The following is a 143101-nucleotide window of genomic DNA, read 5'->3' as shown; positions in this document are numbered from 1 at the left end:
CCACTCACTAACCCCAGATCACGGGCAAATAGGGGCTCCCTTCTGTGGACGATCATTATGTGTGAGATGTTCAGAGACGTGATCAGAGAGTTCGACCACTGCCACACTGAAGCCTGACAGATATCAGCCAGGCTTGTGGAGACCGAGCTGCCGCTCAGCCTCGCTTTAAATTTTTCCCAGTAGCCACTTGTGGTATTGCAATGAAAAATCCACCGCGGGCCAAAAAGTGTTTCACTGTAAAAGAGACATCGGTGAAACTACTGACAGGACAGCTGCAGCTGTAAACCCAGCCATTTATTATTCTTTGTATTGTACATTTTTCAGCCATAGGATTTAATCTTTGTAAAAAGCCCAGACTCTTTTTTTTGCTGAATGACATCATTGCTGTAGTACAAGCTATTCATCAGCACGGCTGGGCCAAGGGCATGACGGGATGAACACCACTGCACATATTCAGTGGGATGCATAACCCACAGCCAAACCCATAAGCTACAATCTGTTTTGGCGTATGCACCAAGTGAGCAATACTTATTGGACTGAATAGGTGCTATTTTCAGTCCGGTATCCAGTTCTTACAATACATCCATGGCAAGGTTGTGTCAGGGAAGAGTTGGGGAACAATGCAACGAGCTACAGCCAATGACGGCAGACACAGGGTGGGGGAGGGGAGGAGAGCGGTCCAGAAGGAGAGACAGAAAAGCACACGAGCAGCAGCCAGAAACCATATTCAACATATTCTCTTCTTTTTCTACCTTGTTTTTTTCCCCTCTGCAAATCAGCGCTCACACAACTTGGACGGGCAATTTCTCGCTGGCATCCATTTTGGAAGGAAAAAAAGTCCTGTCTCGTGCACGTCGTCCCATCAATTCCCATGTCACTTCCTGTGTGTGTTTTCAGTTTGGAGACCAGACAGGCTCATTGGGGATTCTCCCAGTTGAAAGGTCTTGTAATGTGTGACCCTCCCTATTGCTGATCACACGTGTAGTGTGCAAACCACGACTTCACATCCCACATATTATTATTATAAGCGATAAGCGATAATAAGCGATATAGTTACTCTTCTTATGGTTGCTGTTTGCCAGTCACCCCCCCTGAATCCTTTATTTTGAATTCTTGATTCTCTTAATCGTAGGTCTAGACCTGCTCTTCATGAGACAACATTTGCTATGAAGTGGCGCTGTATAAATAAAGATTGACTGATCTCGACACGTGACAGAAAGTTGTGTAAAGATAACAGCAATCTGAAAGTTGCATAGTGTGTAGGTGCTCTAACATAGTCACAACGTGAGTCCTCTTCAGGTTAATCTTACGCTGGTGCCTAAAATCTGAGCTCGTTCTTTACCAAACCAAGAACATTTCACGTTCCATAAGAATAAAAATAAGACCGACTTTATGTATCCCGGAGGAAATTGTTGTGCCAGAGTGCGGTACAGAGGTCGTCACAACAATACAAAATATTAAAATACAAAATTGAACAGAAACTTAGACACAATAAAATACAATTAAATTAAATAGTCTGTCCCTTTTTAAAACAAAAAGTACAGATTGAAAAGTACAAATTTGTGAGAAGTGTCACAGTGTGTGAGGTGAAGTGTGCAAAGTAGGTGAAACTATACAGAATAGACTTTAACAGTTAAATATGATATGTGCAAAGTGCAAAGTGCAAAACGGGAGACAAAGTGAAAGGGAATGACCTTTACGGTTATTGCACATGATTCTGCTGAATGAGTCCGTTACGTGTCCCTCCTGCTGGTGGAGGAGGCGTTATACAGTCTAATAGCCGCAGGTAGGAAAGACCTCCTGTGGCGTTCTGTGGTGCACCTTGGTGGTCTGAGTCGACGACTCAAGGTGCTCTGACAGGCTATCAGTGTGCAGGGGGTGGGAGGTGTTGTCCATGATGCTGAGCAGCTTCTTCAGCATCCTCCTCTCAGACACCTCCACCACAGACTCCAACTCGACTCCCAGGACAGAACCAGCTCTCCTGATGAGCTTGTTGAGTACATGTGCATCTTTCCCTATTCCTTCAGTGCTGTTGGGTCATGCTAATGTGGTCTACATGGCCCACTGATCTACTAAACAGTCCATCTACTGCAATTACACCAAATCTAAAAGGTACTGCTTCACTGCATCTTTCACGAGTTTCACTTTAAGTAATCTAACCTTTCTCCACAAAGTTTGTCACACAACTAAGTTGTGTCTATTTCAGGTTCCTGCCAGTTGGGATTCAGTTTTTTTAAATGTCTTTTGCACACCTGTTCATTTATGTTGGTGAGTACTGTATCTGTTTACATGAGTAGGAGTAGGAAACTGCAATATGTGTCTTCCTTATTTCAGGTTGTAGCAGCAGTTGCGTGGTATCATTGCGGTCACCTACTTCTCCTCCCTCTCTTCGCTCTCACATGCGACAGTAATGTTGGGATTTCAGTGAGGCTTCCATGTATAGACGCAGATGAAGACACGTTTTGAGATGCACTAGGAGCCGTGACACAGATCCCGGTTGAAGAAAAAGAAAAAACAATCAAATATGACGCTGCTTTCAAACCGACTTTCTTGCTTGCACACACGCAGAGAGAGAAGGGGAGAGCAGATAGTGTCCTCTTAGATCACCCAGACATCAATGGCTTGTCATACAGCAGTCCCTTCTGTCAGCCCACAGAGGACGGGGAGCTGCAGACGTCTTTCCAGCAGCAGCCGAAGACGCCGATACCCAGCCGTCCTCATAGAGAACATCAAATCATATGTATGCACGTGCACGTGCTAAATCCACACAAACACTCAGTGACTCAGTGTTAAGTCACAGATTTTACTTCACACAAACACACACACACACACACACACAGGCAAACACAAACACACAGAGCTCGGCAGCAGAAGAAGGTCTCCCTTTAAGTTCATGTCAAACTGCAAGATACACACCGCTGCACCCAGTCAGGAATATAGGAATAATACACACACTGAAGAAAAAGGAAGAGCTCAGAGAGGTAACAGATATTGTGGCACAGACAGCAACGGTGGCAGGAAGTTTCTAAAAAAAAAAAAAAGTTCTCCAACCTCACAAGTATTTAATAATCCGATTTCTACAATTGGAAAAGCTATTGCTGGTTAATTTTATCCAGTAAAATAATCCACACAAATGCGAAACAAAAGAAATAGTGTCTTTCAGGGTGGATATAACACCATGACATGCAGAAAAAAAAGGAAATCTACATCTTTCCCTGCCATGTTTCCTACAATGAAGCATCCTATAGAGGTTTTGCATCATGTGACAGGATCGCCATTAAATTCTCATGCTGATTCATGATCACACACAATGAGCGACTGCTTTGAAAAAGCAATGGCTTAGAGAACAAAAAGGTAGAAAATGTGGGATATACAGCCGTCTGTGTACAAATCAGTTTGAACACAGTTTGTTTCTTTAATGAAGCGTCAATTTCCTGTCAGTGCTGTACAAGTAGTGCAGGGATGCACCACTTCAATTAACCAGATTGGTATCGGCACAGATGAAACATTACACATCAAATTTTGTTTCTTTGTCAAATGTCATACAAACTCAAGTATTTTTTTTTCCACTATTAATTTTCATTAACTCTCTTTCTGGCTTCATGTTACCTCACATAAAAATAAATCCCATCAGCTCCACGCAGTGAGGTGCACAGATTTTAAACATGGGAAAATAGAGCACTGGTATCAGATTGGTACTCCATGTCGCCGGATATCCTGAGCTGAATGAATCAAAATCTGTATCCAGTTGGATTGGGGCTTTACCCTGGTAATCTCCCCTATTCTGTCTTCATTTTAGAGAACACGTGTAATAGAGACATGTGTAATAATAATCACAATAAGGCCATTGGCAATAAATCTTGTTTAAACAATAAGTCTTCAAAACAAAGGACAACATGTCTTGACAGTTAGATGATCCCGTTGATCCGCTAATATGACAAATCCAATCTCATCCAACAAAGTGGATTGGTAATGTTGCTGTGATGGCAACATAAGCTGTCATGCACAATAACAAAGTCGTCTTAATAATCGCCATGTCTGGTGCTGTAAGGGATTGAAAACATAAACCTTTAATGGCCTGATGGTGGTTTGGTGGCTGTTATATGTGACCTTGTTATTTCAATCCATTCACCTGCTACGCGTCTCACCTCATCAGATAGCAATGACGCTGGAGAAAATATGAAAATACACTTTATACTAATCCAGACCCATCAGCAGAGTATGAGTGTTTTTAATGATCCATATTAAAGCCTTTAATTAGGGCCGTGTGGAGACCTTTTACTGTGGCAGGCAGGTAAAATACAGCTCAACACAGCCAGTAGAGAACAAGAAGGAAAGTCAGGAGGTCAAATGAAGAAGTTTCTTGCACAAATTTGGATGCTTATCTACTAAGACATGTGGCCTGAATTATTAAGAAAGAAAAGTCACTTCATTTGCCGATAACAATCAGGCAGGTGGTCAAAAACTGACTGCGGGCTGTGTGTGCAGCATCATGTATTCCTTCCAGGTAGGGGTAAAAATATAAAAACAGCCTTACTGTATGTGTTACTCAGCCTCAGCCACACAGAATATATATTGACAGGATCCTGAGGTTCAAACAGGTGAGAGTTAAACAAAGAAAATGAGCGCTGTGGTTTGTTCTGTGGTGAATCAAACAGCAGCGGAGAGCGTGTGAGCGCTTTGAGCTGCATGTGTGTGTACATGCACGACGGTGGGTAAAATTAGGAATTAGAGCAGGGTAGAGAGGAGAATGTCTGCATTCAGTGTGGGTCAGCTCTCAGTGCGCAGCCTCCCTCCCCGTTTCCCTCCGAGACCGCTATAAAAGAATATCTGATGTGGATGCAGAGAGTGAGGGAGAGGCTGGGAGGACAAAAAGAATGCTATATCACTGTGGTGTTCACAGCCAGTGGGTGTTATTTTATGCCAACACTCCCCACAAATTCTATTCAAAACACACAGATGTGCGTCCATATTTGCAACCCGAGGAGGGGTGAAAGAGCTGGGGAGAGAGAAGGAGCGAGAAACTATAATAGCATATAATATAAGATAGAAGTGGGGATGTGATTGTTGCAGTTTCTACTGGAGACTGGAGATTTTTATTATAATAAATAATTCCCACTCTTCTTAAATGGCTTTAAGTTTAATAGTTTTTGCAAGAAAATGGAAAAATTGTCCTCCTGAACAAAAGGTGTTCACTGGCTCAAAGCACTATGAACATACAGAGGAAAAATAAATCACTGCTTAAAGTCTAAATGTTTAAAGAGAAACTTAACACCAGCTGGAAATCATTTTTGCTGTTTTTGCTGAGCTTTAGGAGCCCTTTTTGTCATATTTGAAACAGCAATCAATAAATGAAATAGTTTAACAAAAAAAAAAGGAAACAATCTGGTGTCTGTGGTTAGGCATAGGCCTGCAACAAAGCCATGTTTTGCTAACCTGTCTGTCTGCCTGCCTATGTGCCTGCCTACCTGCGTACACCCACGCTCTATGCACATGAGCGGAGTCGGCTCGACCTCCAGCTGTAACATTAGTCTGGTCGTGCATTCATGTGTTGTGGGGGAGTGGCTTTGGGAGGGAGTGGGATACCTTCAAAATCTTGTTACTCTTGCTAGTTTCTCCACCGATGCAGGCCCTGCCTTTAACTTCTCACCTGGGAGCAGTGATGCTGAAGTGTACTCCTGGGTGTGTCAGTACAGTGTGACATCACCGTTGGATGTGGTTACAGCATAGACTGACGTCATTCATTGGTTTCTGGACCCCCTGATGGTCATTAGAAAGAATACAGGTTTAAGGCACTTCCGTATTGGCTTCACTTTTCAGACCTAGAAGCCATACTGCACTGCTACGTGTGGTGAGAGAAACATGCTGAACGCATTAGCAGAGCTGATTATTCTTTAAAAAATTGATATCTGTATTATTGACATTCACATTAAGTAGATGCAGGTTTGTCCTTCCAGGCCTTAACTGATATGTTAACCCCTGTATGTCCTTGTGTGTGTGCATGAGACCAAATGAAATGGGGACACACATAAAAATATTGCTCTGAAGTGTTAATACTGGTCAAAAACTCAACAGGGAACCTTTAGGTTGCTCTTTAAGAAGTACCAGTTGAGCTTGCCATCATGATCTGACAGACTGTCAGTCCTCTATCACAGACAGATCCTTAAACTCTGACTGAGGTAGAGCCAGAAGAACTCTGCCCAAGTTTCACAAGCTGTCTTCTGGCTCATGTGGGATTAAAATATCATTAATGTTGGAGGCACAAGTCCTAGATGAGCTTTGAAATTCATCAGTTAAATGCTAAAAATCAATTTCCAAAGAGACAGGTAACCAGTGTAGTGAAACTAGAATATGTGTAATTAGAGTCTCCCTGTCTTTCGACTGAATTCTGGAGATCAGGAATGATAAAGGCACGGGTTACCTTCTCCAGGTAAAGGTTTACCTTTGAATGCATTTTTCATTTCTGATAAACAGAAATACATCCTTATCAAACAGGAGGTTGCTACAGTATGTTGCTTCATATAGTTAAGATTGAAAATTCTGATCAAAAACGATGATGTTCAAAAATACAACCCCTGAGCCAAAATTAGTTTCCCAATGACCTTTAAAAAGGAATTGGAGCTTTGAAATAGGACTATACTTAATGTTGCAAATTAAACCCCACACAGTCAGCCAGCCTGAGGCATTGTGATCTGCTGTTCTTTGTCATTGGTATTCTAATGTCCATGAACATGGCAAACACTTTGTAAAAGAGTTTTGAATGGATGGATACTTTATCCAAAATACTTCAAAGATTTCTTGCACAAAGACTTATATTCAGTTATTGTGGAGCTGTGATGGACTAAATTTAAAAGGAAATTAAATTTTGCTCATGAATGGATTTCCATTTCACAAATGGTTATTGAAAATCTGCTTGTGTAAAAATGTGTGTAACTTGCACCGATATTAGACTTTAAAGGTTCTCTAAACGTCATTCAGAACGTTAATATATCACTAAACATCTACTGCTATCTAAATACACAGTGGAGTAATAGTGATCTGAGCAGAGAGTAAAGTCACACTCGCTCAGTGTGTGTTGTACCCCGACTTTCTCTGTCCTTTGGCTTGGTTATGGGGGCATCCGCACATGTCAATCTGTGAGTGAAACCTTTAATGGGCAACTGAGCCGAAAAACAAGTCAGAGCTGCTGCCCAGCGACAGACTCGGGTAAGTTACTGAGTTAACACAGTAACACTAATCTAAGCAAGGTCAGTCAGCGTACATTCTGTGTACAGAATGAATGAAAGGCCCGGCAGTGCAGCCATGGGGGCGGCAGCTGAATGCAACTTACATTTGTTTTTTTTTCTGAGATGCTGAGATCCTTTATAGAGAACCTTTATAAGTTTTGAAAAGGAATGGCTGAGTTGAAAAATTCTTTGAACTGCTTTACTAGTTATATTGCCCCTCAAGTGAGAGAAAGACACAAAATGGCATTAAACATCTTGTATATTGTCACTATAATTTGGTAAAAAAAAAGAAAAACATCAACTCCACTCTGCCACAATTGCAACACCGATGTTTCTTGACATGAGATCCTCACGGCTATTTTCATGTAGCCTTTAACTAATTGGTCACTATCTCTGCACAGTGTCTGGCACATATCTGCTCAGACAAATTAACAAGTGGAGGCGCATCTGTGCCACAGTATTATTATCTGATTTCTGGGATACATTCCGCTCCATTTGCCTCACATGGCACAGCTGTCTTAAATCCGGGTGTTGCCAAATCCTCTCCCAGCCAGAGAAAGCCTGTGGCTCGCGGATGAAAAGGGAGAGGAGAAAGTGTGTGTGTGTTGAAGGGGGGGGGTGACAGGAAGAGAAGTGGTTGAGTCAGCGTGGAAGACAGAAGTGGTAAGAGGCCTTCAGGGGACAGAGGTGGCAGTGACAACTTTCACTAATTTTAGCCACTTACTGTCATGCGATGGGGTACTGGAATTCCTTCGCAGGAGGAAAGTGCAAGTAGTACTCTGCTATTTAGCAGAACATCAATCAGGTTTCTTTGTTTGGAATTAAATAAAGTAAAAGTAAAGTTAAAGTTGATCAAAATCCATTCAATTAGCTAAGATTTTAGTATTGCTTATCTCTGTTAGTCAAAACAATCACAGCCTCAGAGCTGAATACGTTACCACAAAACCTGAGCTGTGGTCGTGGCTACTGGGTTTACTGATTGTCATAAGTTATTTAATGTGACTAATCTACAGTCTTTCAGAGAACACACTAATGTTAAAATTCAGATGACAGCTCTAGATTTATAATACCAAATACTCACTTACTATAATCATGTGTGTGCTGAAACCTTATTAAAAGCCATCTATGGAAGCAACACAACAAATAATACAAACAAATAACCTTGAAGGATATATATAACCATATTATGGCAAGATCAACCAGCTAGGTCAACCTGTGACGTGCCTTCTTCTATTTGCACAGCAAGACCCAGAAGAAAAAAGGTTTTAATATTAAGTTTTTTTAGATAATCTAAGTATTGTGGTTGAAAGAAACATGTTACAGCAAAAAAAAAATTTTAAATTTCATTTTTATCATCTGTCCCTTGTAGTGGACATCGGGTCTTGTTAAGTCACCAAGTGCAATGATATTATTTCATGGATTTTGTGTATTTCTGTTTAAAACTTCTGGATATTTCATGAACATTTAGACAAAAGGAACACATCAGAACATTAACATATCATTTTAAGGGTCAATAATTTGCCTCATCAAACTTTTAACTCATTGCATGTGTGCATGTGTGCGTGTGTGTGTGTGTGTGTGTGTGTGTGTGTTCGTGTGTGCATGTGTTTATGTGTGTGTATGTGTTTGTGTGTGTGCATGTGTTTGTGTGTGTGCATGTGTGTGCAACTGTCAGTCATACCAGTAAGCCCTAACCTAACAGAGCCCTAACATACACATTGCTTCTTACCCATAATATCCCTGCTCTGTTTCCTCAAAAGCTAATATGTCCTCCTCTGAGCTTTCACCTTCCTTCTCTACTGTCTGGCCCTTCTCCACCTCATCTTCTGACAGCTCTTAGTCTGACTCTCCTTCCACAATTCTGTGTAAAATCCTTTCTGCCTCACTCAGCCCTCTGCTTCCTGGAGTATGGAAATTGATTAAACACAGAGGTAGTTAGTCCTGCTGTCCACTATAAAGGACACTGAATAAAAGTTGTGTTTTCAAAGGGTTAAAATTACTGTACATTTGTGAAATCTTACTAAATTGAGGATGAGACTCTTATATTGAAGAATCTATTTGATTATTAGCAAGAGAAACATGATATCTGCAAAAAATTGATCATTTACCTCCCTTGATGCCATAAAATGTGGACGGTGAGATTCTAGCCATTTTAAAAAGAAAGTTCATGTGCTCTGATGGCCAAACCCCCACAAATTTGACATCAATAGAAAGCCAAGGATGTCCTCTTGACAGTACAGTAGGATTTTAACAGACTGCATAAATGGTGCTTAACTTAGATGGCTAAAATGCATGTCCTGTACAGAGGACAAAAATGAATTGCCGGGTCTCATATAGTGAAGATACATACACACACACACACAGACACACACACTAACTCCAGCCTCTCTGGTGTCTCTCAGGGTTTGGACATTTGGTGAGATGAGGATGTCATTAACCACAACATCAACCACAGAGATTGCCAAGAACACAGACGCCTGCAGGCCAACAAACAGTGAGCATCAATGTGTGCTGGTCCAGTGAAATTCATGCTTACAAGCTATCTGCCAACAAAAACGCAAGTTTCACCCATAAGCAGTTTTAGGTGTCAGGCATAATATTTAAACAGTGACTTTATCTGCAGGGGATCATCAAATCAGACATGGCAGTAATGTAGCAGCTCTATGCACACCAGTGAATCACCATACATCTGTTGATGAGTTTCTCTGATAAATCACTAGTCCTTTCAATCCACAATCCATCAGACTGCAGCCTCTAATGAGCCTCCATTACCAGCTACACAAGCAGGTACCTGATAAACAAAGCATTGATCTTTCAACCTGTGGACAAAAACATGAGATAACAGAGCAAGCAGCCTTACCTTAAACCAGGTGTGTGTCCTCTTTCGTCCTTTGTGGCATGAAAAACAGATCTGATCTTGATAATATTCCTCTTTTAGGCCACAGGCCCCACTTTGGCAGAGGAGCGCTCACAAGCTAGGTTGGGTGATTAGCGGCAGCATCACCTCCACTGTGGTATTTTTGTACTTCCCTTTCGCCTCTTTACGCCTGGACGTGTCCTCAGACTATGTTTGCAGAACAACATGTCAACTCTGCAGCCTGTTTCCAGCAGCCGACACATCCGCTGCGGGGTCAGAGCGACACCTGAAGTCTGTCAGCCGAAGCTGTGCCACGCTAAACTTTCAGGTAAACCTCAGCTGCGTTTGCAGCAGGGCCACCGTGCGACGCGACAAACCCAGGGATTTACGGTAAGCATCTTTAGTTACTGTTGCTACGCACGCCGAGCTTCCCATGCTAGCAAGGCGCTAACAAAGTTTGAATTTATTTTTTTCAGTTAAGCTAACGTTTTAATTAATTAAGATTCATAGTAGAAATTCGCTGTACTTTTAGAAAAAATAATAGGTCCTTAATTGCAGGCACAGGTGGTAAAAAAAAGAGCTTCACATCTCTATCTGGCAGCTGCTAAGGTGTTTATCAGGGTTAGCTAGCTAATTAAGCTAACAGAGTTGTACAAGTTGATGAAAATAGACTTTTTGATGTTTCTAACGCCTATAGACATCATACCACAGTTGAGCTGTGGTATGGCATAGCTTAATACTTGTTTATGTTTGCAGTAATTGTCTTAAAAGAGGCTTTTAAGATAAGGCCTAGCCACAGGGATACCTTCAAATGGGACCTGTTGTGTTTATCGTTTTCACAATAAGAGTCCATATGAGCGCCGTCCTCTTTTGGTATTTACAATTTAGGAAGTGGACATTTTCTGAAAGCTTCAAGCTTTTTTTTTTTTGAGTCACAACCCAGCAAAATGACTCATTTCACCAACAGAATATGATCCATTTAGTCAGGTAACCTTTGACAGTCAAGAGGAGTTGCATGATTAAATCATTTTATTCCCAGTCAATGTAGCGGAGGGCCAGCCAGGACGCCTAGGACGCTTGTGCACATTCTCCATGGGCCCAACGATGCAGACTTTTATACCCGGTACGTCAGACTTTTTTGTCTTCATGCGCCACTGAGCAGCTTTCATAGGAATGATTGGAGGCTCCAATGGTGTATCCAGGTCTCTACATCCATGAGGTGAAGTAGTGGCATTGCCTAAACATAGTGTTCTCATGACGTAACCACTTGAACGTCAAGCATCTCACGTTCACAACTTCCCATGTTGTAGCCAAGGCATTTTTATGTAGCCTGTATTCTACCCCACAGCCTCATTTAGTTAGTTAATGACTAAATCTTGCTCTGGGAAGTAAGGCTAGATTAAATGTAGGCAGTAAGCTTGTTAGCTGGACATGTTAATGTCGGCAGACAGACACATTGTTTAGCCCATTCTGTACAGTTTTGGTCACCTATTTTTGAATTTGGAATGGTTAAAAAGATGGTCTCCAAACTGAAATAACATGGCATTTCAGATAAGGATAAAACAAACACAAAACGACATTTTGGCTCCAACGGCTATCAATAGCCGTACTCTGGCACTGCACATGCAGCTATTTGAAGAAACATTGTTTGTACACAGTGTTTGGCACAAGACCGCTTGAATGATACACTGAGCCAAATCTGCACTGCTCAAAATCTGTTTGCAACAACCCATCTTCCTGAATTTCATTGTTCTGCTGCCCATAGTTAAACCTCTGCAGGTGCTGTTTACATGAATCTAAAAAAAAAATGTAAAAAAAGAAAGAAAATGGCTGCAGAAACACTGGATTCACCCCAAAGGCAAAACAATTATGCACTTAGATGTATATATGCAAAGCTGCACAGACTTGAGGTCACATACTTATGCAGGAATACCCACAAACAGGCATTCTTTCATACATGGTCTGCTGAAAAGTTTTAAGCAAAGTGTGCCAGTTGATGGCAACTAAACTGTAAGCAGTGACAGATTTTACTTGTACTACTTCATCTTCTTTCGTGTAATTTGACCCTCAGCAGCTTGGTTGAGGCATAAGGGGAAAACAATAGTGTGAATACAATAGTGTGCTTGAAAATATTTCCATTTAACAAAATCTGTTGTCTGGCACGTTAAATCTACTGACTGGAAATCTGCACTTTTGTTTGCAGTTCACATCTTTTTTACATCCTGGGCACTTGTGTTTATTTTTAAGTTACCCTTTAACATCCTCACCAAGAAAAAAGCAATGAAAAAATGTATTCTTTATATATTTTATTTCCTTGGGGCACTAATTACAAAAATCAATGTTTTTTTATGAACAGACTCCACATTTTTTGAAATATTGGCCTCTACCAAACGGTTGAGATGTCGTAAGTAAAACATATTTTCAATAAGATATAGTGAGTCAAAATGTGCTCTACCATATGGTTGAGCAGAAGGTTAAAGGGTTAAGGGGGGTTCAACACATTCCAGTTATTTTGTGCGCATATATTTTGCTTAGTATGCACCACTAACAAAAGAAACTATTGTTGCAGTACTCAAAATCTATTATATATTAAAAGTTCATTATTGGCCAATTTCGTTATAAATAGCTTGATTTGTTGTTGTTTGAAGGCCAATCAGAAGAGCCACATGCAATTTAGTGCTAATGCGCCAGCAAGGAAAACAGCTGTTGCATCCGTCTGTAAAGGTGAGCGGAGGCATGGTGAGCTGATGTTTGGTTTTAGCCTCGAAGGCTACAGCAACAAGGCTAGCATCTGCTGTGTGTACACAACAGATGAAACTAAAAAAAACAAGCAGACAAACCAGAGAGACAGAAGTCCATCCGAGTTTTATCCAGTAAAATCATTATGTTTACCCTTATTACCATACCTGTCTTTATTCACTTTGTACATAAGACTAACCCAGAGCTGTACTTCAAAGCAAGATTAGTTGGTTAGCGATGTATGCTGAGCCTTAAACCAGGGTTTTTAAGACCGACACCAAGGAGGGGTGATTTTAAGCTAGAAAGCCATTACTTATGTTCCAAATGTAACCTGCTCTGGACTAGCTTATGTTCAGAGTTTCAGTTTAAATCACTGTAAAATTTAATGACAATTTAATGTAGATTCTGACACATTAAATCGGCAAACTTATTGAGGATAGTGATGCCACAGAACGAAGCCATGCAGTTACAACCGTGCAAACTGTATGCATCGGTTTGTCATTGAAACCCACAGCGTTCAGTGGATGATCTGTAATGTTAGCCCACACAGTAACAAACACTCAGCAGATCATCCAGACATTTTGAACTGATTTTTGCTGCCTCAGTATTTATAATATAAATTGCTCCAGATGACAAAGCCTATCGGCCGCTGTGGTTAAAGTTGTCTCAGCAGAGAGAGTGGAATATGTGGCCAATACACAAACAGCTGTCAATTCATGATACTCTCATCTTTTCATTTTGAGACTTGATATACAATGTTGTAAAGAATACTTGAATAAATAAATAATGCTACGCAATAAATAGAAGGCTTCAAACAGACCCCATGATCGGTATTGTCAGATACTGCTTCCAGCGATCACTGATCAGCTGGGGAAATCCTGCTCAGAGAAACTTTACTTTATATTATTTGATTACTATGCTGTGTAGGCTTGTTTATGTGCCGACAGCACTTCAGTTTTTATCCTAAGGCAACAGCACACAGGTCGTGCATGTTAAGTGCCGCTGTGCTGTCACACTTAGTTTCATGAAAATAACCAGCTCTATCTAGCTCAAATTGTATCACTATCCATACATACTTATGTTTAGATTTTCTGAAGTCATTGTCATTAATGTTTCTCAGGAGAAAACGTTTTTTAGAATATAATTAATCAGTTAATTAATTGATTAATTTTTGCAGTAAATATAGTAAGCAGTGGCTGCCAATGTGTCATGCCTACAGCAGTACATTGACTCCTTTTATTGGCCAATACTATGATGTTGGTCTTTAACATTCAGACAGTTGGTTGGATATGACTGTCACATTACTCACCCAGACTGCGCAACAACTCACCAATGACACAACAGCAACAGAATCAGATAGTAGGCTTTCAGATATGCTAGAGAGGAGGAGGTGGTAAAGGAGAAAAACAATGACAAACAACAAAAAGACACTGAATTCTAGTCACATCAGACAAAGATACACAGAAAGCCTCCGTGGAATTAACTCTCTATACAGTACGTTCAGAAATACTGCTGAATTACGCTTTCGTAGAATAAAAAAAACAACATTTCGACACTATTTTTTTTACAATATTACTACAGTAACATGATGATTTTGACCTTTTACTTCAAATGTGAGAATGGTGATCTAAGATCACAGACTGGCAGCCTGTTTGGCATGACGTGGCACTTAGAGCCTCCTGTGACTGCAGAGCTGTTTGTGCAAAACGTACCACAATTTATCATCAAGTTAGAGAAGACTTCTCATATTCTCGTATACTTCAGGTGGAAGTTCTTCCAAGAAGCTTCCAGACACAAAGTTCTGAAATATAAATATTGAAAATCAGGGATACACCAGCCTGACTTTTTCAGCCCACATACTGATTCTGACACCTTGGCTTTGCGTATTGGCCGATACCAAGTATCCGCTGCAGTGTTTAATTAATGAGCTGTGTGCCTCACTGTGTGGAAGAGACTGGGATCATTCTTTCATTTGTAAGGGAGCATACGGCTCGACTTAAACATAGCTTTCCTAACAAATAAATACAGAGGAATAAATGTACCGACTTTTTATTTATCATTAAAATAATAGATAATCATGCACCAGCGTGGGGGTGTTTGTGTTCAATGATCTGATTAGAGTGTGCTGGTGTGCTGCTGACAAATGGCATAGTGCACTCTTGTAGGTGTAAACTTAGAATTGGCATGAATAGATCAACCCAGTGGTTGGCCCCATTGTCACCAATCATTGATCCAGCTGTTTGAGTATCGGCCTGATATCTGATACATACGAATCATAAGAATCAGTGCTGGTGCATCCCTACTGAGAATAGATGGATATGAAGGATAACAAGATTTAATCAAGTTACTGTCATTTTTTTTTTTTTCCAGACAGCAGATGTCAAGTTTTAGACTGAATTCAGTGTGTGTCTGTGGACTACTCTGTATGTTTGAGCAGTCAATGGAGAAATAAACATTCCCAAATTTATTCATCCCTGTGGTGAGCAAACCCAAACCTCGTGAACTCAGGCAGCTGAGCATCCAACAAATGAAGTCCACTGAATGCCATGACAAAGGCTCGGCTGTTGCCTTTCTCTTGGTTACTGCCTGCTGGGCCAGGAAGCTTTAAATGTGGTCCAGACAACATCTGGCAACCTCACACATCCAGAAGGCTCTGTCTCAATCTAGTGACTCCCATGGGTGTGGACGCTGCCAGGGCTGAAGACCCCCCTCTGGCCTCTGTCCGAATCCTGAGCCCGGCCATGACCTGCTGCAGCTGGACTTTGGCGCACTGTCTCCTGTGGCCTGTCTCTAATCAAAAACAGCCACAGTTGGCAGACAGCACCCACAGCTATGATATTATGAGACAGCAGCAGACCTTTTGAGATCCCGTCGAGCAGTCAGTTATTTGGGGTGGGTCCCAGAACTCGGCAGAGAATTTCAAATGGGAGGAAATATGATTGAAGGAGGATGGAAGTGTGAAAAATACTAAATTGTCAATAAATGTTCACTGCGTTGGTTATTGCCCTTATATTTAATACATTTCCTCATGTATTACAATGACTCTAAAGCCATGTTGATGCTGTCTTACACTATACTTTCCTTCTATCCTTCTAAAAAAAATATGAACTGATGTAGTGAACTCACTAATAATGCATTAAATATTGATCTTTATCAAATGTACTCGTTCTGTTAAAATGAAAAGCATACATCAGCGGTCGTTTTGAACTTTGATCGATTCCTAGATTGGCTGACAAATATGTATGTATGTATGTGTGTGTGTGTGTGTGTATATATATATATATATATATATATATATATACATATATATATATATATATAGCTGATATGTTGTACTGTAGTTTACATACATTGCAGTTTTTCCAAGACTTTACCAACATAAATTAAACACTGTTTTCCTCCAACATATTTTAATTTCTTTCAGCAACAACAAATGACAGATAATTATAGAAATGATGTTGTGCAGCATGCATCTCAGCTCATCAGAAAACCACAACAGACAATGAATTTGATATGTGTATTACCCAAACATTAATCATTTGATTTGATTGCCAACTGAGTAATATTCGTCAGCCAAAAGAAAGTTTAGCAGGACATCAGCCGCAAAAACATCATTAGGCTACACTGAACGGTCCTGTAATAAGGTGTCTTAAAAGACAAACCAGCTATTAAAAGTTTTGCAGACTGTATAAACTTAAAGAAAAAATGAAATAATCATCTGTGCTTCTAACGTGGGTTTATAAGTAATATATTTTTCAAAGGATTTAGCCTTTCCAGATCAGTATTGGCATATATTCATACACATGTTATTTGGAGCTTGTAACAAATAGTGGATAACACCATTTTTATCGTTTTACAATGATTTGATTTACAATTCCAAAAAAAAGGGATGCGTTACGAGTATTAGAATGATCAATTACTAATTGGACACACACCTGATTGTTCTTTTTTTCCCCCATTTAGTTGTTTTTCCTTAAGTGTCTATGGATGAGTAGTGATTAGAAAGCTCAGTTGAACACAAATTCTTTAAAAACAAATCCCTTCACTAAAATTCTGTGAGCAAAAAATGGCTGCAGTGGTTATTTATGTCGATTTTTCATTGGATAAGTTTACATTCACACTAATATTCCAATACATATATAATATGACAATATTCCAAATTTGATACAGGTCATGTACACGGGATATTTCATTTGGATAATCAGAATTAGGCCTTACTTTGATTGGAGCATTTTCTGAATAAAATATGTGGGATATGCTGATATCATTTGGGTTGTAGGAGCATTCTCTGTATTCAGCTCATTCACAATATGTGTCTCCTTTTAGATTTTTACTGCCGTTTGTGACATACAGCCTCTTGCCTGTTATTGGTTAGGCTCAGGTAGAGATGGATGCGCAAACAAAAAGCCCACATGACTGAGCAGAAGGAGAAACACGCTACTTTTAAAACAACACAGTTGAACAAGTCCACCACTGGCAAATTGGTATAAGTTGTTTCACTTTTCCATAATTTGACGTGAAAAACGACATGTTAGGCATCGATCCCTGCAAAACAATCAATCAAACTGAGTGAGAGCCAGATAATGCAGCGCTGCACATAAATGGGACTTTTAGTGGAATATTCATTTTCATCAGCCATTTAAACATTTCAATAGGAATATTGTCTTTTTCAGAATAAGGGCAAAACCAGAATATTTTGTTCTGTAAGCATAGTCGGTGTTTCTATGGAGTGTTTCCAAGCTGTTCTGGAGGCAGTTGGATTCATCACTCTTCATTTATCTAAGATTTATTTACGAATCAATGCTAAAATTATTATCTCATTATAGTGCATTCATGTCCGGTGATAAAGAACACGGCACATCCCAGAAACATAAACAACTCGAACAGCACCTATATCACTTTCAAATGAGGCATCGTCTCGCAAAAATCTCAATTGAACACTCAAGGGATGGACCGCTCTCACTTTTGAGGTCAATTGTTTTTCAGTTGCTTAATCTAAAGTGGGAGTTTGTTTTTCTGATGGTGAAGCTGAAAGACGAGGCAGACACTGCTCCCTCAGCTGTGCAGGCGCATTCCTCCTATAACCCTCCAAACACTGGCCGGTTATTACAATTATAAGCTCTCCCAGCCGTTAATATTATCCATCATTGTTGTGCTAAGGGGGCCGTCTATGAGAGCTGAGCAAATATCATATTACTCTCAACAATTGAGGTATGGAGAGGAGGGTCACTGGAGGACTAACTGCATTCTGAGCCTGTCAATCGCAGCGAGTTATTTAATTGAGTTCCTTCTTTTTTTTTTTTTGCAATTTTCTATACCAACCCAGCAAGGCATATATACATGCACGCGCAAATACACATGTGCTAACTCAGTGACTCACTCCCAGTCCGCCGGCCAGGGCACTGATGGCGGACCATGTGGTGTTTGTGGGCGGCCGTTCCCCTATGGCAGCATGTGAATTACATAATGGCAACCTGTGAGCCACCCTGTTTGTTTTCATTTACAGACAAGTCATTAAGAAGTGCGTGTTAGGCCACTGACTGTGAATTGGATCTTCCACATGATGCAACGCTGCCAGCCTTCAGAGCAATGTAGCATATTGTTCAGAACAAAGACCGAGCTCTTCAGAATATAAAGAACAAGTCTGTTAAGGATAACTGCAAACCTTGAGGCGTGTTCGTAATGGTTTAAAGTTCCTGATAATGGGTCGTTCAACAACACACTAGAGATGCATGCAAGTGCTATTTAAGTGGTTGGAAGAAAACCAAAGATTTTTCAAGATTCATCAAGATACGTATGAGCAAAAAGTATTAATGTTCCAATACAGTCTGCCACTTCACACAACACCATCCCAAAGCTCCAGAGAGGCTGACATCTCTCCATTAACTTTTCTTCCCATGTTACTACCAACTTCTTTCAAGGTGAGGACTTCAAGAGTCTGATAGCATTCCCAGGACAGGCAGAGATTAAGTTCTTTTCAATTTGTACTGGATGATTCTCTTGACTGCTTCTGTTCAATGCCACTCTCGACATCAAAGGAAATGGCAGGCTTTTGAACAAAGTCAATCAGACCTTTATTTATTTATATATTTTGGAAGGCAGCTGTCCTACATCCAGTGCGATAGCAGCATAAAAGGCCAATAATGATGCCCATGTGGAGAAATAATTGTCTAATTTCCCTTGGATGTGTCACATAGCGGCCCAATCGGCGGGGGCAAAGATTGCTGTGTTTGTGTTCTATGCCCGATCCTCCTCCGCTAGTACATTTCAAAAGGCTGATCATGAGCTAGGCACAAAACCTTAGTTTGGTGAGAGAAAAAACACTACACTTTGTGAGCTCTTGCTTTAAATCAATGTCTGCTGCCTTGCAGGAGATTAGACAATTTTTAGGAGACACATCATGATAAACGTTTAGCAAAAATAAATCTTCATTACACAAATTAAACCAAATACCCCTTCAACCGAATTAAGCCAAATTAAATCAGGATAAAGTGCCAATTAGACCAAATTGAAAGTGTGTAAATCGGTTAAGTTAGCAATACATGCAAGGGCTACATGATGGGTGTGTATGGGTGTATAGATGCAAAAAAAAACTAAAAGTAACCAAAACAAAGGAAGAGAGAGAAGAGAGAGCAGAGAGCGTGAGTGAGCTGCAGCTGTGGCCGAGGTAACTGTGAACACTGTGTTCAAGTTACTGTAGTCAATCCACCGCAAGTCAGCACCCCTGATGACACCCGGGGTCATCACACCGTAAACTCCACCCAAAACTATATTTGATAGAGACCCTAATGCCAGACATTATGGCATATGTTATTGGACATTAGTTTGTGTTGATTCAGGTTCTCATTATGCTACATTTTAAATAACAATGTTAAATTATGGAGCACCACATGTCCAGAAAGTTGATATATTTTTCATATGTGCAGATGATATGAATTGTGCACAAGTTTCAATGTTTTGATTGAGATTTTTCAAGATAAAAGAATATTTTTTCTTGACTTTCAAGGTTCTCCTGTTAGTGTTGATGTTGCTGCTCACAAAAGTACTTTCTTGTCTCATCAGAAGTAAATTGTCTTATTGAAAAATTAGTGAATTCTGACCTGCTTCTCCTAACTCACCTCAAGGAGAAATATGTAAAGTTAAAATGTTGTATTCGCTCTGGTGCCGCAGCACCCCCTCATTTTCATGTTGTTCTGCGATGTTTCTCTGCATCACACACACCTGATTGAAATGATTGGGTCGTCATCAGGCTTCCACAGAGCTTTATGATCATTTTAATCAGGATTTTTGGAGCAGAAAAACATCTAAAGCATGCAAAGCAGGGCAACCATGTTAACTAAATTTCAAAACAGAATAGTAAATGATTACTACAAACCTTGATTGAGAAATTGGTTGAAAATTCCCTACATTTAAAAAAGGAGGCAGATCCCTGTGTCTTTTCCCTTCATCTCTGGTTGAACTTTAGGTTAAGATGAGGGTCACGGGTGTAGTTGAGGGAGGGTGTGGTGAGGGTTAGGGCCGCAGCTAGAATTAGGTTTGAAGGCGGCATTGGGAGGTTAGGGCAACATGTGGGTTAGCATAAACTGTGCTAAACGGTGCTAGAGGAACTTAAACCCTCCCTCTAGCACCACCAGCAGGCCCAAAAGAGCATCTGCTCTACAAATAAGTACATCTGACATGAAAAATTAATGAGAAACTGAAGCTCACGTTAACATCTTGTTTTGACTCTTGTTTTTGATAGAAGCGAGACAACCCTGACAGCAGATAAAATATACAGAGTTGAGATTTGAATTTGATCAATCAGACAAATTGATTGATGATGTTGTGCCAACTCATTTATAAGCCAGTCAAGTTTGTTTTTGGATACAACTGTCATCTCAAGAGCTGATCATTTCAGACAAAGGTCAGTGCAGCGACAGAAAAAAGATCCTCCCTTTTTTATTTCTCAGGAGCTGAATTTACGTTCATCATATTGATGTTAAATTGAGCTCAGTTGTGTCCACGGGTATTAGGGTAGACAAAGAAAAGATCTTATTTTGAATTCTCACTTTCCTATGGCCGGCCACATAACTAGAAACACCACATCACCTGTGTGGGTATGCACAGCCTTTAATCTATAATGAACCATCATATTTTATACATTTATTATATCATATTTGGATCTAAAATCAAAATGACTAGTAATTATAGACTGACTTATAGACTAAATTGGGAATACACACGTACAAGTACCTGAAAATTGTAGACCACTTAAGTACAGCACTTGAGTAGATGAGCAGAAACTTTGCACAACTGAGTATATAGTAAATGTATGTTTACGAGCAGCCAGTATACAGCATTACCCTCTAAAGCAATCAAGGGTTCAACCCCTAACAGCATAAAGCACACTGCCAAACAACAATCAACAAGAGACATAAGCTCCGGCACTAGGAGTAATGAATTTACGATTACTACCAATACACGCTCATAGGTAGACAGCAGCAGCATAAGAGCAGAGATTAGCAGCCAGCAGTTGCCAAGACATCGCCTACAAGCAGATCTGCAGCAGACCAATGAAGCAGCCAGCGGCATATTGCCAAGCACACAAACACTGACTGAACAAAGCCAAGACATCAGCTCACGATATTCTCTTGGCTTGAAGTGGCGTTGGAGGCCAACAGCTGATATAAGGAACGGAGGGAGTCGCTGAACAGCGGCAACAGCAGAGGGGAGTGCGTTGCGAACACGATTATTCCCCCACTAAGTTGTGCTGAAGCGGCATTTATGTTGGCAGGCGAGTTTGCTCATGAAATGCTACATGGTACAGCAGACTTTGCGGAAGAGCCCTGCAGCAGCCCTTGACAGTGAGCGGAGAGCTGGCAGTTTAAATAGGCCGCTTTATCGCAAAGGGTGAGCTGGATATATAGTACAGCAGGTAGAGTATGTTATAGGTGAGCGTAGCAACACCACTCTTAATACACATGTTCTATTATTGTCAGGACTGGTAGTTTTTCCTCCTTAAGAATGTACACTATGCTTTAAGCCTCTCGATTATGAATGCATTTCATTTTACCTTCAGACTGAGCTATGAGCTTGTCTTCTGTTTGTATTTCAGAGTAAACGTTCTTGAAAGTTTACTGACAATACACGATATTTACCGCAGATGACTTACACATTCTGAACAAAACACCAAAAACTGTTCATAATCTATTATTCTTAAAAGCATTTGTATACGAGGAGATTTTCTGTTTTTTTTTGTTTTGTTTTATTTTTAGTTTTTTTTCTTCTTTTTTTTTTTTTTTTTTTATATTCATACTGTCCTTCACTTCAACAAAGACTTAATTCCCGTAAAGCCACATTGTTACTCGCTGTTATGATGAAAGTTTTGGTTCAGTTTTCATGGCTTTGAATGAGAGTGAGTCTGACGCTTCAGTTTATTTGGCTCATTCTGTGCATGTGTCATTGCATCTGGGAAAGTGAGTAAGTTTAGGAGTGTGTGTGTGTATTTCAGTCATGCTTTTGTCTGATGTGTGTGTGTCTGTGTGTACATGCATGCACACACATTGCACAGGAAGGTGGCGCAGGCTCATGTGTGCTGGATGTGGCCGTGTGTAAAATGAACGTGTGCTGTCCTCGTTTGTGTGGGAGTTGTTCCGGCCACTGGCAGCTCTCATGGACTCTGATTCACAGGGCCGCAAGTTCGCCGCTGAGCAAGTAGCCAGCAGCAGGTGGCACGCATGGATGGATGGAGGGATGAGGGATGGAGGGATGGTAAGAACACAGGGAGGGATGTTCTGTGTTCCAGACACTGTGACTAGCTGAGTGGTCAAATAGCCAGGGGACTGTGTCATGCGGGGTGAGCGTGGCTCTAGTCAGAGGCACTGAGTGCCCAGCATCCACTGCATTCAAATCACAGTCAATAGGTGGAACTAGCAACAATGGTGAGTAAGAACATGTACGCTTGAGGGTCTGGGTAGTGAGACGTGCTTGTTCACAAGGTGTCCCACATTTGAAGTACTGACCTTGACCCTTTATTCGTCAGAAAGATTGATTAGTCACTGTTTGCATCAGCTGCTGATGACAGCTACTGAGGCCTGCATTTTGCCATTGCATCACCAAGAACCTTGAAATGTATTACTTTAAAAATCTCATTGTAAATTTGTACTGACATATATACACAGTGTACACACTAATCATAAATTCAATCACTTGCCTGCACTCATTTGCCTCCGTTCAATCCTGTGAAAGTTGCTCAGAGGCGCATGAAGTCAAAAAAGTTCCCTCTTTCACAATGTAAGTCGATGGAAAAAAGTCTTTTTGGGCCCAATGGCATCACATGACGGACGCCTTTGTTGTAAATACACGATTTGGCTGCTATGTAGAATTGGCTTCAAAGCCTGGCGCACTTCCTGAGGACTTACAGTACATATCACATGAGCTACTCTATGTACAGTAAGAGTGCGGATTCGTGACACCTGTCTACAAGTTAAAATGAACACAGTGTCACAAAGTTTCACTGTTTCACACAGCAGTCCTCCTGTTCTGAAAGATAACTTAAATTCGGTGTGGGCACAATTTTAGTTTTGCTGTATTGGGGTGGATCTTGTTGAGAGGAGCTTCTAATATTCTTGTTGGTAATATAACACTGTCCAATAAAATAACACCCTCGAAACATCCCATAGAGTTGAGTCTACACATAAGAAGCTGTATTTAATAGTCTCAACAAAACCCCAACATTTATTTCATTGTCGCTGCGTTGCATTTCACTACAGCGTACGTGTTTCAGTGTAAATCAGCAGCTCTGTTTCAATGGATGAAAATTCTGATTGACTTGTGTAAAGTGCCAAGCAAAGCATCCTATCTCTTAAATGTATTAATGTAGATGGGAAACTCAGTTAGGATAAGAGTTCAATCCCTGCTGACTCCTTAACCCCCACTGAAGGCGCTTAAAAAAAAGTAAAGTTGCTTCACCCCGGCACTCACCAGTTGCAACATGAAAGGGAAATAACTTTATCCCATCAACTTTGAAGTGAAAGTTGTCATCTCTGCTCAGTCTTCAGTACTCCCATTTCACCTCTGCCAGCTCCTCGCTCACCATGGTGGGAGGGTAGGGGGGGTGGGGGGGATCGGGATGGAGCGGGATCAGGGAGCAGATAAGGTTGCCATGGTGATTTTCTGTCCCTTCTCCCAGGGGACCTGTCATACTAGAAACTGCCTTCCTGTGCAGCGACTTCACTGGCCGTTCCCTGTCACAGTACCCAGCACTGTGTGACCATTGTACGCTGAGTGTGCATTAATGCGGCCTGACATTTAGCTCTTAGGCCCCGCGAACTGATAGGAGATGACGGCTGTGATGGGCAGCATGGTAATACTGCACACCGCTCTGAGAGAGCACCCGGCATGAGCCATCACTGTCCCAGCGCCTCAGATTCAAGGGGAAACATCTCGAGGAAATGAAGATTGATGAGGCGGTTTTGGAAAAAGATGTCTCAGTGTTTGATAACAGCTATGCTGAGCTCGGTTCATAATCTGAACTGAGCCAACGTCTGGCTTTGAAGTTTTCCGTATTCTACAATTCTTAGCAGGTATCTGACAGACGCCTGCTCCCTTGTCTTAGTTTCACAAAACATGAAGGGAGCTCCAAACAGAACCTGCTGTGCTACTCTTCACTGTCTGTCATGTGAAAGCGGCTAATGGCTTCATCTGCCACCGACAAGCGATTGCCTGCAGATTTCCAAATATATTGAAATGATAACATCAAATCATGTTGCACTTGCAATAGTATAGCACAGCTGTGTCTGTGGCTTCAGATAAAAAAAATCCTCTCTGTTTTTTCCTCAACTATTGTTCTCTCTCTTTGGGTTATTTTAGAAGAAATCCCACCTTGAGGAGGCTTTGAGATCATAGTTTTCTTCGAAGGTTTGACATGTTTACAGACAAGACAGGACATCAGGGTGAGATGTGTGTCAAGAGGGATTAGATTTGATTATTTGACAGCGTTTGTCACATGGTGAGTTTTTTACACACTTTGCTTCCCTCTTTGGATGGTTTTGGACCGCAACCAACTCTTTGAGTCATTGAACCACAAGACCGAACCACAAACTGGACGTGCCACTTTTTCACCTGTTTGTGTAAAACTGTTATCTAATGGTTACAGAATAATTTCTTACCAGACAGATTAAAGCAAATACAAAGGAATATTCTTAGCGGCCTACTATTAGGCTACTTTTACTACAAACACACACGCAAATTGATCTGAAATGAAACGTGAACGAGAATTGGCAGCAAATCTTTGCTGGCTTTATAAACATCACTGAACAAAAGTGGTCATTTTATATAAAATAATTACAGCAGTACTGTGTCCTTGAAGCCTCATGCGTTCTATCAACCAGACGGATGGAAAATTTGTTATTGACTGGGCTTTCAAAAGAACACGAAAGTAAGAAAACAAAGAAGTAGAAAAGTGCAGAGTGCACTGGCTGTAGAATTTAGCACTTTAAAAGACTATATTCTTTATCAACATTAAATTTTAACTAGAGTCAACCTATGACTTTGTTCAGCGCGACCTTGGTGCCGTTCAGTATTAAGCATCATTTTTCATAAGACGTGGTATGTCACCAGTCCGAATTATGTGTCGCGGGTGGTCCAAGGTGCGGGAAGCTGGCAGGCAAGGGTCGGCACTGGAAAGGACGCCCAAAGATACAAATAAGGAAGTGAACTGGTTGATGTAGTGAGGGCTGATTAGTGAACGAGGCGTAGGTGGGGAGAAGGGCAGGACGCTCAGGTGACTGCAGGGCTGATGGGAAGTGAGAACAGGTGCGTGGATGGGCGTGATGAGGAAAGGGGGGGGGCATCTGGTGGACGGTCGGAGAACAGCACTGCACTTTTCCTGGGTCCTCTGCTGGGGAGGAGAGACCTAGGAGCAGATTGTGACATTGTGTTTTTAATTTGAAAAGATGAATCCATTCAGCAACTTGGCTCAAAGTTTTATTCAAAACCACACTCCAAGACCCACATGACGTCATTTCAAGAGTCAAGCGTGAAGTTTCACCAGTGCAACAGAGCATGCTGGGTAGTAAATGAAAGTCATTTCTTTATGGGCAAAGCTATGTGTGTAAATGAAAGAAGGCATCTGGGATCTAATTTTAATTCAAGTCGCACCGTCAAACTTCCCATTTGAGCTGCAGGTTTCAGCTGCATTTACAAAATCCTTAAAGTCTGACCTTAGACCAAGTGTGCCCTCCCTGCTGGGAGAACAAAAGGCGTTTAGTTCAAACAAAGTCAGGCTCTGTGGGACATAGAGAGTGAAACTTTTCCCAAATGAAGGATCCAAGCAGCTGTTAAGTTATCAATCATATATATTGTCATCAATGGGTTGTTTGGTGTTTACATTCATTAGATGCATTCATAAAAAGCTATACAGAGGTTATAGTCCTTAAGAGGCGACCACCTTTCATATAAAAACAGGCAATGGAGTAACTCTTAATTCTTTCTATCGGACATTTCTAAGGTTCAGCACTTTCAAACGGATCATAAAAAGTCAACGAGGCTCATCCATAGCATGACTTGGATCCACTGGGACCGAGTGATGACGCAGGCTGAAGCTGAATAACCGGAGCGCACAGATGATGAGCGGAAGCGCCAGTGCGCACCTCCCCTTAATAATCCGGCTGAGCAGCGTCGCTGTCTTTTCAGCACCACTCACTGACAATCCAACCAACCGGAGAGGCAAGACAGGCAGAACTGACTTCTCTGCAGCCGTCTGTGGATTGTTTTTTTTTCTCTCTCGAGATAACAAATCACTTCAACTTTTCTTTTTTTTGTCTTTTCTTTTTACCCCATGAAAAGGAGATATCATATTCTGATTTCAAATCTGCCGAGTTTCACCTGCTGAAAGTAAGAATATTATTTTCCTAACAGGACCGAACATGTGGTTGGTGGATGTATGATTTTCTGATTTTTCACTGCGGAGAATCCGTTTTTTTTTATTTTCATGATTACACTATAAACTAAGTTTGGTCTTTTTTGGAGGTCCCGCAGACACCCGAATTAACGAGCTGCTGTTGAAATAACTTCATTTGATTATTTTACTTCAAACGCCCAGTCAGAAATTCAGGAGCCGTTGTTTTCCTTTAATACGTGGGATTTGCGCATCTAGTCGGGATGCTGAGTTTAGTGTTTGGACTTTTGTACCTGGTCAGTGGACGCACGGTGCGAAGCCAGGATGCTACAGGTAGCCGCTTCGTTTGTAACGCCATTCCCCCGGGCGCAGAGCCGGGCTGCGGGTACGGCCCCACCGGGAACCGCGTCCAGAGCAGCAGCCCCGTGGAGGACGAGCTGCGGAACACGATCATCCAGCTCCGGGAGACCATCCTGCAACAGAAGGAAACAATCGTGAGCCAGCAGGGGACCATCAAGGAGCTCAACTCCAAGCTGGCGCGCTGCGAGGCGGCAGCCGACGAGTCGTCGCAGAGCAAGTCCCGGGGTCAGGGCTCCAGACGGAAGGAGTACGGCAAGAACACCATGGGGGACCTGCCACGAGACCCCGGAGAGACCATAGACCAGCTGGGCAAGACCATGCAGAGTCTCAAGGGTCGGCTGGAGAGCTTGGAGGTAAGATGGCACAAACATGCAGCTCCTGCGTAAACGTACCGAAAAATTCACTTTTGCTTGGTTTCCCCTCCAAACCGACATTATTAATTAGGTTTATTTATTTATTTATTAATTAATTCCCATCAACATATTTAGCTGCAATGCATTTCTTGTCTTCAGGCTACAGCATCTCACCAGTAATATTACTACACATGATGATGTGATGGTACTCACTGCAGGAGATCTCTCAGTAGAATCATGAGATCAAAGGGTCAGGTAACTGGCATGTCACAAAAATACGTTTTTAATCATTAAAAGATAACTGTGATGGTGAAACCCTCTGCATGCGAGTCATCAATAAGATATGAGCAACAAAAATCTTGTCAGGGGTGTAATCATGCATGTGGTGCAGGGATTTGAAAAGCAACTTTGAATAATGTATGAGTACTGTGTGTGTGTGTGTGTATGTGTGTTCCAGCACAATGTTTCATTTGTGACTAATTATTCAGAGCAGCTGATGAAATTAATTCCAGCAGATTTCACCTGCAGAAGAGCACTGACATTTTAGCTTGAATCAAATGCTTAATGGCCTTTAATGTTCCCGTTGACCCGAGAGCTTTGCGTCTCAACCAGCCCTTTGTTCGGTCCCAGCAGAGCTCACGTCTGCAGCGCGCATTCACTCCACAAGGTCCACAGATCACAACTGATATTGAGGTCACATGTAGTGAAGTGCCGTGGAAGGGTTGACGTACTGTAAGCCGTGGCTTTATCTCTTATTTCATATCCACAGTGTAGTGATTGTTTATAGTGTCAGGGCTGTCAGATGTTGAAAAATGTACAATACTGTTGATTTAAATTCAAGGTTATTTCTATATACAGTATGCTGCATTGCTGATCCTTCTATCTCCCTACTCCCACCCCCCCTCTCCCTTTTTCCTTGATTGAAAGCTTTAATACCCTGATCAAATCAAGGATACACTGCAGCTGGGAGGATGCATATTATATTGCATTTTAATCACATATCTATTGATCTGCATCTCTTTAACATAATGATTATTGCAAGACTGATATTGCTGATAGCATATGGCTCCCCAGAGCAGGACCTCTCTCACTAATCAAAGCCATCTGCATATCTCAACAATTGCATCCAGGACTTTGCAATTGCTTGCTTCAGCCTTCAGTGGCAGATTCCCAGGGAGTCTGCCATTTGAGCTATTCAGATGGTTCCATTTTGTCAAGAAAGATGAATCAAACTCTGTGAATGTGTCACAAAGTGTCTGAATCCCAAAGACAGCAGGGGTAACATTAATGGCTTTAGAAATGAACATCAGCGGGCATGTTGCTGCGCAGTGAAAGCACCACCTATAAGCGTGAGCCTGTACAGTTGTTGTCCCCTTTTTCAAGAACCATCTGTGATCACGCCCGGTGTGAACTCTGGGTGACGTCACACGCATGGCGCCTACCTTTAATACCCGGCCCAGCCGTGGGTGTTTGGCAGGTCACCAATCAAAGTCCGCCACGGGGACACGCTGTCTTCATTTTGATATTGCTGTATCAAAAACAATGGTGCTAAAAGGATATGAGACCTAAAAGGTAGATACGATCAGCAAATCTGGGTCTTTTTGGAGACTGAATGTCTGTTTGAGTGCATAGGATTAACTGGATTAAATGTCTGTGTCATTGTCCATATGTGTCACTCCCTCTGCACCCACCATCTACCTATCTATCTATCTATCTATCTATCTGTCTTCTGTTCCCTGCTATCCTTCCTCTGCCTCCCAGCAGCAGAGTTTGCGCCTCCCAAGCACAAATGTGTCAGCAGGAGGTGTCTCGGCCCTGACTCCCCTGCCACCGGAGCTGCGGGACCTGCTGCGGCAGCGTTTGGGAGCGCTGGAGACGCAGCTCCTCCGGAAGGTGGCTGAGCTGGAGGAGGAGAAGAGCCAGCTCTACAATGAAACAGCGGCCCACCGCCAACGCACCGAGAGCACTCTCAATTCCCTCCTGGAGAGGATCACCGAGCTTGAGAAAAGTAAGTGATACGATGGGTGCTGTGAATGTTTGGCCAGATTTAGTGCCAGACTTTAAATGTTTTTTGCCTGCCAGATTTAACACTAATTAGTCGATCCCTGTGCAACTTTCTGATGATGCAAGGAAAAACCTCACAACTTAGTTTTTGTTTTTCTGAGAGCCATTCTCCAAGCAGCTCCTGGTCTTGGAAATAAGGCTTGGAAAGCAACACTGAATGTTAAATTAGTTTAAGAAATGTTGGAGAGATGTCCACACTCTGGGGTATCGCTTTGATGATAGATGTCAAAAGACAACACAAAATATATCTGCCCAAAGGAAAATAATGTCAGAAGATTATCGCACCATTCGCTGCTGGACATTTCCATTAGGCCCACATCCTCTGAGGCTCAGTCAGTTCACTCAGTGGCTGTTTGAGCATACAAGGTTTAACCAAAGTTAATTGCTCAGAGTTAAAGGAAGCGGACACAATAGCGGACCCCCCTTTGCTACACAAAGGATCAATACGACATCCCCATAATAAATGCAACCTTTGTGAGCCTTAATAAACTCAATTTAGGGACGTGTTGATTAAATTCTACGGTGACATTTGCAGCTTGAGTTTGTGGTTGTTGTTTTGTCAGCTGTAAATGTGGCCTTTTCCTCCAATGATAGCCCTACAATCAGTTTGGAACATGTTTTGGTTATGTTCCTGCTCTGGGCTGACAATAAAGAATGCTGGGAAAGAGTCCAGCACCCGTTGAGTTTGAGTCTTGTAGAGGGACAGTATGAACGAGGAGCTCAGAGGAACTGGCATTCTGTACGAGGCACATTATTTATTAACATGACATTTCTTTCTTTCTCTTATTTTGTGTTGAGTTGTGGGTCAAAGTGGTTTGACTGGTTTTGCATGGACAAAGCCTGCTTACAACACAAACCCATATTGTGAGGCTTTCATCCAGTGTTACAGCTGCATAATATAGCCAGAGAGATGGTGGTTTTTAACAGTGGCTAAGCTTCAAACACTCTGCACAACACAGATAAAACTGTGGTTCAATCCCATTAAAATATGCAACATGTTTCCTTGGTGCAAACCCACTGCAAAGTAGTGTGTGTGTGTGTGTGTGTGTGTGTGTGTCTGTGTGTGTGTGGTTTTCCCAACTCCTCTTGTTTTGTTTTCATTTTCTTTTCAAAATGTTCATTAAGCTTCTCTCTCTGTGTCTGTCAGTCTTTCTTGATCATGCATGATCTAGCATCCCTGTTTATGACATTTCTTGTTCATTTCTGTATTCGGAGTCTTTTAAATATTTAAAGAACAAACATAGAGGCCTGAAAATAATAATCATAGTAGGTTTTGTAGTTTTTGCTATGCTAACAGCATGGCTCCAGGGATAGCAGCGCCCCACCTCTTCAGTCAAGACTGAAATATCTTGCCAGCTCTTGAAGGGATTGCCTCAGCAGCTCCCACGAGGATCAATTCAACTGCCTTTCTTCTGACTTCTCTTATATCATTACCAGCTGGTCAAGTTTTTTTATTTCCTCGGTTGCCATATCTATTTGGTGGATTGGCACCAAATGCTGTAAACACAGCCACGGTTCCCAGACAGTGTATTGTAATGATTTAAGTTTCCTCTATCTCAACAACTACGGGATGAATTGCTGTGAAATTATGCACAGACATTCATGGTCCACAGAGGATGGTTTGTCCTAACTTATACCTCCTGGCCTTTCACCTAGCACCACCATGAGGTTTTGAATTTGTGGCTCTCTAGTGAAGTGCCTCAACAACTGTTAACTGGATTGCCATGAAATGTAGATATGCATGTTCATGTCTCTTTCAGGATGAACTGCAAAGACTTCGGGGATCCCCCGACTTTTCATCTAGGGCCCGTCATCAAGTCGAAATTCAAATTTGGCGTCCCATCAGCCTCAGCTGTACTGTTAGCTTAAATGTTAGCATGCTAACTCATGCACATGACAAACATACCTGCTAAATGTCAACATCCAAGCATTATGTGGATGCTGATATGAGTAGTTAGCTGAGAGCACTGCTGTACCTAAGCACAACCTCACAGAGCCGCCATCATGGCTGTAAACTCTGTAAGTCTTGTTGTGTCCTGGGGACTAAACATGTTATTCCTCTAGCAGATGATAGATTGTTTGACAGAATCACTTTCATATGCGAATCCACAGCTAAAATAATCTACATTTTTTCTAGCAGCCAACATGCTCCTTACAAAGGATTCAGCCATGTCTTCCTCTTCCTCACTTTAATGTAATCGCCCCTCAAACCATCTGGGGACTAAAGTCTTCAGTATCACCATAGACTTTTCTTTAGAACGGAGCAAGTCATAACACTTTGTAACGTTAAACCTTTAATCATGTCTGCTCAATATCCATCAACAGGTAATAATGCCTTCAAGTCACCAGAGGATTTCAAGGTGTCCCTCCCTCTTCGTACCAACTACCTGTACGGACGCATCAAGAAGAGCCTCCCAGAAATGTACGCCTTCACTGTGTGCATGTGGCTCAAGTCCAGCGCCAGTCCCGGCATAGGAACCCCGTTCTCTTACGGCGTGCCAGGCCAGGCCAACGAGATAGTCCTCATCGAATGGGGGAACAACCCCATTGAGCTACTAGTTAATGACAAGGTAGGTCCATATTAAGAAACTGGTGCCTTTCCTTCCAGTGTTCTTTAATTATTTGTTCATGGAGTGCAGAACAACTCTCATTCCTTCAGTCTGCCCTGGTTCTCTGAACAGGGAAGATGTATTTGAGTCAGAATCATTTATTATTTGCCAGGCAACGCGGCTGGCTGTAATGATGGTAGTACGCGTAGACCATTCATGACACCAGTTAAATGCAAAGAACGCATGGATATGCTCTTGCTGGTGTGCTCTGCAGACACAAGCAGATAACCACTGTGTGCACATGTGAGCACAATAATGATACAGCTGAGAGCAGATTCACTGACCATCAGCTCTGAATATTTAATTTTGCACCTTATAAACATTTAATATCATTGACCCACATTCCACACACACCCAGGAATAACAGTAATTCATTAGAGAACTTAGGCTGCCATGTGTGCTCATTTGAATGCAGAGTCCTCTTTGCTTTCTGGAAACACTACATTGTTGCTGCGCAATCACATGCTATCAGCTTTCATTCAACTAACGGCACTAAAATTAACACAACATGAAACCAAAGTGGTAGAAACGCATTCATATTTTATGCCATTTAATCTTAAAAGGAAAAAAAATGTAATTGTTATGTCGACTTAAGCTGCAATAACTAGATTTTTCCGTTTCGCAATGACACAGTTGTTTCTGCAGCAGTGCAATGTTGGATTTGTGGGATTTTTCGATAAAATGTTGCTGCACTGGAAAGGATTTCTTTTCCCACTCTCTTGTTTACATTTGGCGTTATTGGCACAGGCAGGTCTCCTCACAGCTTTCCCTTCACCATGCATTATACATGTGTTCAAGTCAGACAGATGAGAGAAAGATGGTGGGAGAAAGGGATGAGAGTATGAGAGAAAAAAAAAAAAAAAAAGAGGAAAAGGGGTAAGAAATAGAAAGCTGCAGAGCGTCGGAAAAGTGTAAAGACAGAACTCAGAAGACGCAAGGAAAAAGGAAATTAAAATGCACCAGAAATGGAGAAAGAAAGCAACAGAGAAAGAGAGATGGAGATGGAGGAGAGTGAGACTTGTGAATATGATTACCGTATGTGCAGTAGAACATCCATGTGTTGATCTTGTTCACAGTGATAACAGGGTCCACTGGGGCACATTGTTTATGCTGTTGATTTAGCTGCATACTGAGAGGGAAGCAGAAAGCTGCATCGGCAGTATTAAAAAGTGCAATGCTGTCTGTATTTTGTATTTCTGGATGGCTATGCTGAGAGGGAATCTTTATTGTTGTAAAGTAACATCCTCATCAGGTTAGTCAGCCTCTTTGTTCGGGAAAATCAATCTCATCGTTGCTTTTTTTTTTTTCTCCAGTGTTCAAACCAAGTGACACATGCTTATGGTCTCCAGTCAAATGCGGCTGTTAGGAGTTTAATCTGTAATGGATTCAACTGACCTTGTACAATATTAAAAATGCGTTCTTTTGGCAAGTGTGCACGTGTAATCTGATGCTTTTAAATCTGGTGTATTCTGGAAGATCATTTTCCAAATTGCAGGCAAACATCAAGCAATTCAATGCAGATTTCCCAAATATCATTCAAAATTCATATTCTCAACCTGTTTGTCTTTTCTCACTCTTAGACGTCTTCTCTTCTTAATCTATGTTTATCGACAGCCTTTTAGAGCTGAAGAAGACAGTGTGTCCTTTGAACCATAACCCACAATGTATTATTCTGCATTGTGGGCCTTTTTCACAGCAGACATTTATGGCAGTTGGGGCGTAGATGTAACAACTGCATTACTTTTAGGTACAAGCTCCAGAGCCCAGGTGTTGTACATGTTGGCCCAGAGGGGAAATAAGCAAAGTTACGCCTGTGCTTTTCCTGCTGCCAAAAAAGTTAAAAAGTCTGATTTGAAAAAAGACCTGTAGGAAAATAATAATTTCTACTATGCAATAATTGTAAAATTTTACCTTTTATGTGCTGAGAATGAGATAATCATGTGTCAAGTGTTGGATATGGTGTAATATGAGGCGCATTGTGTGCAAAACATCACAGCCATCATCTCATAAGTGCTGCAGACTATTTGACAATAATTTATATTTCATTTTAAGACTCTAAATCTTTAAACAGTGAGTGAGGCTCTGACTGCTTCAGCTCGAAGAGAATTTGTAATAATACCACTGCCAGTGTTCCCTGTTGTCCCAGTGGCATTAAGATGCCACCTGGCATCCTTAACCAGGTCAATTGCCTCTGTAATTGCTTGTGACTTGAATTTTATTTACAGTGGCTCTTCCCTTATTTTCAGGTTTATATGTAGCTGTATCTCCAACAGAGATACGAGTATGAAGTAGCTCTGTAGGCTCATGAGGAAAGGGCTAATGAGTTACACTCTCATAATCTCATGTGTTGTGCTGTATCCTCAGAGGACTATGATGTCACTGGTTGGTAAAATAACCAGTTGTTTTTCTTTGATCCGTGAACAAAGCACAAAAGCATAAGAGGACACTGTTTTGCTGTTAGCTACCCGACCGCTTTGAAGGATGTTCTATCCCTTGATGTCACCTGGGTAATCTAAATTTTATATGTCACAGTGGCTCATCTGGAGAATTCTCTGCAGAGGGCTGTCTCTTTGAAGCCCCAACCCTTCTAATTGCTGTCCTTGTTTCTAACGTGCCGCAATTAAACTCAAACCTCTCTTGGCCCATCTTGCCCCCTCCTGCTCTCTCTCCTCCTCGCTCCACGCCCCGCCTCCCTGCCCTCATGTCACCCACCCATTGCCCCAAACTCTTCACCAGGTGGCCCAGCTCCCTCTGGCAGTGAGTGACGGGCGCTGGCACCACATTTGCATCACCTGGACGACAAGAGACGGCTTCTGGGAGGCTTACCAGGATGGCGAGCGTCTAGGCACGGGGGACAACCTGGCCCCCTGGCACCCAATTAAACCTGGGGGGGTGATCATCCTGGGCCAGGAGCAGGTGAGAGCACTAGAGAAGCTCAGGTGGTAACGAACGAGTGTGTGTGCATGCTTGAGTGTGTGTGTGTGTGTGTTTTTCCTTGTGTCAGTAAGATCCCTGTGTGTACTTTCCCCTGAGCTCAGTGCCAGAGGCGCAGAGCAGGGACCAGGGGAGAGGAGGCAGAGAGGCTCTTCTCATGCTATCATGGCCTCATTCAGTATTACCTCATTCATCTACCTCTAAACTGTACTTTTACGCCCTTGGGAGCTGTGTTAAGGGGTTATTCTAGCAGTTAGCTCCATGACAGGACCCTGTATACACTTAAAAAATGTACAGTGATGTATGAATCATCTCCACAGAGAGCCATTAGCTCACACTGTGTTACTTTGGAGTCTAAGGTGGGCTGTGTTGTTTTATGTCCCAGTCATTCACCTGAGGGGAGACTGCTGCATGGTACACAGTATTGGAGATTGCGCAACTCGATATTTTAAAGTGGCAGTACACTGAAAAATATGCAGAGTCTTTTGGAAGTTTGATTGCAATCAAACAGAATTGGTTCATTTTAATTAAAGTCTGTTTACATTTCCCTCAGAAGTGAACTTTCATCCTCTGTTTCTCTCCGAAGGACATAGTCGGAGGTCGTTTTGACGCCACTCAGGCCTTTGTGGGCGAGCTGAGCCAGTTCAACATGTGGGACCGAGTACTGCGGCCTGTGGACATCATGGGTCTTGCCAACTGCTCAGCTTACATGCCAGGCAACGTGGTTCCTTGGATTGATGCTAATGTGGAAGTGTTCGGTGGTGCAAGTAAAGCCGCTCTGGAGATCTGTGAAGATCGTGCTTTCGATTCCTAAAGGATCTCGTGAGGAGGAAGTTTAGTATCGACACTGGATTGAAGAAGCTATGTATTCTCACTGTTTGTTGCTTCAGTCAAATCCCAAAGGAAAGGGCATCTGTGCGACATTTTCACATATTTATATGCTCTGACTGCGTAGTCGCAAAGATTCAATGTTTATTGGACTCGCATCGGTGTGTCCACTCAATTTGAACCCAGAGGACAATCCTGGAGACTTCAAATTAGCCTGCTCATCTGCAGAAGATATGCTGTTGCATCAATCTACTGTAATGATATGACCTGCTGCCATTCTGTGTTCTCTCTTCTGTAGATCAGCTTTCATTTGACACGTCTTTGAAAACAGCTCTCTCTGGTTGCGTTCCCTATACTGACAATGCTGCACTGTATTTGTAGTGAATGTGAGCTCAACCAGGCTTTGATGTGCTGTGGAACCCTATTCCTGAGTTACACGGTAGAGTACTACATGCTGTGAGCTTCCTCGCTGTTTAAAGAGCAAAGAGGCACCGAACCAGTGAAGCAGCGAAAGGAAGTGGATGCTCATGAGTCCAACACGGACAACACGGACTTGGAAGATTATTTTGCGACATCCCAACATGGCAGATTGTCTAAATATTATGCATGAGCCCAAGAAGTGAATGGAAGTCGACTCAGAAATGACAGTGCATGCTTTCTGTCAATACAGTGTGTGTAGTGCGTCCAAACAAGCCAATGCAGCGTGCTGACATTACATAAGACTGTGTGTATGTGTGTGTGTGCATACGTGCGTGTGTGTGTGTGTGTGTGTGTGTGTGTGTATGTTCATGCACATATGGCTCGTCTTGCGTGTAAAAACACCAGAGATTATGAGGGAGGACATTTTCATTCTTGTAAATCTATGCTTAATACCTCTCTGCCCCTTGAGCAGCTGCCATATCCCAAACAGCTTTATGGACGGGCTGGCTCTGCTCAGGTTAATAGCGATGTCGGACAGCTGCCCAGGACTGGCAAATCGACAGAGCTGTGGACGCCAGCCGAGTGCCCAGTAAGGCCAGGGACTGGGCCTGACCTTCAAGGACAATCCGTAATTCCTCATCTGGGCAGTAATTATCTGTGTTTATGAATGAGAGTAGCAGAGAGACCACTGGTCTGCTTTTGTTTCTCAAAGCTAAGTGTGTCATCGATAAAATCTTAAGATGCAGAGAGGATGTCAAATGAGAGCAGCACTCTGTGGACATTATGAATGTTGCCATCAGATAGACTTTGGTCTTAATTGCCTCCCATGGAAGAAGAAGAATAGTTTCGATCCGTGGATATGATATATTTTTAAAAAATGTAGGGAATTTTGGCACAGCTTAGTGAATAAAATTCACGCTTTTTTGCAGCTTAATTTATGTTAGTCCTTAATGTTGTGGTGCACATTTGTTTCAATGCTCAGCAGTAAAATGCTGATATCAAATCTGGTGCTGGAGCCTCACAAGGAAACGGTGCGTGAGAGGCAACAAAGATGCAAACTTTGGTATCACCACCAGAGTTTCTTTCTTTTCCTCGTTGTGGAATTTCCTGACTGAGTAGACACTAGCACACAATCCACTGAAAAGCTTCTATCCACGTTAGAAATAATGCAGTTGAAGATAGAATAGAAAAAAAAGCAGATATGATGCAGTAGGTTACTGGACAGCGCAGAATGTTATAAAAGTGAGGGCGCACAGTGTCACAAGGACATGATGAATATGTCGCCAACATGCTATGATTGTTCCTCTTTTGAGTGTCTTTGGTAACAATGTTTCAATGTAAAATCAAGAGGCGTCTTTCCTGTAGAAAGTGTATTTTTTTTTTTGCTTTATCTGCTCATGATTTTTGTCCATTAGCAGCACATTATGTAAAAACAGCAGAAGTACTTGTGGAAATGCTTTCTTTATATGGCGAATGGCCTTTTGTCAGAACCGTATGTGCTTTTGCTTGTGGACAATTCGAAACTTTTGTCAGCTTTTTAAGCACTAGCGGCTCACTAGCAGCACAGACAATGAGGGACACAAGAAAAAGAAAAAAAAAAAAAAAAAAAAGTGTTTGCTATCATTGTTTTAATGTCACCTTTGTGTGCGGTACCCACTGAAGTTTCTGCCATATGGCTGACTGTCCTTTTGCACCCAATAAAAGAGTGAACAAGTTCCAGAGGTGTCACAATTAAAGCAACTCAATAATGAGACAGAATAACTAAACAGCTGTTTGAACCGTTGAAGCATGTTTGATTGAAATATCATTGCACTGCATTAGTGATGAAGTCAGACTGGAGTGTAACCCTACCAAGGTCACGCACTTCTCCTCACTGATGTTTCCTAGTAAGGAAACCATACTTTCATCTTTGTTTGAGCTTAACAGAGGCCACTGTTTTAACATTTCTGGTCACACTCATTGTAACAGTTTGTCCACTTGGTATAGCCATATCATTTGTAGGACGAGCCACAATGCACGTGGAAGGATACGTCCTCTCATCTGGGCAATGTAGTGTTGTCAACAGTGGAGAAATCCTCTGAACTGGCAGATGTCCAGGTGGAAATGAAAAAATCTGCCCATGCGGATTATGGGAGCTGCTACAATGTAGGACACTGTGAGCCTTCTTCACTCTCCTCAATGCTTTCCGTTTATGCTGCCGCCACTGTGTTGGTGGTGATACAGTCTGTCGTGATGACGCAGCAGGAGGCCCCTGTTTTTTTTTATCAGAACAACAATCTGAGGCCTCCGACAGGCAGCCAACAATGTGAAATAAAAGCGAGTGTGTGTGTGATGTTTTTTTTTTTTAAAGCATATTCTGTACTTCTAATTTTCATTGCGTTGCTACTGTAACATTCACTGCACATCCTGGTGTTGTCAATTGTTGAGTACAAATCAATTATTAAAGAAAACATTTCAACTTGTGTTTAAATAAATGATAAATCCCTTACTTTGTGTACAAAACAAAAAATGCATCAGAGATTATTCTTTCAGGAGTCTGAGGAACAAAAGCAGATATCATGACAATGGGTGATGTGTTATTCCTCATCAAATCTTTTGTACGTTCACATGCAAGAATTTAAGAGATGAAATTATGCATCTGAAGGGTTTTGCCGCAACTAGACAGCTCCTAAAGATGTTACTCCCATGACTGCTGCTGCTGCTAAGTTGGTGCAGCATGCGGACGTGCAGAAAAAGCAGAGTCTCAAAGTTATTCAACCTCTATAATATCATTAAACAAGAAGAATTAACCCATGTGTTGGAGGAGGAAGAGGAGAGTGTGTTTCTGCTAGTGCAAACAAAAATCACGGTAGAAGCAAACTGATTGCCGTTGTCACATGTTTTAATTGCAGCTCCTCTCCCTCAGGTTCGCTGAATATTGTGTACAGACAAATTGTCTTTCAGAAGGTGTCGCATGGAACTAATGAAACCTAACTGAGAGGGGAATTGAACTCAAAAGCATCATCTTGGACTGTTATAGATATCATCTGTCTCTCTGACAGCGGTGTGATTCAAGAGGACAAACAATGAGTACGTGTGTGTATCAGCGTATGTGGGTGTGTGACAAAAAAGCAACACTGTTGGTGAATTGTGTCTGAAGAGTAGATTTGTTCCAGTTATTGAGTTTTTCCTCTCTCTGCCGTGGGAGTTTGAAAGGGAGATTTCCAGCCAGTGAAATCCTGGAGGGTTTGTGAAGAAGTGAACTCTAGCAGCTGCTGCAGATGTAATGATAACAGTATATCACTAAAAACAAATTACCAATTCAGTGCTATTTATCCATTACACATGACTGGATGGAGTGACAGTGAATAATTGTTTGGCACGTTTTCATTAAAGCTTTCTTTCACGTCTGTGCGCCGTTCTCTCTGTACTTGAGATCATCTGGCTCCTCCAACATCGCCCAAGGTTGCGTTTAAGTGCGTGAAAAGCCTGTAATTAAAATCAAATCACATTGAGTGTATCTGATTGTTACTAGATACATGCGTAGATCTACAGCAGGGTGGAGGAGTTGGGTGTGTGTGTGTGTGTGGGGGGGAAAGGGGTAGAAATAAGTGCCATTCTGCTCCTAGCACCCTCTCTCACACATGGAGTCCCTATGGAGCCCCAAAGAGCTGTAAAGACTGTGAGAAAAACAAGTTTCAGAGTTGAGGCCAGAGACGTCCTTTGGCTTGGTAATTAAAGCCTGATGGAAGAAAAACCCGTGCAGAAGGCGAGGCTCTCCGGGGCATCTGAAAACTGCTGTTTTCTTGGATGTCACACACTATTAGTGAGACCCACAAACCCCCTTCAGCCTGCATCACTGCCTTCATAAAAATATGCATCAAAAATATTATATTCTGTTCCCATCTTTGGTTCTGTCTGGCAGCCATTCTTAAATTAGACAAAGAAGTGCTCTCACTTTTCGTCTCTGTTTGGTTATTCAAGACAATATGTTGTCTTCTCTAAAATGCCATTGTTTATTATTATCAAATTACCATTGGCACAGTATTCATTCCCCTCATTTTCCTCTCCAGGAGATGAGGTTAAACATCTCTGCTCCACCTTTTTTTGCACCCTTTTACTTATTTACGCTCGGTGGGTCGAGCTTCAGTGTTGTTTTGGGGGAATGAGCATAAAGGGAGTGGAGAAAGAGATGACGTGAAGGAGGGATGAACAAATTAATCAGCACAGGGGAGGAAACAGCTGCTGTTTGACAGTTTGTAATGTCACCTCTCTGGAGATCAAAGAGCCCGTAGATGCTAGATGAACATATCCATTCATCCCGATTCTGTTGAGCTATTCACAGTGTTTCCAAGCATAGTAGAAAATTGTAAATGTGATGTGGCTTCATGCTCAGATTACAGAGCGCCGTAGATTCACGACCACACTTTGTTCTATTATTCTGAAGATAGTATAATGTATTGCTGCAGAGACCATTTACATTTATAACAATTTGTTCATCTTTTGCGATAGAAACTATAATAATGGCTCTGGAAAATAGGCTATCATATACAATTGTCTGCCTGCAAAGACGGGAGGTTAAATCTCTCCCATGATCTCTTTAAATCATGCTTTCTAGCACCTGTGCGGACTGCAAATTTAACAGCCCTCCTCTGTCTGTCAGGCAACAAGCAGTAAAACTCTGCAGCAACAAATCTCTCATTGTGCATCAGCGAAAATTGCTCTGTTATTCTCTCTAAAACATCTTGTGTTCCACTGCAGCAAATAAAGACTCTGATGTTAAATGACCCGTGTCTGTCTCTCCTCTCTTGCTGTAATAAAATTTACAGGGAAAAGTGTGAGGCTGTTACCACCTGTAAGTTTCAAGGTCATTAAAGACCCTTGAATATTGTGTTGTGCAAAAAATTGGAGCTGTATAACAAAATCTTTTGAACTTCCCTATAGGACTGCACTCCACACTGTGGTTAAGTTCTTTCTCTTGAAGGAGTAGTTGAAAAATGCTTATTTGCGTTCTTGCCCGGAGTTTGCTGAGAAGACCACTTTCATGACTGTGCACTAAACACGAGGTTACTGCCGGCAGCAGGTTAGCTTAGCTTATCACAAAGATAACAAAAGCTCACTATTCAATACAATATATCAGGACATATTGTGGTTTTTACGGGGGACAGTGATGTGGATTAAGTCTTGGATGGACGCAGTAACTTCGACTGTGACCACAAGATTCCTGAAAATGACGGCACCCCAGTGGGAAATAAAACCACAATGTGCTGTTTTACACATCAGTTCTTAATTAGCAAACATGCATTGACAGTATAGAACCACCCCCCCCTCCCCCCGTCGGCCGGCAGCGTTACAAATATTATAATGTTTGCCTGAAGAACAGTAAGTTGTTCCGGGTTAGGATCTGCTACCCTTTCACAAATGTAAGATACTGCTTCAAAAATCCTCACCCAGAAGCTACCTAGTGAATTACATGACCAGAGCATGTTGTGATGTAGTTTTACTTTTACTTATCATGTACTTGTCTTAAACATGGCCTTATTGAGACTTTTTATATGTGCTATATGTCTGATTTACAATTTTTTTTGTGTTTGTGGACCCCAGGAGGAGTTAATGTGGATCTGAATAAGGAATGAATAGAACATGATCTAAAGTAGACTGTGGTAACATCTGTGCACGCGGGGTTGGTGCCAGGTTATATTTTACCAACTTCTTGAGAGAATAGTGGAATAAATGTACAACTGAATTAGAAGAAACTACTCTGTAACATATTATACAAACAACGTACAACATGTTGGTGACCTTTAGAGGTGCTGGGAGGCTGATTTTGATATATTTGGATGAAGCCGGGCTGGCTGTTTGTTCTTTACAGTACAGGAGATATGAATAAGTCAAACTATTCATTTAAGCTATACACAAAATATACAGTATGTTAATTTAGCAGAGACCCAAAAAAAAAAATCTTAACATTATTTGATGCTTCTAGCATCAGAAACCTGAACAGCAGTGAGAATGAGTTGTGTGTTGGTGTAAAAATGAAGAAGAAGATGTGATCTGAATTGAACAGGTGTGAAACTAAAACTCACCTCATTTCCAGCTCGGTCTCTCAAGAAAAAAAACCCCAAAACCACAAGTGCGATAAACAAATCAGTTCGTCTTGACTGGAGATTAAACACAGAAAGTCATCACTTTATTATCTGATGTTGATTCATGGGATAGACTCCCAAAGTCACCCAGTAATAAACTAGACATGTGACTCTTCATGATCCTTTTATCTTTGCGGAATCTAATCAGATGTCGGTGACTCGCCTTCCCCTGCAGGGACTGTGGATAAGTGTATTATCTAGATGATTCCACCGCTGCTAACGAAATCACCACCAGCCGACGTTTCCTATCCAACAGATGAGCCCACCCTCCCTTCAACCGTCTCACAGAGCATGTGAGCACACATACACACTCTCGCTGGTGTGATTAAGCCCTGCTCTCCACTGACATTAGCAGATCATGTGACTTCTGTCAGGAGAGGGATCTGGGGAAATAAAACCATTTATTTGTGGACATAAATCCACGCAGGCCCTATTTATAGGGCCAGCTTGGCTGCTTACTATTTATGAATATGAACTTCCTGTTCCCACAGGCTGAAAATAAGCCCATCCTGCTTTGGATCAAGCAAACTCTAGTTTATTACTTTACTCTGAGCAAAGACAGACAAGGCTACAGGTTGATGAGGCAGACAGGGGAACATAACAGAGCATGCTTCAGTGAATGCTCAATAAATAAACAAGAAAACAATAGTTGTATCTTGATGCCTGGGTGTTTGACACTGAGCACTTCACAGGATCAACTGAGTGACTGAAAGCATGACAAATAAGCATCCATGTGTCTGAGAGTAGTGTGAGAGGAATAGTTATTATACGATAAGAGCGAGGCAGCTGAGATCAACAGCCTTGCTGCCAAGGTCAGTATTATCACGTTACCCATATGTTCCTCCTGCGGAATCCACGTGGCTGAGAGGATGCTGGCTGAGGCTGAAACAGATGCACAGTGTCTTCATGCGGTTTATCATCTAAATGTGTTTGTGTTGATGCTCTTTAAACACAGCTGAACTTGTTAGTGATTGGATGCATTGGATTAGTCAGTGATTTGTGTGCCCGCTTTGCAGAATATTTGCCACTCTGGGATTTTCAGAAATGCTGTATTTGTTCAAAACAAAGTTTGAGCCATGCACAGATGTGCAGCTAATGAGAGTTTTCTGTACATAAGCGTGCAGCGCACAAAAAGACACATGCAGCAAGTCCATGAGGCAATACATCGAATCAAAGGACAAAAACTACCTCGTCTATGGACGTTAACATTTCGGTGGAGTTTGTCCATTTACTTGTTTTTATGGAGAAACTACTGACTTGATTTTTATGAACCCTGGTGGTAGGGTGTGGCATGGGCCAATGAGGAACGTAATAAATTTTGGAGTGTATCCGGACTTACAAACAAGCAGTTAATAGCGGATCTGGACTATTGGCCTTGGAAAGGTCTGCGCGCTCCAAGTGGCCTTCTAGTTTGATTGTGTTGTAGCCTTGTTCTATTTTAAGCAATTCAACTCTCAAAAACAATTCATCACGAATAGCAGATGATACTATTAAACAGTCAAGCAGTTTTATATTCTGTAAGGAAGACAGTGAAATGCTATTGATATGCACAGGTGGAGATTTAGAGGCAGGTGGGCGCTTGGCATCGGCTTGCTTTGTGCCAAGAAGCCCATCGTTCACCTGAGTTACAGTGGCCGTGATGGATCATAGCGCGAGTTTAGACTGACTGATTGTGCCAAAGCCCCACAAGAGTTTCAAGGTTGTTCACATTAACAGTCGTACATTTTGCATAATTGATAGCAGGCTTGTATCATTCCTCACAAGGCTGTAGACAACAAAAGCCATCCTTTTCCTCACTAATAGCATTTGCACCTCCGGATGTAATCCAGCTGGATAGGAACATGGAAATGTGGTTTATGAACTTAAGAAGTTTGTACAAAAAGTTGTAATGGATGTTTTATGGCTCTCACAGAGCTAGTCAAAGATTCTGCTTTTCATTTTGATTATGCATCTGTTCCTTAAAAGCCCCTTTTTAGCAGGTGGCTTCATAAGATAAAGTTTGACCACACTAAACAAAAATGGGGCTAAATTGTGTTAAAAGTGGTTCTTTGACTCTTGAAGGTCCCATACTATTCAAAATGCACTTTTTAATGTCTTTTCAACATAAATATGTACCCACAGTGTGTCTAGAGACGGGCAAACTCTGAGAAAACACCATCCTCTCTCTTTTTCCTCTCTCCATAGTTCAGTAAATGTGTGTAAAAACACTCCGTTTAGGTTTAGCTCTACTTATGATGTCAGAAGGGGAGGTGTTGCTCATGTGACCTCCTCCAGCCCTTCAGCAGGTCGACTGGACTGAACACTGAAAACCTCCTGAATCCACCTCGCTGTCCGCCATCGTTTTTCCTTCACTAACTCCAGCTCTCTGTAACTCAAAGACGTCAAAAGCGAGGCGATGGAGCAGATTGTTTCTGTTCTTCTAAAACGGAGCGTTCACACTGAGGCTGGAAACAGCTGCAGCAGCCACGTCTGGGTTTTTTTTTTTTTAACATTGAACCATGTAAACCTGCTCTAGTAGGACCTTCAAACACAAGCATGAGCATAATAATAGACTTTTAATCATAAGGCAGCCACTTTATCTTTAAAAAAGGTACAACTTAGCACTTTTGCCAAATGAAAACCTTCATCCAACTAAATCAAACTGAGCTAAAAAGGGGCCTATAGGGGCCTAACAAGTTCTATGTGTGCAGTGATACTATATAGCATCTCAACCACCCCAAAGAACCACTGAAGAGCTGCCATTTATTGTGTGTGTATTTCTGTGACATCTCTTATATGCTCTGACAGGATTTATGGTCTAGAGCCACATGGTCATGATGCTCAAATGGCTGGGGGGGAGATTGCATTATTTTCCCTGCCTCTCATAGTGCTAACGAGCACCCTGTGAGGACGGTTTCAAAGCCTGTGTACATATGTACCCACTCAAGGGTGCATTAACGCGTCCAAGTTTAATCAGCGACAGTAAAATGCACAGACACACCTTTTGACATGTTTTAGCTTATGTACACAAAATGCCTGGTTATTCTCTCCCTGCATCACGTTTCTATCTGTGGGATGTTGCGGTTAAACAATGAATTATACGGTCAGAGCAGCACAGGTTAAACCTCACCAGGACTAATTAATCTCTTCTGGACGCAGGATGTGCCACTCATATAGTAAATATTGTAAATTCAAAAAAAAAAAATCATGCTCACGTATGAATATATAGAGTTGCTTGCTGTGAAAACGGTCTCATGTTTCCGAATACATTATAAACACAAGCACGAGTTGTTCATTTAGCTGCCCATCCCGTATGTACTCGCAAAGAGGAAAAACACATTTAATGGTTAGATGACAATATCACACAAGCAGTGCAAAGCCTCTCTTGTCTGTCATGAGGAAGATTCAGATAGAGAGGCATAGATTCAGAGGGATTAGGAAAGTGTAATTAACCCAGATCCAAACCTTGAATATTTAGGGAAGGCATAGTGATGACAGAGACAGCAATTAGCGCGCGTGTGTGTGAGCGTGTGTCTATTTGTGTGTGAAGATCCTTCAAACGCACTGAATCAAGGTCCCCGAGCACAGGGCTTTGTAGCTAAAAAAAAAAAAAAATGACAGCTCTTGTCTCATTCAGTCAAGATTCGTGGGCGACGTGTCTCAGCGCCGCATTACGAGCGTTTGCAGATTTGAGATGTTTGGTGTGATCAAAAATGTCTGGATTCTGCGGGGAGTTCTGCATAAACACAATGATTATGGGATCAATGTTCATGTTAATGCCTGCTGCCACCAAGGCAAGGAGGTGAGTTTGAAAATAGCAGCTGTTTGTGACTTTAAATGGGAATCTACTCCGTGCACGAGGCTCCAAGTGATTTTGCAGAGCCTCGCATTCAGGCTTATTCTTTAATTGTTTCTTCTCTGGACAAAAGTTCACTGGTGATCTGTGGCATTTTTGAAATTACACTGATTAGCTGAATAAAGTTGCTACAACTGCAGGTCAAGAGAAGGTGTCGGGCCCCAGGGCTGCATCAATCATGGCTATATGGCCGGTTTGCTGTCATGTTGCTTAATGCATTCACCCTAATGAGAGCATTTTATCCATGACCTTTACTGATTACAGTCACATATTCAACCACACTGCACTGCATTTCCATTTCCAGCCTGGAAAACGGAAGACTAGATATGTCTGGATTCCAGTTGTAAAAATCAGCTGTAAAAAAAAGTTCACTGGCAAAAGCACGTAAAACCAGCCCTGTGATGGATGCAACGACCAGCGGTTGTTGATACAGGGATCATGGCTGCTCCGCTTCCTGTTTGCAAATGTTTTGTGGTGTCACTGAAGCGTGGAGAGCTCATACATGGCAGGGGACTTCATTTTCACCCGACACGGCTGATCCAGCAAAATCTGGCGTCTGACATCAGCTATGTTATTAAATTTTCACACACTGCTGACCGCAATATCATCAGGAGCTGCTGCGTACCCTCAGGTGCCCGGGCCTGTTTACTGTATATGTGTGTGTGTGTGTGTGTGTTGTGAGATACATTTCACAAGTCCAATGAAACTTTTTTTCCATTTGCAACGCTGAAGGTGCTTTCCTGATTTATTTTGCCCATTAACAGGCGTGGCTCTTGAGGCTGAAGGTGATTAGTTATTAAATGTCCCCTTGGTCACCTTTAAAAAGGAGTGCATTAATGGACAGGAGAGAATAAAGAAAAGACAAAGAATGGCAAAAAACACCCCAAAAAACCCAACGTGATTTAAATAATTTACAATAATCTTCCTCTTAAGCATGCTGTACATCAAATCAGCCCCCGCCTTTCTCACTAGCCTATAATGTTAAAGAATACCTGAACAGATGACTCTGCGGTTTTGTGAAGCAGCAGCGTCTCCTCATAAAAGTAAAAATTCAAACTTGTGTTCTTTTCAGTTTAGAATAAGAAGCAGTTTAGAAATGTGCTGCACTGACGAATGGCAAAAAAAAAAAAAAAAGGACATTTCAGCTTGTCTGCAGACATTTAAAAAATCTAGTTTTAAATCGGCGTGAAATAGTTTTGACCCCTTTTAAATCTATTCATATGAAATTCTATTTTCAAATATGAAATATTTTCTCTTACTCAAGTACTTGAAGCCTCCTCCAGGCGCCAGCACATCATCTATTCAAGTTTTATTTTAGACTGAGATTTATGTCTGCCTAAACTTGGAAGCTGTCTCTGGGAATAATTTGGTGCAGTGCAACCCAAAAGCTGCTAAAATCCCAGTTTTTGTATCCATCACGACGAAGCTGTCAGAGCTCAGTGCCTGGTGTTTGCCGATGATTTGCAGCAGGAAGGCTGTGACACCGAAAAAAAAAAAAAAAAAGGCTGCTCATGTAATGGATATTTTGTAGCTACTGTCTCACTTAAGCTCTCAGATGTATGTTGTTTCTCTGCTAAATGCAGCACAGCACTCAGTCTCTGTTACTCCTGAATCACAGCTTTGTACAGCAAAAAGCTTGTTGTGCTTTTTTTTAGTGTTTTTTTTTTTTTTTAAATATACTTTTAGGGTCAAGCTTTTACTTCAAAACTATGTTGTATACGAGAATAAGTTGTTTGGCTCTCGGTCTTCAGTTTGCCTAATAGATTAAGGCTAGATTTATGATCTCGCTTGGTGAAAGTAATGAGCCCCAGCATTGCAGCTCAGTCAGGAAATAGTGTTTTTTGCACTCTGGGCCCTGGTGTTTGTCAGAATGGATGAGTGTAATGAGGAGTTTTGTTTCTTTAAAGTCCTTCCTTATTCCACCATTGCACTATTTTAGAAACAATATGACTGACATTGATCAAAAGAATAAGAATCTATATGGAGATATTAGAGAATGAGGGTTAAAATAAACATATAGAGATTCTTAGGCTGGGCGGTAAACTGAAAAATCATGTACCACGTTCAAGGGCGGAAAGCAAATTCTTCAGCCCTCTCCACCGTCTGCCGAGTGCTTCTGTGCAACACTGCTGGGAAAATATGGCATGTCTGAAAAGGAGGCGGCCTTGCTAGCGCAGGATAAGCATGCTTTCTTTTGAGTGCCTCGCTGGACTCAGATATTACCTCACACAATGGTGGAGAGGCTGTCCTTGAGAGGACATGCACAACATAGACAATGGAGGACAGGTCACAAATAGCTGGCAGAGAATACAGGACATGCAGGAGCTATGCAGATATAACGTTTCACGACCTTTCATTCCACCATTTCTCAGTATTTTTACATCACGGTGCATGCATTTAACATAAAACAGATTATTCAGAGGTATAGTAACATACTGTGCAAGGTTACAATCTCATTTTGTGCTTCAACATGTCTGATTTTTCCTTTTTCACTCTTGCTCTTCCTGCCTGCCGCTGGCACTAATAGCATCAATTTCTTCATAGTAGCTGACAACTTGACAGGCTTCATGATTGGCTGACTGGTGTTCGCAGTCACTGATGAAGTAAAAGGAGTGACGGGAGACCAGGGTGTTATTAAGTCTGTTTCACAGCGGCACACTCTGGGTGTCTGCGCTCAACTTTGCTGCACAATTAGCTAAATTGATTCTTCTGATAAGACAGGTCAACTGTGGGGAAAGCAGATATCCAGTGTCTGAGAGATTCTCCGTCAGGGCACGATCGTGTGAATCATTTAAGTTGGGAGATTAGATGTTGCTGAAAAACTGCATTTGAAATGACAATCTAATCAAATCAAATCAAACTCTCGTTAGGTAGCCATTTGAGCATCACGTCCCCACTTCTCTGTGGGTTGCAAAATCATATTGAAAATTAAATATTTCCTTTGAAATTAAAAAAAAACTGTGTGTGTGTGTGTGAAGTTCCTTATATGAAAAGTACATCTGAAACATATCACCTCAAGCACATAAAAGTTTGTAAAAGTCTGAAGTAACTTTTCAGCCCTTCAGGAATGTGAATGACTGGTTATAATTGATCCTCATATTACTTTATTTAGCATTTTATTCCTTTAGTATTGATTCCTGCCTACAGGAACGTAACTCAGTGGGAGGTTGTCAGGACGGCCGTGATGCAGGAAGAGGGAGGGGGGGGATAACAGCAAGAGAGAGAAAAATAGAATACCACTCACATGGGGACTTTGGAGACTAATTACGTTGTATGTGTCACCTTACAGCAGTTTTGAGGGCTGAAAGCAGTGGTATGTGTTCAGAGCCTGAGGGCACAATCTCATTTTACATTCAGCTCCGTTTGTAGCTCCCCATGGCCGCGGGGATCTTTCCATAGTTTTAACATCAAATGACACTTACAAAGCAAAGGCTCTGCATATTTGCTCCCACAACTGATACTTGAGTGATATTTACCATTGCTTTGTTTTGTCCAAATACAACAAAAAGTGCAGAGTCACATTGATCGTCTAGTAGAATTAATCATGTCAGCTTGCCATTAAATTTGAAAAGAGTTTAAAGAAGGCATATGTATCTGATATACCAATGAACACCGAAAAATGACAATCCAACACTGAGGATTTAAACCTATAAATACATGCATAACATGTACATATATATATTTTTTTTTTGTCTCAAAGGTTATGAAACTCCTCTCAGCCTCACAGAAAATCAGCTGACCATGAGGGACATCTAGTGGTTAATTATTGAAACGTCCTCAATACTACAGTGCCATTTCAAAGATAGAGCAGACATATAGCAGGATGTCAACAAGAGAACAAGAAGGTACATTTTGAAAATACAAATTAAAATCAATCCTCTATCCAAAGCTACTCCTGCACCACCTCACTGATTCTGTTACTTTTTCCAGTGTAGGACTACAAAGTTGAGGTAACTCTTATAGACATATGGATAAATAAAGTCTATTATTCAAACTTGAAATCATGTAAACACAAAAGTTGAAGCACAAAAACAATGGACAAAAACCGCAGGTACAACAGGAAGTAACAACTTTCCAAATGTCTTGCATTCATGTGGCTCATCCCCTTAAACCTCACCTTGGATCCAAAAGTAGGAGTGTGTGTGTGTGTGTGTGTGTGTCCAGCTCATGTGTGTTTTCACTGCATCATGGATCAGTTGCCTCCAGGGAGCGCCCGCTCCTAGTGTTCACTCTATTGTCCACCTCCTGTACCTGCCTGCAGCACATGTCAAGCTGCGCTGAAATAATGCGGAACAATACTGGAGCACGGCCTTCAAAATAAAAGCACTACAAATAGAAGCCACGATTTTGAGAGGGCGAAAAAGGGACTTTTCAGTTCTTTTCACCGAAGTCACAAAAAGTGAAACCAGCTGCGAAACAGATAAGCACAAGCACACAGGGTTGTATGGAAGTAATTGGGAATAATAAAGGATGACTCAAAAAGCACTTGAATAAGTCAATTAGTCAAAAAGTATAATTTAAACCATATTAATAATGGTGGTTAAGTGTTTGTAGAAGTTGTAGATTTGCATGCAGAAAATTCATTCATGAGGACAACTTATTCAGGATTTCCTCAGAGGGTTGCAAATGGTGGAGGACACAAGGCTTAATAATAAACAGACAGCAGAAGGTTTAATCTGAAAACCGCCCACCGGAAGAAGCTGTTCCTTGCTGTGATTGCTTCTGACTTGACAGCTGTCCACCTTTTTCCTACCTCCACAGGCCTCCTCCCCTCCTGGACTCACCTCCTACATACAACAAGTTTGACAGCTCAGCCTTTTTCTGTGCTCACACGCAGCAGCAGCGGCGGGAGGAGCGACAGACAGCTCCTGTCTTACTTTTCTCCTTCTCAGGTTTATCTTTTTTTTTTCTTTTGGTGGTGTGCGCGCGCTCCTTGCGTCTCCTGCTGACTATGAGGGATTTTATGCGTCCGTAGGTTTGGTCACTCTCACCTGCTGGACCTTATTTTTTTTTTTGGGTCGTTATTGTAGTTTTTTTTTTTCCTTCTACCATTTATATATAATTTTCTTTCTTTGTCGGGCGTCGCCAGGGAACTAAACATGTCGAGGAGCGCGGATGAGGTGAACAAGCTCACTGAAAGTACATACAAGGTGGGTACAGCCTGCTGCTGTGAACACAACAGGTGCGACCAGAGGAAAGAAAAGAAAAATACACCTCCATACATCCATGTGTCCAACAGTGAAACAGTTACCTTTAGAGCCGCTGTGGTCCATCCTACCGGTGCCAAACACGCTCCACTTGTACCGGCTGAACGTCCAACAGGTGCCTCTCATTAACCCCACTTTTATGTAGCTGAATATTAACCTGCTCTAATTGTCCAGGCTAAGATGGAGTCCCTTTATGGGCTGCTAACTATGTGTTATGATGATATAGTGTGTCAGTGCTCTGGACAGGTTTCTAAGTGGGTAGATGTTAGTAGAACCTCTTCATCAGTAAAACTCCAGTGTTGAAGCAGTTTGCTGCAGCCTGTGAACAGCTGGAGTTCAGAGGAGCCCTCAGAGCCAGTCACTGGGACTGTTAGTGAGTTTGGATGACTGGTTTTGAAGAAGAAGAGGAGGAAGAAGAAGAAGAAGAAGAGCCCCACCCGAGGAGTGCCATCTCCTCATTAAAATGCTTGCCTGGCTCGATCAGCATCATCCGAGTTGCTCTTTAGTGCAAGCCTGACATCTGTGCCACCCAGCAGTTAAGTAGAATTTATCCTCTTGAGGTGAAATTTAAAGTTTTTGTACTGTTAGATGGTGGGGGAAACCGGTCTCGTAAAACTATTTTAATAAATAGTCGCTGGGGTTAGAGGAGAAATCATGCATAAATGGATGAAGTTTTAACTTCTCACGCTGTGTGGCCAGATCTCCATGCTGTGCTCCACAGGTACAGGCACAGTGAAGTATGAGTTTGTATTAAGAGGCTGGAGGAGGGAATAAAAGAGACTTAACGCTTTTTTTTTTTTTTTCTCCTCACAAGCGTTTAGCCCTCTTGAGTAGCTTTTGTCTGCTGGCCTCGTCTCGGGACAGCCCTCACAGCTCCTTGGTGTGATGAAATGCAGGAAAAAGACTCCAGGTTTAATAATTCAGCTGGCCGTGTGTGTTGTGTGGTAAGATTATACAGCAGGCTCCTCGGCAGCCATCACCTCTGGCTCACTGCTATAATCAGCAGTAGCCCAAAGCTCCCAGAATACAATATACAGGCATGGACAGGGCAGCAAATAAGGGACAAGTTGTGTCCTTTTTAGCTTCGCATTTTGAATGATTTCACACTTTTCTATACTTCACGAGCTCTAAAATTGGAGGATCCGGTGTGTCTTTGCTTACCTGTGCTCTCAGAGCAACAGTAGGTTATGTGTCACTTATTGACAAAGACAGACATTTGTAATCACTGCTGGGCTCATGAAACATTGTTTGACAGGCGGTTTGCTAACGTTGTGTCATTTCCTGTATTCTGGTCTTGGGTGTGAACTTAAGCTAAGGCCTAATCCTCTCATAGTCATCAATAAGTTGACATGGAGAAAGAATAGCTCAATATTTAACATAATTACAGGGATAAGTGCTGAGTCCAACTTATGATCACAGATGCCAGTTTCACTCTGTGACAGTAATCCAGAAATTAAAACAACGAGGACCACACTTGTGCTGGGCCTTTCCTTGTATAAACCCAGAATGGTGTGTTGAAGCGGGGAAAAAATGACTCATCTTGGTTAAACTGGTTTTGTTTCCTCTCATTCTCACATTTGTGTTTGTTCTCTTTTGTTTCCTTTTGCAGTATTGCCTTTCATTCTTTGGTCATTATCTGTCAGAAAAATCAGGAGCGCCTGCCATGGCGTGCAGGTGAATTTGTGCCTAAAGGTCAAAGCTCCTGTTAATAAATAGTCAACAGGGTTTAACTTGACTGCGTGTGTGTCTCAGTCGTCCTCCCACCTTATTCGAATGTGAAGTCAGTCAGGTGTTCAGTCACCCACCTGTGAACTCACTGCTGTTTCATCCACATAACACTGGAATCCTTGAATGAAGTCATGACTAACTGTCTCTCCTTTGTGTCTCCACCTTCCCAGAGTGTGATGGAACAGTTCAACCCAGGATTGAGGAATCTGGTCAACCTGGGAAAGAACTATGAGAAATCAGTGGCAGGTGAGCATTTTTACCACATTAACATTAACGGGCAGCAGTTAGTAGCTTTTTTTTTAGTGAATATTCAGGGTGTTCAGTGGTCTTCAGCCTATATTTTTCCCAAACTACTCTAATAAACATTAATGATCATTTTATCATTTTCCCAGCAATGACCCTGGCGGGAAAGTTGTATTTTGATGCAATGTCTAAGATTGGGGAGAATGCTGCAGTGTCTCCTGTCTCCAGAGAATTAGGTAAGTTTCCATGTTTCTCTGTCCTCTGGCTCTCTGCTGGGATAAACTAGGGAAAACCTGCAGGCTGTGGAAACAGTTTCTGCTTCCCTGAAATAGTTGTTTATCTCACTTGGGTCTCAGAAGCCGGGGTTTCCAGGGGCACTTTTGTATGGTTTATGTCTGTAATTTATCAATATAAGCTGAAGATGTGAATGGAAGACATTATCTGGAGTATCTCTTCTGAATCTTGTGCACCAGACACCAACAATTGTTTAATCTCTCTTTCTCTCTCTTTTATATAAGTGTTTTTATAGCAGTGCCTCACAATCAACAGACATGAAAGTCTGACAAATGTATGTAAGCAAAAGTTCAATGAGGTAAATGGTAATAAATGCAAGATAAAGGAAGGTAACATAACTAGCCTCAGTCACTGACCTAAAGCTCTGTCAGCTTGAGCTCATCAAGCAAAGAACCTGATCACCCTTTACTTCAGCCTGGGCAGAAAAATCAAATATAATGTATGTCATTATATTTCATATTTAGTGGGGAATCGATGCAAAGTTCAACAAGTAATTCACAAAATGTGAAATCAACCCGCAGTCATTTTTGTAGAAGAGATCATGATGCACTTTTGAGCAAATGTATGTATGCTTTTGATGGGGGAAAAATATTAAAGTGTGTGCTGTCAAACCTTCTCTCTGACACTGGAATACACAAACACTGTAGCTCATCCACAGCAGCAGCTACACTTTGATTAATGCCAGCATGATATGTGTGATGGATCTCCTACTGCGCACGTGGTGAGCTTAGGAATACGCTGTGGCACAGGGTTTGTTTGGATCTCTGTTTGTTTCAAGCCAACTCCCCAGGCTTCAGTTCCCACAAGCTCATTTGCAGTCCAAAGATGTCTGGCGTCCTAACTCATTGTCACCAGTGGCACACTTTGATTTAACCACTGTTTGTCTCTCAACTCCCCTGCTGATATGCTGCAAAACTGCTAATTAAATTCAGCTAGCACAATGGGAAGTGCCACCTGGTGTCATTTTCCTGCTGTGTGACACTCCATCCAAAAAAAAAATGAAACATTCACCGTGTGGAGAAAAGTTGGTAAAAGTTTGTTATTTACTCCTCCATGAATAACTGTGGCTGGCTGGTTTTCATTCATGATTGTTACAATGGTTTCCAATAGTGACAAGTATTTTCCATCGCTCCATCTGCTCAGACTGCTGGAATCAGTGATTGTGGTTGCAGCACTTGAGAAAATGGACAACTAAGAAGTGGATTATGCTGCAGGAGTAGTCTGAGATCTTTCCGTGGATTTGGTTGGCTGAAAGTTGTCACCTCTTCACAAATGATTCACAGAGAGCTTTGTCATCATCTACAGGTTGTTGAATGATTTTGGCTGGTGCATCACGGTAATAGTGCACAGCTGTGTGGAGCTCATGGATGTGACTGCATTCTTTTTTTCTACCGTATTTTAAGATCGTCTTCCCACATATTTCCCTCTAGATGTAAACGTAGCACCATTGCAGAAATGCTTTGGTTTGTCATTCGTATACCCGCTGTGCAGGTGATGCACTTTTCCTTTCAGTCTCTGAAAAACAAAGTTGATATGTCATGATACTGTGCCGCCTATTTAAGGGATGACAAAGGATTGACACTACTGGATTTTCACCCCAAAATTTTTTTTTAAAGGCAACACATTTGTTTGAACTGACTTTCACCTGTATTTAATGTCTACATGCGTCCATCCATTTATATTCAAAAATAAAGTCAAATCTGCTCCCCTGTTTGAAACATAAAAACCAGAAGTGGTAAGTCTGATAGATGATGTAGACACAGACATTGGCATAACAAAACAGTTTTATGTAGGGTGAAGTCATAATAATGTCATGATGTCCAGGCTGAGTCACCCCTGACCTGTGGACACACTCCAGCACTCACTAATCCCTGTGTGAGGGAGACAGACAGAGACAGGGAGAGGCACTCTGGTCTCATGACAGATCAGTTCAGTCTGAGTCATTATGGGGGATTATGTAGAACACAGGGAGACTAAACACACAGCACAAAAAGTTATCTAATCTAATAGACCAGGCCTGTAAACCCAAATGTATTGTATCTGGAGTTTGTACTTACCAGCCTGGATGTCCAACCTGTGACACTAAGTACTGTCAGGATTTCAAGACTTCAATATAGATTCTGCTTAAAGAGTGATAAGGAAGCAGAATTTCTCGCTAGAAACATGAGGAGCTTCACGGAGAGTAAGAAAGTCTCTGCATCTGAGCCTGCTCATGGTCGTAGTGAAGCTGCCCCATCAGAAACCTGAGCTTCAGTGACGCGTAGCCAACCAGAAACCAGATACTCTCGAGAGGCATTGAAGGACCGGAGCACCTCGTCGTCCTACCTTCCTCCTCTAATTCCTTTAGTCTCCCCCCTCCTCCTCCTCCTCTGCCAGAGTTCAAATGTCAACAGTTGTTTCATTCAAGCACTCAGGTATCGGACTTGTTTCCCTCTCTGGTCAGACCAGGAACAAGGATTAATATCAGAAGGACCAGAATGTATAGACGCCATGACTTTGGGCCTCGCTGTGTTCAGTCTTTATATCCTCCAACTGTATTAGAGGTGAAAACTTCAGTTTTACAGATGCTGGAACCTAAAACATTTTGTTTGTTTCCTCAGAGAGTTTAGCGGAGGAGTATTTAACAGCCGTTTAGACGCCATGACTGCGCAGCATTTTGTTGACAGCAGGGAAGTGAATCTGATCCAATCGTGTCCTTTTTACAGTAGCACGGGCTTTGCAGATGCTTCATAGACCCCCCCACACACACAAGTGCACACAAACACAAACACACACCGTCCTTTGATGGCCCTGGCCCGTTCAAATGGCATCATGCCCACTTTACATAATCCATCCATGTTTGCATGGTGTGTCAGGTGGCCCTCTCTGATGCCAGGATTATTTTGCCCACAGTCAAAAACTGTGGAAGAATTTTGGGCCGCTTTGCATGCGACCAGCAAAATCCTGTCAATCAGCTCAATGTAGGGAGTTGTTTATCTCCTGTTTATTTTTTTGTTGCTGTTCTTTATCTCGGCTCCACGGTAGCCACGGAGCTTGTGGCTCAAAAATGAAGCTTAATAACAGTTTTTTACTGTTTGTCATATCTGTTGAAATCGAGTTCATTCTTCACAGAAGGCATTTTTAATGACAAGTCTGTGCTTTTCCACAAACTCACACACAGATGAGTGTGACACATCCATCTGTACATCATGGATTATGAAAGAAAAGATGGAACAATAGCATTTTTTTTTTTTCTCTTTTGTCTCATTTGGTGTCCGAGGATGACGCATCAGAAAATGGAAGGTTTGCTTGCATGATTCCCATCAGACCAGAGACAAGAGTAGAAGTAATGATTTTAACTGGCGGTGCTGTTCAAACAGCACATGCTGACTCTGGGACAATGACCACAGTGCCAAGCATGCAGCTCCTGACGGTGTTGTGACGTGACTGTGTAGAATCAGAGGAACCACAACAGTGAACAGTTTGGTACCAAACCTAATCATAAACCTCTGTGCATCCACTCCAACACCCAAGGCAAAAGTTAAACTTGTCACTCAAGCTTGCTGACTTGTAAGGTGTTACCTTTTGTGTGTGTGTCAGCTATCACCCCTGCAGTAGTATATGTAAAAATCCTCCACAAAGCACAGTGTGACTCCAGACCCACTTGGAGCCCAGGCAAACAGAGCTGCAGGCAGTCCGTCTGCATGGTGTGGGTTTATCTCGGTTTGGTTTTGTTAGCTAATGGCGGCGGTTTGCTTCTGGTGCTTCATCGTGACACACTCTTGCCCTCACACCTTGCTCAATCGAACAGCTGTTGCCCGGCAACGTTTTGTGCAGACCTTGACAACAGTAAATAAACAGGCGTGAACAGCTGGAAAAAGGCTGTCGATCCCCGTCACGCTGCTGTACAACAGTGAAGACGTTTGTATACCATCAGTAACACGACACATTAGCATCAACATTATCGTTCAGATGTCGTAATACATTGATGACTCACAACTTTCGATGTTCTTCAAATAAACAGGTCCGTCAGGTATGTGACTCTATACCACACCTGCTGACGCTTTAAAGATTACGTTGTTCTTATTGTAAGATAAGTGGACTTTAAGGTCAAATGAGTGAGGCATTCAGTCCTGGGAGGTCAGGCTGGCAGCGCTTTCAATCCAGCGTCCTTCACTTTTATGTGGTGGCTTTTCTTATTCCAACATGTGCCTCTACATCTTTTTTTTCCTTCTCAGTTTCTTATTTTCTGTCTCTATGCTATGTGCAGCACTCCAACACACTCGTCATCCCTTTTCTTCAGTACTTAGTGTACCTTTCCCTGGCTTGGTATATACCTCCTCAACACACTACCCTCTCCGCCTTTCCTGTCCCAGCCTTTGCTCCCCCCACAGTTCTTTTTCTCCTGCTCTGTCAAAGGGCAGATTTGCTTGGATGATCTGTTGGCCTTTGTCTGCTGAGCTGTTTGAACTGCACTGAGTGAAAGAGCCAGCGTCGCCATAAGGCAAGGAGCGGCAGTGAAGGTGTAGAAAGATGGAGCGGGGAAGGGCACTGTTTACATACTGAACGTACTGGTCACAGTGATACATCACACTGACGGCCTATTGAACAGCTGTCAGGGATTTGCATAGTAAATTTCTACACATCAGAACGCTGTTGAGAAACGGAAGCTGACTTCTCTTTTTTTCCACAGGAGGCACCTCCACTGATGGAGTTATAGTTATATAGATTTATTGAACCCAGTGAATTACTACCGAGGCAAAAGGACAGTGTTTGCCTTTTATTAATCTTTAGAAAACCGTTTGTGTGGATGGCTGCTTTTCACATTTCTTGCAATATTGGTCTACAAACCTTAACAAATCTGGAAATATTGAATGACTGAAGTGTTTTTTATTCACTGAGCCAGTGCCCCTCCTCTGCGACAGCCCAGGTCTTCCTTTTTTAAAGACAAACTAACAGTTAAGGTGCTCTGACGCCGAGGCCTCTGTATCAGTCCACTGGAAAATCTGTGTTTAAAAAAAAAAAATCTCAAGGCTACATCCCTGTTAACAGCCCTGTGTACTGTACAGCTGTACTTCTTGGCAGCTGAGGATTTTTTTTTGTTGTGACATTTATCTATTTATCTCTGTATGTGGAAACAACATGCCCATGGGAAAAGCTCAGAGCAGGAAAAAGTCATAACATGCAGTATCAAGTTTCCTCTCTGAAGATTTGCATCCTGCTTTCATGTCTAAGAAGACACATGATTGAGTTGTACACAGATACAGTCCTCAATCTGTCATGTATCCAACATCACAGGAAATATGCCGAGCGTATACTGTAAATAATCCTATTGTAATTCTAGTCGGAATAGCAATCTGTATTAAACATGTCTGTCAAACGGTTTAAAACAGAAGCATTTTTTGAGCAGTCTGAAGTTGTAGCCACATTTCAGCTGCTGTAGTTTGGCTGATCATTCTCGCTTTTTTTGCTTCTCATAATGAAGTGACGCTCCATCTGTGCTACAAGTTTTCCAGAATCGTTGGCGTGCACACATTCTCGCAAATGCACTCATTGTTCCTTCTTGTCTAACAGTCGTCTGAAGGGTGTTAAAAACAGTCAAGGGACCTCACCAGACACAACAGGCATGCAGAGAGTCCTTTTTGGCTTGTGAGCAGCACTATCCAGGCCACAAACAGTATGTTAGAAACAGACATAAGTCAGCATGAAGGCCATCTGGCTCAGAGTAGAATTACTTCTCTTAGTAATGCATAAAGCTGCACATGGGATCACTCTTTACTATTATTTATTAAATTTGTGGTCTTAGAAGAGTGCTTGGCAGCTGTAATTAAAACATAGCAGGTCATATTCATGTCATTTTATTTATTTGCAATAGCTTGTTCAGTAAAATGCCGAGAGTCAAGCATGATTATGATTTTTAATGATTTTTTCGGATAACTTATGAATAACTGACAGTGTGCTGTGCTATGTAGCGCGGAGGTCAACAGGAAATTTAATTACAATTTTCCGCATAATGATTGTGCTCCATAATCCTAATTTGATTGCATTTGTGAGCACCATGCCGACATAGAAGGTTATAATTTGTGGCTGGCTGCCATCTGAGCTCTTTTTGATTAGCCGAGCGGTAGATGTTCTGGTTTTTCTAGTCCAGGCACATGTATTTATTCTCCTTTCATCTCGACGAAGAAAATCCTTTCTGTCATAATCTGTTGCTAATGACATTTGATGGTTTTAAAGGTTGCAAATGATGCGCATCATTTCTCAGCAATACATTCATTCATATATGGTACATATACAATGTATGCATTGTGCTCATTGTCATTGTAAACTGTTGTCAGTGTTTCACAATATCTTTACATAACAACGTTTTTTCCTGTTCAGAAAAGACAGAAAGAAAAAGCAAACAAGACCAAACACTTGGATTACTGCTGGCCTGTCTTTGTCCTCACATTAACCTGCACATTTTTCTTTCTCCGTCTTGTTCTCTCTCTGACAGGTGTAGTGCTGATGGAAATCTCAGAGGTCCACAGGAAGGTTCATCTTGAGTTGGAAGAAAACGTGAGTGTCACATATGTTGTTGCACTGTAAAGGCTTCCTGGGATTTCTCATGTTACCTCCATGGTGTGCCTCTCTAATCCTGTTGCCTCACCCAGATACACTTTGTCAGACACTGTCGCTCTCTGACACTGTCGCTCGTTATATTTCCAGACAACCGCAAATGAAGCCTCCACTCGCTTGAGCACCATGTGGTGGTACAAACAGTCAGCCAGTAGCTTTCTCTCTCTCTCCTCCTCACACCTTTGGACAGATAGACACTCTGCTTCCCCCCCCACCTAACACAATACGGTGTCGTTGTGAACAAGCACAATGCAAAGAGGTTGGATGAAGAAGGGAAACAACAGGTTTAGGTCGTAGCAGCACCTGTTGGTTTACCTCCTGTCTGAGAACAGGCGGCAGGCCTCAACATGTCCTGGGAAAACAGCAGCTGGAGCCATTACAGTTTGGTGTATTAAGAAAGTACAGCCTGATTTGGGCTGTTGGCATGCTTCACCACAGTAAAGCTGCAATGCTATTTTCATAATTAATCAATCTTTTGATTTTTTTTTTCAATCAATGTATGAATTGTTTAGTCTGTAAAATGATAGAAATCAAGAACAAATGCCCATTGGACGTTCCCAGAGACCAAGATGTCATCTTCCAGTTGTTTATTTTGTCAAAACAAAAGTTACAAACTCAAAGGGATTCAGCTTGTGATAACATGAGGTTGGAAAAAGAATCTCAGAGAATCTCACAGTGGAGAGGCTGGAACTTACAAATGTTTGACTTTTAATAAATAACTTTTAAATTAACTGATTATTGATAGTTGCAGATTAATTTCCATTAATCTGTCCATCCAGTAATCCAAAAATTCATTCAGCACTGTACCACGATAACTGGTAACACTGTTAATAAAGCTCTTTCGTAGACCTTTTAGATCCTAACACAGGAGATTTATTTTCTTAGACTGTTCAACAAGCTTTTGTGTTTGGCAAAATAACTAATACCAGGGTTTGAAAATAACCTGCTACGGATGAACTGTGGGGCAGAAAAGTTGTGCGGCACTCCTCTGAGACATTGTTGCAAACAGTATTAGCAAGTGGGTTGACTTGTTAATGGACTCCTGTTGGTGAGTCACTGTATCAGTTCAGGTCAGAGAAAATGATAGAACAAAAACCATTTGCGGACTGCGGTGAGGGCGTGTGCTGCGTGTGCGACAAGGTCTCCGTGGTCACCTGCGTGCGTTCAGTAATGGGGTCTTCTAATTCATCAGTCCGCCCAATGTGGGCTCTGCCGCCGCATCTCAACAAGGCTTTGGTGATGGGAGCGCTTCGACACCCTCACACTAATGAGAGGGAGCGGGAGAGAAAGGGAGAAAATGAGAGAAGTCTGTGGGCATTCCCACGCTTTGTTTCTGACTCATTCATAAGCGCAACCTTGGACTCGGCTCTCACCCCCGCACACATGCACCGATTCACTCTAAATGATCACTCCCCATTTCTCTCTGTGAGACTTCCAGTATTTTCCATTTGCCACTAGCAGCTAACTGACAAACTGTTGCTCTCCATCCTCCCATCAAGTTTGTAATCACCAGTGTCTTTTTTTTTTTTCTTCACTCTCTCCTCTCTGGTCCCTCCTCCTCATCCTCCTCACTTGAAGTTTAAGAGGTTCCACAGGGAGATAATAGCCGAGCTGGAGAGAAAGACTGACATGGATGTCAAATACATGACAGTGAGTAGTTTGTGTGTGTGAGCGCTTGCACAGCATTGCTTGTGTGTGTGTGTGTGTGTGTGTGTGTGTGTGTGTGTGTGTGTGTGTGTGTGTGTGTGTGTGTGTGCGTGTGTGCATGTTTGATTGTGAGTCACTCCATCCATCCCCCTCATGTGAACACACACCGCCACCTAAAAGTAGGTTTTGTCATGTTTTTGTTCTCTTCCTTGGTTTGGTGTCAAGTACATTTTTCATGTTCATCAGTCAGTGACAGTGAATGATTGCGATGCACACGTATCGTGTCTCTAAGCTAAAGGCCTCAGTGCAGGCAGATGGATGTAAAACCGATCGCTCAGTGACATTTACAGCCAAACACTGTAGCCTAATCCAGCAATTCAGTGCTATACTTTTCTGTCATTATGAATGCAATTAATTAATCTCCTAATGGGAGTTATTGCTGCAAAACAACAATTGACTCGCTGTCAGCAGTGCATTACAGAAGCAAACGTCTGCACAACCTTTAATGTGTTATTATGATTATCATCAGTTTCTTACACTCTAATGTCTGGAATTAATCCAATTTAGTTTAAATTTAAGATATTATATCAAAGCTTTGTATTAAATAAAATGTCAGTTGAAATGAAATAACAAATAATAGTAGTAATAATAATGGTCCATCCCCCATATGTAGGTTAGATAATGCTTTGAAGTGTCTTGTTGGATGAATGGTTTAGATGCAGGACTTTCACCCATGAGATAAATATGTATATATTTTTTACATTTAGACTCAGTTTTCTTTTATCGTTATCAGGTTTTAGTCGCAGTTTAACTACTTCATTAGGTTGAGGACAAGATCATGGTTTGGGTTAAAATAATACAAATATAAAAGGTGGGGGGTATTAAACACAAAATATACTGTTTCCAACACACACCTGGTGTAAATGGTCACATTGGCTATTCCACCTCAGTTGCGAATAACAAACTGACACCTGGGGACAAATAGTATCTGGCAAAATGATTCAATCTTTACACCACTGAAATGCAGTATTGAGCCAGTTATTCTAAGACTCACTGTATTTCTGCTGTCTAATATGGTTGTGGCATAGACTATGCTGATGCTCCAGCAGTCACATGGATCTTTCCTCTGCTCCAGGCCACTTATAAGAGGTACCAGATGGAGCACAAGATGAAGCAGGACTCTCTGGAGAGGTCCCAGTCTGACCTGAAGAAACTGAGGAGAAAGAGCCAAGGCAAGAACGCTAACAAGTACGAGAACAAAGAGAGCGAGGTGAGACACACCAACAGACACGTGACACAGCGTACGCTGATGCTCTTTCTCACACACACACACACACACACACACACACACACACACGCATGTCCATATGTGCATGGACATAATTACACAGACAAACTTACTCACAAACCTTGACACCTGAGCCGCGGCATGTCAAAGCCAGTGTAACAGTAGTTGGGGACAATGTGTGAAGTGTCTGGTCTGTGCAGTCATGCAGGAGAACGTCCATGTTTGTTGTTGGCTTCTTTTTTGTCCGCTCCCAGCCTTGATGGACTGAAAAAGAAAACTTTGGTCTAATTTATGTCTTTAGTCCCAATTCTTGTTCCATTCTGGAGAATACGTCACTTTGATTTAGTCAATGTGATTTACCTGAGTGTACACAATTAATAACTTAGGAGTGTTAAGTCATTACAGCCAGTTAAAGTTTTTATTACATGGACTAATCTCTGCAGAATGACAATTTGTAAAGCTGCACCCTGAGAGCAGCAGCCTCAGATCTTGCATAACCTCCCTACCTTCGATCCAGTCAGGCAGCCGGGGTGTGTGTCTGTGTTTGTGTGCATCTGTGAATGTTTAAGGGTTTGTGTGTTCTGTCAACACGGTTTTCTCTTCCCCTCGGCTGGCAGAATTAAAGTGAGAGAGACGACCCAGAAGGAATCACACAATTATGTCACTTTACATGACCAGTGCAGCTTTAACCTTCTGCACAGACTTTATCATTACCCAGGAAAAAATACTTGATGGTAACATAATACCACAATAGCTGCAAAACTGTAACTTTCTCCAGTTATATAAAGCTGTCACCCTTAGTGGAAGCATGCTGTGAACAAAAGGTGAAGTGATTAGTCAATTAATCAATAATTTGATCGAGAAAAACAACTATTTTGACAAATTTTACGTTTTGAAGCATTAAAATGCTGAACATGCTTTAGTTTTAGCTTCTCAAATGTGAAGATTTTTTGCTTTTCTTTCATATATCTTAGTAAACTGTGTAACTTTTAGGTTTTTTGGCTTTTTGTCAGACAAAACAAGACATTATTAAATCACTAAATGTGTTTTCTTTTTAGTCTAAATTGCAGTGTAGTTTTAAATAGACATGTGTCAGAGCAACTGAAAGGATCCAAGAAAATAAAATGTCTCTTACAAATAGGGAACTGTATCTTTATGAAAATATGGATGCTTCCCTGTTGGCTTCTTAGAAATTATACTTCCTTCCTCAAATATTCTTTTAGTCTGTAGTCTTTCATTCTTTTGTTTTCCCACTCCTCCCATATCTATATTCCTCCTTCCCCTTCTGTTTCCTCCCTCCTTCTCACCTCTCCTCTGTGCTTCACTATCCCACCAAGCCATGAGTCAGAGAGTTCGCTCACTGCTGGGCGCACTTATCCGATTTAAGACCAGGTATTAGGATTTAGACACCCTACAAACACAGAGATGGGCCGGCAAACAGGAGTGTCAGGTCTTAGAGGAAGGAGTTTACAGCAGAGGATGATTCACCAGACACCAAAGACACTTCAAAGCCCGGGAACGATCCGTCAGAGAGCAGGGACGGGATTTGAAAAATAGTGAGAGTGCCGTCAAACAACTGATGAAAAGGCCCTACCAGAGAAAAAGTGAGCGCAAGTTTTACTCTGTGATTAACAAAGATTGAGTTCTGCATCAAGGCTCTATATGTCAGAAAGGGAAAAGTGTGGTTTAATTTTCAAGGCGAGGTACGTAATACAATTTTCTCTTATGTCTTATCGCTGTGTTGCCACCCCTCGCTCTTTCTTACCCATAGTTCCCAGGATAAACATAGGTTGTCCATAGCAACAAGCTTGCAGCAGTGTTGACAGATATAAAGTGATTGTGTGTGTGTGTGTGTGGAAATAGCATTTCACACTTTTTTCCCCTCACCCACTTGTTAGAAGAAATTATGCCGCCCACCTCTACAATTCTGGAAAGGTGTTCACTCTCTTCTTCTCTCTCTGTCTTTTCCATTCATATTATCTGTAGTGACATTAAATGCTACAGTATTTGTTGCCAAAACAAAAACCTGAAAAAAAGACTTTTAATGCATTTGATACAATTTCAGGGGCATTAATGAAATTACAGATACCCTGTAGTACATCTCAATTAATTAAATGAATTCAAGTGATGAATACATTTATGCTGATCTAAGAACAGATGCATAAAATTCTGCACTAAAACTGTGTGTATATATAACGACAGAACTATGCTTGCACATTACTTCCATCAGATCTAAAAAGAGGTGTGTGTCATTGTGGAACTGGACGCACGTGCATGAGCGTCACGTCCACTCCAACAGTTTGCAATAAATGGGCATAGAAATGCCCCATAGACATCAGTTTGCACATAGATACTTCTACCCCCTCACCACTCCTTAGACCTGTCAGTGAGAGTGATGGCAAAGGAGAAGTGCAAATTAACCGATTGTGTTTGAACTTTGGTCTCTAACAGCAGCAGAAGGGCTGTCATTATGGCCCACCATTACACTCGGCTGTGGCTGTACCACCGAGTCAACGCATGTACCTATAATCCATCATCTGCAGCGATGTTTCATGTTTCATGTATGCAACAAATGCTAATTTTGTTTACTTGTTTTGAGTAACATGAGGCTGAGCTAAAGGTTTCAGTTTTTCATAAAGCCGATCTGACTTTGGTCTATATTATGTTCTTTAACAATACTTGGTGTTCGTGAGTTGATTGTGCTGCTGTTAAACTTGCCCTTATAAAAACAAGGAGGGATTATGTCCCAGGTGACTGCAGCGGGTTCACTGGAAAAAAAAAAACAACGTCAGGAAAAGAGAAGGAAAGGGAGAGGTCTCATTCCTGCCAGCAGAAGCTGGGAGAGTGATATATCTGCCGTTATTGTGTAGGTGTGCATGTTCGCATCATACATTTGCATCTGCTTGTTTGTTGACATAAAGGTAAGCCTGCTATCATAAAGCCAGGTATTGAGCGAGATACCAGCAGGTCTAAATGGGCGGGTTCATGTAAGGACAGCTTGGCTTCGGAGCGACAGACCTGCACAGAGAAAGACGGATTCTCATTCAGTCAAGCAGACATATGGCATTGTTTGGACAAGGACGATATCACATCTGCTGACAGAGATAGCTACCTTGGTAGATTGTAAAATCTCCTCATGGTATGCATCACTGCCGCACTTATTGATCCTTTTACTGTATAGAAATAACTCAGCAGTATTCTTCTCTCTGTGTGAGTACTCCCAGAGGACCAGTCACAGAAACATGTTGTTAAGTAATTAAACTGGACAAAAATTTGATATATTCTTAATTTTTTCACATTTCACTTGGTTGGATTCACTAACGTTCTCCCACTAAATAACTACCACATTTCCACGTTCAGTATGTTTCTAATTCCACCACAGCTTCCTGGTAAATAAGCCCTCTGCCATTTAAGGCTTTTACAGAAGAGGACTGTTGTGAGGGCTGAATAGAGAGGGTGTGTGCTATTATATTAACAGCTGGTACAGGTGTGCCAATTCCAGCCAGCTAACTGAGGATGCCGATATGGATTTCAAGGAATCAGGAACAAAAGACAACGTTGGAACAAGTTCACTTAATCTGATTTTTTGTGTAGTTATGACTTCGAGTTACGTGTGTTATCTGAACAAATGGAAGTTAGTTTTTATTGTGCTAATTAAAAGAATAACATCAAATACACAAAGCTGATAGGTGAAAAGAATAAAAGTTTAAAGATAAAGTGATTTCAGAAAGACCAGGCTCGTTCACGTTCGCATACATGCACAAGAACACAGACCAGTCTTAAATCCTCTCAGGAGCCTTCTGACCTTTTTATAATCCCAGTCTGTCCATGTAGATAAGACATCCTTCTCCTCTTCCTCCCCACCACTGCTGTCCCCTCCTTCCTCCCATTGCTCTGTCCTTTCACTGAACACTAAATGCAACCTAATCTGTCAATAAAGTAAACTCTGGTCTAAAGATACCTCCTCCTCTGCAAGAGAGAGATTAGGATATTCAGAAAGGAACCCCGCTCCATTCATGTCGTTTGTGTGTCGATTGGCAGTGAAAGGGCTGTAAACCATGTGGCCGGGAAGATAAGACATGATGATCTATTTAGTTTGCAAGAGAGTGGATAGCAAAAGACAAAGCCATTCAAATGCACTTATTATAATTATTAGATTGTATATGTGCATGTTTGTTTGTTGTCAGTGCCTGGAAACATTGACAGGCCGTCAGATGGACATGCAGCTGTTCATCGCAGACGGCTGTAAGGAGGCTCTGCTGGAGGAGAAGAGACGCTTCTGTTTCCTGGTGGACAAACACTGCTTGTTCTCCTACCAGATGGCTTCCTTCCATGATAAGGTACAAAACACTCCTGCCCCTCGTCATGTTAGATTCAAGAAAATATTGGGATTTTCCTCGACTAAACACCTCACTGACTGTTGTGCAGTGGCGGTGAAAAGCTAAAGAGTTAAGGTGACAAAAAGAGACCAAAATATGTTTACAAGATCTTGAAGTACACAAGTCTAAACCTCGCAGTAAGAGATCTTCAACAACTTTAGTGCAATTGAAACACCAGCAGAGCAATTTATTCCAAAACCCACAATCTCAAGTCTCTAAATGCCTTGCGTTACTATAGTGATGGAAAAGTCTCTCTACTGATTACTCATGTTTTTTTCTTTTAATATCTTTTCTTGTGTCCATGCCTGCTGGACAGGCCAGAGACATTCTGACGGCAAAGCTGAGCAGCTGGCAGGACCAGTGCAACGACGCCACCGTCATGCCCGAGACCGTCTTGTCGATGATCGAGGGACTGCGCACGCCCATCTCCATCACACCTCTGCCCTCTCCCTCCCCGTCACGGCACAGTGTGGTATGGTTGGAAGGATGAAGGGGCGACAAAAGACATGCCGCTGCCTTGTTTCAGAGATTTTTTTCCGCTTTCATTTTCTCTTTTGTGTGGTGGAGCAAAATATCTCAAGATTAATACCCAATACCAATTTTCTCTTACAGAGTAGATGATGCAATTAGAATTCAGAGCATCTTTGCATATTTAATGAAGAGAGAATGGTGGTCTTTAAGATGATGTGGAGTTGATAAATTTACCTCACGTAGGCTATGCGTGCGTTTTTTTTACATTCATTAAGCATGATGTAGCTTTTTGCACAATAATGTAAGCTCTTGTCTTTAACATGTCCTGACGACTGCTAGACAATAAGTTAAAATGACCCTTGTTAAGATCTTACAGTGTGTTGGATCTGGCACTTTTATTAGATTGCAAATTCCTGCATTTTGCTATGTTTCGCATTTGATGAGGGTGTTGAGTAAGTGGCCTACTTTAATGTACTTAAACAGTCAAATATAATATAACACACCTACACATTTGCCTACATGCTAACGTTATTATTAATGTTTTGTGGCAGAACACCTCTGCTCCCCCGGCCCCACCTCTGAAGGCTCAGACCAGTCCTCTGGCTAACATGTTCACCCAGGAGAACAGCACTACCAGTGCAACCACCAACAGCACAGGTATTATAACATGGAATATGGTGTTGCTTTTCGATTTGCACCTCCCTATGTGCAGTTGTGGCCTCAAGCTTGTGCAGAAGCCTTAGCATGGCTGTAGATTCGTGGTGTTATATTCTCACTGTTACTCTTCATCGTTACCTTTCTTCCTGCCTCCCTCCCAGACCACAGTGAGGAGAACAGTCTTGCCAGGTCCGTGTCTGTCGCCACAGGCCTCAACAATATGGTGAACAGGCCACGTGTGCGCACCATCTTCCCACACACTGCAGGCAACAACAGCACGCTGCTCAGCTTTGACGAGGGAGACATCATCATCCTGCTCATCCCCGACGAGAGAGACGGGTGGATGTACGGCGAACTGGAGAAGAATGGAAAGTGAGTACAATAGCACGAATAATGGAAGTCATACACTCGATTGCTTGTGTGATGCACTTCATGTACAGTGGTGTGAAAAAGTATTTGCCCCCTTACAGATTTCTTCTGTTTTTGCTTTATTGTCACACATGATTTAACAAGGGGGGGCAATTACTTTTTCACATAGGCCAGGTTGGTTTGGATCATTTAAAAACTGCTTTTTGTATTTACTCAGGTTATCTTTGAGTGATATTAAAATTGGTTTGATGATCTGAAACATGTAAGTGTGACAAAAAAGCAAAAACAGAAGAAATCTGTAAGGGGGCAAATACTTTTTCACAGCACTGTAAGTGTTCACGGCACACTCAATATATACCTCAGTTACCTTATGTTTCAATGAATATCGGCAAGAAATAATTCCTTGTGTGTGCTTTAATTAGCACCTACCTCATTACTGCCGTATCGTCAGTTGTTTTATACAGGCGTGTTGGGCTCCTCCTAAGAGTCAGGTGACTAATATGAGGTGGACTGGACTGTTCTCACTAGCCAGATGGCCCCTCGTCTGATTGCTATGCTGACCATGTACATGCACGCACACAGCTCTAAGCTCACCAAGTGCTGCCTGAGCTGGAACACTCACTGATAAGGAAATCAAAGTAAAGCATGGCCCGAGGGTGGGATGTACGATAGCGCTCTGGAGTGAGGCAGAGAGAGAAGTTCAGAGTACCACCTGCTCTCCCACACAGACACTGGCACCAGCCAAGCCGGCTCTCTTCAGGTCTCTGATGTCTGACTTTTTAAACAGGGATTTGATCTGAAGCCCTTGGAAGTGTGTTTTTGAATTTTAATCATTCATCAGGTTTGATCTTTATCACTATCAAGGGAAATTACCTGATAAATGTATCCAAAAACCTGATCAAGGGCAGAAAGGAATCATTTCTGAGTTGCTCTCAAAAGTGAGCGTGCTGCAAAGTGAAACTTTGGTCTTGCTGCCTCACAGCTGCAAGCGGGCGAGCTAGATCGCCTGAAGGCTTAAAAATTGTATATCATGTTTATCAGAACACAGCATCCAACGAGATCGACTTTGCGTCCCGCAGGAGGTTTGGCTTTGAAGCATTTGGGTCTTTCACTGAGTTTCTCCCTTTGTCTTGTATCAGCTTTGATAGAATATCCCAGCAACGCGCCTGGCAACACCTAGACTGATTCAGATACCCACACACACTATTGACAGACTGAGGAATGAATGTCAACGAGGCAGAGATACAGTTGAATCACAGTGAGCAAAAATGCACTGAAAATAACACAGCAAAGTAGTAAGAACAAACACTTTTACTATGTGTGTTATCGTCATGGTCACTTTCCTCCACGTCAGTCTGATCCCACTGTCTTATCATCTAATCAGGCTTGTTGGAGTTCTGCTTGCCTGTCTAGGAAACTGAACAGCCCTAGCTACCTGTATTAGTGAGCTGTCCTTGAGAAAGGTGTGTATTAATGCCAATTTGTTTCAGTGAACCTGTTCGGTGGTCAGCAGTAACATTTGCTCTGGAAACCAGCGTGTGTTCTAAGTGGAAAAACCCTTCCCGAAATAAATAAAAGCTATTATTGATGTGAGCGACTGAGGTGCATTTTCCAGTAGGAGGCTTTTTATCGCGGGTACATGAAGGAAACGCCTATTCTCCAGGCCAAATGTGCAAATATTAGCATTTATCCACATAGAGGGAGAGGCTGACTGGCTGCATACTGATTATGTGCAATCTTGTATTATAACAGTACAATGACACACAGTCCTTGGTCTGAGATTGTGATGCAGACTTGCGGTTTTTCATTTTTTCCAAACCTTTTCATTCTCTCTCTCTCTGAGTGTGTTTTCGAGCTGAAATTAAACTTTTTGTTATGAGATCAAGGTGAGAAATTGTGGGAGCATCTTAATTTAACTGAATCATTCGACTGGCTTCATCATGTTGTTCTCACTGTGTTTTTCAACTCCTTGATTATATATATTTATATATCATCTATGATGTTGTTATCTTTAAGTAAAGTTTATTTTGGTGTGTGTATGTGGGCAGGAACAAATGGCTGCTTTAATTTCCTTATTGAGCTCAGTAGAAACTTCAAATGTCCCCAAAGTCTGACTGAGACACTGACTCATTTATCAAACGAACATAATGATTCATTTAAGTTTCAAGCAAACACACTTGTGTGTCAGCTCGGCGTGGTTGAGATAAGACCTTGACCACAAGTCCTCGATCCATTCATTGATTGCAGCGGCACCTTAATATTAATCAGTCTCCAACCAACAGGAGAGTTGTTGTTGGGGAAGATAAAATCCATCAAATAAAAGGAAAAGACATTTGAAATGCTACCCTTTAATAATCTCTCTTTACAAATCAGAGCCGTCCGTGCATCAGGATGTCTTTACTGTGATGAATTCCAGCTTTTTGCAACCATAGTTACCATAGGCGCACATCCACACCGTATATCCAACAGGCAGAGCCATAATAGCTCTTTCATGTCTCGACAAAACTCTTCTGAGAAGCTTATCGGCCTCTATGTGTCCGTAACTGTCTCTTTATCCTTCCTGTCTGTGTCCGAATCTTCTGCTTAAGAGATGGAGGAAGTTACTGAGTTGAGGGCAAAGCAGCAGCTCTTTCTGCTAATCATGTAGAGACGCTTCCAGATTCCTGTGCAATGAGAGCTGATAGGGAGGCTGGCAGCAGGATAGACCACAGATGTAATCGTCCCCTAACTTGGCTTCTCTCTCTCTCTCTCTCTCTCTGTGTCTTGCAGGAGGGGCTGGTTCCCCTCATCCTACTGCCGTGCTCTCTCCGAGCCACTCGTGAATAACAACAGGTAAGGAGACTCCGCGTTCCAGCTAACACACACACACACACACACACATCAGCAGGTTTCATGTTGCAGCCAGCTGTATTGTTGGCAGTGTTTCCTCTAGTTACTCCTGTTAGAGTGATAACCTTTCTAATCCTATGGGGGACTCTCCCATTCCTCAACCTTTGATTCCTGTTGTGCTGAAGCTGAATTCTGCTGTCGATCTCCTCAATCATTTAGCTCTCAGAAACTTTTCTGTATCTTGTTACATGACATCACGCAGTGTGATGAAGAGGGCATTCATGAAACCAGCAACGTATTTTTGTTTTTGTAGAATCCACAGACACTAAATAGCTTTACATACATTTTTCTTATATAAATATTATATAACCTTCAAATCTGTGTAATTGAAATGAATCTAAAATTGGCCCTTTCAGACGAGCTCAGCAAAATATCAGGAAACAGGATGTTGTGTGCTGATGATAGAGAGAGAGAGTTCAGAGAGTCGACTCCAGCCTTTTCTTCAAAGAGACTAATCCCTGTCGGATTAATTTATTAGATCTTAATGTGCTGCACCTCCCACAGAGAGGCCTCCAGCCAACTGCTACCAGTCAGGAAAACAGAAAGTTTAAACTATAACCAGCGCTGGGGGACGCAACAACACACACACATCTTCCATACGATGACCCTCCACTGACCGTTTTTAGTTTGTATCCCATAACCTTAATCTTAACCTCTTTAAGATTAACCTTAATCTAATTCTATCAGTAACAGTAAACCCAACATGCAGCCCTCAGAGGGCTGTTGAAGATAGAAATACAGGAGCACACACACATGCCAGGAGACTCTTGCAAAGTCCTGTAATTAGTTTGATTAAGTGGCCGTATTCTCCCCTTGCTCTCCCTTCTCCACTCCCTCTTTCATCTTTCCTTCTTCTTTATATATCTCTGCTCTATTTTTGTCTTTTTTTGCCTCTACCCGACCGCCTCATCTCTCATACGAAACATCCTCTTCCTCCTGCTCCTCCACAGCGTGTCGGCCGCCCCGTACCGCAGTAGAAGTGTGGTCAACCTCCACCATCAGGACACCGAGACAGACGAGGCGACCATGGTGCTCCCCCCAGCGGACTACTGCGACTCCCCGCAGCGCAGTGCCATCAAGAACAACTCCTCGTCCATCACCAGCAGCGTCGCCACAAATAACAATCACCAGCACTCCCCCACGCCCTCTGCAGTCTCCTCCTCCTCCTCGTCTGATCAGACCACGGTCAGTCAGTTGGCTGTTGATTTGAGTTAAAGCCGTGTGTGAAATGTTCGAGGAAGTCTAGCACAGTTCAGCCCTACCATTAAAAAATTATTATTCTAAGACATTTATTCAGTCCAGACTAATGGTCCTCTGCCAAACCCCTCTGCTGTGCTGGCACAGTCGCCCCGCAGTGTCGTGATAGGACTGGCAATGTGAGGCTACGTCTCACCTGATACCTACTGCAGCATGGCTACTGTACCCTCAGCTGTGCAGCCTTATCTTGACTACGGATGACACGTGTGTGTGTGTGTGTGTGTGTGTGTGTGTGTGTGTGTGTGTGTGTACATTTGTGTGTAGGTGGTGTCAGATGAGCTTTTCATGTCTGCTTTGGAAACCTGACCACACTCTGATACACTCTCAGTGCATCATGCACAATAAAAGTCAATTATTGGGTCCAACAATACTGATTTAAGCCTTAATATTAATGCTTTAGTCTCATATGTTATTAGCAAGATGAGGTAGCACACTTGTCATGTCTTCTAGAAAACAATGTGAATACTAAATATTGTCAATTTTGACAAGCATACATAAGCATGGAATTTCTTGGCTCAACACGTGGTACATTATGTTGGAGAATGGCTGAGGTTTAGGTTGCTCAAACTGCAAAAAGCACCTTGATTAAGAGGCTTACTTGTACCTCCAGTACTCATCAAATAGTCCACAAGTGTTAATGTGGGCAGAAACATGGTTGCAGGTCTGTCTTGGCCCAGTGGCTCAGGATGGAGAAGGATGGACTTTTAATCCTTCTTGGACTATCCAAAAATCACCATAATGACCCACCTTAGATTACGATGGACACAAAACCTGTTGAGATAGGAAATAAAATGGTTAGAAATGTGTTAGAAAGACCACCGCCAGCTTTACTGCTGCTCTTATTTTCCCAAATTGTTGATAATGAATCTCTTGAGGTATTTTCTCCAGGCTGCCACATTGGATAGAGACTAGAACAGTGAGGATGACTGAAGTCTAACAGCACACATAGCGCCACTACCCAATGTAATGAAGCTTTCCGTATCTCAGCAACAGGCATTTTTCAACATGTCCTCATAAATGTTAACATAGAAGTATTATGATTATCTAATATTATTATTCCAGCCGCTTCCCATACTAACTTGGCTTTAGTCACTGCTTCTTCAGTGTTCTTCCTTTTGCATGCCATGCAAAGCATCAGCAAAAACTGCGGTTTTCCTCTTTGAAAGCTTTTGTTGTTCCCGTGTGTGAATGCATTGTGGTATGTCAGGATCAAATGCACCTGCCCTGTCTGCACAACCACACACACACACACACAACCTCTGCACTGCATCACATCGACACTGCCACTGTAGTCCTTCGTCCACTTCTGATAACATTTCACACTTCTCAACTGTAGTGGATGGTAGGCGCTGAACTTTGCATATATTTGTTTTTATGAATGCACGCATTTATACATGTGTCCTATTCACAATGTTTAAAACAACACGCACTAGGTCTGTCAAGTGATTACTCACATGGACAAGTGGCAACTGACACATGCCAATGATTTGAATTAATTTCCGGAAGTTTACTGTAACCTTAATTTCCTGTGTGGACTGGAGCTGACACACTGGACAACTTGGTCAGTGTCCTCACAGTGCAGGAATGACGTCAAAACGATGGCTTAAAACCCAAATTTGTTCTCATAAACATAACTAAAGACATCCGTACACACACACACACACACACACTACCATTGCGGCTATTCTGGTAGGCTTTGATGTTTGACCCAGATGGCAAACAAGGGTTTTCTTCTTGCCTTCACAGTATTCATTATTCACCACTGCATACAGTAGTACGGCCAAAGTTTACCATGCTTTGTGTGTGTGTGTGTGTGTGTGTGTGTGTGTTCACTGTCAGGCCTGTCAGTCTACCTTCGTCTCTCCACCTCTGGCTCGACATTATGGTGGAATTCCACTCTAGGTGAACCCGATACGCACCTTCCCTCTCTGTCGCTCTCTTCATTCTTTCAGTTCCTCTCGCCGTTGTTTGTCTGTTTATCTCCACATCTGCACACTTGTCACTCCATCTTCAGTGCATTCCTCCCTCTCCCTCCCTTTGCCCCGTACTGCATTTCCAGGGTAAATAAATGTATCCTGCATTAGCCCTGGTGACTCACAAAACCCTTCGTCAACTCTGTTTAAAACACACACACACACACACACACACACACACAGACACACACAGATCCCAGAATAGACTAACGTGTGGGAAAAAGTTCTCCCCTGCTACAGTAGACTATGATACTTAGGTTTATATTCAGCACAGTGTATGAGTGGGTGGCTGAGGCTGTGTGTTGGCTTAGTTAACAACTTGTGGATGCATCCTTCATTATCAGTATACGTGTGCCGCATCAGTTTTTCTGCTTCTCAGGTAGCAAACTCGAAGATGTAACAGAGGAAGTCAGTTTCTTTTTCCCATAGCACTGTGTGTTTGTTTTGATCCCCCTATTGTTTTTTCTCTTCCTGTCTGTGCTCCGCATAGACGTTACAGCCAAAATCAGAGCATCTGTAGCCTCCCGGTTCTATTTCTATGTATTTTCACTAGTTTGGTGTCATCTGTATCAGTGTTACAGGTTGGTCCACAGAAGGAAAGATGAGAGAGGAAGGGGAGAGCAGAAAAGGAGGGCTAGGAGAGGTGGGGTTACTCAGAAATGTACTGTCACCATGAGAAAAAAATGCACCCTCGCTGGTTTGGTGCTTTGTGTTGCAGAAAAGATAACGACTCTCAGGAATGAATATATTTAGGATGGAGAGAGAGAGAGAGAGAGAGAGAGAGAGAGAGAGAGAGAAAGTTTGGGTTTGACGTCCATGCTGAGTAAAGGAAAGAAAAGGCTCAATCTCGACATCATCAAAAGTGTTGATACTCAGAGTTTAACAGAGCAGAACAGATGGAGGTGAAGACTTTCTTGGTTCCCGGACAGAGCTATGAGTTGGCATGTTGACTGTACAAGTGTGCATCAAACTACAGTCATGTAGTCACGCGATTAAAGAAACGTGAACTTCATCAGCCGCGATTGTTGCGACGTGGTTTGTAATCCAAACATCTGTAAGCAGAGGACAGATGTGAAACTCTTTCTGTCCTGTGGGAAAACGGCAGCGGCCACAGCGAGAGGGACTGTGCCAAGACGGAAACGCCACCGGTAGAGACGTCAGCCGCTCTATCCACCGCTGACCTCTTGTGGAATCTGTGCAATACTGCAGGTTGATGGGTGGAAGGCCCCGAAGCAGGGCCAGCTGGCAGGAAGTACAACTATTTCTCTTCAGCACTTATGTGACAAACAGTATACAAGACAGTGGCTGTGTCCCAAATCACTGCCTAATTTAGTCATGCACTACTCCCTAACTAAAGTCAACTCCACAGTTAGGAGGCCATTGAGATTTCATATTTATGATCATTGCCATTTTTGTCTGCATACACACAGTTTTTAGTTCATTTCTTGGAAAAAGTTTCAATCTCAAAGTTTACGTTTCTGGTGGGTTTCACAGGAAGATTCAGGAAGATAGATATGTTTTGTAGCTGCAGTAGTGGAGAGAATTTGATTGCGTCTTTAAAGTTGTGCAATTAGGCTGCAGGTAGATTTGTTCCGTCCATTTCCCACTTCTCAGTCACGCCTGTTATTTTGTTGTCTCTCATACACAGCGTGATCCATGTGTAATCAGAACTAGGTCAGTACGGTAAGGATAATCTCAGAAGAGGAGAGTCACATGCTGTTTTATTTCATTTCATGGAGTAATTGCTGCACACATCTATATTATGCGTGAATCTGGTTGGCTGTGGCTCAGTGGTAGAGCAGGTTCGACTCCCGGCTCCTCCAATCCGCATGTTTAAGTATCATTTGACAAGAGACTGTGCTTCAGCGTGAAATGTGTGTGTGTGAGCGACTGATGAGCTGGTCGGCACCCTGCATTGTGAATGCGAATGTAGTGTTACAGCACTTTGAGTGGTCAAACAGACCAGAAAGGCGCCATACGAAGTACAATCCATTTACCATTTGAATCTTCAAAGATATCTAAAACCCTAAATTATTATTAAACGAAAATTGTATTTGTCTTTTAAACAATTGGCTACAGACTGGAACTAAATCCTTGTCTACACATGGCGTCCATGTTCAGGTGCAGCACTGACTTGTGACTCATCACCGAAGGAAAAACTGTGATGCTCATCCATTCATCCAGCGTGTCCAATCATTCAGCAGCCTAAAATATGTATGTGTGTGTGTGTGTTTGGGTTATAATAAACATCAAATGGACGCTGACTCATCCAACATGGCAGAAAAGGAGTTGATTGAGGGGTTCATACTGCAGATGTGTCATGCTTATGTATGAGTGTGACTCAGAGGTGATTGTGAATCTGTTTTCTCCACAGGCAGTCCAACCTAATGGTGTCCCAAGACCTCCCCCTGCTTACCTCGCGTAAGTCACACAATAACACGAACGAGATGATGTGCCCTTCTCTCACTCAGACATGCACTCATTACTCCTCACTCATCTCCGTTTCACAGGGGGGGGAACCCATTCGCCACAGTCAGGCTACGTCCAACCGTCACCAACGACCGCTCCGCTCCGGTCATCTGATCTGTCCACATTTCCCCCACGCATCCTCGCTTCCCACAACCCCTTGTGTCATCTTCCCAGGACGTGCGGCTCCGCGCTGCCTTCACTGTCCAGCAGCTTCTCCTCGTCTGGACGTAACCAGACAAAACTTGGCCAGTACTGAGAAATAAAACGCCATTCGAGTCTGGGATCCCCTCACTGCTGCAAACTCTCACGTGGAAGTATTTCGGGACCAGTCTATTTACAGCACAGATGCTCATATATTTAAGATATATATATATATATATATATTTTCCATGTCTATTTTTGTCCCTCTGTTTGTGGTGGTGATATTTAAATGGCCACATTCTTACCTGCACTTGAGAAATTGATGAATAAAAATGGTCAAAGAAAATACTGCAATGTATTTATGCTGTTGATGTCGCTTGTTCATCGTTAAAATGACTGTTAGGAATCTTTTCTGTTGCCATAGGACAGTAAAAGAATGTACTGTAGAGGACCTCTGCATTTCACCTTCAGGTCCTTCTAATAATGTTGCATCTCAGTGTAGATACTTAAATGATGTTATCTGTTGCTGTGAGGAGAGGAAACTGCAAACCTGTACAGAGATGCATCCAAAAAGGCTCACAAGTGATCTTTACCAAGTCCCTCTTGTATATACATTTGTACAACAGATGCTATAAATATTGCCCTTTGCCATCTAAGTGAACTTTTTGAAGAGTTTGAAGAGACCGGACTGTTGCCTTAACGATACACACACACACACACACACCTACTGTAAAAATGTCATGCACCTGCTGCCTGCATTCTTCAACCTGTGGACATGAGTTGTGACAATTTTCACATCGACAAACCGTTCTGCTTTCATCACGACACGTGGCATTTTCAGACCACAGCGTGTTCACTTGTTTTGGTCTTTGGCTCACATTACACCCTTACTAGAATTTGCAGTATGAAAAATAAAGATTTATTTCTTCAACTTGCTGTTCAGTGTGTTGCCATGCAGAAAGTGTCAGTCTGAATGTCCTAATTACGCATTCCTTTCGTTTTATATTGAAAAGTAACTGTATTTACAAGGGGAAAAAAATCAAGCAACTCATCAAAAACATAAGTAGCATTCATTTTTAATTACAGTAACTCATATATAAAAAGTAAGAACCTCAATCATAAGAGCGTGCGTAGTGTGTTTTCTAAAGCAAGAAGATTTTTTTTTCTTTTTTTAAATCCCTCCCACCCAGTTTTATCTTTCTCTTCTGCCATGGACAGATCTATAACATCTTGCTGTGATGGAAGACGTAGACATGGAGACACTGCAGACACGGGGACACGGACATTCTCAATTGATTGTCTGGTTGGGAGGAATGGGGCAGGGTGACGTGTCACAGAGTGGAGATAAAAATCCAGATACTATACATGTTATTGAGAGATGTCTTCAGCTCTTACTCTCAGCATGCTTCCTTGAAGTGGGACTCCGCACGTTAAAGGAGGAGTCTGCGCTTTGACTCAAGAGTCCCCACAAAAGTAGGTACAAGTCCGAAGTCAAACAGTGATTGAGGCTGTAAAGTCGAGGGCATTTTCAGATTGTATGTACCTGAGGTCTGCATTGGCCCTGGAAAAGCACAACCCAGCAGAATAATCATCAAACAAACGGTCAGTGCAAATATGGCCCCAAGAAATAATATCAACAAAAACAGACATAATGTGCAGGATTTCTGTCTGTCTGAGGCAAGTCCATTTCAGCCGGGACAGTCCGTGGATCTTTACACGTCTTTTTGTGTTTTTCTTTTTTAAAACATGTTTGTATGTGTTATTCCATGTAACACACTGAGCCAGAACAAAACATTTCAAAGAAAAAAAGCTAACACATCAGTGATCTACATGGATGCTGCGGTGAGTATGATGTTACCAAGCACAATGTTAACTATAAAATATGTATGCAGCATGCCAGCAAAGACAAAAAGGAAAGGAAAAAAAAAAAAAACTCTGGCACAAAAACTACACTTGCCTCAGTTAATTCTGGCTTGACGAAACATAAAGGAATCTGCTCAGATCCTTGGATGACTGAGCGAAGTCTACAGAAGAAATCATGACTGGTGGGATCTCCGATGATCACTCAGCATGTAGCGAAGGCACTGACAACAGCTGGACGCTCAACACGTGCTAGAATATATCCTCAACTAGCAGATGATGAAAATAGATTTCTACACATTCCCCTAATAAAAACTCACATCATAACTCAAGGTAATATCATATTGATCATTTTGTTGTAAATAACGTAATGGCAACAGCAATGTGCAGTATTAAGAAAAAAAGTAAAAGACACAAAAATGCTGGATTATGTGTGTGTGTGTGTGTGTGTGTGTGTGTGTGTGTGTGTGTGTGTGTGCGTGTGTGTGTGTTTATGCGTGGGAGAATAAGCAGGTGTGTGCTCTGCCGTTTGGTCCCTCTAACCGAAGGTGGCGCCACAGTTGGGACACCTTCTCTGACGCAGCGCGAAGCAGAAGAGGAGCCCCAGGGGGAAGAAGAAGATGGCACACAGGATCCCCAGGCAGGTGAAGTCATCCTCCAGGACACCAACTCTGCAACACACACACGCACACACACGAAAGCATTATTAAGTATCACAAACCAAACAGAAATACTGATGCAGGATTTTAATCATAAGAAAAAAAACAACTACAAAGAGAAGAAATAGGGAAAAGATACACAAAATGACAGCCATGTTTGTAGTCTTTCTGTGTCAGGAGGGGTGGGGGACATTTTTACATGTCTGCATCCAGGCACCCTTCATCTCTGTAGTTTATTTTGATTCACAGTGAATGCTTATCTGCGGTCTCTCTTTATCAGCTCCAATCGGAGTTATGTCCAGACATTTCACGGTAAACAACCGCGGAGGTGATGCTACTTAGTTTGAAAGGAGGAAAAGTACAATTTGCAAATTCTTTACAAATGTGAGGTTTTCCCTTTTTCCATTTCTCCTCTTCCCTCATAAAGCTCTTTTGTTGCCTCACTGTAGAAGCCAGAGAAAGACAATCAAGTATCTTAACAGTACTAAAGTAAAGTACAAACAGGCATTTGCCACTGTAATCTGCCCAAGTCTCCGTTTGTAGGAGTGTTTCAGCTGTCAAAAGAACATCTAACATTTTACAAAATCTGTTTTTTTCTGTGTGCAGGTTGTAAAAGGTTGCTGAGCACGTGGTTTATGGTGCCTTATTGCAACATAGGTCAAAAAGAATAAAAAAGGAAGTGCAATGTAGAAATCTAGTTTTTACCCTGTGTGTGAAATACCTGTCGAAAAAATAAAATAGCCGCGCGAGAACATAATCAGAAATGAGATAATGAAGCAGCTCGTTGTGAAGGAAGGGGGGGGGTAAACAAAGTCACGGTAAACAAAGTGCTGACCGTGGTGTCATGACTGCACCGCGCCGACCAGTGTGGCCCATAAATCTGCTGGAGGTCCCGAGAAGGAATTAACAAGCGCAGTCTATCACCCTAGAAGCTAAATGAAAAACTACTTTGGAAAGCACTTAACTGCTAACGCTGCTCAACAGTGTTGTGGATTTCAGGGCTGCAGATTAAATCGAAATAATGTTGATGAACAGGCCTCACTTCCACTGATGGTATCAGGGTCTGCTGCAGGGGTGGATGTACCTGCACCTAACGCGAGGCTGTTGGTCGGCCGTGGCACCACACCAAACTATGTGCGACTGTGCCATGTCGAAAGTATTTCTGTTTGCACAACTTATTTGTACACCGGTGCCAGGAAATGTGGCTTTTGTTGCCCGAGGAAACATGACCATGATGGAAATGCTGACTAAAACTGCACCAGACTCTTTAAGTGCCTCTGAATGTTTTACATACTGTAGATGTGACATACCGGTTTTACATTAGATTAACAGCCAGATAATCAAAACAAAAAAAAGAAAGTGTCTCACTGCTGTTGTGCAGTTATTTCTATATATTTCTAATTTGGGATTTTTTACTCTGTATTCATAGAACGTATCCGGGCCTTCACTGCAGCCTTAGCTAACAGCTAAAGACTAAAGTGTTTCCCCTTTTTGTAACTCTATAATTTCACCTTCCAGTAAGTTTCAAAGACTGCCAGTCGTGAAAGTTACCAAGCAGGAACATAAATAACCATGTTAGCTTTCAGTTCATGCACCTCGTGACGCTAAAACAATCCTGCTGCACCACTCTGAAATTAAAATCTACTCCAGCAGGTTCCTTTGAATAGATACACAGTGCGTTTCATTATTCGACCAGTGCATGGGAGTACATCTGATTTCCATTTGGTGTCCTGCAGCCACCTTTGGGTCCTGTGTGGCCTCAGCAGCCCCGTCACGTGTTGAGGTCATCTGACTGAACAGGATGTTGAGGCAAACGCAGTGAAACGGACGTGAAACCTTCCTCCGAAAACTGAAAGTCGTGTCTGCTAAGCGTTAGGTCACGCCGTAGGCCTGACGTGTTACGCGCAAAACACGCGTAGAGATGGGGAAAACTGATGATTTCAGCTTCAAAAAGGAACTGCGCTCAGAAACCAGCTTAGTCACAGTGAGCACAAGACGCTCTTCTTTAACCACGTGTTCGTCTAGAGACCTCGCTGTCAGTCTCTTTTTCATTAGTGGCTATTGCCGCTTCACCGTCTTCACTCTGTATGAACCACTGTCCACTTTCCCTGTCAGCTATTCTCACCATTATTTACTCCTTGTCTATAAACTCTACACATGCATTTTTATTAGTGTTCTGGTGCATGTAGGGCACTTCAGATAATCATATTAACTCCAATATGTGTGTGTGTGTGTCCTCACCTGCAGGCAGGACAGCCTCCCACCACCACTACAGAGGGCTGTATGATGGTGTAAGTCCCAGTGTAGGGCTGATGGGATACAGCAGGGCCCATCTGGGCTGATGGGTATCCTGCGGTGAACAGAAGAAGACAACGTACAGGTTATTATCGAAATTCACTGTAAATAGTAACTATTTTGTTCTAATAAGTAGACAAACATTTTAAATCAGAGGCTGCACAGCAACACAGTCAGACTTCTTTAAGCACAGATACAACGAATTGTCCAAGACGGTTTAAGTGAAGTTTAATAGAGCTTTAATCCATTATGAAGAGAGCTGAAAATGATCTACTGGCGTGAAAAGCTTGAAGAAGCAAATCTGATGTTATAGACAGCTGAAATCTTTGTGTGAGATCAGTTTCCTTTTATTCGGGATAGCTCGATTTCTACGTGTAATGAATGTACAATAGCAAACACACGTTCAGAGCCCTTTACAACATCTTGTGATCAAGTTGCTATTAATAAACGCCGTCTGGACAAAGAAAAAGCTTCAGACAAAAATCAGACCTGATAGGAGTGTGACCATGTTGTGAGCTCACTGGGTCATCTCACTTTCAGGTCATATTGATTTTTTTTTTTTTAAACCACTGTTTGCAGTGACATCTGTGTCACAGAGTAAACTCTGATACCACAACCTCGGGTGCATTCTCAGAGTTAACAAGAAATGAAAGGAAATTCCAAGACTTCATAACTTCCTTGTCATGAATGCCTCCTTTAGTTTTAACACACCAGAGGTTACTGCAGCTCAACTGCAGAGCTCTAAATGCTGCTGAAAAAAACATTTATTTCACAATCTGCTGCTTCCTGCTTCCAGATGATTTGCTGACAGTCATGTGGCTGTAAACTTTATGGCTCTCGTGCTGCTACGCTGCCATAATGCTTTCTAATTTACGCAAAATCTGGCCAGTATAAATAAGACATGGCTGTGGTCGCGCTGCGCATGCGCACAACTGGAGCGCCCGATAAACGCCTTAATTTACTCTTTCCAGGTGTTTGTAACTTAAAGTCTCACACACTTTGCCTCAAAACCTTCCTCCTCTGACTTCATGACGCCCTCCCACTCAAACCCAAAGCAAACAGACCCATTCAATCTCCTTTAAACGAAGGCGGAAGTGTGCGGAAGTGAGCGCTCTCGCCTTCTGGGTACTTTAGTGCTAAACGTGCCAGTGAGAGACAAACGGGGCTACTCGCCTTGGCCGTCGGGGTACGGGTATGGCGGCGGGGCCGGCGAGGGGATGGCCCCATAGCCGGGCTGCGGCGGCGGCCCGTACTCATAAGCCCCGGGGACGGCGTTGTAGGCGGGAGGTCTGTCCCGGAGAAGAGGTTTGCTGTCCACCATCTCCGCCGACGTGACGCGTCCTCAAGTTGTCTCGACCGCTGCCCTCAACTTCACTCTCCGGCGACAGAACAGAAAAAGGCCAAAAAAAAAAACTCAACTCCGGCTACTTGGATTCTGCTGCCGTGCGAAGCTGGCTGACGAGCGGTGGCGACAAAAACAAAGAAAACAAAGAAAAGACGCTGCGCAAAAATGAAACTTCGTCCCTCTCCATGCGCCAACTTTGTCCCCGTCGGCGCAACAACCCCAAATGTTTACCAAAGCGTCCACTTCACGGGCAGGAATGGGCCGAGTCAGTCTGGTAATGGTTAACTTAACTCCATTTCCCTCCTCGCACTTGGTCCTTTGGCACCAAAACAACAGCGATCTGTCATCGCAGCGTCCTGTAACTCAGCTGGAACTCAGAAAGGCTTTTCCTTTCTGTCTGGATTGTCACAAGAGAGGAATCATGTGATGAGCTGCTGTAGCGCCTCTGCGCACTGAAGGGCTTCTTAAAGAGACAGTCCGTGAAAAATAAAAGGCGTCAGTGCAGCTGCTGCATGCAGGCCACTGCAGACAGACACACACACACACACACACGATTACCTCCCATCACCGTCTGGTTTTAATATCCATCACAAATGTCAGGCAGTGTTATTGGTTAGCAGCCTTTGGTTTGGTTAGAGCCCATGTGTCTGCTGACTGTGTGTCTTACATAATTACTGTCCTGGTTGTGAGTGGGCTACCTTTAATGTTGCATAATATTGGGTTCACATCCGCACATTTAATCAGATGATGAGGCTGCAGGTTTTGGGGAGGGTAACAGTGAGAGAATCAAAAAAATAAATAAATTACAAAGAAAATATGATTTGTTTTTTCCCCCTGTTAACAGTCAAAATCTGCACCAGAAATGTTAAAGGAGACACATATAATATACTGTGATGTTTCTGCAGGAGGCCCAGGACATAAGTAGATGTGGGATTAAAGGTTTGATTGGAAATAAAAAAATAAAAAAACGCTATTTGAAAAAATGGAAAATGACAAGCTCCTGAAAACATATTATAGCCTAGAGTTTCTCTAATTTATGAGTGATTTTGTTGGCTCATTTTAAGGGGCTCATTTTTCCTCTTGTGTGTTTTATTCCAGCAGAAGCTCAGATTCCTGTGAGTTTATCTCCAGTATGTGCAGCCGTCTGGCAGAAATGGAGGCTTAACTGATGGGGAAATATCATGTTAGGCTGCGATAAAGTTTCAAGATGGACAATGGTGGAAAGTAACCAGGTATTTTTACTCTCCATCTATGAGTTACTTTCCACTTCTGCCCTGCAATATTTTAGAGAGAAATATCATAGTCCCTGCTACTCTACATGTATGTGATAGCTATATGTGACTGGTAGGTTTGTGTGCGTTGTGTTGGTTTGATGGCAAAGACGCCGTCACACCGGGATCTCTTCATAGAAATCTGTTAACTCTGGCAAACGTACAAGAAAAAAACTGTACACAAAGACAAAAGGGGAAGGGAGCGAAGGGGATTTATTGCAGGAACCACAGAAGAAGAAGTGAAGGCTCAACATATTTACACTCTGGACTCTGGAGGTCCTCTAAATCATGAATAAACTGTAAATGAATAGATTTTGTGTGATTATACCAAGAGATAGTTGTGACCCTGTGACATATGCTCATATTTTAGATTCGTATTTGATCTTAAATCATTTGATTATAAAGTACCTTTACGGTTCGTTGTTAAAGGTGAAAGCTGTTAAAGCTTCCGAGCCTTTACTGTGTGAGACCTCTCTCACACACACACACACACACACACACACACACACACACACAGCAGTGTCTCTTGTCAAGTTTCAATATATTTAATAATTGTTAGCACTTTTAACCAAAAGAGACAAACGTTGTCTTGACTTCTCAGGTGGCTTCATCTAAATAAACGGCTGCTTTAGCCCCAAAGAGGTCAGATTATCTGAAGTGTCACAAAGAAGATAAAAGGAAATATAATCCGATGCAGGCATGTTAGGCCTCACCTGGTCCACACCCAGTCACTTATGGTAAAGTGGACTGAAATGTGTCCCCGGTCTGTCCGAGGCGCTGAACCTGAACCTCCTGAATGAAAGAGGGAGCTGCATTGTTCACCCTGACAGACATGAACCCTGACATGAACTTCACCAGACATCAGTGCTGTTTTAGGGAAGTTTCTCAGGTATTTCCTCAGCCGTCAGGATGTCTGTCCTTGGTGTTTGGTGCAGGTCCAGGCCGCTTAGAGCTGCTCTGCATTAAATATACTGTATCCAAACACGTAAAACCAACCTTTGCGCTTCAATAATTCATTTGGCGCTGAATAAATTATTGAAATATGCGCATCAATCAGCTGCGACGGTCGGAAAAAAAAACCTACCAGGGGCTGCAGAGCTCCACCAATAGGAGGGAGGGATCACACACTCCTGCAGCGTTTCAGCCAATCAGAGCGACACTTCCTCCATTTCCTGTTGTGGGCTCGGAGTTGGACGGTGCATTCCTCTGGTCCACAGTGTGTGAATTAAATACCAGCGGCGGAATGAGCGTGGATGACTTTACTTTTCCTCTGCAGGGGCGCCGCTCGTGACGGAGCCTCACATGTGAGTGTCCGCAGGGTGTGTGTGTGAGTGTGTGTGTGAGGGTGTGAGCAGCCCGCTGCCTGCAGCCTGCCCCCCCTTGGACATGTAAACAGCTTATAGCCGACTTTGCGGCACACGACTCCATATCAGCTTGTCTGTGTTATTGCGCTGCTTTAAGTCTAACGTGGGGTTTGAATGTGTCCCAGCATGCTCCTCGGGGACGGCAGGTATCGGCTGCAGCGCTGGACGTCATGACCCGTCTGTTGATTTTCCCTTGACAACCGCGGATCGGATACCAACATTCAGGTAGGCTGCTGTCTGCACCCACCCTGCTCTTCCTCCTGGATTCAGCCCAGTGCAATGTGGGCACAAGTGCGTTCGTTTTACTCTGAAAAAAATGCAGTTTCACAAAAACTATGTGACGTGACAGGTTAAGTTTAACGTTACACCAGCTGCTGTACTTTTTCTTTAACGTTATGGCAGCTGTTTCCGTCCAAGCGGCTGGTTTGTTGTGTGTAGCATAACTGTGCGTCTGTTTGAAGCGAAGGCCTGTTTGAATGAGCAGTCAATACTGTGGCGGATTAGTGTCAGTCGATAAAGCAAGTGTCAAGTTAGATAGTCAGAATAAAGACAAGACTTCCGGTCAGACATTTCAAATTAAAACCCCAATGTTGCGTTTTAGTGGTCACATGATAAGAGCTGTTAAGTTGAAGTCATGATTTGGGGGGAGAAGGTAAGAAGAAAAAAAAATGTCTAGGAAAAGAAAAGAATTTGAAGAAAAGTTTTAAAAGTCAGGGTTTAAGATTCAAGTCGATTCTGTGTGAGTGAAGTCAGAATAGGCCCAAATGAAATTAATTCTCATTTTAAACACTGGATTTTGGGCATGTTCAAGATTCAAAGTGTTTATTGTCATATGTACAGTAGGGAAACATGTTTCCATGTACAATGAAATTCTTTAATTGCTTTCTGCAATGAATGCCTAACAATTAAAGTATAAATAGTGAAAAAAAAAAAGGATAAAATAAATAAAAGGCAATAAAGGCATCTCATAGCATATCATCTCGTTCTTTTTATGGCTACAATCCTCTTTTTTTTTATTAAGATGAGATAATATAAGCTTTCATTGATCTCCTAGAGAGGAAGTTCAGGTGTTGCAGCAGCACGAGGAGATAACAATAGAAACTGTACAAGAGCAATGGAACTCAAAATTACAAGGCAAAAGTGACATAATTTGTGTGATTAGTAGCAACAAAGTGTAGTATATGTAAGAGTAATATGATGCCTTGTATTATAACAGTGTACACCAAATGAATGTATAATATAATTAAGCAGTGACACTTACTGTTTGTCTATATTAATCTAGAAATATAATAGACATAGAATATATTATGGGATATAAAATTCAATATAAGCAAAGCCTGCAGGTCAAAGTGATTATAACACACACTACCAGTGTGGGAAAATAACTGTCACTCTTCACAGATCAATTTAAATGCAAAGGGAGCCTTTGCTCATGGCCGTACCTCTTCAGGATATCGTCATAAAGTCATAAAGCAAATCCCAGACAGCTTGGAAAGATGTCTTCCTGTGTCTGTTCAGGGTCCCATCATGCCCATCACGCTGTTGTGGGCCGTGGATGTGTACGGCAGGGTGTACAGTCTCTCCACGGCTGGCCAGCGCTGGGAGCGCGCGGACGACATGCTGCTGGAGCTGAAGCGTGTCACTGCGGGGAAGGGGCGCTGCTGGGGCATCGGCTGCGACCACCATGTTTACCTCAACATGATGCCCAGTGAGGCCCCCATTCGCTACCGGGAGGAGACCTATGAAAACCAGGTCGGCCGTAGCTGTGTGTCATTTCACCTACGATGTGGACGCCGTATGTTGTTAATGCTACAGTGCTGTTGTTCTTCATGTGTGTGTTTTCAGAGGTGGAACCCGGTGGACAGCTTCACCGACACGCTGCTGCCCACCGACCGCTGGCCATGGAGTGACGTGACCGGGATGAATCCTCAGCCGCTCCACAGCTTTGAGCTGCCCTCCCGTAGCTGGGAGTGGGAGGGGGACTGGTATGTGGATCAGAGCTGTGGAGGAGAACCCAGCCAGACTGGGGTAAGAATCCATTTTTGTGCTTTTTTTTTTTCTTGCTCGCCATTAATGTAATATAAAATGTCTTATCAGACTCTGTCAACTCTAGCGAGGCTCTGTTTGTGTCTTGTTTTAGGGCTGGGAGTATGCTGTCGATTTCCCGGCCAACTTCTCCCCGGACAAGAAGTGGAACTCTTGTGTTCGTCGCAGGCGGTGGATCCGCTACAGGAGATATGTAGCACAAGGCACCTGGGCGAAGGTTTGGACACTCTCTACTTACACTGGACAATAAGATTCTGTCAGTGACTACCAGTGTCGAGAAGCTGAGCACAGGCGAGGCTGAAGATTCGAGTAAAGTCGCTGTCTCTCTGCAGATCCCCCTGGACAGTTCCAGGAAGGCCCCTCTGCCGCTCTGTGACATCAGCTGTGGCGGCTGGGAGATGAGCGACCAGTCTGGAAGGTATCCCTATTTATGGGGCGTCACCCAACAAGGACAGGTCAGTCTACTGCACCAGCAGTCACATGACTAATGTTTTTGTGAAGTACACCTTGCTTTCTCCCTATTTTTGTTTTTCAGTGAAGGATGACATGCTCCACTGTGGTTTTGAGAATTTGCAACCTTGGGGCTTATTAATAAAACAATCATAAAAACAAAAGTTATGATCATGAAAGTTCCTGAAAGGTGATACAACGCTGAATACACCCTGCTCTTGTTCCAAATTGTGTGTATTTTCCAGCTCCGCTACTCCTTAATTTATACAGCCTAACGTGTCTTCATCAAACACGCTCTTTTACACAAATATCTAAGATCACATGCTGCAAATGTAGATCACATCAGACTCTGCAGCAACAGGCTCCTTTAGTGGTGTAAGTTAATTTTCGGCCACAAGAGGGCAGCAGGACCTCATATACTTTCCACGGCTCAAATGTAACTTCCTCATGATGTTTTTCAGAATGCAGATACAGTGAAATGCTCTTTAGCTCACACATACACGATGCATCGTGTGTATCAGTGAAAGCCAATGAGCACGTTTTACCAGTCAGATCTGATGACTTCATCTTCACCCTGCAGGTGTGGTTCAGGGAGGGCATCCACCCTCGGGTCCCAGAGGGCTCCAGCTGGGAGGAAGTAGAGGTGCCCAAAGAGGTGGCCCAGTTATCGGTGGGCCCCGGAGACCTGCTGTGGGCTTTGCTCTGGGATGGGAACCTGCTGGTCCGTAGCGGCCTCAGCCTGGACAGCCCGACTGGTCAGCGTTCACTCACATTTAAATTCATCTCTCATCTCTGCCCTTTTTTCTTTTCTTTAGCCTTCCTTTGTGATCATTTTTTGGGGAATATTGTCGGGGAATCACCTCAGCATCTCTTCTTCTTGAAAGCTAGTGCTTGTATTAACCAGACCCACACTGACCTCCAAAGATTATCAGCAGCACTTGGATGTTTACATTCTTTAAATGTCGAATGTCATTTGAACATAAGTTGCCATTAAAGCTAGTTTTGGCTTTGTAGAGCAGTACTTAAACTACCACAGTAACGACGACAGCTCGCTGAGATGAGGTCTTTCCTCCTCCATCAGGTACATCGTGGATCGAGGTGGAGTCGCCAGGGAAGGAGGTTGAAGCACTTCATGTGTCTGTTGGAGTTAGCGTAGTCTGGGTGGTCACTAAAGACTATAAGGTGAATCAATACTCCTCACATGTGTGAAACTCTGAGTAGCCGCTGTGCACTGTGATGGTAACGCCTGTGTGACGCTACGTTTCCGTTATTTCAAGGTGTGGTTCCGGCGTGGCGTGAACTCCCACAACCCCTGTGGCTCCGGCTGGATCAGCATCGGAGGGGAGATGATGATGGTGGACGTCGGACTCAATGACCAGGTTAAAAGATTTCTCCTGCTGTTGTCACCAGCGCATCTTTCTGATGAGAGCCGAGGCTCAATCACGCTTTATTGATTTTCCCCTTTTCCCCAATTCAACAACAATAGCGACCACATTATGTAATTGTGTTTATGTAACAATTACTATGACCTTTTTGAGAAAAACAAGTACAAGTCTTACATTTTATGATACCGTAGCTTTTAAATGCACTAGACACCAAAAACAACATTTCAAGATTGACTAGATTTTTTTTTGTCACTGAAATATTTTTATTAAGAATATATTTTCCAGCCGTTTTGGTTCCTATAAACCTTACTGTACTGCAGCCTGTTCCCAGACAGCCTGTGCACTCTAGCCGCCTCCCCTCTGACCGATTCACTTTACCCTCTGGATCTGGTTTCAGGACGAGCCAGATCGGGGCTGGGGTCGGGGCAGAGCGGCTTCGCTCTGTCTCTCACTGCTGAGGACTTTGCTAGCACTGCAAACCCACATCTCACACCTCCTCTCCCCCTGTCTCCCACCCCCCTCCCCCTCGCCCTGCTACCTCTAGCCTCTAGTCCTGCCCCGCGGCTGTCCTGTAACACGAGTACAGCCAGCCGTTCCAGCCAATGTCCCAGCAGTAACACCTCAGGCCCAGCCTTATATATCCCCAGACTATATCCCTACTGGCCTGACATATGGGAGACTCCCTAATTAGAAGCTGGCCAAGCCGTCGTCATCATATCCCATATTTCATATTTCAAGGTTGCAATTATGGATATGGCTTGCGTGAGGTGGCAGGCGCCAGTGTTACAGTATATGACCTTATAAAGTAACAGTTGTGTCCTCGTAGTGCCTCTCATACATCTTTGAAGACTGTATTAAGGTTTAAGTTTATTGCGTTTGACATTTATTAGAGTTCTTTCACATTTAAGCCGTTATTTCTATGTTGTTACTGAATTTCCTTCTGAAGTTTATTGCGTTTGAATCTATTTAATGGCTCAATGAATAATTCTGACGTGTTCCAACGGGTTTGTGGGTGTGAGAATGGGATCGTTGCAAAGGTTTCTCCTTTGTTGTTCGGCATTGTTTCCTTCTCTCTTTCCCTGTCAGGTGTGGGCGGTGGGTGAGGACCGCGGCCTGTATTTCAGAATGGGTGTGACCCCGTCTGAACCAAGCGGGAACGGCTGGATTCCTGTTTCTGCCCAATGGGGCAACTGCAAAGAGGTTATTCCAGCCAGGTCTGTTTGAGCAATCGAGTTGAATCCTCTTGAATCATGTAATAAAACTGCTCTGCTTATGTCCCTTATTTTCCTTTTCTGTCCACGTGTCTGTTGTTTAATAGGACTGAGTTTAGTGGGCAGCTGACTGAGGCCTCACAAGGCTCCGTTCTGAGCTGCACCGACTCAGACTCAGAGTTGGGTCCTGCTGACCCACAAAGCAGCACCACAGATGCCCCCATCCTGGAGGCAGCAGCCTCCTCTGTGGTCCCTTTAGGGGGTGCCGACTCGCCTACACCTCCCTTGAGAACTGAGGACTCTCCTTTAGTCTCCAAACAGGATGCCCCTAAACCATTCATCCCCGCCAGCGACAGCTTCATTAACAGCCTGGTCTCAGACCGCGACAAAACTCCCACACCCCAACCGTCCACCGCGGAGGTGCTGCCGGAAGAGACAGAGGAGCAGCCCCCGGCCCCGATTCTCCTGAGCCCCGAGGCCGCAGGACATGGCGTCCCCTGGATGAACGTGGATCTGGAGGGAGCAGAAGCAGCTCGGAGTGCGCTGTTGGCGGCGTCGGGCGACAGCAACGCTGCTGCCACGTATGCCCTGGGGTCTCTGGACACCTCTCAGGGTGTCGGAGAAGAGGACGGGCCGGTGTGGGCCTGGATCTCTGGTGGAGGCTGCGATGTTGACGCGAACTCACAGATCAGCTGGCTTAGTTCCACAGGTATTTGGACGACTAGTGTTCAGTGAGATTCATTTATTTACTCAATTAACATTCACAAATGTGAAAACAGCGTCTTTCTTGTTTACAGTCAGTGGAACGTCAGTTTATTTCTGTATATCTGTGTTGTTTGAATGTTGTACACTGTTTGTCTGTGTGGTGTGTTTAGGTTTTTACATGTATAGAGATATACTGCACGTGTCATCTCTATGGTGGTCTGTCTGTCAGGTCCTCTCACCAGCTCCCTGTCACTGACCCCAGTCCAGTCAGCAGCCTGGAGCGAGCAGCAGCAGGAACACCGAGAGGAGATCAGCAAGAAACCGCTGGAGAGAAGCAACGTAAGGCTGCTTTTGCTCGCATTTGACGCTCGTCTCTTGACGTTATATCCGTGTATCTTATTAAGTGTCTACATGTGGTCACACGCTCCCTCTTCCCCCGCCAGTCGGTGTGGGTGCGTAAAGGCACGTTGCGCTGGTGGAGAGACTGGAAGCCTCAGCGCTGGGTGGATGTGGGTGTCGCTCTTGAGCAGTCCACCAAGCCTGATGGCAGGAAGGACAGCATCTTCTTCGTCTACTACACACAGTACGATGAGAAAAAGGTCGGTTTTTATGCTTAATTGTGCTCGATTAGATTCTCGTAGGAGGTGACGGACACGTGACATAACTATGACAGCGCTGTCGTTCTCTGTCTTCATTCTCATTTTCTTGTCTCAGTACCTTCACGTGTTTATAAGTGAAGTGACGGCGCTGGTTCCAGTGCTCAGGGACTGCCACCATGCGTTTGCTGTGTACACAGCCCAACGGACCAAGCAGAGGTGGCCTCTGGTACTGGCCGCACAAACTGAAAAGGACATGAATGACTGGGTAACTAAAGTGAAAAAGGCTTCTCATCTTCTACTTCACTAGTACCTTTACTAGTTAAAGGCCGTTGCTGATCACGTTCCCTGTTGTTTGCGGGTCTGTCCTGTGTGTTTAGTTGTGCCTGCTGTCTGACTGTTGCTGTGAGTGTCGAGGGATCACAGGTCCCCCGTCCAGACAGGCCCTGTGGTCCACAACCTCAAAGGGGGACATCATGGTCCATGAGCCGTCCTTCTCCCTGGAGGCAACTGCACACACTCTGGCCTGTGACCTCATGTGAGACTGATACCAACTAGTAGACTCTGCCTGCTTTATTAGCTGTCATTCTCTTTTTCTAATAGCCTTGACCTGGTTTCCCATCAGCCTTTTTTGTGTCTACATTGTCTATATTTCTGCTATGTGTCAGTTAACATGTTACTAACATGCTAACATGCTGCTCTGCATGGTGACAGTGCTGCTGCCAGAGTCTCTGTCTGTGTCCGACTGCGTGTGATAACGATAACGTGGCTAACGCTGGGTGCTTCCGCTGTATGGTGCTGCAGGTTCTGGCGGCAGGTCCCGGGTCACCTGCGCTGTGTAGAGTCTAACAGTCTGGGGCTGGTGTGGGGCATCGGGTGGGACGGCACCGCCTGGGTCTACAGCGGGCGCTTTGGGCAGCAGCCCTCCCCGGGTAAACATGCCCCTGTAGACACCTAATCATAATGCTTCCAGATTTCATCTACACATCTAGGCTCATCTCCTTTTTATCGACACGTACAAACCTACCTTTATCAGTTTGGTCATGTATTTATTAGTACTCTTGAAATGATTTCATTCCATCAAAATAAAATATTTGCTAGTACAACTTCAAGCTCAGATTTTCTTGAAAGACGAGCAATTTTAAGATATCCTTTTAGACTCTGGTCATTTCAGATGGGAATCTACCTTGTTTTATATATAAAATGCTTATTCTATAATGCATAAATGGTCTATAATGAAAATAATCCAGAGAAAAGATATAGAGCCGCTTAGGAGTGAATGCTAACTTTATGTCAATGTCGGTGATTAACTCGCAAACACTTCAACAAATCAATGCATCTTCTCGCTAACAGCTACTAGTGTTGTGTGCAGTTGCTCAGCATGGTTCAAGACTCCGCTGAGACATCTGTTGCAGTCGTAGAGACTTGCATTCACACAAATGTCCAACCGTGTATTTTCTAGCATTACATTTGCGTCCACGTTTGTGTTCACTGCAGGAGATGCAGTTCAGATGCACCAGCAGACTGATGTCAGGAGCGTTCAAGTGTACGAGAATCAAAGATGGAACCCCATGACGGGATATACTGACAAGTAGGAGCGTTTCGTCTTTTACAAAGTTTGATAACGTCTTGGCCGATGTGGTTAGGGCTGACGGCTGTCTTTGATTACCCCTAAAAACGTAAACTATTCTTTTTTTGGCTCCAGGGGGCTTCCCACAGACCGCCCCATGTGGAGTGATGAGAGTGGGCTGAAGGAGTGCACCAAAGGCAACACACCCCCACCCTCCCCTCAGTGGTCCTGGGTAGGTGGAATCCATTCAGAATTCCTCCTGAACACACATTTTAAACGTCTTCTTTCATCACCAGCTAATTCTCCACCACCAAACTGTGTGTTCCAGGTGTCGGAGTGGGCTGTGGACTACAACGTCCCCGGGGGAACAGACAAAGAAGGCTGGCAGTACGCTGCAGACTTCCCTGTGTACGTTACCATTACTTCTCAGTGTGATGTCTCTAAGGAAAAATCAGCATAGTAAGAGAGGTATTCCATTTGTCTGCCTTATCTCTCTCCTTCAGGACATTTCATGGCCACAAAACCATGAAGGACTTTGTCAGGCGCAGAAGATGGACTAGGTAACCAAACACACATTTTAGTTTTTATAGTTTGCAGTCTCTTCGGCATTAAGATAATCACATACTCTGCGTGCAGGAGGTGTAAGATCACATTGAGAGGCCCGTGGCAACAGGTCCCACCCATCCCTCTGAGTGACATCTCTCTGATGCCATGCCTGGCCCAGAGCAGGATGGAGCAGGTCCCTGTCTGGGCCCTCAGTGACAAGGGAGATGTCCTGTGCCGTCTGGGAGTCAGCCCCCAAAACCCTGCCGTGAGAACCAAATTCTGACATTTACAGTTTCTTTTAGATGTTAACCAATAGAGTTTTAGTTCTGCTGAATATTCTCTGTAATTCCTTCAGAAGTGTCATTTTGCACTCAAGACTTCTCTCTAACTCCGGAGTGTTTGATCTCACAGGGCAGCTCCTGGCTGCATGTGGGCACAGATCAGCCCTTCAAGTCTATCTCCATCGGCGGAGCCAATCAAGTGTGGGCCATCGCCAAGGACGGAGCCGTGTTCTACAGAGGATCCGTCTCCCCACAAAACCCTGCAGGTCAGCTGAGGATGTGAAACTAATAATAATCTTAGTGTCTCATATAAGACACTTAAGATCTTAATGTTCAAATAGAAATCTGTAATGCACCAACCAAACACTCTTTAGAAGCTAATGAAGGTTTTATTGTTAGTGTACATTTGCTAGGCAGTAATGGATAAATAGAGCCAGACTTCCTGCGCTCCTGTCCCTCTACAGGAGAATGCTGGTACCACATCCCGTCTCCCCCGAAGCAGACGCTCAGGCAGCTGTCTGTTGGACGGACCTCTGTCTTTGCTGTGGATGAAAACGGTGAGTAGCAGTGAACTTCTTTTTACTTCATTAGAACAAAAGACTCCGAGAAAACTGGCGATGATTAATTCCAATCAAATAAATCATTTTCGTCTTCATGTAGGTAACTTGTGGTACAGGCAGGGCCTAACCCCCAGCTACCCACAAGGCTCTGCCTGGGAGCTCATCTCTAACAACGTCACCAAGGTTTCTGTTGGACCGCTGGACCAGGTCAGAATTACTACAGCCACCATTGTATTAGTGTGAACGCTGTATTTACCCGCCGAAGACGAGCTTCACCAGGAATTACACTGGGATCCGACTATATGTGATAGTTCCCTATTTTCTCTCCAGGTGTGGATCATAGCAGACAGGGTACCAGGGTTCCCTGCTGAGACTCCCGGAGCTGTCTGCCACAGGGTGGGGCTGGGACCCATGCAACCCAAAGGCCAGTCCTGGGACTATGGGATAGGGGTACGTCCATGATCATTAAAATACCTCCTCCAGTTCACATGTAGAGATAATGAAAGGAAAAAGAAAATGAATACTTATATCTATAAGTCTATAAATGATTATATAGACTTATATATACCAACCTGTTTTGGTTATTGTCAACAGATCCCATGAAAATACCAAAACCAACAATATGTTTGTCTCTCAGTACTTTCAGCACTCAGTTTTCTCCTACCGAAGATGTAAATCCTTAAAAACTGCTCACAAATGTATGGTTTCATTATTTATTTATTTTTTTAAAGAAGCTCAGTATTTTTCTGACACAGCTGGGCATTGTAGTTTCTAGCTAACTTTACTCAAACTGGAGTAAACTGTGCATTTGTTTAGGACTATTTTCAGCGGTGGACTAATACATGTTTGGTGCTCTACTGAGTATTTGCAGCAGCAGGACAGTGTTTGTGGAGTCAAACTAAATGGAAAAGTGCGCATGTTCATCATGATGAAGAAACATGTCACCCAGTTCGACAGCGTGGCTCGTAGAGTGGATTTATTTTTTACAAATAACAGTTGAACTCAAAGCTTAGAACATGCTTCCCATATACTGTGGCCCTGTTTGGTCCCTCTGGTGCACAAGTTAAGAAGCATGCAAGAAAGATGGCAGAGTGCTATGGGAGGATCTCTGTTTGAAAGCCGTGCGTGCTGGCAGGTGTGCAATTTTTAACAGTCATTTTCACGTATTGACAGTCATTTGTTTTTTTTCACTCCCAGGGAGGATGGGAACACACCAGTGTGAGGGGCAACTCAGCAGAGGCTCCTCGCACCCCCCATCCTCCTCCTCCTGGTGCTGGATCCCCACGCAGCCCGCTCCCCCGGCAGCCTCCGACACAAGCGAATGGGAACGCTGTGGGTGTGTAGCACCTTCCCATCTCCTCCTCTTCCTCCTCAGCCCTGTTTGTGCCTGGATCCACATTTGTCTCCTTAGACCATTCCCAGAAGCCCTTATCCCTTCACGGAAAGGGAATGCACAATCATACCACTGAGTTTCTACTGTACATTTTGGGTGGATTCGACTCTTTGATCGATGGATGAATGTTACTCCCTGGGTTGTTTCCCAGACAGAAATCATGTCGGTGTTCAGTGATGACAGAAGAGAAAAGGGAGCACAATAGCATTTAAGTAGAATGGGTCTCAATTTCTTGTGTGATACAAATTTAAAAGTGAGTGCATGTGTTTGCTCTGCCTAGGCTTTGGCTACTGGGTGTTTTGGGATCAAGCAATAGCTTTTATTCTCATAGACGATGCCCTGTGAAAACCTAAGAGGGTGGGACTTTGATAAAGGGCTAAGGCTTGGGCATTAAAACTAACTTCAAACACACTATCCCACTGTAGCCTAAATTATCTCCGTTTCTAGAATCTTTGTTTTGTTTGTTTTGTTTTTGCCTGTTACACATTTGCATGTGATTTCATGAATTTATTTATTTACTATGCATTTGTTGGATTTTGTTTCTCCTTATATTTTGGCCTATTATACAGTATGTTTGAGTGTTTTTAGCCCGTGTTGCTACAACAAGCCCTCCTAATACTGAAAGCCTGGCAAAAATTTGACATCTTTAACACATCAGGAACATAATGCTCTTTAATCACTAGTATCTGCAGAGAATAATATGGAAAATTCAGTCCACATTACCAAGTAGTACCTCTCTATCTGCCTGCAATAAGCAAAGTTCTTTCTGTTAGTATTATGTCCATCCACAAAACTGCTATGACAGAGACTGTTGAAACTGCACTGCAGGTCTGAATGACTCTACATCTTCTTATAAGGGCATTGAAATGTGAAATAAAAGTCTAAAAATGTTCTATGTTCTGATATCATTTCAGGCGGTTGGTAGGCAGAGGGTTTGAGTGGGTCGGCTCAATTTACTATTTTCTGAAGCTCCTGTTTTTTTGTTTTTCTGTCCATGCTGGGGGCTGGAGCCTATCCCAGCATGCATTGAGGGAAAAAGAGCCAAACTATATCTAAATCGTACCTCCGGACTAGTTGTGGCTCCTTCCCCACTGCAGTGATTACGCTCCACATCAAGAGCCTGCTTCTGTAGCCGGGGCTCATTCACACAGCCTGTGCACAGAAAAATGCCACATGGGAAACAAAAGTAGAAGTTCATTTGCATTTATTTTCATATTAAACAGTGTAATTATAAACATTTCATTCAATTACACTAAGCATGATAAATATGAAGTAAAAATATTTTTAAAATCTACAAGTTTAAAGGACAGAATGAATTCACATCTGCTTTTGTGTCTTAATTTAACTGCTTTTAGCCAACGACTGTGATATGTTCCTCTGATCAACTCAGTTTTAAGTTACAAAATGAAACCTCATACCTATAACTCAGTTACATCATTTCCCATTTACAGACAGAAAAAAAAAAAAAATTAACATTTACATACATCAGTACAGTTCAACATTTAAGTTACATTTCTCAAATGTGCAAGATTAAGCAAATGTATACTGTAGTCAAATAAAACAAGATCTCCTTAAATAAATGTTCAAGTTCAACTGAAGCACAGGCTGCTGGTTTTTAAACAGAGGTTAACATTGTCTAAGATACTGTACAGTGCCGTCTGTACGGGGTGGCGGAGTTGGATATCATCTACTACAGGTGAAGTATAGCTTTTAGGTGTGTATGAGTCATTTGAAAGGAAAGAACCATACAGTAACTGTATAAGCTACAGTTTCAAGGGTGTTTTTATAGCTGTACATGAAAATCTCCATGATTGTTTGCATTATGCTTCTATACAGAAACGGATCGCATCCCCGAGCAACCCTGCACAGCCACGCAGACGCTGTCCGACCAGCAAAGTATGAGATGCAATGAAATGCTCAAAACTGCAAAAGGACAGGGGGCCCCAAGGGAGGAAAATGCCATCTGAATCATTAACTTTGACACAATTTTTTTTTTTTTAAAAAAGGCAGAAAACTGTTCGTGACACTGGCGTTAATCAAAGCAGCAGTGCTTCTTTTTTTTTTTTGTTCTAGTAGTGTGTTTTTGTGAAGCTTTAAGTCCCTGCACGTTCACCGGCTCTTCCTATGAACTCGTACACAAATTTCTACAAATTAATGAAATTCATTGCACATTTGTTTACAAACAGCTCATCGCACTTCTTCATTCTGACATTAAAAAATAAAATCTACCACTTTTTTTTGCACAATCTCGCCAAACGTGCGATTTGACATTTTGTAGTATTGAGCAAATGGAGGAGTGCAGCTCCGTTTTTTTTTTTTTTTTTTTTACAGCATCACAGGCACCGTGATAAAACCCAGTGGTAAGTAATTAGGACAAAACCATCCGAGCAACTTCCTGCACATTTCAGAGCATGAAACTGAAGCATTACAAAATGAATAACTTGGTTTTTTTTTTAAAGTTTTTCCTCATAACTGTCTTTAAGTTGGATCACCTCTGTAAGGATCAATAGGACAATCCCTGTCAAATAACATCAACTCTTACCGAGATGTCTCAAAAACATGAAACTACTTACTGTAAATGCTCGTTTAGAACATAAATAAGAGGAACACACAGCGCGTCACCCCTGTAAGATGAGGGATTTTTAGATAATGTAGTTCCTATGCATGGATGGCGCTGGGCTTCATTTCAACCCTTCTTATTCAAACGCTGCTACAGAAGGATACCACACAGTTTCTCTCCGATTAGGAGATTGTGATTAACACCCAACAAGAGGTTACGAAAAAAAAAACAAATCACTCTTCCAAAAAAGGCAACCACTGAAATAATCGCACAACATGAAGGAGCAAAAATCAACAATGTTAGAGAGAGAAAAAAAAGCTTGATCTTCAGTTTCAGGTCTGCTGAAATCAAAGAGCTTATTCCTATTTGGCTGTAGTGATACGTTTTCCAGCCCAGTGTGTTGAACCCAGAACATAAAAGGTCAAGTCTTTTTTTTTTTTCTTTTTTCTTTTTTGGTGAAGCAAAAGTCCTGGAAAAGGAGTGCACTTCGACGCACAACAAAAAGAAGCAGCCGAACACCTGGAATGCGCTTGATGAGTTTTTAAAGCAAACATTTAGAAACATTTTTTTTTGTTTGTTTTTGTCTTTTGTTTCCAAAGTGGAATTGCACTGAACTGAAATCACGCACACCGATGTAGCTGGAGAGGTGATGTGGCTCAGACGGGGACTGGGTCTCGTCTTATTTGCTGAAAGTCAGTTTACAGCCATTGTCCTCATGGTCCTCTCCGTGTAGGTATTGAACAGTTCTGCCTGAGAGAAGCATCCACGGTTGCCCCCAAAAACCGCGTCATCTGTCCGTATTCAGCTGTTCTCCGATCCCAAAAAAGTGCGAGTTTAGGTTCGTTTTTCGATAGTGTCATGATAAATAGTCCCTTCATTTATCACGCTAGTCCTTTTCGCCATCTTCACTGCTTCCTGGGGTGAGCAAAAAAAAGATGATTAAAGTTTAAACGTGTTCAACTGATACATGAATATTACCCAAACATGACAATTTCATGTTATCATGAGGCCCAATGAGCATGTAAACTCCACTAATAGAAGTCAGTGAAAATATCTACTACAAATACAAACTTATATAAATAGTGTAATAATTTCATCTTAATAAATTTGCATCAAGAATTGCACATAACGGAATTAAGACTGCTACAAAAATGAACCATTTTTTAAGGAATAGTTTGACATTTTAGGATATGTGCTTTGTTGTAGAGAGAAGAGATCAATACTACTCTCATGTGTGAATGGTAAATGTGAAGCTATAGCTAGCAGCCGGTTAGCTTAGCTGTCTAAAGGTAACATAAATCCACTAGCAGCACCTGTACAGCTCAGTGATGCTGCATCTCGTTTGTTAGATCTGTGAAAATGAAGTATAAAAACGATGAGTTTTTCCGTGGGTTTTATATGCTGGACTATTTCTTTAGCTCATGCCAAGCTAACCTGCTGTTGGCCATGGCTTCATATTTACCGTACACAGATCAGAGTGGTATCAATATTCTTATCCAAGTCCTGGCAAGAAAACAAATAAGCACATTTCCCAAAATAATTTTGGGGAAAAAAAAGTGTCTTTAAGCCTGGGCACAACTCAGACAGGTTTGGTGTAACTGCATTCTCAACTTGCCTCCTTGCTCGATGTCCGAGTCGGTGACATGTGTGAGGGAGAAGCTGGCGATACTGGCCGGCGAGATGGAGAAACGGGAGTAGTTTGAGGAGCTGCTCCAGCTGGGCTCCAGCACGCGCCCTGCTGCAGGGGGCGGAGAGGAAAAGCGAGATGCTGCAGATGAGGACATGGTTTTTGATGCAGGCTCTTTGTCCGTCTTGGGTAGGAAGGCAGGTGCCGGGGAGGAGAAGTCATCATCCCACTCGAAACCACCACCTGTAAGGATTTAAAGAATGAGTGAAGACATGTGATGGACAATACAATTTTCAGCAGCTGCATACATTTAGTGGTTTTTGTTGTATTTACCTTCTTCGTCTGTGGAGCTTTCCGAGTTGGTGAATCGGTTCAGGTAGCTGGCAGTGGACACTGGGCTGCTGAACTCTGGTGCCTGATTGTTTGAGCCTGTTGAGTGATCGCCCAGTTCCTTTGTGGGAGTCTCCTAGATCAGAATGGGTTGGATTTTAACAAGAATGACCACAGAAAAGTGTCTTTTTCTGCAATAAAACAAAGTAGAGAGTACTTACCTGGTCAAACAGGTAGACAGTGACATCATCGAAGAAAGACACAGCTCTTCTGGAGTTCTCTGCATTGCACCTCGCAGGAAACGGAGAAGATGATGTCTCGATGTTCAGCGTGGTGGGTTTCAGCAAGCTCTTCAGGTTCTTTGCACTGCTGTCATCCGAGACAATAACTGGCACTGTATGCACGGTATCGTCCTCACTTTCTGAGCTGGAGCTGTGCAGCTGGTACGCACGGATGTCATCGTCAGAGTCATCGCTGTTCTCGTCCTCTTCATCTGCATCGACCCCGTCCTCCTGTCCATCTAGACCCGAGGCATCCCGTCTCCCCAGGTAACGCCCCTCCATGTCCGGCTCTTTCATCTTATGGCCATCACTCGCGAAGGTCCTGGTTAGTTTAGCATGAACTGCGATTTCTGGTGGTGGCTTTGACGGGGTAGCAGAAGGGAGTGGAGTTGGGGTTTCTAGATCTTCAGACGGGTCCTGTTGGTCAGGAGATGTGACATCCTTTAGCACCTCTTGTTTGTTTCCATCTTCATCATGATTGCTTGCAGACTCCTCCTCACATTCCTCTGGTGCCTCTGGTATCATACCCCCAACATGAGGATCAGATGTTTCTCCATCGGCCTGTACTTCAGCAGCTTCAGAAGAGTCTCGCTGAGAAAATAAAGAATCTATATCTCTCTCCACGTTAACCACCAGTGCTGGATCTCCAGCATTAACCGCGTCGGCAGAATTCCTCAGCCACGTAACTTCACTGGAACCTCCCGCATTTGTTTCTTCCGACTTCTTCTCTGGTTCTGATTCATTGTCTGAGAAGTAGGCAGAGTCTCTATAATTGCTGCCCATGAGTGGCTCCTCAGCAGGAGCTACGTGATCTGGTTGCTGGTCCTCAATAGGATCCTCTCTGTGAGCGTCCAGCGCACCCTCTACTTCAGAGATGATGATTTCTGGTGGAACCAGGTTTGTTGCAGCTGTGGGCTCTTCCGTTTCCTCCTCTTCTTTGGCCACGGTCATGCCGTTTTTCACGGGGGAAGAATCATCAACATTAGGCTGAGAGTTCCACTCGGGAGACTCCAGGTTCTCAGTCTCATAACCGCTGTCTGATATTTTGTAGGGAGGCTGAAGTTTTTGTTGGACTATTTGAGAACCCAGCTCTTCTCCTTGCTCACTTAGCCTGTGGATGTCGAGAGAGTCTAGAGAGTCTGGCGTTTCCGCTGAAACGTCTACGGTTGGTAGAGTGGTGGACATGCTGTCTTCCAGTAAACTGTCCTGGCTGATCTGGTCCAAAGATGGCCCAGAGACCAACAGAGAAGATCTGACAAGAGGATGCCCATTAGTGTCCGTAAAAGATTCTTCATGGTCAGACAGAGTGCTTTCCAGCTCTATATCCGCATCCTCGTTTAGTTCACTCAACAAATCGTTGCTCGTCAGGTCTTCATTGTGCCCGTTGTCTGAGGGCAATGCTTGGACTTGCAGGTTTTCAGGCATTTTACCTTCGATGGGCAGAACATTACCCTTTGAGGTTCCAAGGTCGTCTTCAAGGCTGGGAATTTTGGCATCTGTGCACAATGAGTCTATAGTGGCACTTTCAGAGAATGCATGGGTGTGGCCATCAGTTTGACTAATGTTAATCTCAAGCCTCTCTGAGGTAGAATCAATACCAGAGTCTATACCTCTTTCTGAGGATTGTAGCAGACCAACATCTTCGGTAGAAGAACTATTTCTAACTGGCAGCTGGTTGCTTGTGTCATCGTCTGTGACCACTGTAATGAAAGGCACCAGTGTTTCATTTTTTACAAGAGACTGACAATACTCCCCAAAGCTGGTACTTGGAGAGTCTAAAGGTTCCTGTCTTGAGGATGTGCTACTTGCTGCAGGTTTTAAATAAGTGTCTGTCGTGGTTAAGCTGCCTAAACTCTCAAGGTTGTCCCAAGAACGCATTTTGAATGTTGCTTCTGGTTCGTGGGCTATGCCAGGTGAAAGAAAATGATCCTGCGGACTTGAGAATCTAGATCTGTCTTTCATCAGGCTCTGGTCTTTGAGGAACATGAAGTTGTCAGCTAGTTTTTCAGTGTTCAGAAGCCTCTTCACATCTGTGCTCTCCCTCTCCACTTCCACAGAATCCGCCAGGTGAGGAGCTTCTGAACAATCCCCTAAAAAAGAATCCCCATTGCTTTTATCTGTATCCCCCTCCTTGACTTTTACTGGTGCACCTTCATTGAAAGGGTTCTCACTGCGGTCTGGAAGCTCTATGAAACTCTGTCTCCAGGAAGGAGAGTCTTCTTGCTTGGACCCCCCTTCAGTGAAAATGTTGGTGTGGTAAGGGCTGTCATTTTCAAGAGAAGACCAAATGTGGCTGTCTGGTAAATAGGAATCCTTAGAGTCAATACTTTGGTGGAAAAAATCAGCATCTGTGCTAGACTCATCCAGACGGACATCTTGGAGAACAACAAAGTCTTCCCGGCCTGAAATGAAGTCCAAGTCTCGCCCTCTGTTCCCATCTTCCCCCACGGTGCTCTCTCCTTGTTCTTCTAGTTGTATATAATATTCATTTCCGTTAGATGGCTTTTGTGCATCAAACACTGGCACAATCCCTGGAATTCCTGAAGGAGTGTTACCACCTTCTGGGCCCACTGCTCTGGCTACATTATCAGGGAAATGGGCCTGGATGTCTTCACTGGAAACAGGAAAGAACATGCTGTGATAGTTCAACGTTGTGTCCATGCTTGAGCGTCCGTGGTTGCCATCATAGTGGTCGTGCTTGGCTGCCTCCCAAACGTACTCAAAGCTGAGACCTTTACTGGTTTCAGTAACGGTGAGCACTTCATCAATCTCTTGTCGCAGGGCATCATCAGCAAACTGTTCCAGGATTGGGAAAGAGGAGTGGCTAACAGTGGTCTGCCGTGTGGAAGGGTTAGGCTTGAGAGCATCCCAGCGTTGCTCAAAATCTTCCTCTATGTCCTTCTGACCTTGCATGCGCAGGTACGTGAGCAAACGGTGCACTTCTTCTGCTGTAGCCCGCTTGTCTGGAGACAGCCAGCAGAACTGCAGGACCTCATGCCTGCAGATAAAGGTAACACAGACAGCTCTTTCTCAGATACATTTTTAATGGCCAAATAACTCAACTTAAAATCTGATTTAAGAGAACTATTTGTATATAATTTGATGTAATAGACATATTCCAAAGGCTCACCATCTGTCAGAATACGGAAGCTCCAGCTGTGGCTTAAAGAGTTTGACTTGTTGCTCCTTGATCACATGATTGAGAACCTCCCGGTCAGACAGATGAGGGTACGGCTGACCAGCATTCTCAAAGAGCTCCCACAATGTGACCCCCAAGGCCCTACAGACAATTTAGGATAAAATAGCTGTTGGAATTTACTGCGGGACAAAAGTTATCTTGTAAAGTTCAGCAAGTCACCTTTACATCTTGACCCAAAACCAGAAGTATCCAAACCCACAGAACAATAGTGTAAAAAAATCACTTTATTTCTAAAGAAACTATGACACCAAGAACCAAATTTAAACACTTCACTTGTGCTGCTCTTTACAAGGGGAACATATTTTTATTAGGGGGGGTACAGCCCTTGTATCTACAACTACCTGATGTAACTCTGCAATTTATGACTGGAAAGGCATTTGGGCAATGAGTCGTGAAGTCAGGGAGGGGCTGAAATGAATGTAAAGACTGGAGAGATGCTTAGTTGGTGCAGTGTCAGTGTCTTTTCCTCCTCTTTTGGAAATTATCCAGACTTTTGTGGGGATTTACAAGATCTTGAATTAGCAGAAAGGCTTGTTTTCTCAGCAAAGAGCTAAAAGTGTACTGCAGAGCGATTTACTGTCCTTCTTTACTTTGTCTTACTCCAAATATACTTCGCTTGAATATTTTGATAACAGCACAGGGCTCCAGCTGGAATATCTTTCATACCGTATGACATGCAATAAGGCAGTAAAAAGCTTTATGGATTTTAAAAACTTAAAATAGGGATGTTAACGTCAAAGTCTCTATCAGGAGTATCATTTTAAAATGTATTTGGATTCCATTCAGGCTCACTCACAGTCGTTTTAAGTCAAGGGTTTTTAAAAATGTCCTCTAATGTCATTGAAGAGCTGCAGTCTGGTACCTACCACACATTGCTGGGCTTGGTCTGCTCCATAGTAATCACACCCCCATGGCGCTCGCCCACCAGTTCAGGAGCCAACCAGCGAAGGGGTGCAAACACATCATCCTCTGTGATGATGTAATCCTCCTATAGTAAGATTGTAAAATGTTTCTGTCACACGTGGTATTTGCTACTGCTTACAAACCATCATTTTCTAGGAAATATAGCAAATAATAAAGAACACCACCTCATCAAAAAGCTCTCTGCAATGGGAGAAATTTGGTTGTTTATTGGCTCTAAACTGAGGAAGCGTGCTCCCACTTTGCCTCTCCCTTTCTTTACAGAAATAGATTCAGTGGGTGACCTTATCTTGTGAGTATTAAATTCAGACAGCCAAACTGAAAGATCAGCAGTATTTAAGGAATGCAGCACACAGGACTTCCTTGGGGCACTGCAGTGTGTCAAGTTACAACAGAAGACAATCTTAATTCGGTGACATATACAGTTGATTAAAACCAAACACCTGCACAGCCTACAGTGAAAAAGGTGGCAGGTCAACTGGAGCTGATTGCAGACAGGCACTTTGGCACTGACTGTTTTAGTTCAACAGCCAGACGTCAGAGAGGCAACTTAAGTTCAACAGCTGCACAATGTGAGAGCAGTTCTTAACTATCTTCAGGAGCCAAAAAACACATGTTACTTGTGGATGAATTTAACAATTATAAGGACATTTAACAGCTCATGTTTTCTGATGAGTTTGACGACAACAGAAATACTGAATAATACAAGGTGTGATTGTGGTTGTATTGATAATTTTTTTATTTTTTTTGGCAAACCACTAGTTACAGTAATATATGTAATATGTATTTTCTTCATTTCTTTTTGGCTAATTATTCTCATGATTACAGCAGCACCTTGCTCTAAGATGGTGTGGAGAAGGGCAGCTAACTTCTTATGGTCAAAATTAATCCGAGAGTAAAGATGCTTTGATTCATTTGGCTTTTCTGTGTATTGAACAAGATTTATTATACATGGCTTGTTCAGTGGTTGTAAAATTTCCTATCAGAGATCATAAATTAAGCAATTTATTCTGATTCATCATGGATGTCCAGCCTCTCGCACATCCTTGTACGCCATTGTAAGTGTCTCTCTAACTCCACTACGACTCAAGATGGTGCAGTTAACCTCAGAAGGACTTGAGATTGAGACTTGAGATACTGTGCATTATTTGGCATCTAGTGCCTAGCAGGCACTGGGGTGAGTGTTTATATGCTACAAGCACAGCGATCCAACAGACGTCTTCATTCGGTTTGTATTTGCATGTACTGGAGTTTAGAATGACCGAACTGTAAGCAAATGCGTCACATTTTGAGGAGCCATTTCTTAATGCACATATTTTCCCTCTGATTATTGACCACAAAAAAAGACACAGTGAAACTCACTGGGTAATCTGTATCAGACCAGAAATTTCAACTAATATTCACATTATAAATCGGTATCAACTGAAAAGTCTGATTGGATCATGTCTGAGTAAAGAGTAAATGTGTGACTGGTCTGAGTCAATAAACAAGTCTAATGTAGAGTATCTTTGTGTAACCAGCCTGTGGTGTTGGCAGGAATATGAAGTTCCATCCAGTAATGGTGAAAATGATCTGAAATGAAGGTTTCTGCTTACTTTGTATCTGTAGGGTCCAATTCCATAGTCTCCCACTTTGACTGTAAGATCTGCAGTCAGGTAGCAGTTCCTCAGAGCCAAATCACTAAGAGCAGAGAGACAGACATCAGTGTGGCACACAGAGGACGGCTTAGATACTTCAGATCATTCTCTTATTATGAAGTTCACTGGCAGGTTTGTGATCAGCCCTGGAATGAAAATATTCAATTGATGCTTGTTCTTGCCAGTTAGTCATTTTTGTTTGGCCTGTACATTGTCATTTGTATCTATAAGACAAATTTAAAGCAAAGACCAAGATGAAGTGGCTTTAAAGGCTAAGATTACCTCCAAAGAATCAAGGGCAAGGGATGTTGGCAAATGACTTTGGCAACTATAGAACATTCTTATTCTGTCATTTGCCTCCGCTCTTAACCTTGCAACAAGATTCATATGGGGGCTATTCCTGACTCATGCATACAGCAACAGGATATAGTTTCTAGAGGGAAACACAGGCTCTGCAAGGCTGCCAGGAGAGGGCGTAAGAAACTCTGAGACCCTCTCTGCGCATAAAGCAGACATATGGTAGTTTATTCTCACTGAATGAAGAGGCAGGCTTTGGTTTCCCTTTAGCCCTGCGGCATTCCCTATTCACAAGTCCCTTTTACCCGCCTAACGACAAACACTGCTGACACCAGTGTTCTTGCGTGCACATGGCTGAGCCACAGTCAGGCCGACTGAAACCTCTGTAAGATAAATGGTAATCTATTTAAAACTCTCCCGCCCCCTGTCGTCTGTAGTTGGCTGAGGGCCCAACATACAGTAGCACAGCAGTAAGGAAATGTGTCCAACATCTTAACCCTACAAGGCCGATACACAGTGTGGCATTGATCACTCTTATACACCGTCAGACACCAGTTAGGTTTGGTGTAATCTTTCTTGATTTTACCTGAGATCAAGACGAAAAGATAACAGCTACTCATTTCAAGTTCTGAATAACTCTGAGGTCAAAAACACGACCAAGAACTGCTAATAATCAAAAACATCTTTCAAAACCAATTATACTTCTGAAATACAGTAATAGATATAAATATTTGAGGATATAGATATAAATATCTGAATAACTTCCTCTCATACCACTAATCAGGACTTCCATAGTTCATAATAATATAATTGTAATTTAAACGCCTCTTGAATTGCTTTTATCCTCATCATCTAGAAAGAACACTTTATTAATCTAGTGCGGGCCAAATGACAGTGGGAGTGGAACACATATTTGAGGAGGCAGTCAAATACAAAGTAAATACAATGAATACATCTGTCTGTCAAACAAAGTAATGGAAATAGAAGTAATGTTTCAACAGCAATTGTTGGTGACCTGCACAGGATCAACAACATATTAGCTAAAGTGAAGCCTGTACTGCACATGCATGCCATCTTTTGTTAAGGAGGTTTTATTTTTAGCAGGACAATGACATTCAAAGAGGCTATGACAAGCCTATTTTAAGACCAAGCTAAGACTTGCGTAAGTTTCCCTCCATTGTCAGCAGGCCTCACCTCCTACAAATATCTAGAAACACTGAGAAAGGCAAAACATACTTTAAAAATCACACGATACTGTGATGCTCTGAACGAGTGCTGGAATAACGTGGACTCTCACATTCTGCAAAACATGTAATCTGTGATCCAGGCTCTTGATGAAGCCTGAGTAATTTGTAATTGTATTTGAGAAAAATACATTTTGACTACATATGAGCTGAATGAAAGATTTTGAATTGTAGTAAAAAAAAAAAATTCATTAAAAAAAGTTCTTGGTAGCAGTAACCCAATGAATACTCACAAACATGCCTCATATTGATCTATCAATCTAAACTCCAAAGAGAAAACTGGGAAATCTCAAACACAGCAAACGCTGCAGTACTTAAAATATACATGGAGCAATCGCTGAACCATGCCAAGAAACTTCCTTTCAGTTTCTGAATGAGAACATATTGATGGCACGCGCTGCAGTGTGTGTTCTGCTCTTTTGCAGCACCATTCTCACCCTCGCATTGCAAAGCTGAGGTTTCAGCTTTGGATATCAGCCCACGCAGCACTTGTCCTGAGGGTTTTGTGTCTGTGGCGCTGCAACGTCAACCACCTCTCATTCATTTCTGTCAGCGTGTCGCTGCACTCGGAATAGTTTCAGTTGCAATCAGTTCGCGTAACCTTTTTCTTTACTTTTTGTGGCAACAGAAATATTTTTACGATTGTAAATTAAATTTGCCCACATGGAGGGAAGCTTGTAGAACTCCCTTTGAGTTGTAACAAGGATTAAAACACAACGACCAATATGAGGCTATCCTTTTACATGCAAAGAGCAGAATCATCATATCCTTCTGGCAGCGGACAGCTGACACTCTGGCAATGCATGGGAGCTGTGTAATTGGAACCCTCTGAGCATATTCTGAGCATGCAAAATAGACCTGATGAGTTGAGCATCGTATGTTGCCCCCCAAGCCACACGTTCCCAACACCCCCTGTACCCTACTGGCTGCTTGTAGCCAGACATCCAGTGCTCGCTGGGGTAAAAATGAAAATGAAATGTAGCCTCCCTGCTGTACGAACCTTTTTTGGAGAACATGAGTACTCCTGAGACTAGTTGGACAGTAAGCACTAAAGTAAAACTAACAGTTGACCTAAGTCTTTACAATCACATTTTACAAGATTTGTGACTAGTTACATAACACACACAGTAATGTTGCTGTGCATTAATCAAATACCATAAGAATTTTACGAGTGTGCCTTGATTTAAACATTTGGGACAGCAATATTATCTCTTGAGTATCTCTTGAGTCAAAAAGATTAAAAATGCTGAAATGTTTATTCTTTAAAAAGTTAAATAAATATTTATTTGAGAACTTTTATTCCAACAAATGAAACAGGGGCGGAAAAACAGCAGAAATGCTGGCTGAGTGAGAACAGTAAAGCATCTGTTGTACAGGTTGTAATTAAAATATGTTGCCTAGCATTCACTAAGATAATGAGTCTTACCCAAAGCAGTAGGTGTACTCTTTGACAGACAAAGTGTCACAAAAAAAACAAAACACAATAGCTTAGTGGGCCTAAAACCTGTGAGTTTGCTTAAGGGTTGCAGTTCTGAAGTGCTACCTGTGCAGGAAGTTGTGTTTGTGAAGGTGAGTGACGCCAGCAGCGATTTCACAGGCCATCCTCTGCAGCTGCAGCAGCTCAGCATTTCTGAACATCCAATCCTGCTGAGACAGATAGCCGCGCAAATCCCCCTGCAAACACACACAAACACACAAAACCCCAGCCGTTAATACATAAACCCACCAATAAACATAAACATTCAATAAATACAGAAGTTTTGTAGCAATAGGAGGACTTTAACAAATTATTCTAGTTAAATGCACTGTGCAGAAATGGCCACACAGGGGCAGTAGACTCTCCTGTTCCTGTCTCCTCAGCACTTCTCCCTGCTGATGTGTGAGAGGACCAAATAAGGGTAATGCTGTTTAATGAACCTCTATGCTGTGTCACAGAGATTTATAAATAAAAGAGTCCTGCTCAGGTCAGTGAAATTAACTGTGCCTGCGTCCAGCTGGGTTTTGGAGCTCGTGAGTGAAGGAGAGGAAAGACCAGGGTGTCCCGCAAGGGGAGCAAGACGAGTTGATTAATTACACAACATCATAATAAACACACATGGTTATAGAGTGAAATTAAGTCTTAAGTTTGAATGTAGCGTGTTAGCTCTCGCGTGTCACTTGATCAGAGTGATGTGAGAAGCCAATATAGGAAAGTGAATCTGGAACAAGGAGATCACTTTATTGAGATGACAGACATACAGGGTTCTTTGAGGTTGGACTGAGTCCTGAGGGACTCTACATTTGAATTACAGCAACGGTCTCAGCTGTGTGTAGCTTCCCAGTCCAGGGCTGGTTGGGAATTTCTGCGGACACCTGTATTTATCACTCACCGCTGTGTAACAGCAAATATAATGGAAGAGAATGTGTCAGTATGCCACAATGTGAGCAGTACATTTAACTCTGAAGCAAAGAGCTGTTGAAGTTATGTGTGCTTCTGAGATTACGGTCACCATATATGTGTCACCAGCATTCCATTGCTGGTCCGAGCAAAGGAAACCCCTGATTAGCCAGCAGAACAGAGTTCCCCTTAGAACATACTGTACACACACACACACACACACACACACACACACAATATACGAGGCGCTTTTGTTAAAAATGTCAAGTAACGCGCAGTTACTGAGCATGCAAGTTTGTCTTGCTGTGCCTGCGTGTTTACAAAAGGCTTCACTTTCCCCTGAGCTATCTCACTACAACCAGCTCAGATTTGTTGTCTTACGTAAGCAACATGGTTTGCTCCAACAGCAATCACCCCAGCACACACGCTCAAATACACAACACGCAGAAAACACACACGGCTCTGAGAAGCAGCATTTCAGAGAAGAGCTATATTCAATGTATGGTAAGTGATACCCCGGCCTGTCTTTATTTGTGAAGGCTCTGCAGCAGGTGATTAAGTCTGAGGCTTGCGGCGGGGGTTGGTGGAGGGGGTCCAATGCTGTTAATGAAACAACATTAACCGCGAAAGGCCAAAACAATTAGGCCTTGTGTCTGACCTGCAAATAACCAAGAATGTGCCAAGTTTCCAGTGCACAGATCAAGTTCTCTGAAAAAAACAACAACAATTAATTAATTAATTAATTAATTAATAAAACTAGATACTAAACGTGGGTTATATTCTGACTATTGTGAGCTAAACAGGGCAAGTTGACAGAAATGTGAAATCCAGGGGAAAGCGCACGTGGACTGTTTATGCAAAATGGGTTTTTCATAGTAATAACGGTCTCTAATTGAATGAGTTACCATCAATAGAGCCAATTCTCCTGCAGAAGTCAAACAGGACACAAAGGATGACTTTACCCACGTGGTGAATTATAATGCTCAATACACCAATGGGCAGAGGATGGGCAGTAATGTATAACTTAATAAATGCCATGACAGTGACATAAAGAGCGCCTCCACAATAATAGCGTGAGCCTTGATGCTTTAACGACTGTAATAAATGAAGGAGATCAACAACTTTTGAAAGCCAAAAGTCAGCTGGCTTATGTCTGAGACCCTGAACCAGAGAAGGGTCTGACTAACGTCCTGGGCAGGCACCAGGCAGGAGATCCATGCATTAGAGGCTGTCACTCACACTACGGCATGTGACATTTTGTGGCCCCTGCACCAGTTGCTTGATGTATTTTGATGTCTAAAATGCTTTGAGTCAGGGTTACCCGGCACGGGTGATACAGGACGGAAAAACCACCATCAATCACCACGCTGTCAGAGGGAACGTCACAGTATATTGGCTTTTTGGGATTCATCTTGTCCACTGCGCAGCTGCAGTGTCACATTACGTGTTTCGGCATCTAGAGGATGACTGACGTGGCCTGAAGTAGTATGAGGCCGCAAACAAGTCGTCTTTTATTTCAAATTCACCAACAAAGCAGGTTCAACACTTTCTTTTGTTATTTTGAAGTTTCATGCTCAAGTAGTGCAAATGGATCTTGTGCTGTGTATATTGAAAGAAAGGAAACACGTATTGTGCAAGACATGATCCTGAAAACTCTTTATCCAGCAAGCGATAACGAGCATGGACATCACTCAGTTGTGCTACCCTCACACATTATCACCTTCAACAAACAGGACCTGCTCTTCATCACGCCATCTTCACTAATGACCCGTGCACGCTTGTGATAAGTCATTCACCTTGACTCATTTCCATCTCCTGTCAGAGACGATACTAGAGCTGGCTGGGAAAGACCACAATGCCAGGGCATCAGCCAGTCCCAGCAGCTGACAATACGCCAGTCCAACAAAGTTATGCAATGTCTGGCAAGACAAGCCAATCTGCACCCTGCTGGACACGTTATCAGGTCAGACAAATGGGAAGACAAGGTGGGGGTGGAGTTACTCAAAGCATTTGTGTCACCAAAACAGCAGAAAAGCATTTCCTTTTCCATTATTTTTCCTGTTTTTCCAAACTGCGGACTGGATATTTGCACATAAAACACCAATACATTATATAAATGACGATTTGAATCCACCACATGAATGTGATGTTTTCCACTAAAACAACTGAAGTCAAACTTTATGGCTCAGGTTGTGCTAACTCATTCGTGGTTACTACAAAAAGGACATCCTGTATCCTGGCATCAAGTAGTAAGTGGGAGGACCTGTGCTGCTCGTGCGTGCCCAGACACACCTGGGTCTGCTACACTCATACATACACATAACTTATCACAAAGTGGCATGCAGGGGCCATGCTGACGCAATTCTAAGGTATGTTTTGAGGCTGTCCTTTGATGGATTTTAAAGGCCTTTCATACATTACTGGGACATCTTTGGGAATTAGAAACACTTTAAAATAATTCTATCTACACTACAACAAATTACAGCCTTAAATGTTGAATCAGCATCTCTCTGATTGAGTGTTTATTTACAGTTGGACTGCACTGAAATGTGCAGCGTTTCATACTCAATGGTGTAAAAAGCACTGCACTCTCATTGTAGAGGTTCACATGATTAAGATAAATCAAACTAAGGTTGTGTATATTTTCAGGGTAACAATTTTGGTGTCTTGTATTTGTCACTGGGCACCCCATAGGTTTCTTTAAGAACAGCTTGGTTTACTTTAGATTGAACTCAATAGTCTCAAATGCACACAAAGTGCTACCCATAAAAATGCACAAACACAGCAACTGGTGGAGCTGACACCAGAGGAGCGTAAATGGAGCCTGTTGCTTTACTGGGTGAGGTGGGAATGTGAGAAGTCCCAGGCTTAGACTAGCTATGCGACTTCAGCAGGGGGGAGGGAGCAGAGGAGGAGGAGGGAGGCCCGGCCCACTCAGGATAGATAGAGAAACAGTGAACAAATCAGCTGCCATGATGGAGTCTGAGTTACTTCAATGAACAGAGGGGCTAATTTGGGACTGAGATAGTGGGTTTTCTTTCCAGAGAGTCAATAGGGCCGGTCAGCTGTGCATGCTTGCTGGACAGTTTTTGAAGGAGTCCTGCCCTATGAATTTGTGAGCTTAACAGACTAATAAGAGCTGATTATCAAAATTCTCTATTAATGAAGCCTGAAGTGAAAAAGTGCTGAAATAGCAAGTGGTAAATAAATAATCTCTCAATCCCTTGACACCAGCACACATAGACTACATGCTCATTGGAGGAAAACCTGCACATTATTGAAAAATTAGACTACACATTGCAGAATTATAGAAAATACATTTCATTCCCATGAATGCAATATTATTAATTTTGGCTGTAATTCAATTTTCTTCAAGTCATATGCAAACAACAATTTTCTAAATAGTAAAAAAGGGGTTGATGGTGCATTTTTGTGCTTATAAATAACATTTAGTAGGATGTGGTCACTCACTCACCATTTCACAGTACTCAAAGACAAGTAAGAAGGGAATGGCCTCAACACACTGTCCCAAGCATTGGAGGATGTTTGGGTGCTGCAGCACTCTGTAATAACAAAATAACATGAAGATCGTTTAATGATGAGAGCAATAGGCTTTAAAATAATACCTTAAAATAACATCTGTGAGATTTGAGAGGAGCAGTTTGTAAGGGGAAAGGTAGGGGGTGCTGCTAACATAACAGTAATCTCATATAGTTATTTTTGTCAGGATGTACTGTACACATGTCCTCCAACAAATACAGTGGTGGCCAAAATTATTAGAACACTTGGCATACTTAAGAGGTTTCAGTTGTTTTTGTTGAATTGGCCATTAAAATACCCATAAAAAGAATGAAATATCTACAAAGTCATCATTATGCTGTATAAACCATAGAATAGAGCCATCATAAGGAGATTTAGGTCATTTTTCTTACAAAAAAGATCAACACCACAATGACTAATGGTGCAACAGTGTCTTCAAGACCTGTGCGTCGGAAACTGGGAGAAGAAGGATAGCAGCAATGGCAGCAAAGAAACCATTACTGACAGAGAAAAATAGAATGAAACACCTGAAATTTGCAAAAGAACACAAGAAATGGACAAAGGAAGATTGGTATAAAGTGTTGTGGACTGATGAGTCTAAGTTTGAACAGTTTGGCAACAAGCGAACAGTACATGTTCGATGGAGAGAGGGGGAGAGATATAAAAATGAGTGTCTCTTGCCAACAGTTAAACACAGAGGGGGTAGTATTATGGTGTGGGGTGCCATTTCAGCTTCAGGAACAGGTGACTTAGTGAAAATTGATGGCATCATGGATAAGAAAGTATACCACGACATTCTGGTGAGGCACAGAGTACCATCTGGGAGTCATCTTATTGGGCCTGGATTTAATTTCCAAGAGGACAATGACCCTAAACATTCTTCTAAATATTCCCGGAACTACCTGCGACAGAAGGAATCTGCATGAACATTAAAAATGATGGACTGGCCCCCTCAAAGTCCGGACCTCAACCATATTGAGCAAATTTGGGGCGAGTTGGAAAATAAACTGGACAGATCTATTGTACATTCAAAGGACAGCCTTTGGCTTGAGTTGCAGAAGGCATGGGATAAGATTAGTGTTGAAGTTCTCTGGAAATATACTGACACTATGCCAGAGAGATGAGCTGCTGTAATTGCTGCAAAAGGTGGACATACCAAATATTAAAATTAAAAGTGGATAAAAACAGTAGGACTCACTTCATCTAATATTTGTTGTGCTCAGAGCAACCATCTGGATACTTCATGAACATTATGATGTTCTGAGACATGTTTTGGAGGCAAAAAAGGGTCTATATTTTCAGATCTGTGAGGTGTTCTAATAATTTTGGCCACCACCGTAGATAGAAATAAAATACAAATAATATATATTTGAATTATAGATCACCTTTTAAAAAACTTCTAAACATAACAATAGTCTGGAGTCCATGGGGTTAGGCTGTTTACCTGTATGGATCCCCCTGCTGGAGGAAATCATTCTGCTCCTTGGCACTTGCATTTGCCTTTAACTCCTTCACCACCACTCTGGCTCCACCTGGATCTGTGTAGATTTCACTTAGAAGCACCTGTTAAAACATGACAATGCTTTAGACTTGCATTGGAAATTTGAATAATGGGGGACGAATGGTTATTTCACTGGACAGGATGAGGATTATTTAGAGAATATTAGTTGTAGATATATTTAGTTGTCCAATATCACAATAAACATCAATACCAGTGTACTGCGACACGCCTACTCCAACTTATCATTCTGTTTTACGTTTTTGGGACAATACAAAGCTTTTACATTACACAGCAAACTAATCTTACCTGGCCAAACCAGCCATTGCCAATCTCTTGGATGTAACTCAGAGTGTGACGTGCTACCTGGAAGCTTGTGGATCCCTCTGTGAAACCAACCACAAAACTATGTTAATTAAGACTCTGCTAAGGGCGGCTGTGGCTCAGAGGTAGAGTGGGTCGTCCATCAATCGTAAGGTCGCTGGTTCGGGTCGGCTGAGTCAGCATGTCGAAGTGTCAAGACACTGAACCCCAACTTGCTCCTGTGTGTGAATGTGTGTGACAGAATAGTCTCCCCCAACTTAGCTCCCTCCTGAATGAATGATGTGTGAATGGGTGAATGAGGATGTAATGTAAAGGCACTTGACCAAAGATATTTGACCAAACAGACTTGGATAATGTCAGGTAGCAAGTTTAAGATCCCGATCAGATTTGTCTTTCTTCTGAAATGAAAATGCTCCAATTACAGTATGTACCATAAAAAGGCACATGAGAATGTAACAAACCAATCTTCTATGTTTTTTCCTAAATATTTAAGGTTAAACAGTTTGCATATTTAAAATTTGAATTCTCTGAAAATTTACACTAAAAACACAAAGACGGAAGTAAATGGCACTTCAGGCAACAGAAAAAACAATGACATAAATCCAGCAAAAATATATTTAAACAATTAAATTAATATCATAAATGTATGACTAGTCTACTGATGGCTTGGAGTAAAATCCCTAGTTGGGGCAGCCCTATGATCAATTCTGACAGGCAGTATAAATGCATTTATCTGTGAGTGTGAGTGTGTGTCTGACCTGTGATGCGGGCAGGAGGTTGGAGGTGTGGGGGTCCAGGCAGGGCCACAGGGGACACAGCGAGGGTGTACACCTCAGCTGGGGACTGCATAGAAGGCGTGTCCTCTGCTGGTGGAGTGAAGTCGATCTCATCGTCAAAGTGATCCTCAAATTCCTGCACCAACAAAAGTCAAGAGCTCGTCATGATGCTTCAACACTTCAGTGCATATATTTCAACACAGAACCTAAAGTCCATTACACTCCATCCCCACTCTGTATTCATTAGGTGTGGCCCACATGGGAGCAGGTGAAGCGGTGTCTGTCTGGCTACCTGCCTGCCAGGGCTCTCACCTTGAAGTTGATCTCCCTTTCCTTGCAGCAGGTCACACAGTTCACTAGCAACACCACCAAGGCCACAAGCGCCGTCAGTGACACCACCAGGGACAGGTAGACAGACACAGACAGCGTGTCGCCTGTGCCTCCGTCTGAAATGAGAAAAAGAAAAAAAACACACACACTATGCTGAATCATTCGCAGGTATTGCTGTGCTTCAAAATTTATTTGGAAGAGAATGGAAGAAGGCATCCGATGGCCTTGTTACGAGCATAAACATAAGTGTGTTTGACAGTAATACAGCACGACAGGGGTGTACTGGCTCTTCTTCTGCATCCACCCACAACACAAGCTTGACAACAGAAATAAACTGCGCAGTGCTCTCAAAATGCAACTTCTTCTGTCACTCACTTCTCCACTGCAGTGGGAAGCTGTAAATCTGTGCAAGACATACAATAATTTTCATTAAAAAGTCAAAACAAGCTTTTTTTTTTTTTTTTTAAATAAAGGTCCCAAATTCTGCTCCTTTTCAAGTTCATACTTGTATCCGGAGGTCCGACTAGGACAGTATACATTGTTTAATATTCCAAATACACAGCAGACATGACTGCTAGAGCTGTCTGAACACTCTCGCCTTCCACATCCTTGTGTTAGCAAGAGCTGGCACTAGTGAGGAAAAAACAATAGCGAACAGTGAGGTGGACTCAGAAAATGAAAATGAAAAGACATTTAAAAAGTGCATATTGCGTAAAATGGGACCTTTAAACGGTTTACAGTTTCTGCAAAAATAACGTGACAGTAATTGTGACTGTTGACACCACACCACCCAACCTTTACCACTCATCAGCCATTCAGAGACAGCTGTGGGGTTTCCACTGGCCGATAAGCAGCTGATGCTGCAGCAGTGGTGACAGCAGGTGTGGGCCCGCGCCAGTGAGGTTGCTGCTGGCCCAGCAGTTTGAGTGTCAGAGCTGACAGCGGCTTTGCAACCCACCCACCGTGCTGCTCAGCTGCTGACTAACACTCACTCGCACAGCTGAAGCTTTCCATTTTAGTGCAACCGATTTCCGATTTAGTGCAACCAACATCTTTGTTCTGGAGACTGCTTCACAAACAAAATACAGACCCGATTTATTACAGCCTTTGTGGTGTATTCCTGCAATAAATAAAGATAATGGGCCACAAAACCACGTTTACACCCGATTTTGGTTTGAAATAGGTCAGGAATATACACTCCCCTCCGAAAGTATTGGAACAGTGAGGCCAATTCCTTTATTTTTGCTGTAGACTGAAAACATTTGGGTTTGACATCAAAAGATGAATATGAGACAAGAGATCAACATTTCAGCTTTTATTTCCAGGTATTTACATCTGGATCTGATACACAACTTAGAAGTTAGCACCTTTTGTTTGAACCCACCCATTTTTCATGTGAGCAAAAGTATTGGAACATGTGACTGACAGGTGTGTTTTGTTGCCCTGCTGTGTCCTGTTACATTGATTATTCAAACAATAAATAGCGCTGAATGTCTACGTTCAGTTTCAGATTTGGGTTTTGCCTGTGCAGACTGCATTTATAGTTAGAGGCGTAACCAACAAGAAAACCAGAGAGCTGTCCATGGGTGAAAAACAAGCAATTGTGAAGCTGAGAGAAGATGGAAAATCAATCAGAGTCATTGCACAAACATTGGCCATAGCCAGTACAACCATTTGGAATGTCCTGAAGAAGAAAGAAACCACTGGTGTACTAAGTAACAGACGTCGAACAGGTAGACCAAGGAAAACAGCAGCAGTTGATGACAGAAACATTGTGAGAGCTGTAAAGAAAGACCAGTCTGTTCCCAGAAGACTTACCAGAAGATGCAAACCACTCATTAGCAAGAAGAATAGGAAGGCCAGGCTGGAATTTGCCAAAAAGTCCAGAGACAAGCCTAAAAATTCTGGGACAAAGTTTTATGGACTGATGAGACAAAGATGAACCTTTACCAAAGTGATGGAAAGGCTAAAGTTTGGAGAAAGAGAGGATCTGCTCATGATCCCAAACATACAAGCTCATCTGTGAAACACAGTGGAGGTAATGTCATGGCTTGGGCTTGCATGGCTTCTTCTGGGATGGGCTCATTCATCTTCATTGATGATGTAGCACATGATGGCAGCAGCAAAATGAACTCAGAAGTCTACAGAAACATTTTGTCTGCCAATTTAAAGAAAGATGCAACCAAACTGATTGGGAGATCCTTCATGGTGCAGCAAGATAATGATTCAAAACACACAACAACAAAGGAGTTCATCAGGGGCAAGAAGTGGGAGGTTTTAGACTGGCCAAGTCAATCTCCAGACTTCAACCCTGTAGAGCTGCATTTTACCTGCTAAAGAGCAGACTGAAGGGAGAAACCCCCCAAAACAAACCACAACTGAAAGAGGCTGCGGTGAAAGCCTGGAAAAGCATCACAAAAGCAGAATGCAAAAGTTTGGTGATGTCAATGGGTCACAGGCTTGATGCAGTTATTGCAAGCAAAGGATTTGCAACTAAATATTAAGTCTTTTCACGTTAATGTATTTTAAATCTATCTGTTCCAATACTTTTGCTCGCCTAAAAATGTGGTGTTCCGTTACAAATAATGCTATCTTCTAAGTTGTGTATCACATCCAGATGTAAATACCTGGAAATAAAAGCTGAAATGTTGATCTCTTGTCTCATATTCATCTTTTGATGTCAAACCCAAATGTTTTCAGTCTACAGCAAAAATAAAGGAACTGGCCTCACTGTTCCAATACTTTTGAAGGGGAGTGTATATAATAATTAAGAACCTGGTAAAAGTTGGTGATAGCCTTGTCTAAAAAATGTCTTCTCCCTGGCTTGGAAGCTCACAAAGATGGATCACATGTCTGGGTGATATATTTGTGCGCATTTTATAATTCTAACTACTGCAAAAGGAAAGGTCAGCCTATCACCATGTTCATTCACCACGTCCACCTTGTCCTCTCATGTCCCACATATCACTGCTTATTTCTGGCTGCTTGTTTAAAAGGTACAGAGCACTCATCGCTTGTCAGCTGTAGTCACAGCCGCTGTATGTGAGCAAACAGTCAGAAGGCGTCCAAGTCACTCCCTCTCGCCTAAAACAGACGTGTGATTTTGTTGTTATTGCGCTTGCTCCAACTGTGGCAGCCAGAAATGCAGTTGGACGTCGTCTGGGAGTCTTGCTGAATCCAAGCGTGCAACATGTTTGTTATTGTGTAATTTCACTATGTTGTATTACACTGTACTAAAAGCAAACCTGATCTCAGCCCACTACATATCTCAGCATGAATGTGCGCATTAAGAGTGTGTACCGAAATAATATTGAGGATCTGCATGAGACTCTCCTCCCCATTCTCCCTCCTGTGTTTATTCTGTCTCCCACCGGCCTTAACTTGTCAGGTACATCCTGTCTGCTGGAGGGAGAATCAACACCTACCGAGTCTCCTTCTGGTCAGCTACAAATTCCTTACAGATGACAGCAAGCGCCAAAACTATAAACATCCAGACTACAAATTCTAGTTGTCAGCACATGATGGAGAGAAAGAACAGATCTGAGAATGACTGAAACACAAACTGTCTGAGCTCTTTGGAATAAATAATAAAACCAGACTAAGGCCAACATGTCTTCACTAAGCTGCTAAAACATATCTCAATTTTGATATTTCTGTCAATATGTAAATGCTTTCCAGATGGGATCAATCTGAAAAGGGCACAGTGTGGTGCTGCAATGGTAAATCCCCCCATACAGGGGGAGATGAGCTTTCTCAAATCTGAGCTAAGCTTGGGTTGTTAAACTCTTCACAAGCATGAAATTGTGACATGGTGAATGCTCTTAGTGCAGCAGCACAGGAATTACTGTGAGCTACTCTTTTTGATAAATCTATTTTATATACATGCAAATGTTAAAAGAAACAGGAAGTTTGCTAAAATGGCAATGAAAACATGTAAACTGTGTGTCGCCCTTTATTGAAACATGGAGAGTGGGACACGGCCGAACAGAGGTTGATACCAAGCAGAGAAACTGGGATGAGTCTGTCTGACTCCTCACCAGACGATGCCGTTATTCATAAAAGCTGATGTTTGCCGACAGAAAGATTTCACCATTTTGGAAGTTCAGTGTGGACAGTTATCTCTAAAAAACCTTGATTCTGGCATTTCTAAACCTGAGCCCTGTTCACAGAGTCAAAATGACTACTAGCTACAAAAAGCTTGGGAATTGGTCTGGTAGATCGTCTCAGCCGGCAGCCGAGAACAGGTGATGACCAGGCCGTAACGGCTGTAGTGCAATCCTTCCAGGCATTTGTGCCCATTCAAAGTATGCCCACTCAAACGGTTTGTCTTTGAAGTGTCTGACAACATCACCTCCAGACACAGACCTGTAAGATCACTTTTGTTGGACCAGAAATAGCCATTACATAACTCAGTTCAAACCCTCAGTACTAACGGTCTTGTGAAAAACTGAATTAATCTGGCATCAAGTCCTGCCTTCGCCCAAATCATGAATAAAATATTCCCTTGAAATTAACCTGAGGTAAGGACTTCTAGGGCCTGAAACATGCTGAGCAGTGATCTTCCAACAAGTCAGGTCTGATCAGATGGAACAGTTGTGTATCCAGACAGCACGGCCCGTCAGAGGGCTGATGAGATGAACAGCAATCACTTCATCTCCCTGGGGAGCATTAGATATGATCTAAAGTGTCAGCCAAGATTGAGATTCATTTCATGTCTACCCCAGTCCACCAAGCTATCACTGACAAAAATAGACTGGGCTGCTTCATATGGCCTCTTTACTTATGATCAAAATAAAATTCTTCCATGTATGCTGACTTTTTACAAATGTCTTACATGAAAACATATTAAACAATAACTCCAAAGCATAGTAAATTGTAAAATTGTGTTGTCCCTGGTTAGTGTACATCTCCAGATCATGTCCAGCCAAAGACACCACAGACAACTTAGCTTTGAGGAAAAGCCAAAAGACATTTACTGTGATGCAAACTGCGGTCAGCTGAAATACCTCAAACACTGATATTTTACCCATCCCTAAGTGATGGCCTTTTCCACTGGATTATTTCCAGAAACCTCTCCTCCGTACTAAAGATTGCAAAAGAGAAACAGCCTCTACGGTGAAATATTGATGAGAAGAGGAATTAAAAATTAAATGGGTCCATAGTCAGGACACAGGCCCAGTGGATGTAGCTCTAAATGCAGGTATGTACTTACACCTGTTAAATTAAAGTTATATTTCCTACTTAGCAATTTATCATCGACATCAGGAGGGAGGGGCATGCCTTGGTGAGTGTTATATGGGCTACTGAAGGTTAAACACAATTTCTTTGTGGTGCAATTGGACCTGTGAGGAACAGGAGTACAGAGGAAAATTGCTGCAGATGAACCTAATAGACTAAATCTACTTAACACGCATCAATAAAAACCACAGGCTACACAATTTTTCAAAATTATTTAAGCTTGTTGTAAGTCAGACTATTCAATCAGCACTTAACATAATCTCCAGATATGACACATTACAACAAATATCACAGCCACAGCGTAAACATGACGACATATGGAGAGCAATCCAGAGGAATTAACATTGTCTGGAGGGAAGAAACAAGGTCACAGTAGGGTGAACAAAAGGCAGACACACCGCTGGTTGGGCTTTCCCTGCTCCATCAGAAGTAAGTTCAGTAAAAGCTTTCCAGTGAAGATACACTACATACACAAAGATAAATAAATTTTTGGTCTAAATCTCCATTTTTCACCACTTTTCTGTGAAGTGTTAGTTGAGCTGGTGGTTGAGCTATATCAAATCTCTAAAGATTTACAACAGGAAACAATATCTACTGCATGACATCATCTCCCTGCTTCCATGTCACAGTTGCCTCCCACAGCATCATACCCAGACACGGAAACCCCCTGAATGGGGTCATCCACAAATCCGACCATAAGACCACTCCGGTATGAAATTGACTCCGGTATGACATTTGAAAATTCTAGACCTGCGAGAACTGTCAAAATGAAATCAAGAGCAAGCCAATGCACGAAGACTTAATAACGTCTTTCCAGGCAGATCTAAAACATGTTATTTGTGTGTAAAACATTTCCAACATCTACGATTTCAGCTCACAAAATGAGCATCTGTTTTAGGCCGCTGTGAGAGAATTCCAACTGGCTTTACTAAAGCCGAAGCTTGACTTCATCACAATCCTGTGAAAAACATTTGGTTGTAATTGCGGGCAGCTTTTTGATTCAAACACCCCCCCTGTCTGCTTCAGCAGATCAACAGGGTTCCAGGCAGTGCAGGACTCACAGAGAGGCTGCAGCAGCAGCTAGACAGAAAAAACAGGAGCTGGGTCACGGCGGCTCTACATGGGATCAGTTCTCTTCAGTTAGGCCTTATCTGAGTCATGGGTTCATATTATGACTTGGCAGGCCTCACCAAATGACTCAACTGGTTTTTGGGACTAATACGGCAGGGAGCTGCCAGGTCTTATTTCGGTTCCACTGCATATTTCAGTAGGCATTCACGAAGAGGGGGAGCTGACCCATTTTTCCAGTTTTCACCCACCAGTGTGCGCAACAGTGGAAGTCTGCAGTTTCAGATACATAGAGGATGAAGGATGGCATTGTCTGGCAGACATGTTTGGGTTTGGCTTAGAATTGTCTGTCTGGAAGCACAAAGCCTCATCAATCAAACATAGAGGCCATGGGTCTGAAGCAGCCAATACTTATGACTGCCCATGTAAGGATCAATATTTGCAAGGCTATGTCCTGTCATTTTCAACTACAAATCAACAATGTTTCAACTGCTAAAACAAAGAGAACAACATCATATAAAGCAGTCAACATCTGCATGCATTCTCTTTTGCCTTTTTGTTGTTGTTTGTTTTTTGGATTTTTTGCAAAAATAAAAGATATTTGGTGTAAAATTGGAGCAAAGGCGCTCTGACTGGAGTCCCTGACAGCAACATAACGGATAGGTGATTTTGTAAAAGCAACATCCCCACAGCCTGAGGTGGAATTGCTGAACAGTGTAGCCGTAGGTTAAGGTCAATGTCCACGTTGATCTACAGACTAAACATGCCACTACAACCTGGCTGTTACTACAGTTAAAACACACCTGTTTACCTTTACCCTTGTTTGATTTGCATTAACAGCATGTCACCTGAAGACAGGCTTTGCGACAGAGACTTTGCAGTTATTCCTTTATGTGTGATCTCAGCCACAAGGAATAACCTAAATCAAAACTTTAAACAATCGGGTCTTACTGTACCACATCTATGCACAGTGGAAAATTAAGAACGAGGAAGTGGGCCAAAGAACAGGTTGCTATGTAATAAAAGGTATAAAAAGCTGCAACATCAGTTTCCTGTATGCTGTCTTATGATTAAGCAAACAGCACAGTTGCTAATCATTGACTGGTGCTGATAAGCTTGGAATGTGTTATGTTACACATTACCAATCACTTCAGCATATTCACTGTCATTCATTCATTTCTTCATGAAGAAACAGGTTAAATTATTCCAGGAGAGGCCGTGGTGACTGAGCCACTTGCTCTGAGAAGCATGAAAACACTGAAACCATTTCCTTGCCTCTGTCTTGTTACTTTTGTAATGGATTAATCTACTTGAATTGATGTATCATTTATTGATAGACAAAAATTCAAAATTTTGTCTGGAAAACAGTGAAAATAGCTTAAACCTCCCAATGTAAATCAATTAACAATGTGGTGAAATGAACGAAACTAAATATTTAAATTTCTTTTATTTGACAAATGAATTCAATGATTTCCATCAATCATGAACGATCATGAAATGTAATTTTTCGTTTATACTATCAATTTGTTCCCATTTCTTTAATTCTGTCTTAAGCTGGATTTTCTTGGTTTTAATAACATAGCATATATAATATAGCATATACAATCAAATGACTACGCCCATGACAAAACCTGCGACGTAGGAAAAAAGAATTGGCACTATAATCAACATCAGAGGTTCATTCAGGGTTAACTTCAAAACAATAAGAAACAGTGTTTCCATGCTGGTTGGGCAACATCCAGCCCATTGTACCATAAACTTAGTTAAATGTCAATAACTGGACCAACCCAACTGAAAGGTTAATCACCTCTGTACCTGCCCCTCTGTAATAGGCTCTAGACACACCACAGCTACCTGGATGCAGATTTATTTGCGTTAATTATCAATCAGAATCAAACTATGTGGTTAATAAGTATTTTTGGAGCTCTGGTGGAGGAAAGTGTAATGTTTTTGTGCTCACAAGTTTGTTATTGGTCCTGAGAATTATTAAAAGATTTACCAGCCCATACAGACACACAGTGCAAGTGTCATCCTGTAGATTCCTTGAAAGAAATAACAGCCAGGTAATGCAGGTAACCGCACACTCACAACAATTCACTGGTTAGCAGGAAATGCAGGCAGGTTGTTGTGTTGTTAGCTTTTAGCTGCTGTTTAGCAACAGCTAACCCCAGGAAACACTGGCTAACAGAGACACCTGCTAGCTAAGCAGCTGGATGGACAAGAGTTGAAGTGAGTGAAGAAACAGTCGCTCAGGTGTGTCTCAGCATGAAGCTTGTCAGCTGTCTCACCTGATTTGTGAGGATACAGAAGAGGGGCACCTTCAGACAGCCAGAACGCCGACAGAAAAATCCCACTGGCCAGCAACAAAACATATCCATGGCGGCTCTTCATCCTACTAGCTTAGCTAACAAAATGCTAGCTGCTTGGAATCGTCGTCCTAAACAGTAAATGGCTGGTGTGCTGCTAACCGAAGTGTTTTAATCATTGAGAAGCAGTTTAACACCAGTGTGAGCTACATAAACAAGCATATTTTGTCTGTTTGACGTTAGCGACTTACTATTAGCCAGCTAACTAGCCTCAGCTAGCATATCAACGCTAACAGTTTCAGCTGACGACAGCAAACACCGCAGCGAAATATAGTGTTCCGTTGTCCATAGAGACAAAAGGAGCGATCACCTTTCACGACCTATCATATTCGCGGTATGTTCCCTAAAGCTATTTCAATCAACATAGCTAAAGGAAATTAATCAATGCCCTGACTGTCATGAAACACCTCTCCTCCAAAGCGCCATGTTCCTGTACAACGTTACGTCACGGAATGAGGCGGAAACCTTCGAATGATTGACAAGTATCCCAGCCAATCACAACAAAGAATACCTCACACGGGGCCAATCAGCTTCGAGCTTTATTATCAGTCATGTAAATCCAGTGCTTTGTATCAAAGCTGAAGAAAGCGTTTTACATCCAGTCACTCGCCAACCACGTGAGGCACGCAGTACTGTTTAAGAAAGACGACCTGTCTATAATAAATGTTTATGTCTGGATTTACGGCAGCCATAAACTACTGAGCGGAGAGTGGATGAGGCCAGTTTGACTGGTGCACTGATGCTGGCAAAAGCATCACGATCTATTTCTTGTGTTTTTTTTCTCTCATTTTCTCTCGAGTGATTTCATATGAATATCTTTGGCCTTTGGATTAGATTTTCTGGGAAACGTGTTATCCCTCATAATGAAACACTCTTTTAAAAAAAAGAAAAAAGTGATCACAATAGCTACACATACAGGAAATGTATGTACAGAAAATGCTCTTGAAGAGTCCATTTGTCATAGGCTATTTATCTCACTTAAAAACAGCAATACCTCTAACTATGTTTTTTTTCCGATACGATGATGTTTTAATGACTTTCAAGCCATAGCACACAATATTTTACATCTTTACCCACTGTTTTATATAGCTGAAATATGAAAATTGCAAATTCACTTGTTTACACAGTGTCTTCATTACATGTTTTTAAAGTTAGCGGACATAATTAATACTGAGATTAAGAACACACATGGCTGATTGATACTTACCACATTCATCTCATCTACTGAAAAGTTTTGCATTTCCTGAGCTCACCTGCTTCAGTTTTTTGTCATATTGATATTAACAACGACAATGATGCCAATGGTAATAGCATCAGTTGTTGTAGCAGTAGTATTAACACCTGAAGTGGTAGGATAAATATTGTATGACTGTAGGACATTTGCACTGATGAAAATACATTTATATTTATGATTATCAGGTTGGGATATCATTACTTTTTATTGTGTTTAAAAAAAATGTTTCCTATGTTTGCAAAACAATCTCAGTGAGAAAATTATCTGCTCTGATTAACTGATGAAGGAGGAGGAGGCACTCTGTGGTGTGGGGGGGAAATCTCCCTGGGTTTGAGGACAGATACGTCAGGTTGCTTCTTGCACTCTGGATCACGAAGCTGCAAGAGAGTGTTAGTGGCTTATAGGCACAAAGCAAGAGAGGCAGAGATCTGCAGATCATAGGCTTCCGAGAGTGCGAACCTCACCCGAAGCACGGTGAGTACCAAGCTTTTTGCAAATTCATGTGCACGGCGATGTTTGTGTGATGATATCTGGCAGTTCTGTGAGTGTTTGTGCCTTGGAGCATCTCAATTCTTTTGCTTTAGAGGAGGAGGAGGGGGGGGGGGATATAAAATAGGATGCTCAGTCCTATTTTTGTTTGCTCCTTTAAGTTGCAACAACTTTCTCAGTTTAAAGGAAATTCTTCCATTTTGTTCAATAAAGCTTGGATCACCAGTCAGTGCTCATGAAATGTATACCATGTCTTATAATGAAATATATCAATTTCTCTCTGAGAAAACAATTCAGAGTTATATCTTTTGTTCATATGGTTGCATCTTACTGTCAAAATGGTACAGCCCTACTGATAAAAGGTACAACTCAGCAACTTGTTTTTGACTGTGCTGGTGCCCTTGAAGACTACCAACAGAGGAATAATGTTTAGTCCACCCATCTCTGACTGTTATTATCTGACAGAGGCTGTTACCTGACAGCAAAAAACACCTGCACCAGTTTCATTTACTGTCACTTTGCATTTCCTCCGTGCGTGTGGTTTTGCAACCCTCAGGCAGCTACAGAGGACCATGGCATTTGCAGGGATGCTGAGCGACGAGGACATCAAGGCAGCGGTCCAGGCTTGTCAAAGTGAGTCAGACTCCACACTCACACGCAGGGAGATACACATTTGATACACACGCATCTTGATTGTTAACACAAGAACACGTACTTCACAGCAGGTGATCGTGCATCCACTCACTTATTACAGAGACACAGAGACGGGCGTTGTTAAACCCACTCCCACTCCCACAAGGGATACCTGTACAATGTGTTGTGCACAGTGGGGACAGGGCTCCTGCAGGTAACCAAGCAGCCATGTGGCAGGAGAGCAGTTACCACTCGGATACCAAAGTGTTTATGTTGAGCATTCACACAGAGGAGACCAAATCACACGAGCTATACGGCCCCCACATCCCAAAGCACTTAATCATTTATCTCTAGAAATTATGTCTGCATGACAAGGCAGACAGAGCTCAACCTCTCAGATGAATATCAAATGTCAGTGCTTATATACCCTTTATTCAAGAAAACCCTGTTGGCAATGTTTTAGGCAAAATAACATTCAAACTTGGTCAGTCCTACTTAATTTTTGCATGTATCAATACAAGGAAGTGGTATTATTGTGATTTATTTTGAGAGGTGATGGAAAACTGAAATATTTAAGGAAAGAATGGGTAGCAGACAAATCACCTTATGGTTAGAAGTACTTTTTTTCCCAACCTTATAATGAGATTATTAGTATTATTTTTTCAATCTTCTGATTTCACACACTGTGGCTGCAAGTCTTATTCAGCATCAATCACTTGAAGGTAACTCATCTTACATCAGAATTTCCGCTGTGGTTTGATAAGTAAAGCTTTTAACATTTAGGTTTGCATCAGACCTATGGGCAATATTAAGTGTGCTTTGACTGTTTCAATAGCATAATAAGGAAAGTGATCTGCTGCAGGGTGAATATTGGTAAATGTCATCAGCTAAAGAATAAAAGTCATCTGAGCGAATGAGTTAATGCGACATCCCTATTCAGCCTCTTGCCGTTCTTGCTTTCTTTTCATTCTGTGATTGACCTCACACTCCCACATCTGTTGTCCCTTTCCCTTGCTCTCTTCATCTTTCTCTCCCTCTATAGCTCCAGGCACATTCAACTTCAAGTCATTCTTTGCACAAGTGGGACTAACTGGCTCATCTGAGACAGATGGAAAAAAGGTGTTTACAGTTCTGGACCAAGACAGGAGTGGATACATTGAGGAGGAGGAGCTCAAGTAAGGATAGTGTGTGTATGTGTGTGTTTGTGTGTGTGGTTTAAGGGCTGGAACAGAGATACGGATTGGTGTGTTTTTGCATGTGTGTTACATTTATGTTGATACACCCTCGGGCAGAGGTCAACGTAGAAATGGAGCAGCATTTCCACTTTGAATGAATTCAGTGATTCGTGAGGGGAGGACTGGTGAGTTGTTGATGGCGAGGGGGTTATGACAGCTCAGAAAGGCCTATAGGGGGACAAAATGCCATCAGAAAAGATAAAGCCAATGATAATACACTGCTGAACTTATTGCTGCTATTTATTGTGCGCCCATCAGGCTGTTCCTTCAGAATTTCTCTCCGGGGGCGAGGGAGCTGACTGTGGCTGAGACCAAGACTCTGATGGCTGCAGCGGATAAGGATGGTGATGGCAAGATCGGGATGGAAGGTGGGTGCATGTAAAACATCTGACAAAGCTGCCAGCACTCCGGAAAAGGAGCCATCACTACAAGGGGAGCTGTCCATTACTTGGTGCTGAAATTGCTCTCTATAAAAAGCACATACCAAAACATGATAAAAGTATGCACTCAAGAAAGCCAAAAAAGAATTTATTGTTTCTTTTGTCATCTTTCTTAACTATATTGTTGTATGATACTAACATCTTGCCTTGTTCTGCTTCTTTTTCCCCCACAGAGTTCTGTGATATCCTGAAATAAGAGAATAAACATACACGACGACGGCCATCTGTCCTTCCTTGAATAATGGGTTTCTCATGGAAATCCTGACTTTCCAGATTGTTTGATGCAAAGACCAGAAACCTCAAATATTCTGTACCTGCCTGCTGCTCTCCCTGTTGGTGTGATGTTATAATAAGCATGCGTTTGGTGGACAGACAGCTGAAGCTGGCTATTAATTGTGTGTGTTTAATCTATCAGGTACCTGGAATGGATTAATAAATGTATTTAAGATGTGACATCAAAGTGTGCTGGCCTTTTATTCATCTACCTGTAATGGAATTGTAATTAAACGTCTTAGTTTATGTTATTGCAGAGTATATGCCTCAGACCCTTTAAAGTCCCTGCATCACATTTGCTGTCTAAATTTATAAGAAAAGTTAGAAATGTCAGACAAGATTAGGTATGATGAATTATAAAAGGCTTTTGATGACATTATCTTGCGTAAAACATGCAGCCTGAAAACTACCTTCCACCCAGGCCCAAAACAAGACTCCTGACCCTTATTTGTGAATGATGCATCATCCATCGTTAGTTGGATGCAGTTCCGGTAGAAACATTATGAGACTCAACTCAGATGCCCAGGTATGTCTCATTAATGAGGAAAGGAGAAAATTAAACAAACCATAGTTTGGTTAGCTGCTGATGACATGGGCTCAATCCCTTCCATGGAGCTTCACATCATGCTGCGTGACACCGTCCCAGTAAAGAAGACATACATGTTGGTTCCAAAGTGTGGCATCAAGGGAAAGCTTACCACCACGGGTTTTTCAGTGAGGAAAGTCAGGCCCTGACTGCTTTTGTAACACCCTGGGGTCTCTACCAATGGGTAAGAATCCCATTTGGCTTGAGTGCAGCTCCTGCGGAATTCCAGATGAACATGGATGAGTGCTTATACGGCTTGAGAGGAGTCATGTGTCAACCACACCTGGACGATAACCTGGTCCTCAGACCCAGCTTTGAGGACCACGTCCGCTGCCTTAGAAGGAAGGTGAGATTTCTGAGGCGTGTGGTGTCTGGTGAAGGCTTCATTATGGACCCCACTGTCAATGCTTCGCACATTCACAAACTCACAAAAAGCTGACTGGAAGAGCTCACCACTCTAGATGGTGCATACAGATAGAGTATGCACACCAGAATGCATCAAACCTATAAAATGCCTCCAAAACGACGGCCCGAGAGGCTTCCTGAGGCAAAAGAGGGTATGACAAAAGAATTCATGAAGCTGACCTTCACTCTGGTGGACGAGTGCTTGCTCATAACCTGTTTGCAAGAGGAGGTCCTGGCAAACTGCGATCCTATTGGTAAAATAATGTTCATGCTGCTGTAAAGAGAAGAACCAGTAATAGTCTTGTGTATGAAGTGGTACCGGAGGGAGGAGGCAAAAGTTGTGTTACATAGGAAACTCTTTCTCCCATGATAGTCTGCCTCCAGACCAACCTGGACAAACCCAACACAGGAAGGGAGGAGAAATCAAGAACAGATGAGCAGACATCATGGACATTACATCAGGGGCAGATGGTGAGGGCAGTGCTGCTGAGCCAGGAGGGTGCCAATATGCGTCATCAGAGGAAGCTGATGCGGAACCACCATCAGCAAACAACTAGCTGTAGCTTTGGGTGAACCAACTGTGGTGGAAGTTGGTCTCAAAAATATGTGGGTATGTCTTCAGCCTGCAAGAGACTGTGGTGACCACGGATAACACCAAACACTTAAGTAACGAGAACATTAAGTCTATAGAAAAAAGTCTTTTTGGACCCAGAAGCATCATGTGACGGACGCCATTGTTCAAAGCCTGGCTCACTTTCTGGGGGCTTGGGCTGTGCCATTGGTATGAAATGGTACACGCTTTCTGTCTACTAAGTGGTCATGCCCGCCTACGTGGATGGAGCAGATGGGGCTGTGCAGCACATGAATAATCTAATCTAACTAAGCACGACTTGTGCTGAGCAACAGCTATTTGTATAGGTTGTAGTTAGTTGCTGTTCAACAACAGGTTGATAAACTGTCTAGAAATGACTGTCAGTCTGTTGCTCTAATTAGCTTACATGCTAGATAGCTTTTGACTACACTGGGTTGATAAAATAACTGAAAAATAACCCGGAGGAGCAGGTGTAGAGTGACAGCTTTCTATTAGAAAAAAAGTACACTGAGGACATTTGTTCATCCTTGGTTAATCTTAAAACACACAATGGTACTTTTTATTTTTAGTGAAGATCGCTACGTCAACAGTCTACCACTAGAGACGGTCCAGTAACTATAACTGTGTTGCCAAATATTGGGAGAGTGTGTTACTGAGACAGAGGCAGGTCTTCAACAAAGTTAATTTTTTCCAGATTTTTCTGTCTGACAAATAAATCACTTTAGTTTCAGACTGTTCAGAAGATTTGTGACTTGTGACAAATGGGTCTGATATTTACTTCGATGTCTATGGGGTGAAAGAACTGGTGATAATCTGTGATCTGTCAGCCTGTCTCAACAACTAACTATGACCTATACTGAGCAAAAAAAGTTTATACAGAGCTGACTGAGGGAGTGTCTCTGATGACTGATGAAGGTTTAAATGTCTTGGAAGGTTAACAGTCTGGAGTTTTAGATTTCATAACAAGGTCATCTAGGCCACAAAAACACATTCATCATTCATCATGCCGGATCTGTGTTGGACTACATCCATTTCTGCTCGGACACGGTTAAAACGTAGAAGACAATCAAGGTGTTCCCCAATCAAAAACCTTGGATGAACACCTGAGGGAGAGGGATGCAGCCTTCAGGTCAGGAGACAGGCAGGCTTACAGGGAGGCAAGAGGGAAGCTCCAGAAAGGCATCAGGGATGCGAAGCGGGCCTACAAGCTGCAGATTGAGGAGTAGTTTAACAACAATGACCCCCGCAGCATGTGGAAAGGCATCAAGGCACTGATGGACTACAAATCCAGTAGTCTGCTGCCCAGCGAAGACGCGAACCACTTCTTCGTCCGTTTTGACATCCCGAGGGAGAGGTCTGCCCCCCCACCAACCCCCCTGCTGAGGCGGCACCGCTGGTGCTACAACACCAGGTGAGGGCCATGCTGCGCAAAGTCAACCCGCGCAAAGCAAGCAGGACCAGACGGAGTGGCAGGCCAGGTTCTGAAAACGTGTGCAGAGCAGCTTGCTGAGGTGTTCACAAACATCTTCAACCTCTCACTGCAAACTGCTACTGTTCCCACATGTCTGAAGACCTCCACCATCATCCCTATGCCTAAAAAGTCATCTGCCAAAGACCTGAATGACTACCGCCCCGTGGCATTGACACCGATTGCCATGAAGTGCTTTGAGAGGCTCTCACACCTCAAGACCATCATCCCCCCTGACCTGGACAGACATCAGTTTGCCTACAGAGCAAACCAGTCCGCGGAGGACGCGATCAACACCGTGCTCCACACAGCCCTGACACACCTAGAGAGGCCCAACAGCTATGTGCGGATGCTTTTTGTGGATTTTAGCTCTGCATTTAACACCATCAGAGGGAGAGGGATGCAGCCTTCAGGTCAGGAGACAGGCAGGCTTACAGGGAGGCAAGAGGGAAGCTCCAGAAAGGCATCAGGGATGCGAAGCGGGCCTACAAGCTGTGGATTGAGGAGTAGTTTAACAACAATGACCCCCGCAGCATGTGGAAAGGCATCAAGGCACTGATGGACTACAAATCCAGTAGTCTGCTGCCCAGCGAAGACGCGAACCACTTCTTTGTCCGTTTTGATATCCCGAGGGAGAGGTCTGCCCCCCCCACCAACCCCCCTGCTGAGGCGGCGCCGCTGGTGCTACAACACCAGGTGAGGGCCATGCTGCGCAAAGTCAACCCGCGCAAAGCAAGCAGGACCAGACGGAGTGGCAGGCCAGGTTCTGAAGACGTGTGCAGAGCAGCTTGCTGAGGTGTTCACAAACATCTTCAACCTCTCACTGCAAACTGCTACTGTTCCCACGTCTGAAGACCTCCACCATCATCCCTATGCCTAAAAAGTCATCTGCCAAAGACCTGAATGACTACCGCCCCGTGGCATTGACACCGATTGCCATGAAGTGCTTCGAGAGGCTCTCACACCTCAAGACCATCATCCCCCCTGACCTGGACAGACATCAGTTTGCCTACAGAGCAAACCGGTCCACAGAGGACGCGATCAACACCGCGCTCCACACAGCCCTGACACACCTAGAGAGGCCCAGCAGCTATGTGCGGATGCTTTTTGTGGATTTTAGCTCTGCATTTAACACCATCAGAGGGAGAGGGATGCAGCCTTCAGGTCAGGAGACAGGCAGGCTTACAGGGAGGCAAGAGAGAAGCTCCAGAAAGGCATCAGGGATGCGAAGCGGGCCTACAAGCTGCGGATTGAGGAGTAGTTTAACAACAATGACCCCCGCAGCATGTGGAAAGGCATCAAGGCACTGATGGACTACAAATCCAGTAGTCTGCTGCCCAGCGAAGACGCTGAACTGCCTGATGTCCTGAACCACTTCTTCGTCCGTTTTGACATCCCGAGGGAGAGGTCTGCCCCCCCCCACCAACCCCCCTGCTGAGGCGGCGCCGCTGGTGCTACAACACCAGGTGAGGGCCATGCTGCGCAAAGTCAACCCGCGCAAAGCAGCAGGACCAGACGGAGTGGCAGGCCAGGTTCTGAAGACGTGTGCAGAGCAGCTTGCTGAGGTGTTCACAAACATCTTCAACCTCTCACTGCAAACTGCTACTGTTCCCACATGTCTGAAGACCTCCACCATCATCCCTATACCTGAATGACTACCGCCCCGTGGCATTGACACCGATTGCCATGAAGTGCTTCGAGAGGCTCTCACACCTCAAGACCATCATCCCCCCTGACCTGGACAGACTGGTCCGCGGAGGACGCGATCAACACCGTGCTCCACACAGCCCTGACACACCTAGAGAGGTCCAACAGCTATGTGCGGATGCTTTTTGTGGATTTTAGCTCTGGTCAGTGCAAAAAGACCTGGTAGAGAGCCTGTCGCCAGGACAGTTGCTAGGCCCGTTTGGAACGGCACAGTGAGGAGCGAATTACGCATAGTGGCTGACGAGTGCTTTGTCTCATGTCCGCTGTGATTGCACTGGATTGTCCTAAAAAGAGCTAAAATAAAGCCACAAGCATAGTCAAGTCTCCATAAGTTTTCATAAGTTTCCTCAAGGTTCCATAACTTTTCATAGGTTCTGGAGGTAGAATTTGTGAAAACTGTGGACGTCGACGTTAAGACTGCAGAGGAGGAGAGTAGAGGAAGTTGAGAGTAGGAGTTCAGACTCAGAGTGATCTGAAACATAAACAAACACGAGAGATCATTGAAGGGGTGGGTCCACGAAAAGTTGAGTGGTTCCGCCTCTGGTGGAGAAAGAGAGTATTACAAAATAAAGAAAAGTGTGCACCCTGTGGTAGATGGATGTATTACAGGGTAAATTGGGCAAAGGGGAAATCGCACCATCCAGTGGTAAAAGACAATATTACAGGAGAAGTGTAGAGTAATTAAAAAAGTGTGCTTGAGTTTAGTAGACAGAATATAAAGCAAGCAATTTCTGTTTAAAACAAAATAAAACAAGGCTGAAGTGTGTGTTACTCTATGGTGAACTGCTCTGGTTATGACAAAGAATGAATTTTTGGTTTAGGGAGGCACAGGACAGGAGAACATAGTGAAGGGTTATAATAATTGGGATAAAGTCCGACCTCTCAGACACACGCTCACTGTAGAATAAGATTAAAGAAGTTAGCAAGCTAAATCTTACAGCTGTTTTCAAAAGCTAATGGTAGTCTGGGTAGTTATATTGGTAACATACATGACTGCATTGACACTGAGCCTGCACTATTCAAAGCAAACATCAGCAGCACCAGAGGCCTCCAACCCTGTCTGCCCACAGAGCCCCTGCCCCTCAACTGCACCCACTGCACGGCCGCCTCAGAGTATCTACCCCAACCTGGCAGAGGTACTCAGCCCTCCGCCACAACCACCACCATATGAGGGCCGCTACAGCCCCAGCAACCCGTTCTCCTCCATGTCAATGACCACAAAGACTGATCCAGCCTCCACAGTTCAAGCTCCTCTGTTCCAGATAAGAGGAGGACATGTAGAGGTGGAGAAGGTAGGAGGAGTAACAACACCTTGTGTCGATGTTTCTGAAACAAGTGTCATCGTAAATGCGGTGTTGTTTCAGAGAAAGGAGGGAGGAAGGAGAACCACTGCCTGACTCAGACATCACAGTGTTCACTGATGAATGCTGCTACAAGGGAGAAAAAGGGAATGTAGCTTCTTACGCCGTAGTGGAACAAAAGCAAGGAAAACACCATGTCTTGGAGGCTAAGCCTCGGCACAACTAGCTGAGGTAGCGGGCCTGACTAAAGCGTTACAACTGAGTGACGGAAAGAAGCTAAACATCTACACTGACTCCGCCCACTGTCATGGAGCTGTCCATGTGGATGGCCCCCAATGGGTGAGACGAGGGTTCCTCACAACAGCAGGAACACCAGTGAAACCTCAGCGCTCCAAGAACTGATACGAGCAGTCCTACTGCCAGAAAAACTCGCTGTAATGAAGTGTCGATTGACACCAAAGAGGCACGGACATAATTCTAGGAAACCCTGGACACACTGGAAACCCCCTGTTTGAACCACTTCCATCTGGGAAGCGGTTCAGAATATTGAAAACCACCACGGACAGGCTGAGGAACAGCTTCTACCCCAGAGCTGTGGCCTCCATCACACCCCTCTCCCCTGTCTCCAAGAACTCATAACCAGGACTACCTCAGCAGCCTCTAAGCACAAAGAGGCCAAGCTTAACATACTGCACTATCTTTGCACAATCACTATATACTGCTCTGTACATATTATAAATACTGCTATACTGCTACCAATTTTTGCTACTTGTGTATGTGTATATATATATTTATATATATACATATATTTCTTTTTCCTATTTTTCTATTCTTATATTTCTATTTATTGTCTTGTTGGGATGTTATATGGGAGAAGTCAGACAGAATTTCATTGTACTTTGCTGTATCATGACAATAAATCTGATTCTGATTCTGATTCTGATTCATCAATCACATGTGACTGACGAAGACATTGAGAAAATGGCGACCTTAATAAAGCTAGTCATCTGCAAGAGAGCAAGCTGTGTTATGGTCCGTGAAGGCACGTCAGGGTAAAATGAGTTGTCAACATATTGCTAACTTGTTCACGTGTTCACGCATGCAATCACACAGTGCACAAAAAATAGTCTGAATGATTGGTGCATTGCCTAGTAAGGACAGGGATCCAGTGCAATAGGCCCCAATGGACGCTGAGTTGTTTGAAACTCGACTCATGTGGAGTTCAGATGAACATATGGCAAACAGAAGTCTATACTTAAGGTATAGCCGATGCACCAGACCTGCAGAGCCTGCACATATCTATCATGCAACACTATCTCAGGGGGAGGGGTTGCAACTCCAATCCCTCAGATACAATGACTCCAAAAATGTACAATAAACTCTTGATAAAAACTGAGAAGAATACTTACTTTATGGGCTATAACCAGACTGTAAAGTGAATTAAGCTCTGGGCAGCCAACTACAAACACTGCAGATAAGAGTATCAAGTATTGCTGGTATCATTTAAAATAAAATACATCATTACAGCAAAGCTCTATTGTGTTGGACTGCAGGTTCATAAAGCATATGAATGAGCAATATGGGAGCATTTTACTGACACCATTATATAAATTCTAGCCTAACAAGCAGTCTATCGCAGAGGAACCTGTCTCTATACCACTATATCATACATAGGCTATTATAGTAACACAAAGGAGATATGCAGTCTTTGTGAGTGATGACCCACATTTAAGGCCATAAATTAAACTTTTCCTTTGATAATTAAGAGCGAAGAGCAATTAATTTGGCCCTTGAGTCCTTAAGGGATATGACCTTTGGCCTACAGTACAATCATTCTCATACATGTCCATTCATTTCATGTATGTTCTCAGATGAAACTTACGACATTGAAAGCAACATCTTGAATGGTGGCTGTAAATCATTAGTGGAACATGTCCCATGAAGTCGGTGAGCAGCAGCCTGCTCGGGTTTCCACACGTCTAGCTATAGGCCTCGGCACACATGGTAGCATCCTCATTTGTTCACCTAAAAATAGGACGAGACTACTAGACACATTTTTTCGAAACCCATGCAACTTGGTGGGCTACCTGATACTGAGACTCAAAGCTCTGTAAATGGTGTTGCTGCAGGATATATAAGAGCGAGGGGACCCAGCCTGTGGCATTCACTCGAGTCCGCCTTGGTTTTCACTCTCGCCTCAACGCAGCTCAAAGGTGAGTGGGATGTGCACTGCCTCCACTGGGAGGAAAGGGATTCAGACAAGGAGATCCCCGTGGACTATAACTGTGGGGAGAAATGGAACCAACATAGCCAACAACTACACGGACCTCAGGACGATGTACTCAGGGCGAAAAGGAGGCCAATTGTGGCCATTTGCTCTCAAAGGATCAACGTTTGTGGATGATAATTGCGCTATCTTACATGATCTCTTTTAAGTGGATGAGAAAAAGAAAAAAAAGTCACTGCCAAAGCTATTGACTACGTTGCTTATTTGTGGCAGTGATTCATGTTGTGGTGATTTGGCCTCTCAGGGGGAGCATCATCTATTTAGTGTCATAGCAGCGGCGGAATAAACAGAGTCAGGCCTTTGTGCGACCAGATGTCCGGAGGCAAAGAGTAGCTCTTTAGCGCCTAAAGGAAAAAGGGTGCTGAGTGGCAGGCTCTGCAAATTAAAGCAATGAGATAGTTCAGTCAGAACCAAAGTAAGCAAGTGGAACAGAAAATGGCAGATAAAACATACATTTTTACATCTGTAGATGTTTTCCACTACGATGTTAATAATGCCTGAACTTTGATTCTCTTGAAGCTAGAGGGGGAGCAGCCTTGCTTAATACTTGGAGGTTAATATCTAGCAGCTGATGAATGATTTTAGTCTGTGTTTGAGGCTATGTTTGATATATGATTGCTTAAAAACACCGAACTTCTGAATAGATCCCTGAAGTCACGCAGTATGCGCATCTCTCAGATACAAAATATCAGGGATTTAAATGGCTTGTTTTAAAGAGGGATTTTTGCAATGCAATAATATGACAACTGTGCTGGATTTGTGATGCTTAATTAACCCTAATCCTTGTCTTCTTTCCTCTCTCAGAATAAAAAATGGCCTTCGCTGGTGTCCTCAGTGATGCTGATATCAAAGCCGCTCTGGATGGCTGCTCAGGTGAGCACTGTTGCTTTAATTTAGTAAGCAGTAAATTCCCAGGGCTCATTTCTTCATCCTCATTATTATAATTATTACACAGTGTGAATTTTCACTGCAAATTTGACATCAACAAACTGGTATGAATTGGCTGAGATCACAATGTACAGAACTCCCAGTTTCAGAGCTTGTCACATAAAATATCAGTCCTCTTATCACATTACATCAGCACAGTAGTCTTGTGTTGTGCTAATGCAGCCTGTCAGGTGTTAGTGGTGTCAATGTCTGTTGCAGCTGCTGACTCCTTCGACTACAAGAAGTTCTTCAAGGCATGCGGCCTGGCCAGCAAGACCTGCGATGATGTGAAGAAGGCCTTCGCCATCATTGACCAGGACAACAGTGGCTTCATTGAGGAGGAGGAGCTGAAGTAAGACACTTGAGCAATACACACTCAAGCAAGCAATGCCTCTGTGGGCCACAATATGCAGCAATTTTGAGCAACATTTTGATTTAGCATGGCTAATCTGGGGTCAAACTACACATTTACGGCACAAAAAACTAACGAAAGGCCATGTTTGATGAATGGGCTTTACATATTAAATCCCTTGTTGACAAGTTACATTTTGTCTTAAAATCTCCAGCAAAGAGAATGCTTTAAAGGCTACCCATTCTGCACAGTGATTTACAGCAAACAGTACAGCCTGAGATGTTCAAAATGTAACTCCTGTTGTTTCGTCCCCTGCCAGGCTGTTCCTGCAGAACTTCTCTGGTAGTGCCAGAGCACTGACTGACAAGGAGACCAAGGCTTTCCTTGCCGCTGGTGACAGTGATGGTGATGGCAAGATCGGAGTCGATGGTAAGAGTTCTTCCTCAAGCACAGCACACTCTCCAACATATATTTGCATGCAGCAGAATACGGCAGAGATATATCAGATTAATTCTGATGCCTGCTATCACTGGGCTCTAAATTAATCTACATAACAATCTAATTACTTTAAAAATAGCTGCACAGACTGAAAAATCTTGGTCAGAAAGTGGGTCCAATTAGTCTACACCATACCAACATGATGGCTTAACAATCTGAATCCTTTTTGCTCCCTACTAATGGCAGTTTTATTCTACTTCCACAGAGTTTGCTAGCCTTGTTAAGGCATAAACTTCCATTGACCAAGAACCACTTCTTTTCATGGAACTGCGAACCCCTTGCAAGATTCAGTAATCATCAGCTGAAAGAATATTTTTTATACCTTATTTATGAGTTGCCTGCGGATTATTTCTCAACATGGAACACATATTTTACTGTTAATGTTGATGTGTTTTATGTTCTGAAAAATGACTTGTGCAAACTGTACAACAACATCTGCACTGAGGAAGAGTGAAAAACCAGGAATAAATACTCTTTTGGTGTAAAGTCATCTGCTTCAGGTCCGTCGTCTTTGTATTGGTCAATGAGGAAATGGGTTTCCACCTGCCAGGGATTTTAAATACTTGGAGAGAGCTGAGAGACAGTTGAACTGACCAGCCCAGCACTTGTTTTGCTAATTGGTTAATGGGAAGGGGAGTGGAGCTGGAATCAGGCCAGGAGCTGGCAAACACAGTGGGAATGGCCCCCTGCATTCTTCCCGGGTCCAGGGAGGCTTGTAACGGATAGCTGTCACACATATTGTAATTAGCTAGCCTGCTCCAAGGTCTCCGCTTTAAGTCCACCAACTGCTGTGTAGTCAATTAGATGATGTGCTGTGGCAACAGGAGAGCCATTAACAGCCACTGTTGCATCAGCACAACCTTTCAGCAGGTTGAATCTGGTGCACAAATGCAAATCTTTAATTGCTTGTTTAAAAAAAAAAAAAAAAATCATTATATGTATCTGCTCAGTTTTCTTTTGGAATAGCACAGAACAAAAGTGAATAGGATACCTTTTCTATTAAAGTTAAATCACAATTCATGGGGAAGTTATGACTGCAAGTCAGCAATATGTAAACCGCAAACCCTATCAGATGACACCCTCAGCTTGTTACCATCAACCAGTGGCCAAAAAAGAAGGAGGCTGAGTGACAGCCACTCCCTGGCCCTTACCCCACAGGACAGTGCTGTCACCTACAGGTCAAAACTATTCTCAGGATTACAAGTGGAGAGATACAGTAATGCCAATACGACCCATTCAAAATGTCCTCCTCCCTATAATAATAATAATAATAATAATAATAATAATAATAATAATCTATTTTAGACATGCAAGTCAAAATGGGACTAATTGTAATTTGGACTGCCATGAAATCTGACAAAAATCAACATGGCAAATGAGAATACAACAAATACGACTCATATAAGATTACATGAGTGTTAAACAGAAAAGGGAAGTGAACTCTGATGTATTTTTTTTTACACATTCCAGCACCACACATATGTATTTTCAGCACATACACGCGCTGTAATTCATAAATACGAAAAAAAAAAGAAAAGAAAAGAAAAACACTCGCCAAGTAGAAGTGAAGTATCTTCATATAATCGCCTTTAAAACCGACAGTGTTCCACAAAAAGAGGGAAAACAACCAATTAGCGCTACTTACGCCAGCTCTAACGCATGCCTCCACTCGCCTGAATACGGCTG

General features: G+C 42.7%; 7 protein-coding genes across 8 annotated transcripts; 5 read left to right on the top strand and 2 right to left on the bottom strand.

The window, feature by feature from the left end:
* The first annotated feature begins 26964 nt into the window (after positions 1-26964).
* On the top strand, positions 26965-35835 carry nptx2a (neuronal pentraxin 2a). The gene is made up of 5 exons (XM_070848318.1): positions 26965-27414; positions 29176-29422; positions 31804-32048; positions 34824-35003; positions 35608-35835. The coding sequence occupies exons 1-5, from the start codon at positions 26965-26967 to the stop codon at positions 35833-35835; spliced, it is 1350 nt and encodes a 449-aa protein (XP_070704419.1).
* A 15470-nt stretch (positions 35836-51305) lies between these two features.
* LOC139217146 (BAR/IMD domain-containing adapter protein 2-like 1) lies at positions 51306-78769 on the top strand. The gene is made up of 14 exons (XM_070848436.1): positions 51306-51379; positions 53335-53410; positions 53557-53643; positions 60177-60238; positions 61877-61948; positions 63081-63215; positions 67421-67573; positions 67929-68084; positions 68635-68740; positions 68902-69112; positions 71879-71941; positions 72949-73183; positions 77603-77649; positions 77739-78769. Exons 1-14 carry the CDS (start codon positions 51329-51331, stop codon positions 77809-77811), a joined length of 1527 nt encoding a protein of 508 aa, XP_070704537.1. The 5' UTR covers positions 51306-51328; the 3' UTR covers positions 77812-78769.
* A 129-nt stretch (positions 78770-78898) lies between these two features.
* bri3 (brain protein I3) lies at positions 78899-84399 on the bottom strand. Its single transcript, XM_070848438.1, has 3 exons — positions 83826-84399; positions 82599-82707; positions 78899-80369 (listed from the first exon to the last, which is right to left on the bottom strand). The coding sequence occupies exons 1-3, from the start codon at positions 83971-83973 to the stop codon at positions 80237-80239; spliced, it is 390 nt and encodes a 129-aa protein (XP_070704539.1). The 5' UTR covers positions 83974-84399; the 3' UTR covers positions 78899-80236.
* Positions 84400-86506: 2107 nt separating this feature from the next.
* On the top strand, positions 86507-98266 carry tecpr1b (tectonin beta-propeller repeat containing 1b). The gene is made up of 26 exons (XM_070848011.1): positions 86507-86572; positions 86758-86857; positions 88151-88384; positions 88478-88660; positions 88773-88895; positions 89011-89133; positions 89709-89883; positions 90210-90310; positions 90406-90507; positions 91600-91727; positions 91832-92433; positions 92659-92768; positions 92873-93028; positions 93144-93293; positions 93406-93563; positions 93830-93957; positions 94523-94616; positions 94731-94827; positions 94924-95003; positions 95099-95155; positions 95232-95406; positions 95553-95688; positions 95887-95979; positions 96083-96189; positions 96313-96432; positions 97180-98266. The coding sequence occupies exons 3-26, from the start codon at positions 88160-88162 to the stop codon at positions 97324-97326; spliced, it is 3570 nt and encodes a 1189-aa protein (XP_070704112.1). The 5' UTR covers positions 86507-86572; positions 86758-86857; positions 88151-88159; the 3' UTR covers positions 97327-98266.
* A 304-nt stretch (positions 98267-98570) lies between these two features.
* lmtk2 (lemur tyrosine kinase 2) lies at positions 98571-127412 on the bottom strand. Its single transcript, XM_070848010.1, has 14 exons — positions 126911-127412; positions 118299-118432; positions 117969-118122; positions 117196-117272; positions 116833-116951; positions 115324-115411; positions 111015-111145; positions 107889-107973; positions 106239-106360; positions 105304-105453; positions 102114-105171; positions 101896-102028; positions 101547-101805; positions 98571-100846 (listed from the first exon to the last, which is right to left on the bottom strand). The coding sequence occupies exons 1-14, from the start codon at positions 127011-127013 to the stop codon at positions 100822-100824; spliced, it is 4638 nt and encodes a 1545-aa protein (XP_070704111.1). The 5' UTR covers positions 127014-127412; the 3' UTR covers positions 98571-100821.
* pvalb5 (parvalbumin 5) lies at positions 126681-131423 on the top strand. 2 transcript variants are annotated; one of them, XM_070848013.1, is made up of 5 exons: positions 126681-126694; positions 129268-129344; positions 130387-130519; positions 130838-130947; positions 131193-131423. In XM_070848013.1, exons 2-5 carry the CDS (start codon positions 129284-129286, stop codon positions 131213-131215), a joined length of 327 nt encoding a protein of 108 aa, XP_070704114.1. In that variant the 5' UTR covers positions 126681-126694; positions 129268-129283; the 3' UTR covers positions 131216-131423. The 2 variants fall into 2 exon arrangements, with proteins under 2 accessions (XP_070704114.1, XP_070704113.1); XM_070848012.1 differs by lacking the exon at positions 126681-126694 and adding an exon at positions 128517-128696.
* Positions 131424-139507: 8084 nt separating this feature from the next.
* LOC139217149 (parvalbumin beta-like) lies at positions 139508-141905 on the top strand. Its single transcript, XM_070848439.1, has 5 exons — positions 139508-139564; positions 140443-140511; positions 140785-140917; positions 141237-141346; positions 141621-141905. The coding sequence occupies exons 2-5, from the start codon at positions 140451-140453 to the stop codon at positions 141644-141646; spliced, it is 330 nt and encodes a 109-aa protein (XP_070704540.1). The 5' UTR covers positions 139508-139564; positions 140443-140450; the 3' UTR covers positions 141647-141905.
* The last annotated feature ends 1196 nt before the right edge of the window (positions 141906-143101 follow it).

This window comes from Pempheris klunzingeri, chromosome 17, assembly GCF_042242105.1.
Source record: "Pempheris klunzingeri isolate RE-2024b chromosome 17, fPemKlu1.hap1, whole genome shotgun sequence".
Classification (NCBI taxonomy): domain Eukaryota; kingdom Metazoa; phylum Chordata; class Actinopteri; order Acropomatiformes; family Pempheridae; genus Pempheris; species Pempheris klunzingeri.
This window is presented reverse-complemented; position numbering and strand designations above follow the sequence as displayed.

Bases quoted from the DNA above. Each gene is read 5' to 3' on its own strand.
- nptx2a (XM_070848318.1), top strand. From the start codon at position 26,965: ATGCTGAGTTTAGTGTTTGGACTTTTGTACCTGGTCAGTGGACGCACG. The intron at 27,415-29,175 runs GTAAGATGGCAC...TCTGCCTCCCAG, and splicing joins GTCGGCTGGAGAGCTTGGAG to CAGCAGAGTTTGCGCCTCCC. The intron at 35,004-35,607 runs GTGAGAGCACTA...TTCTCTCCGAAG, and splicing joins TCATCCTGGGCCAGGAGCAG to GACATAGTCGGAGGTCGTTT.
- LOC139217146 (XM_070848436.1), top strand. From the start codon at position 51,329: ATGTCGAGGAGCGCGGATGAGGTGAACAAGCTCACTGAAAGTACATAC. The intron at 53,644-60,176 runs GTAAGTTTCCAT...TCTCTCTGACAG, and splicing joins TCCTGTCTCCAGAGAATTAG to GTGTAGTGCTGATGGAAATC. The intron at 68,741-68,901 runs GTATTATAACAT...CCTCCCTCCCAG, and splicing joins TGCAACCACCAACAGCACAG to ACCACAGTGAGGAGAACAGT.
- bri3 (XM_070848438.1), bottom strand. From the start codon at position 83,973: ATGGTGGACAGCAAACCTCTTCTCCGGGACAGACCTCCCGCCTACAAC. The intron at 82,708-83,825 runs GCGAGTAGCCCC...TGTTCACCGCAG, and splicing joins CCCGTACCCCGACGGCCAAG to GATACCCATCAGCCCAGATG. The intron at 80,370-82,598 runs GTGAGGACACAC...TGTGTGTTGCAG, and splicing joins GGAGGCTGTCCTGCCTGCAG to AGTTGGTGTCCTGGAGGATG.
- tecpr1b (XM_070848011.1), top strand. From the start codon at position 88,160: ATGCCCATCACGCTGTTGTGGGCCGTGGATGTGTACGGCAGGGTGTAC. The intron at 94,617-94,730 runs GTAGGAGCGTTT...TTTTGGCTCCAG, and splicing joins ATGACGGGATATACTGACAA to GGGGCTTCCCACAGACCGCC. The intron at 94,828-94,923 runs GTAGGTGGAATC...TGTGTGTTCCAG, and splicing joins CCTCCCCTCAGTGGTCCTGG to GTGTCGGAGTGGGCTGTGGA.
- lmtk2 (XM_070848010.1), bottom strand. From the start codon at position 127,013: ATGAAGAGCCGCCATGGATATGTTTTGTTGCTGGCCAGTGGGATTTTT. The intron at 105,454-106,238 runs GTAGGTACCAGA...AATTGTCTGTAG, and splicing joins ACCAAGCCCAGCAATGTGTG to GGCCTTGGGGGTCACATTGT. The intron at 101,806-101,895 runs GTAAATACAACA...AAATCCTTACAG, and splicing joins AAGCTCCACAGACGAAGAAG to GTGGTGGTTTCGAGTGGGAT.
- pvalb5 (XM_070848013.1), top strand. From the start codon at position 129,284: ATGGCATTTGCAGGGATGCTGAGCGACGAGGACATCAAGGCAGCGGTC. The intron at 130,520-130,837 runs GTAAGGATAGTG...TGCGCCCATCAG, and splicing joins ATTGAGGAGGAGGAGCTCAA to GCTGTTCCTTCAGAATTTCT. The intron at 130,948-131,192 runs GTGGGTGCATGT...TTTCCCCCACAG, and splicing joins TGGCAAGATCGGGATGGAAG to AGTTCTGTGATATCCTGAAA.
- LOC139217149 (XM_070848439.1), top strand. From the start codon at position 140,451: ATGGCCTTCGCTGGTGTCCTCAGTGATGCTGATATCAAAGCCGCTCTG. The intron at 140,512-140,784 runs GTGAGCACTGTT...TGTCTGTTGCAG, and splicing joins CGCTCTGGATGGCTGCTCAG to CTGCTGACTCCTTCGACTAC. The intron at 140,918-141,236 runs GTAAGACACTTG...GTCCCCTGCCAG, and splicing joins ATTGAGGAGGAGGAGCTGAA to GCTGTTCCTGCAGAACTTCT.